A 102,067-nucleotide genomic window follows, 5' to 3' on the forward strand; every position below is an offset into this window, starting at 1 on the left:
AAAAACGGGGCAAAAAACAAACAATAGAATTGTTGACTTCTCAATTTGGAAAGGTGTAGCTTATTTAGCTAGTTCCATTTACACGAGGGCCGACTGTTGACCCTCTGGAATGTGTCATAGCACCTGAAAACTCCTGAACAGGTTCATGCAAAAAAAGCCACGCGTCAACAAACTGTGACGTCCAACCATCGGATTCAGTCTCTGTCATAACGTCCTTCTCCGGGGGGGAGAAAAAAATTAAATTATTTCTGTCAGAGAAAGTTATAAACACTTGGAAAAAGGCAACTTAGTCCAAGCAAGTACATTCCACATGACCTGAGTTATTGTTCGTGGGGAGCGTGGGGCAATACAACAAGGCAACGGAAGGGGGGGGGGGGGGGGGGGGGGTTGTTGTTGTGTTGTTGTTGTGTGCTTTGTAACTGGTTATTTGGTCTCTGAAAAACCAGCTGAAGTCGTGTTGAACCGAGGTTTTATAGTGATCAGACTAACGCGGATCAAAGTCCTGTGTCGGGTGGAGCCTGCACTCCATCGCCTGAGGGTCTCACACCGACACCGGGCTGCAAAGACTTTCTGTTTCTTTCTGACACCAGCTCCTAACAAGTGCAAACACTGTGGTTAAAGTGGGAGAGAGTGAACTGGGACTGCGAGACGTCCCGATATGTTAAATACTGTATATGAAACAAAAAAAACATCCCATCCTGTCAAAAAGCTTATATATGTGAACGTAAGCTCGCTGAACACTTAACAGCCAATAAGCTGATTAGATAACATGAGTAGACTGTGTTTGTGATATCCCATCGTTGTCTCTTGTCAAAGTTTTGGATTTTCTTTTATTTCAACTGCCAGTGCTATGTAACAATAATTTGAGCAGTCATCCCTATTTTTTTTTTTTTTGCAAAAGAAAGCAAAGCTATATTTGTTACGGGTGGTATCGGGGGGGGGTAAAGAGGAGAAGGCTAAGTTAGTGATGGATACGATGAGGCTGTGCCCAAGGTCAACACTCACTCTAACGTCTGAGAGACAACGACCGAGACAAGTTGACACCGAGCAGAGACGCTTGTGCAGCGGGATGTTGGGACCATTATCTGTGCGCTTGTGTCTTTTCTAGACCTTGGGCACTCCCTGCTGGCTAATGTTAGGATTAACGGAGTGCAAGGATTTTTTTTTGTATGTTTTCATCTTTTTCGTTTCATTTTTATTTTTTTGTTTAAACCAAACCACCCGACCAGTTGAAACGTTTTCTCTGTGGGTGGTTTGGTCACGAAACACCTGAGGACTAGCTGGTGAGCAGAACTTGTGCTGAGCCGTCTTTCCCCGCATCTGCGTCGGGGCTCGGGCCGTCTGTGCTGTTGTCTGTGCTGTTGCTGTCTGTGTTTACGCCTGTGCTTTTGTCGATGCTCCGGTCAGCGGAGGCCGGAAAGGTAGGTAGTGGTGCAGTGGGCAGAGTCGGGGTCACCAGCGGCCCGGCGTTCTCATTGCCATGGAGGCCGGCGTTGGCCGAGGAGCAGGACAAGGGAGAAACGGGGGAGAAGAGGGAGGAGCAGAGGAGTTTGACGGGGCAGAAGGCCGAGCCCCTGGGAATGAAGTTCACCTTGTTTTTGTCCGGGCATGAGAAGAGAGGGAAGCCTTTTGATTTGCCAGACCTGAAGACAACAGAGGTTCTGTTAATACGACTGTTTGGATTTAAGTCAAGTTGTTTATCCTACATAACCATTTTCCATGTTTCCTTTCATCTGCTACTCAGAGGTCGTGAAACACTACATAAACTCTCGTTTGTCTTTTAATGCTCAGAGCTCGAACGGTGGAAAACAGCACGATAAGGGTTAAAAAATGAGCGTGAAAACATGCACAGATCTCAAAAGGATTAAAAGAAGACTTACACAAACTCGTCGAACACTTTGACCTTCTCACAGCCCTCTGGAGGTTCACGTTTAAACATGTAGCTGTTGTTAGGTTTGGGAGAAGTGGCGAACTTGGGGAGAGGAGAACTGCAAACTCCGTCTGAAAAACACAGGAAAGAATAAGACATATTCACTTGGGTTGTTTTTTAGTTATGATTCGACAAAAAGTGCTAGAAACCCTTTTATTTAATGAAATAAGTCCAACTACAAACTGGTTAAATTCTGATTTAAATGAGTCTAGGTAAATGTAATGCCAGCTTTCGGTACATAACCAGTATCTTTCAGTTGGGACATAAAGTGTCAATACACTGGACTAGATTTTATTTGGCAAACTGTTGTTCACGCGTCTGTTATAATATCCGTTATATTTTTTAACATATAGGCAGAAAATGACCAAGCATATATTCTTAACAACAATAATATGAAGTCACAGGTCTTCATATATTATATCTTTATGCAGTTTTACTCCATAAGACCTGTAAATTCACTCCGATGTTAAAATCAGACGGAGTTCCCTTTTAATTCACTGAAGCTGCATCTGTCAAACAGCGACGGCGTACCTTTGTCGATCTCCTCTGCAGAACAGGGGCTTCCATCGGGGGAGTGGAGGTGCTCAGAGCTGCAGGGGCGGGGCGACGGGCTGGAGTCGCCGCTTGAAGGCGCCTGTGTGTCGGTGTCGCGTGTGTCCCCGCCGTTGCTGTAGCGGTGCGGAGGGAAAGGGGGCCGACGGCCATCCACTGCGTCCATGGCCTGTGAGGTCAGAGTGCGGAGGAGATGGTGTTGACATGCACGGATCAGAAAGGTGAAGCTGAGCGTTTCAAGAGACTCGTAAGTCAAAAGGTCACGTTCAATCCTCCAGCGTGTCCTTGAAAAACATGTGACCTGCTGCTCACCCACTGGACGACAGTCTGGGTTAAGAGCCTCAACTAACAAAAAAAATATATATTAATCCCAGAACGACTGGAAGTGAAAGGCCACTGGTGTGTTTGTTGTCTGTTTAAAGGGCAACTGGAGAAGCACACACACTGCACCAGATGGTGATACGTGACAGTAGATGATCAGTGGGATGTGCAGAGTGTTCTACGCTGGCATGGCTGATTCAAACGGGAGGGGGGGGGGGGGGGGGGGGGGGGGGGGCAGGCTCAGTGCACAGTAAATCTGGAGTTGTGTGATGTTTGTATGCGTGTTTAAACTCTGTGTGTGTGTGTGTGTCTTTCTAAGAGGGACGCTTTACCGACCTGCCAAGATTTACTGCTCCACTTGTCTCGTGGAGATTTAATTCAGTGCGAGTGGGAATGTACGTGTCCGGCTGACCGACTGTACAGTGTGTTGGGACTTTACAGGAGTGTTGCTTGCATGTACTAAATATTAAGTACAGTATAAAAAGCTGCAGTATAGGTATAAATCCTGCCTCCTCCATGTTAGCAGATGGGACATGGACCAAACTAAAAAGTCAGAACAGGCATCAAATACATTTTTCTCAAACATGGTTTCTGCCATTTTAGGTTGTTCTGGTGTTAATTTTTATGATAGGTTTGGTTTGAATTAGCTCCACTAACAAGGTTTTCATTTGCGTTTGTTTGTCTACTAGTAAGCAAGATTACACAAATTAGATTATGCTGGACGATTACCAGAAAAGGTTTGTGGAACACTGCATTATGGGTCAGGGAAGAACCTGTAACATGTTTGTGCAAATCCAGATCAGGGGGAAGATTCAGGATTCTCTTTGACACTCTTTCACATTGCTCAGAGAATCATTCACAGGTCAGGCTGGTTTGGGGGACTCGTATCTATGAGGGTTAGTAATGTGGGTCAGGTTCAGATAAACAATAACTACAACTTGGCTGCTTGTATTAACAGTGAGATAAGAAATGGACCTGACATTTAACACAACTTGGAACACAGAGACTTCACAAATCTATTTGTGTTAGGCGAGTGTGTTGTGTGTGTGTGTACATGTCCCTACCTGTATCCTCTGCTCCCAGTCGTCTCTGATAAATACATTTTCTAGCTCGTGGTTGATGCCCTCCACGCTGCTCGGGACTCGGCATATGAAGGATTTTGGCACCGGGATCGTCGACATGGCTGACGAAGGTCCCTTGTACTGGAAGGAGAGAGACAGACACATAGAAGTGAAACTAAGATACACTCTATTAAATATCACACACCACAACCCATTCAGATCAGTTGTGCAATCAAATACACAACAGAGCTTGTGTTTTGGAGCCCGACACCGAGATCTGCTCGCAGTCCTGAAATTGTGGCTGATCCAGTTTCATGATATTTAATGGGTGGAGATGTTCAGTGTAAATACATGTTACTGTAGTGGGATTAGATGTCACAGGGAACACAAACAAAGAGATGACTGTCATCCAGCACAGATGGGTCGAGGGTGTAGCATGTCGCCGTCCATGTTCATTTTCCCCCACAGTGGTGCATGTGTGCAGTTGCTTGGCATCTGTTAATGAATGAACTCCAAACAAGGAGAGGAGGACGGGACATGCCCAGACTTATTCCCCCCCTCTCCTCTCCTGACACCGCTGGTTAGAGCAGGGACTCATTAACTAGGACTTGTCAGTGCAACACACAACATCCAAAAACTCAGAGACCAAATATGACCAACAACCACACACACACACACACACACACACACACACACACACGACTATAAAATACACAAGAACACCAAGTCCTCAAACTGTGACCATGTGTTTTCACTAGGCTTCTTCTTACTTACTACTTTACCAGTGTTAATGTTTATGTCCCTTGTTAAGAGGCGGTTGATTATTTTACTGGAGATTCCTCCATAGACATGTATTTGTCTCAGTCTGTACGTATATGCATTTATGGAGTGTGTATATGTATGAATATCAAATATATATACTTTTTTTATAATATAAAAGAAAGTTATCACAATAATGAACTAAAGAAACAGGTTTACAAAGTGCATCACAGACATTAAAACAGAAAACATGCAGCGTAATTACAAATTCTAACAAATTGATGGAAGAGACGATAAAAAACAAATGTCTGGTTAAAACTAATATAATAATAAACTAAATAATATAAAGCATGAATCTTATGTACGTTTTATAATTATAAAATGATGATAAACTTTAGATTCATAACAATGAAGCTGAAAGCAATATAACAAATTAAACTCATGATCCATTCATCATTTTGAAACGGAGTGTTTATTAACCGGGTAATGTAGAAAGTGACCTTGCTTAACTCAGGTTTGCTGATATTCAGTTTTCTTATCTCTCACAGCTGGGAAATGGTTTGGTCTCCATCTGTCTAAGTTGTACGTGTTTCTTTGCCTGGCTGCTAATCTACGTTATCATGTAACTGCCGTCAGATCCAAATCATGAGTTCGTTGGTGTCTGCGGCTGAAGGGAGCACGCCAGGGATTTCATCTGGCAGAGCAGGAGTCACTCACCTGAGGTTGGCATGCCGTGTTGTGCAGCGAGCTCTGCTCCCTGTCTTTACTCTGCCGGCCGACCTGCTTGCTGCGCTGCAGCTGCAGTCGTAGTTTAGCAATCTGCTGGAGGAAGAGAGACATGACATGACTTCAGCTCATGGCTCACAATCGAGTCATGGGGGCAATTTTTCTGTCAACAGAGCAATTGTAAATGTTACCATCATTGAAATGCATGAAAACAGCAAACTTTAGGCAATATTTGCTTCCATGAAGGACATCTAATCTGCGGCATTCTTGAAAATGTTTTTAAAGTGAATAAAAACAGTGAAAAATGACCAATGCCTTTTAAGAGGCTAAACAGATGACTTCTTGTCTGACAGGCAACATGGTTGAAAATCCATTTCCTATAATAAATTAGTACAAGAAAAGCAGCAAATTCTCCCATTTGACAAAGTGAAAATACCAGAATATATTTTATTATTGATTTAACTTATGGGAAGATTGTGCTTTTTCCCCAATATATATTAATTAATTACTTCTCTTATTTGACTGACAACTAGAATTTGACACTATTTGGGCTTTTTCATTAAATGTGCACTACTGTGCGTCGGATTTCTCTGATGATGAAACAAGTTAGGTCAGTGGGTGTTTCTGCATGTGGCCCAGTATCAGCTTAAAAACAGGATACCCTTTGTGAGCCTAACAGACGCAGTTGTACTATGCAGACAAAGGTGTGGTCTTCAGTGCTGATCTTGTAATCCTGGCAACACAGTCAACAAAGAGACTTGCTCTTTTCATAGATGTCCTCCCACACACGGAAACACAGAGGTTACAGAGCCAGAATGCAGTTCACTACGTTCATCGAGTGACCGCAGCAGTTGATGATGACAAGTCCAGACAATCCCGATATAATCTCAAGAGGATGAGACAGAGGTTTTCCTGGCTGCGCTGTGCTGGTGACTGTGCAGCCAAGGTCCTGGGTCTGTTTTCAGAAAGTTGAAAACTAAATTCTTCGAGCGTGTCGGCTACATTTACACATAAATGTAAATTTTTTTTATAACTAGCGCTGCAACAATTAATCGGTTTAATTGATTATTAAAAACAGCTGTCAGCTAATTTAGTAATCGATTAGTCGGGTCTGTTATAAAGCACGGTACACACAACGTCTCCTGTGTCGCCGCCGCCTCCTCTGGATTATACGTTTGAAAAATGGTGGAGACAAACACCGCTAACGAGGCTGGAGCCATTCTTCTTCTTCTTCTTCTCTTGGTTTATGGGTGGATCGTAAACAACTTAAAGTTCATACTGCAGTGATGTTGTGCTGCTGTGTCGTGTGAAATCTGCTTTGTGCAGGTTTTCTTTGAAGCTTTAATGAAAACCTTCACACACTTTTAATAGCTGTTGCTTCCTCGCCACAACGAGGACACATGTTATGCACTTTTTGTGGTTGAAGTGGTCACTCCCTTTTTATCGTTTTTTGACCCGACTCATAATATATGTAGTGAAGTGACTGGAGTAATTTAATAAAAAGGTATTAAGTGTAATTGTTATTAATGATCGAGGGTAAAAGAAATAAATTGATTTGACTTAACGTTGTAAAGTTTTGTTGTTCTTGTGCCGTGTGTGTTAAATCTTGTCATAATTAGCTAATTCATTCTTGAGTTAAAAACAAAAACATGTATTTTGTGAAGTCACAGTGACCTTGACCACAAAACTCTGATGTAATCAAGATGTTCCTGAGATATTAAATGTGCCAGAATGGGACGGACAGATGGACAAACTCCACCCATGGTCTTTGCCAGCATAGTAAAAACCTGAACACTTCCATATGCCGTCTTAATCTAAACAGCCATGTGAATAACTCTGAACCCATACATGTCACTTCGTGTACGTTAAGTGCGTAATGAAGTCATTACAAAAATAATTTTATGATTCTCGACATGTTGGCTTTTTCGTGGTCACGAAAACCCAAGACATATGTGTCATTGATGTTGTGGAACTACTTCTACGTGTGAAGTAGAAAAATGTGTGAGTGGCTGTTGTGTTGCCGCAGCATCTCTGAGGCTCTTCTGGTAACATGAGTGAGTCAGTCCACTAAGGAGGGAACAATATGTTTCACCCTTTGAGAGGAGTTCCTGAACTGTCTCACAAAAAAACAACAGGCCATAATGAGATGCGAGAGTGCACTTGAGTGGAAAACAGAGGGGAGAAGGAAGTTAAAATTAGACCGTGGTCTGGAAAGCTGGAGCCCTAATAGCTCCGTGTGGTCAGCTGGTTGGCCACCAAGCCCAGCAGATAGACAGGAGTGGAAACCAACCTTAAGGAGCATGCTATTTACGCTGACCTCAGGCCCTGACAAATAAAACACATTTTGAGTAAATGCGATGAACCTCAAAAATGGCAATAACATGCTCTTTGATTTGGCCGTGTGAGTGTTTGGGGCTTGTAGACGGAGTGCTGACACCACTACACTGTGGTTATCCAACTGTCTGTGCCGTCTGTTGTCAGACGCAGCTGTGACTCGGGTGAGCAGAGGTTAACGGAGGTGAATGTACCTCTTTGAGGTGGTCCGCGCTGCCCCAGGAGGCCGACCGCTGGTGAGGACTTCCCTGCTCTGCTCCTTCATCGTTCCAGAGACCTGGAGTCTGAAAAACACAGACACATGACCACGTGTTACACAACTTCACATCATTTCCTTTCACACGCAAACACAGTAGCAAAAACACAAGTTTCCTTTGTCTGCGGATGCATATATGCGTAAAGAGATTACAGCAACTTTAAAACCTAAAAGTAATCAACCTGCAGGTTCTTAGATTTGTGTAAGTCGCAGGTTGGCTTATTGTTAGGTATCAAATAACTGAAAGGTAGTGTCACGTAGCACAACCCGAATCCAACAAGCATTTTGTTTATTGTGTCAGAGCCCGACGCACCGAGTTTGTGTTGCGCTGTCCCTCTTGTAAATGACTAGAGAGTTACACAAACAACTCACTTATATAAACAAACTTGATATAAATACACGTTCACCTATATTCAAACATCCACTGTGTGCAGGAGAGGGACTCGGATTAAATAAAGATCTTTACAACAAACTCCTGAAATGTCTTTGATTAAAAAAAAAGCTAAATAACTTCAGCAATCTCTCAGTGAAGTCACTCAAGATGTGGGCATCCAGTGAGCATCCAGAATGCTAAATGTTTGTATAAGCAGTTTGGGAGAGATGTGGGTGAGAGCGGTAAATGACTGCAATGTGTTCAAAAGTGAAGCTGAAAATCTGGAATCAATGAAGATGAGGAAAAACAGTCATGAGATACCGTCCCTGAGGAAAGAACCTCGTTCAAGAGGAACAACAGAAGAGTCACAGCGGGTCTGACTGTTTCCATTAGTGACCCAGGTTAAGATAAATACATCTGTGACGGGGCATAAAACTATTTTCGTCTTTAGGCTAAACTGTTTTCTACATTTTCAAAATCCACCATCGTTTAACAAGCCAGATATAGTCGGGAGAATATAATTTATACGTTTATCTGACATGGAGACATCATTGTGAGCAGGAGGTGACATTTACAAGGACGTTATTAGCAGCTGGTTTCAGTTTCACCTTCAGTAGTGCAAGTAAACAAATTAATGCGACTAATCAGCTTGTATATCCTGATGTGATTTGCAGAATATGTCCAGCACAATGTGAGTCTGCAGGGACATTTTGTGTTGTTGTAAAAACCAGCATGAAAACATCTAATATCCCAAACGTTTGAGCATAGAGGCCGTTCTGTCTAACTGAACATGTCTTTTAGACCTCTGCTGCATAAACAAGGAACTGGTTAAGTTATGTAAATATATGCAAAAGCAGAAAGACTGAGGATGTTTCATAGGGTTGTTAGAAACCCCCCCCCCCCCTGCTTATGCATATCAACAGGGCCTCTAGTCCCTCAAACAAATCCTCAAACATCTGACGTTTCTCTGGTAAGTACGAAACAGCCTAAATGTCAGTGTCTTAGCGCTGCCTCATGTCTGACCCCCGCACAAACAGAAAAACCTCTGTGACTCTACAGTTAGCGCACAAGCCCGGCCCTATGATTTGGAATATCACGCTGAATAATGAGGAACACCCGTGAAGCCGTTTGCGTTGGCTTGCTGGCGCTGGTCCCCCCCCCCCCCCCTAGAAAAGGACAGCGAGTTAAATGGCTGCCTGTGCTCTCATAAAGAGCCGCCTGTGCTTGGCCACGCTGGATGGCAGATGTGTTGCTAGCCTTTTAGCATTAACATTTTGTGCATGGCCTATGGAATGGCTTGCGCCGTTTGATGCTTCGGCCAAAGACCGAGTGACTGGAAGCTGCAGCCTGATCCGCTCGTACAGAATACAGACTGCGGACGACCTTTATGGAGCCGTGAACTTTGCTGTTGAGGAAAAAAACTAAGTTCTCACAGATGTTCTATGACGTCAAGGAGGCGAGCTACTCTCGCTACTTGCATCTCCATGTGAAACGCTTGGAATTTCCATTGAGCTGCGAAAAGAGCAAATTGGAAGGGGTAATTTTCTGGTGCTGTTATTGGACTTCCATTCAGTTTAATTATTTACCAAGCAGTGATATTTCCTTTCATTTCCAGGAAGCAACAGAGCTTCAGGATCTAGTTCCAATTTCCCATTACCGTACCAAAATTGGCTGTAATTCACCAGTTACGAGTGAAGGGAGCTACACTGCAAAGATTTTAAAACCTGCCTCTTCCACATTTTATTATAGGCAAATACGGTACGGATCATACATCAGAATTGAAATAAAATTTTGCCTTAACCATGTGAGCATCCTGCTAATGCATGCTAATTGGTCAGTTCATAATTTACATCTGAGTGCGACAGGACACTGTTTAAGTTGAATGACCATCTGAAGGAGGACCAATGGGATCACTGTGCATGTGTATAATGTAGCAGCTGCTAACTGGTCATGGAGGAATTTACTACATTACACGCTCACACAAAAAACAGGCCCCAGTGAAACCTAAATGGTTAATGCCTTTAAGAGTCTTGTGGTGCGGCAACATCACAAATATCTGCAGACAGATTTTTAACTATGATTGAAAAGGTGGGAATCTAATCTGACTTTATCGATTGTTTCTACATAGAAAATATATATATTAAAAAACATCTTCAGGCTCCAGCTCCACAGACATTCATTAATTCTGGACTACCCTGTGAGCTCCCCCTATACAAACCAGAAGTGAGTGGAAGTCGCAATGATTGAGCCTTTCTGACACTATCAAGAATAACAGTTAAAGCAAATACAGTATGTTGAAACTTGTGCTGATTTAGCTCAAGGCTAATGGCCAAGTTGTTTTCATTTTAGCCAACACTTGAACAAATGTGGCGTTGGGGTATTTATTTCCCAAACATTCAGTCTTTCAGATACAAAAGGGGACTTTCCACATCAGTTTGTTTTAAATCTCAAGAATTTCTTATCAACGGGCCACACCTATCCTGGTGGGGGTCACATTTTTCTTTACACGTCAGTTTGGAATGAAAGTGAAGATTTTCCCTCCGGTTATCCACAGTAGGACAAGACAGTTAAAGATACTGCAGGCTATATTGACTGTTCCCCCCCCAAAAACAAATCGTCTGTTAACATGAACACCCATCTTTATTTACCCCAGAGGCCCTTTTATCATGCTAGCTCTTGAACTTCCGGCCCAAGTTGTGTGGTTTTTGTAGACTTGTGCGCCAGGTGTTTTGTCTGATAATGCACTTCTGTACAGATAAAAAAAAAAAAGGGTTAGCCCTAACCCAATTTTACCATAGCCTGCAGCTTTCTTCACATTCTGATTCCCACCCAAAGGGGTTGCATTCCGGCAACATCCTCAAGAATCCAGCTCTGTTCCAAAGCAGGAAATAATGACTGAGCTTCAATTGAATTTCAGTGGAATTTGAGCTGGTTTGTTTAGATTGCACGAGGTGACGTGCGAGCGCAGTGTCTTTGCTATTATTTGGTGAGGCTTAAGATATGCGGACGTACATTTTGATTCGGTGACTTGAATTAGTTAATCTGTTATGTTGAGCATGTCTGAAACTCTCAAAGCCTTCCAGAGAAGTGGAGAGGTATCATTAAAAGATTAATTTTGTTGTTTGTCCAACGTGTTCATACAGATAAACCAATAATCTACAACATACACCCAAGTTTACAGTAGGATCATATGAGCCAAATCTAGGGGGAAGTGGTATTGGATCAACAGCGATAACATTCATAAAATACAGCACACAAGTGGGATTATTGTGTTACACTGCAAAAGTTTGTGGTCTGTCAATGGCACAGTTTCCTTATGCATTTGTGTGGCACATGTGTTTGGCAGCAGTGGTTCAGCAGCTGTCAGCAAAGCAAAGATTGTACCAGCACACTTTGTGAGCCAATAAGGAAACGGTTTGAGCAGATTCAGTGGCCTGAAAAACAGCAGGTCTGCTTTTCTATCATTTTATATTTACAGATACAAACTACTGATATGCTACTTCAGCTCAGGCAGCAGGACACACACACGCACGTCGGTGGTCAGCTGGCGGTCGGCCGGAGCCTTTGTGTTGCATTCAAGTGCAACTTTTAAACAGAAGACGCGAGGTGACGCACGCTGTTTGATCAGTCCGTCTTTGTCGGTGTAAGTTCTTTGAGGTTCGCTTGGTGTGTCAGGGCCCTAATTTTCATACAGACATTCTGTGTTCTGTAACCACGAGGCCAATGGCACACAGGACTATCCCGGAACAGTGATTAGCATATGTATGGGCCCTCTGCTCCTCGACTCCCACACAAAAGGCAGGCGGGCCATGCAGCCACAAGGGCCAGGTGGTAAGCAGTGGGATTTCTCCCTGCCTAAGCCATAGCCGGGGGGACAGGTGCAAACAACTTCACCTCCATGCAGGGCTACATTACAGCTCAAAGGAGAGGCTGTCTTGAACTTGTGCAATGCACAACAAAAGAACCCGAGGACCTTTTGTCTGCTGCTTTCTGCTGTTGTTGTCTTATAAAGAGAGCCGGGACCAGGCATAGCTTGTTAACAGGAAATCGGACAATCCTTGGGAGAGTTTGTGCATTTAATCGCCGAGGGATTGTCAAGTGTGTTCACTCTCCCACGTCACGCAACATGGAAAAATGTTTTCCCATCTAAAATCTCCCCAGACTCATAGCTGGATTTTGAATGTCCCCATATCACACAGGCAAATGTCAGATTTTGCCAAAGAAACAGAAGTTAAGTATGTAAGAAAACTGTGTATTTGTGCACCAACGTTTCTGTGCATTTTTCCAAGGAAGAGATAATTATCAAATTGATTTTCCATACTCGTCCAGTCTTTCCAGGGCTGAACAGGAACCCTGTAATTAGAGGTGTTTATTCAGCATACAGCCACTTCAAGAAACCCTGCTCTGCCCTCTCAGAACTTCCTCAGCCTACACACAAAGAAATGAAGCCCATGTAAATGAGGCTTGGCTGTCCTCATTCAGACACATGAAAGGCTTCTGTTAGCAGAGAGGGAGCAGCCCTCGTCACGATCATACATATTCAATATTCTTTCATAACACCCCCCCCCCCTCACATCCCCTCCTCCAAAAAACAGGAGGAAAAGCAAGCTCTCTGAGAAAAACAGCATTTAGCCATGGGTCACATGGGGAGATTTGTGGGTGACCATGAGTGGGGCTGCTCTCCAGGAATAGTGCGGTCTGGTCAGGGCCAATGTGAAAAGCATACATGGGCCTTATTAAGTGTAATAATGTTTTAAATTGTGGTGCTGTGAGGGTGTTTTAGACTGTTTACTCTAAAGTCTAACAGGCCTGTATTGGCAGCAGAGTCCACAGCCACCACATCACTATAACGAAATCTTTGGCCGGGGTTTGTAATCGTTTCCTTCGCAGGCACTATGACACAAACCAATAGTTATTTGGAAGTCCTAGCGGCCAGAGAGAGGTGGACTTGAATTTAGGGATTTACCAGACACAACTGACCTCAGGGCGGGTCAGATGACAGAGAAATATTTAACTTAACAAAACTTTAAACTAACCTCTACTGAATGTGGACCATAATGGGCAAATGACTCAACTTTTCCTAACTTTGTTTTACCCCTTGCAATGTGCTTTTCTGATTAATTACTAAAACGTGAAGATGATGTGACGATCAATCACTGCCACTGCCAACATCTAAAACATTTGATAAAAAAACATTTTCAGTATTTACATGTACCAGTTAACATGTCGCTGTAGTTTATATCATGATGTGAACCTGTAATTGTCTTGCAAAGAGGAAAGAACCATTTTGAGTGAGCTCATAAGTGAAATGGAGAAGCTACAAGACTGAAAATAAATAAGAGGGAGAGTAGAACTACAACTCCCAAGGTGTATTTCAGCAGGAAACATGCAGCAATCACTGTGACCAGGAAAAGCTAAAGTTTACAGTGTTAAAATGAAACAATCTTCGGCTTCAACAAATCTACTTTTAAATTCTGAGATAAATCAGCAACTTCCTTAAATTGCAAACCGACAACTGCCCTGATTTCTTCTCCATGGCAACAGTGGCTGAGACTCATGGGTATTGTAGTATTTAGACCCATCCACCATGGGTGTCATAACAAACCACAAGGATTGTCTAGGGGTGTGTAACTTTCCATATTCAGTGGCGTTGACACTTTAATAGGGTTAGGGGGTAAGAACACTTCTAGCACGTCACAGCTGATTATTAAAAACATGAGAGCACACCCCTTTCCAAGCGAATAGCCCAGACATGATTCTCTGAATGGTATGTACCTGTGTGGCTTTGTCTTTCATACAGGAAGCGTACGGTCCATGCGAGTCCCGAGGCCATTGGCCTGTGAGGTAAGGCCCTGTGATGGCATCCAGGGAAGATGTCCGCCGGATGGCACTGGAACTCCGAACCTGCACCTTGGACCTTTCTGCTGTGAATTGGAGAAGAAAATAAAGAAACAGGATGAGGCTTATACACAGACAGACACACACACGCGCGCGCGCGCACACACACACACACACACACACACGCACCAGTGCTTTGTGAGCAATAATCCCAGGCACCCTGAGGCATCTTCGATATTCTATGTGCCAACTTCCCTGGTTGTGTCAATAAGAACAAGTTCAACTTACAGTGCTAAAATGTCACAGTGTCATAAATCTCTCAGTGCAAATGTGTAGCCACGGACTGGGAGCCATATTCTGAGCAGCTAATCGACTCTTAATAATTAAAATGTTTTGGCAAAAACTTGTGTCAAACTGCCATTAACTGGGACTGAAAAGCAAGTGTGGACAGGTTTGTCGTGTCGAACACAATAAATATTGTAGCGTGATATTCACATATTGAAAGAATGAAAATATTTACTGGAGGTCCGAGGCAGAAAAACAAGTTAAGACAACATCTCCCAAAAACCAAACATAGAAATCAACACTTCCCCCTCACATCTGTAAACCACTGCAACAGGGTTTCATCACGACCCCCCCCCCCCCCCAACAAATCTCCCTCACAATGTTTTCTTGTTTCCAAAAAATAAGGACAGGATTTTTCCAATCTCACAAGTACGAGTGCAGAGCCGAGTGGGTCTGAGAGCCGAGGCCTGAAGCAAATGTAAATGGCTGAGCAGGAGTATCTGATGTTATGAGAGCAGGCTGTGGTGAGCCAGAGCAGTTAAGCACACACCACCCACATAAGAACTCATAAACAACCACACCACAATGCACATCAATACTGCCTGCATCCACTCAACATTCCTGCAGTGACACGCAGTAAGAGAGAGAGAGAGAGAGAGAGAAAAACAAAACACGCAAACACAAAAGACATTAGTATGAGATCAGTGTGAGGCTGCAGCGAGAAGTGGATTCAATTCATTAGGGTTCATTTGGTTGATTAACTCAAGTGGAAGAATTTCCTTTGGTCCGTTTCTGTCGGACCAGAGGAAATATCGTGATGATCAGGAAATTGACTCTGTTCCTCGTCCGAGTCGGCTGAAGCTGAGGCCCTTTCCAACATTACACACACACACACACACACACACACACACACACACACACACACACACACACACACACACACACACACACACACACACACACACACACACACACACACACACACACACACACACACACACACACACACACACACACACACACACACGAGGCACCCCTCTCCTAGCAAAACTACACAGCCATTTATTGTTGTTCTTTGTTCATAGAATACACAGGCCTACCCACCCAAAGGTATTGCCTAAGTAAGCTTACTGGGCTACAATAAAATTCCCTGAAGCATTGTAGACAATGGAAGCAGGCTAAATTTCCATCAATATTGATACAGGCCAAGCCAGTGCTCTCAGAACCCGGGATTGTGGATATTTTCCATCGTCTCCCCCCTCGACTTGTCCGACTAGAATAATCTCCCGATGAGAAAAAGAGTGTGAAAGAAGCCAAGACATCAAAGCAGTCCATCTGCTGATTTCAGGGGATAAGTAAGTGGTGTCTGTGATATTAAAGAAGTATTTCTCAGGGCTGAATTTAAATAGAAAACTGGCCATTTGACAAGCTGTGGGGGGAAGAAAAAAAAAAAGAGAAATCTCCACATTTCCAGGGATAAATGGGTGGTTTATTAACTGAAGGGGCAGAAGCAAAATGTGAAAGCAAACATGTGGTCCAAATCAGTAAACCATAGCAGAACGGTTTCCTTTAGGTTTTTCTCAAGGCTGCATGACACCGGTCGAGAGGAAAAAAAAAATCAAAATATTTAGCTTCATCTTGTGCTCAAGGAACAAAATCTCAGCACTTTCGGGATCCGAGAACTGCTCAGTTAGATGACAAGAACTTTAAGTTGATGCTTCAGTCCTAAATTAAATGGATAGGATATACTTAATACAGTTGCTCAGAGCCCCTAGCCGGTGGTTAATAAATAATTGAATTACAAACTATCAAGACTTATGTAAACTGGTTAATGTTGAACACAAGTTTATAAATATAAACAATAGCTCCAGTATCTGGTTTTACTGATACTACCTGTTGATTATCTATCATTCTGGTATTATGAATTTAAATTTGTGCTGAAATAAACGCATATCGGTCTGAAGGTAATCACTATTCATTCTAAATGAAAGCCCAACATTATCTGGTTGTGAAAATTATCATATAATTATAACTTTGATATATGTGGGTTTTAATAATGCTATTTTTTACCCAAGAAACAATCTAGACGTCAGTGTTTTGGAATCAAACATTGGTCATACACTCAGCCAGCCTGCAGTTCATAGTTCAGCCATATTATACATCAGTTATTTCAGGTATGTGTGTTAAATGTGAGCAGAATTGTCAAGTGGAGCCGTCTTTCATACAATATGCGAGATGGTATTTATCTTAAGCAGGGAGGTTTAAGGTTATGAGTTCCAGCATCTGTCCCTCAGCTGGTCAGGAAATGGCTTGTTACTATTAATATTAGCTCTCAACGAGTCCAGTGGGTACCTCCCACAGCACGCCAGCGTGGACTGGCTTGAAAATACCTAGATGAGAGAGGAAGGTATGCTAACTGTGCTAACAATGGCCCCTTTTGTCACTGAGCAATCTCCACCCCACATCACCCTTCACCTCCCAGACGCGGCACAGTGCTAAGCTGTGATAAAACTACAGGAGACACAGTACAGTTCCAGAGTCAAGTGATTTGGACAACACGTTCATTTTCAGATTTGGTCCTACTCTGCAGTTTGAATGGGTGACAATGAAGCAGTGCTGTTTCAGCACAGCTGGCACTTTGACACAGTGTGGGACTTTCATTGTTGGGACGCTATGGTAAGAGAATGATGTCATTATGGTGGATCCGAAAGGTCATAATGTGGAATAAAATGCTCTTTACTCTGTCGTCAGGCCAAGAAGTGAACACTGGTCCATTACCACATGCACATTGTCTGGCACTCACACTCACGGTACTTTAGGGCACTTTGGACTGGATTTCCCACCAAATGGCGAGCATTACGTCTGAGTGGGTTCAAAGTGCTACAGTGAACGAGAAATTACAAAGTGCAAAGCCCACTGCTTCAGTCTAGTCGAGGTTGGCTGCGGTGATGAAAGATGAACAAGGATAAATTATCCTCACACTAAGGCTACATCCATGCTGATACGTTTTTCTTTTTTGGAATGGTATTTTAAAACCAAAACAATCTCCGTCCACTTGAGCATGTAAGTTCCATATCAGTGAAAACCCTCAAGCACACATGGAAATGAATAACATGTGACATGCCAGTGTAAACCATAGAGTGTATATAAAGATGAACGATGCGTCTCCACTTCCTCCCACTATCGAGAAATGAAACTTAAACATCCCAGATGCGAACGCCACCATCTTTCACATTTGAAGGCAGAGTAAGAGAATTGCAATCAAATAACTAATAGAAACATGAACATCAGTTCGACTACCTAAAATGGACAGGCCCCATCTTTGAGATATTATATTTATCTACAGGTGTATTTTGATCTATTTAGTTGGGTCCATGTCCCATCCACTAACATGGAGGAAGCCAACCAGCCACTAGGTGGTGATTGAGATGCTTTGCCTTCACTTTTAAAAAGGGAGCCGTCATGTCGTCCATCTCAATATGCAGTCTATGGTGTAAACAGGAAGCAGGTTGTGGAATGGTAGTTGGTTGATTAGTCACAGAAAATACTATGAACAATGGTGGCATCTTCTATTGGATTAACGACGAGTTGGAACTGTTATTGAAACTGTTAAGAACCATTACCGACTCCAGAGTAGTATGGACGGCAGGCGTAAACATACCAGTAGCAATGGGTTCTAAACCAAAACGTAGTAATGTAAATGTAACAAACCACTTGTTGACACAGATAATTTGCATTTCTAACCAACCCCTCGATGGGAGTGACGTCATCCGAGGCCTCTCGTGTGTGTTTTGGACTGTGAGGTCACAGCCATGACGGACGGTCAAGTCTCCATCATCACCACTGACATGGGACACTGGCCTGGACGAGAGGTCTTCTCTTTCAGAGGACCGAGGTATGCGTGGCATGCCGCAGGGGTGGGAAATCAATACGGACCGCTAGCCAAACACTGGTGAAATTCATCATGCCTGGTAAGGCGGCCTACTCGGTTGTTGTAGAAAAGACTTTGTTTCCTGCCTTGCATGGTACACTGGTCAAGGTTGGAGGTCACCTCATTCAAAGAACTGAGGAATGTGAAGCACGGCACAAACATAAAAATTCCACACACACACACACACACACACACACAACTCCACGATATCCGACAGTCTGCACAGAGAAATGAGGGCTTTGGTACAAAGTCAGGGGGAGATGCTGTTCGACGAGGCCGATGGAGGAATGTGGTTGATGTCTAGCTTGTGGCAATTTGTGAGTTAATCCCGTTTAATACAGAACGTTATTGCAACTAATTACCAAATCGCAGAAACTCCCCGTGAGGTTTTACAGAACTAAAATGAGACGCTTTGTCTCCAGACGCCAGGAAATGCTTGTTGTCTTCACACACTTTGCACATCACACATGTGGTTGTGACTGTGTAGAGAACACAGGGTTTACAGATAGAAACTTAGTGTTCTTCGTCCTGGCCTACAGCTACTAGTCAGAAAAACTCAGCCATAGCGTGGACATACGAGAGGCCGTCACATAAATGAGATTCAGTGAAGGATCAGGACTAAGGGCCTGCCTGGACTCTCATGTCCTCCTCCTTCTGTTTGTCTCCAAATCTCTTCCAAGGGAGCAGCTGAGCCTGACGTGAAAACTCTGCAGAGCGACACGTCGAGAGTCAGCATATGGTCTGAATGTGTCAAGTACGAGCTGCATGTGTGGAAAGTGGAGTGAGACCATCGACAGCACCTGACCCTGCGCTCTGCTCCTGCTCTGCTCCTGCTCTGCTCCTGCTGGGACTGACGTGGCCCCTTTTACAACTGAAAGCACGTTTTTTCTGCCAATTATCTCCTCCCCTCTCTCCTCCTGTCAAAAGTCCATAGGAAGCAACAGAGCCACCAGTGCAACCAGTGCACTCCCTTCTCTCTACCAGTGTCTACGTGTGTAAATGGACGATAGGCTGAATAGTTAATGCTTCAAACCTACTGCAAATAAAAGGCCAAACCCTGGTTCCAGCCTCCCAGGCCACCACCTTGACTCTGATATATGACCTCTTTCTGCACCTTGGTAATAATCTAATGTAAATGGATAACTGCTGCTGGGGAACAGGGAACAATAGCACGTGGTGACACTGCATTTCGTGGCCTGCGACACAGCTGGGAGTGTGTTATTACCTCTGGAGACAGGAGAGTCAGGGGGACAGGAGGAGTCCCTGTTTTCCGGGGACAGTCTTGTCTTTGCGCTTCCTGGACTGAGTGTCGGGCTGGAGGGGGTGCTGGAGCCCCGGCTGGTCGTGGCCCCTCCGTGGAGGGTCTGCGCCCGCGTCGGGCTGCTCTGACCCGCACGCAGGAGCTGGTAGGGCACGGTGGCACGGAGGGGGTGCAGCCGGCAGCTGCTGCCGCCGCCGCCGCCTCCTCCTCCGCCCGGAGAGCCCGCATTGCTGCGCCTCACCCTCGCCTGCGGGAGCGAGTTGCTGGGGGCGGACATCCTCCGAAACTGGCTGTAATTCCCCGGAGCAGGAAGAGAGACGAGCTGCCGGAGTCACTGCTTCTCTGGAGGAGGAGGAGGAGGAGGAAGAGGAGGTGAGGAGGAGGAGGGTAAAATAAACATTAGCTTGTTAGCAGAAAAACAAAAAACGTTAGCTTCCTTTTTTCTTAACAAACTCTAACTCGTGCGGCGGCGGAGAACCAGGCTCCTCCGGGCGGCTGCTGCCCCGCACACTCACCGTTCAGACTCGGTCACGTCCCGCCGCGGGCTGCGAGCATCGCGGGGCAAAGTTTAAAAGTTACTTTTCGACACTTTTTTTCGCAACGTTTCACTTGGTGTTTTCCAGCGGCTGCTCCGTCTCCTCCATCACGTCCTCACTCTGAATGACAGTTGCTGCTGCCACACTACTGGTTGATGCCTGGGGGCGGGCCACGCTGCGCGCTGCTCCGCTCCTGATTGGACAGCGGCGTCGCACACCGGCGTCGCTGATTGGTGGGAGTGTGTGTACGGACTGTACGTTCAGCCAATTAGGTCGGCGGTGTGTCAACATTGGTAAAGTTTTAGAGGAAAAGTTTTTACTCACAAATTCAACTTGTAAACTGTTTGTTTCAAATATAAAGTAGTGAAAAATCAATATTACAGTTTAAAGACAGTAAAGAAATGATCTGATCTGAACACACGGTCCAGTTAAAGCTATTTTTTTACTTTTATTTAACTTTTTAACTTTTATTTATTTAAAAGGGACAGTGTACATGGATTAATATGAGTACAATGGTTCATATAAATGTACCAGAGTTAGTCTCTTGGACTAATCTTCATCTGCAGGTTGATGTTAAAAACAGAACAGACAAAGACAGAGAACAAACGTACACATATATTTATATATAAACTAAACATAGACGCTGAGGTAAAATCCACAACATACAACAGTTTGATATAAAAATTGGATGATTAAAAGGAGACATTTCTTTGGAGGTTTGTGTCACAGCAGCTACACTGGATCACTAACCAGCCTCAAGAGCCAACTTTTATTCCTTTATCATTCTAATCAACACGATCGATTGGTCGCACATCTGCCAGAAAACTCTGCCACTGATGTAAAGAATAAAATACAAGAGTTCGTCCATCGTCCCATCTTGTTGTTCAGCCTCTGCACACCTTCATCCCCCCCACACAGGCTCTGATTAGACCTCCTCTTAGGACTGTGTGGGTGTGAACAAATCTAAAATGTTAATGATTGATTGATGTTTTTTATGTGTTTTTATCCCCTTCTGGGGTCTTTTTCCTTTATTAATTTAGTCATTTATAGACTTAACACATACTTCACAGTAGCCCATTTCATTGCCAGCATTTCTCTGTTGTGTTTTGAGCTGATCAGTCATCGAGTCGGGACTTTGAGCTGCACTAATGAAAGGTGCTATACAGATAAATAATAATGAATAAGATTGACTGATTGACTGATGTTTTTTTACAGACAGCTTCACTCTCTTAATATTGCAGCACCTATTTGAGCAGGATGACTTCATATCATATTATTCATATTCGTAGTTTTCTTCATGACAATTGGGAAAGAAGAAGAAAGAAGAATCTGCAGAGGAAGATCATGTGATAGGACTGAGAGCTCCACATCTACAACTGGACTTCATAGTGAGATTGACATGCAAATTTGAGATTTGGTTCACATGCAGGTTTTTATTTGCCCATCTAGATCTGAAACCAAAGTGTTGCCGTTCTTGTCAGTGTCGTCCTCCAGCCTCTGTCGATGGTCTGTGATAATGTGGGAGTTCCCATGGGAGAGCAATGTGTGACTCAATGCGTTTATGAAAAGATCCGAGTACACACATGGTAGAGAAACCCAGCGCCATCTGTGTCTACGAAACATGATAATGTAAAAATAAACCATGCAAACGTATGGAAAACACCCCATTCAGCAGTGCTCCAATTAGTCAGTCGGAATTTATTTAAAAGGCAAACACAAGAAAACACTGAAAAGGATGAAATTCCAGCCACTCTGTTTTTCGGGACGCTACACGGCTCGCCAATTTGTCAGCTCCACTCCAAAATAGTTCACAAAAGGGCACGCAGGCCTATAAAACCTCCCACACCGGGAAGAGATCTTGGTGAAAGCAGCATACAGTAGCTCTTGTGCGCCCCCCCGTCCTGCGCCCTCCTCCCTACTCCATGACTAAGTGATTTAGCCAGCTCTGGTGCAGGCCGCCTCTCACTTACAATGCCTCCCTGGGTTAGTGACAGAGCGGGGAGGGTGGCGGAGAAAGAGAGAAAACCCATTTACAATGCGGCTTACACACGGCGGTCCCCCCACAGACGGCGCCCATCCTCGGATTGATGTGTGGTATGCATAGCTTTTGGGTGCAATTTGGGCACCAGAGAGATGGAGAAAGAAAGAGAGGGCAAGTCTGTGTATGTCACAGGGTGTAAGAGGCGGGCGGGGGGGCGGGGGGGCTCACGGGGCTCAGGCTGTCTGTTCTCTCGCCCTCTCTTTGAGTCAATAGTGTTCCGGCAGCTGAGGTTCTTTATGAGGGGGACAATCTGGAGGGTCTTGTCAGAGTGCCGAGCAGCTGCTGTTTTCTGGGGAGCTTCTTTCATGAGCCACAGGCCTGGAGTGGGCTGCTGAATACAGAAGCACCCTCCCGTCCCGTCCCCTCCTCCTCCTCCTCCCTCCTCCTCCCTCAGCGCCTCCTCCTCCTCCCTCACCCGCCACCCCGACCTTCTCCAATTCCGCATCCTCTCCCCCTCCCTTGGAAAAACCACCCCTCGCACTGGAAGCCCTCCCGCACAATGCCAGATGAACAGTGGCACAGAGGAACATGAAGAGAGCAAGAGAGTTTTGTTATTGTGCGCTGCCCGCCGCCTCGTCACCCGGGGTACCATCCCTCACCCTGAACAATGCTTTCATGAGGTATGTGAAGATCCTTTCATACGACAAACGCAGACGTTAAATAGCGCATTAAAACACAAGCAACAAAAATATAGCTCAAAACATATTGGCACCTGTGTTCACATCTTTACAACCTGATGCGTGAGTGGACTTTTCATAATATTTGTTTCCAATGGATCATAATAAAAATCAACAAGCCTGATTCAGGTTAAAGTGTATTTCTCCTGAGTGGGACTTTGATTAGCAAAGCAGTGAGTTTTCATTTGCTCCCTTTATGTGATTGTGTCAGTTAGTCAGATCAGTAACACACACTGCCTCCCTTCTTCACGCACAGGCCTATGTTACCACGTTACATTCACTAGACTATACGTAACAGGATTTAATTCTATTGCAGCAGCCGCGTTCGAAGAGGGAGGCCGCCGTCACCCTTTGTCCCTTGCCCAGTTGTCGGTGCGGCGGGTGCAGCAGTGAACCCGCGCTGGTCGGCCTTGGGCTGGTGTTTGGCTTCAGAGTCCGACAGGCTGCTCCTGTTTAGCTGCTGTCTGAAGGCACCAGGTTCCCCGTGGTGTCCAGCTGCATGCATTTACATGTACAGGCCGACACCGGGCACTCTGTGTGGTCCCTGTTGAAAGACACACGGAGGTGAGTTCAGAGAGAAGCCACGTGTAGACAACAAGCAACGTGGAAACTACAGATATCACAGGAGTTGGTACATTTTGACCCACAAGATTAGAGGAGGTCACCTTCTATTCACTGATAATTCTGCAAATATAAAAGAACTAATTTAGGAGCCTGTTTTTAAAAGGGGCTTTTGTCGGTTTGTAGGAATATGGGTCAAATGTCTGTATTTGTACTTAAGCTTGTACCCACAAAGTTCAACAAACCACAAAATAAAACTAAGGATAGAACTTCCACCTGACACTGCCTCTGTCTGCATTAGGTAAATACAGGGTTGACTAACTTTACTCTCACAGGTGATGCAACAATCGCCTCCAAGCAAACCAGTTTACACCAGAAAATCACACTTTTCCAGCATTACATCTACTTTAACGTTTAAAACACTAGGGACCTCTGATTTCAAAACAAACTCAAGAGATGGACCATGGGAGTTGTGTCTTCACCACCATTCCAGAGGAAAATCTACCAGACGTGACTCAAGCGCAAATCATGTTCTTGGATGAAGTGTTGTATTCACGTAACGCAGCTAACGCCAATGAGTCATGATCAGATATGAGTGACCAATACAAGCAGTGGAAGGGAAAACAGCCGACTGGGTGACTGTGTGCTTTTCATCCGTCATCATGTTGTTTGTCCCAGAAGATACAGCAGAGACGAGCAAAGGCTGGGTGAAGCAGATATGATGAAACCTAATGGCGAACTTGTATAAAATGGGGGATTTCTCTGGGTTTAGACATTGTTGGACTCGTTTTGGATGATGTAAGTACACAAGTCAACAAATATATAGAACATGGGTCTAGTTGTATTTAAACATTTCACTGAGGAGTTTTTAGGTATTATACATAAGAGCCGTAGATGTTTTACAGATCAACAGAATATCTTCACAATTATATCAGAGAGAAATGCTTGGGAACAGCATGTGTTCACTTTTGAGTTTATTAACAGATCTGTAATAAATACAGGAATAACTGTTGACGATCATTTTCAGAAATCCCTTAATATCTTTGATAAGAGTCAAATGTTAAAATTTTACTGATGGGGAGAATAAATTTATCTCATATGACATGAACAAATATACAAAATTCTACTTTTAGTTTCTACAGGCTTAATTTTAGGGGCAGGAGGGTTTTGGTTTCAGAATCAGACCACAGACCACAGCAGTGAACCACGTCCACATGTGTCTAAAAGTGATCCACACGTGTGAGAGTCGCACCTGAACCAGCTGAGCATGTGGCCCGCGTGGCCGCCGTGGCGACAGTTGTGACACCAGGTGAACCAGTTGTTGAACTGAGCCAGTTTGTTCTCCCTCGTCAAGTCCACCTTCTCGTCCGACTTCCCTGTTCCTGCCGAACAGAATAAATATGCATCCATGAGTCAATATTAACAATCAATAAAATCTGGCAGGTATCAGTGGGATCAGAGCGATGATTGGCTGCTGCACTGACACTCTCAGGTAAATGTTGATCAAAGTCCATATATCCTCCCCTGCATATGCGTAGTTAGGTATTATGGCCACTCAAGCTGCTCAAAGAGGATTCCTGTTGGTGGTAAAGTCAGCTGAGCATCTGTTGACACACGGGGCACTTTACCTGGGCAATTGGACACAGGTGTCCCCATGTTCATGAGGCAGAGGGCACAGCGCGGCAGCGGCTTCCTGCAGCCAGGGCAACTCGTCACCTTGGATTTGGTGGGCGAGCCGCTGACGCCGTATTGGCTGAAGCCGCGGCCCTGGTGAGGCATCGCCGAGCAGCTGTAGGAGATGGACTTCCCGCAGAAGTTGCAGCTCACAAACACCTGCCGTGCGAGAACAAACACAAAGGTCGGTTGATAAGAGCCGGCGGATATGAAGGTAGAACCAACAAGCACATGCTCGCCAGCTGTCAGGATTTCATTTTTTAGGGGAGAGAGAGATAAGTATTAGATAATACAGCAATAATCCCAGCGCGCTTAACGGTGGTTATTGGAATGTTAGGCAGTGCCAGGTTGTGTTTGCAGTGCCAGGGTTCTCATAATCACCCATTTGTAATATTCAGCTTTATAATAAAAGTATATTGAAGATAAGTATGTGTGTGTGAAGCAGTAAAGAAGAAAACTCAGTGCATGCTTTATGATAAGAATTAAAAGTCAGGGCTTATGGGTGCTGTGTGTTTGGCTGGTTGCTTGCTCTTCAGATTGGTCGATATAAACGTCGGCTACAATAAACAGCACAAATTCCCTCTACTTTGCTATAAGGGCAGTGATATCAGACCATAGACATCAGAGCCTGGAGATCTGACAACAAACAGGAATGGAAAAACTGTTTCATCAACTTAACTTATAATGGCTGAGTTTATCAAAGACAAGTATTTATGGCTGCAACTTGTTTTCATTAATAATTGTTTACTCCTGTTGTGAAATGGCGCAGATCTCCGCCAAGGCCCCACAGTCTCCTTATGTAAACACATTTAAACCAAATTGCGGTCATAGATGTAAGTCCTCGAAATGTACCCGATTTATTTTGCCATCAAGATCCATGAGTTATTCCCTGGGAAACCTTGGTTCATCAAAAACGTAATCTCTGAATTGTTTTATAACTACAGACATTAAAAAACCTTCCCCTGACATCCTGTACCTGGGCTAACGGTTTGGAGCTGGGGTCCAGTTTTCCTCTGTGGATGTCGAACTCCGCCCGTTTGTGCCAGAACCTCCAGGCATCCAGGAGGTTGCGGTAGTTTTCTATCCAGCATTGGACTCGAGGGTCCTTCAACACATCACCTGTGGAGCCCTGTTAGAGAGAGAGAGAGGTTTTCTTTATGCTCAGGACCATTCAATATTTGTATCTGTCAACGTATACTTACACAAAATCAATGTCTACAGCTGTAAGGAAGTAAAATTTGAAGTTTCAGGACCTTAATACCTGAATACCACTTGAAATTAAGACCAAACTTTCAACAGAGATAAACATCAAAAGTTAAAATATTCTTGTTCCACCCATTGTCCAACGTTTGCTTTATAGGAACTTAAAGCAAAGCACCAGCTTAAATATTCATAATTTTCAAGCCACTTATCCTTAAACTGGAACTTCCACATGTTCACAATCTAGCTAGCAGGATGTTTAGAAAACCAGAAACAGACCAATGATGCAGCACATACCAGAACTAATACTAATTTTTCATCAGTCTGGCAGAGCTTCGGTGGTGACGTGCCTAAAAAGCAACTTTTATTATTTTAATTGGTAAAACTGAGTTGAAGACATTTGAAGACATTGTTAAAGGATCTGTGGCCACCGTGAAAACAGTGAAGTGCAGCCTGCTTCCATAAAGTTCGTCCTTCCTGCACCCATCCCTCCGGTGGAATGTGTACATGTACGTGTATATGAATGTAAAGTATATGCTTTTGCTACATAGCAGGTGGCTGCCTTGTGTACAGCAGTACTACGTTCAGGAGCAGGTGAGAGAGGGACAGAAAAACAAAGCTTTTCAAAAGCGTGTTGAAAACTTACAGACCTGTTCCACGACTTTAAATTCTTTATTTCCTTAGAGAAACAAATGCATGAGAGCAAACTCCAGTGAGGTTTGCTTTGTATTGTGAAAGGAGATGGAAGGTATGGGCAGTTGTGACATTTGAGAAATGAAGACACACGTTTTAGTGTGAACACTGATTTCTCACAGAGAGTTTCGAGTAATTTCCTTTAAGTTACTCAATCAACCTTGTGTTTTGAGTCACTTCCTGCAGCTCAGTGAGGCTGTGGACTGTTGAATTGTAAGTTCTCACCCTGCACTGCTCTCATGGGGCAGCTTGTTTCTCGTATCGTCAGCAGAGTGGTGACGGGAATGGTTTTGAATATCTCAGGATAAAAAATATAACTAGAAAACAGACTTAGAACTGCGTCTGAGGTAAATTGTCCCATTGATTTGCTTTTGATAACTAATAATTGTACTCACATTAGCACAGGTTTAATTGATAGATTATCCCCACACAATAAGTCAAGGTTGTTTTTTCTCTTAGAATAAAAATACTCTTGTTGGTGACTTAAATATAAGTAATATCCATTTCCTTTTTGTGCTTATGAGTACTTGGGAAAAAGAAATAGTCTTTTGGTGTTTTGTACCTTCAACATGCAGAAGCTGGCGGTCTGGACATCTCCCGTGTGGTCCACGTAGCTCTCCATGAGATCCACGCCATCTTTACTCAGCCCCGTCAGCAGGATGCCCTCCAGGTTGCCCGCTTCCTTCATCTCATTGGTCAGTTTGTCGACGTATCGCGGCAGCTGCAACCACATTCCCCAGAGAGATTCAGTTCAAACACGTCAAGAGGTTTCCAAGAATATTCAGTTTCAGGAAATGGTGTGGACAGGGTGTGGCACACGTAGAATTTCAACATTACATTAACAGGACATAATCTGAAGTTAGAAGTTTGAATGAAGTTAGAAGTGGAGTTTGTCACCTGTGTGTCGCTGAGAAACATGCAGGCGAAGGCGACTCGGTCCCGAACAGCGACACTGCTCTCGTGCTGAAACAGAGAATTCATTTTTTCGTGTCATTTTTGGATAAAAGTTGAATCAAAAACGTTTAAATTTACAATGTGCTTATGATATTCAGTTCATAGAATGTGGAGCTCGTGATTTAAGGTTCCTCTGCTCTGACCCACTTCAACAGGAAACCAATCAGCTTGTTTACGGTCTATAAGCGCAAAGTGTTTCAATGTTCTCATTGTGGAGTCATCACTTTGGCCAGGGAAAGGTCTTAAGAGATAAATATCTGTGACAGCAGCTGGTGGCCAGAGTCTGATGCAACTCAGGGAGGAAGAAGCAGAAGCACACGCCGCTCCGCTCTGGGCAGCGGTTCATGTTCGGTGAAGTGTTTTATGACTCTCAGGGCTGATGGTGGAAAACGTAAAACACATCTTTTCCTGTGCACCAGAGGATTTGAGACGACTGGAGTCTCACCTGCCTGTTCAGCACTGTGTTGACAACATGTTGTATGAAGTGAAACAGCCACAGTTAAGTGAGAGAAGAGTTTCTTCCTATTCACTAACTGGCTTTTAAAAAGTCTGGTGACATTTAGAGTTGCAGTACCAGCACGCCATCGTAGGCTCCGGGCTCACTGGTGAGGAAGGCAAACATGACGCAGAGGTAGGGGTTCTTCAGCTGCAGCCTCAGAGAGCTGCACATCTCCCTCCACAGGGACGACTTCTCGTCGGTGTAGCCTGACAGAGCCATGGCCACCACGTTCAGGTTCAGGTCACCTGTGAAGAAGAAGAAGAAGAAGAAGAAGAAGAAGAAGAAGAAGAAGAAGACGGGTGTATTTAGTATCTGCAGGGACTTTAACGTACGGAGCAAGAGGGTGGAGCTTCTGAGACTATTGCTCACAGTGACCTAGTTTTGTTTCTACACTCAGTTTATTAGGAACACCCAGTTGAAACTAATGGAGTCCTGCAGATAACCATTCTACACAAAAAGTTGAGTTTAGCTGAACATCTTCTGGCTTAAGCTCAATTTTATTAGAGCCCTACGATTTATTGCTTGGCTGATAAAATCGTCCAATTTGAGCTTTTCACATTTTTTGCTGATATGAATTTGTCTATTTTACAGAATAAATAATGCAGAGAAGATGTGAACTTATGTTTAGAATTGACATAGAAATATTAAACATTTAGTTAATTCAAGCTCTTCATATTTGGTTGTATTTGTGTTTTCTTTTTATTTATAGATATATAATAAGGCCCATGGTTAAACTGTAAAATATCCAGCCTCAATTGCATTTCTTTGTCATAAAAGTATTGGTATCGGCATCCGCCCCCGAAAGTCCTTATCTGTCAGACTCTAGTTTCTATAACAGAAATACATGAGTGGTATTAAGCTTCTCATCTAATTCAAACAGACAGAGAACAGGTGAAACACCCACAGGACCTATAGAAGGAAATTGAACCTTAATCGCAAACTCCTCAGTTCATGAACTCAGAGCTGCTGTCTGAGACAGAAACTCCCCCCCCGCCCCACTGTAACTGCTGAGACAGTTTTGCTGACACACCTCATCTAATGAATCAGCCCATCACTCATGCTCAGGAAACCCTCATTAGAACACACAGCCGAAAAATGTTTGACCCACATTGGTGGAATTCTTCTGAGACGAGACGTGTGTAAACAGGAGGCTTCACTCGTCGCTCCGTTGACGCTCAGTGTGAAAAACAAGCTTCTCCTGCTGCTGCCGACACATTTTCTAAATTCCCCCAAATCATAATTTTGTTTGGTAATAAACTTGATTTTCGCCGACTTATCTTGTTACAGACAAAATCCCTCTACAAATGTTTTTATTCACGGCAACAAATGTTAAAATATTAGTAAGAAATCAAGGAATTAAAATCACTTTATGTTGCAGACGAACATATTTCTGAGCAGTTCACGACCTGAATGACCTAAAATCATGAGACTGGTTTTTCATACGTCTGCAGGAACCATGAATTGACACAAGCTATAAATATTTCTTATTTAATTTCCTCCTGAAGCAGCGTGACATTATGAACCACAACAACGTGGCGGCAGATCACTGTGAAGTGTGGAACAATGGGCGAGTCAGTCACAGAGAAAATAGACCATTTCAAAGTTTGTGATTATTTAATCGGTTGGAATCTTTTGTGCTTCATTTTCAAAGGAATTTGATTTAGGGAAATAAAGCAGAACATGTGAGACGAAGCTCATCACTAGTGCAAAGATTAGTTAATAAATCTGCTCAAGTTTTGATAATTTATGGTTTGAATCATTTTTCGTGTCGAAGTGAAAAACGTTTGCTGGTTTTATGTTGTCAAATATGATAATTTATTGGTTTTCTTGGACTTTTGTCATAGTAAATTGCATATTTTGAGGTTTATGACAGTTAGATTCATGCTATCCATGTTATAGTTCTTATGCTTTCTAATATTGTGATGTTTTCTTGACCTAGAAATGATGAATCTAGGAAAGGATCACTAGCCACAGTCCTAATTAGGTTATATAAATTTCAATATAAAACGGAAGCACTACAATAAACTCTGATGTTTTAAATCTGACTCCTCTTTCCTGTCAACACTTCAAACACACAGCTGCTTCCTGTCCTGTCGGCTCACTCACCCTTCTCAGCGGTGGCTCCCTTGTTGAGGATCTGGATCGCCCGCCGGATGTCCAGATTGAACAGAGCGACGGCCGCCGCCCGCTCCCACTCGCGCTCCTGCTCAAGCGAGCGCAGGAAGGTCTCCACGTCGATTTCGGGGCCGCGGCTGATCCACCCGCAGAGCCGCAGGGCGAGGCTGCGCTCCTCGCTGTGGTAGCGCGGCACGTCCGTCTGGCGGTCCGAGCCGCTCCAGCACTTGCGGCTCTCTGTTGTGCCTAGAAAGACACACAGCAGATTACATTTTGCCTTGTACATTAATGTAGGACACATCCAAGTTTTCAAATGTGTCACTTTCTTACCTGAGCTGCTCTTGACGATGTTCTTGATCCCAGAGTAAACAAGCGTCTGTTTGTTCCCCTGCAGCTTCAGCTCCATGTCCTCTGCACACTGCTTCATATGTGATTCTTACAAATTAAGGAATAATGATGACGGCGGATCAAGCAGCAGAGTTTTTACTGTTCAAACTGCATCAAAGGAGGAGAAATCTGTTTCCTGAGGGGAACTTTAACAAATCCAGACATTTGTTTTTTACATTTTAACATAAAAACAATAACTGGGGCTGTTTAAAGAAGAATTAAGTAGTTTCTTTCTAGAATAAATGAGGATTTATGACTAGAAAATATGGAAAATATATGAGCTTTTGTGGAAAACTAAATAATATAAGTTTTCACTGTATCTTTCTACAAATGCAACATCAGCAGAATAGTCCTAAAGCACATATGAGCATAGGGCTCACTAATGAAACCAAACCATCACAACTAGTGTCCGGTAACTAGTATAATATTAGTATCATTCATTGAGTTACTGCTTTACTTTGTCTTTTCCACCACTTCCTGGTCGTGAAGGATATAGAACAGGTCATACCACAAAGACTTGAGCTGGGGGTCGCTCCCTCCGGCCAGTTGGTGATTCCTCCACACCTGCACCGTGTCGTGGCCGTACCTGGACTGAGCCCTCTGCCTCATCTTGGTGGCGATGTCCCTCTCGATCACGCTCTCCACTCCGTCAACTCCATCCTCCACGCAGTCGTACAGGTGTCGGCCGCATGCCCACATGAGCGAGGTGGTGGAGCTCCACGCCAGCGAGATGCGTTCAAACACGGTGAAGTCGGTCATGACCCGGTTGGCTGCCGACACCACCACCATGCGGTTCTGGGAGGACGGGTGCCAGGCGAAGCTGCCGATCTGGCTTTCGCACGGCTGCACGCTGCGCTCGATGATGGTGGGCTCCGTCTCGTCCCCGATGGGAGTGGGGGTGTGCTGCATGTCGTAAAGACGGATGATGTTGCTGTCACGTGTGAGCGTGGCCAGGAGGCCGGTTCGCGTTGGACACCAGGCCACCTGAAAACGGTATAATCGAATTAATGACCAGCTTTCTGTCAACAAAATGTAATGTGCCAGTATTGTACATCTTCAGAATCTCACAAGAACATCACCATATCTGCTAAAAGAAACCTTACCTTAGTGAGGGGCTTCGGCTGCTCACTGAGCGTCAGCACGGGCTTCTCAAACTTCCTCAGATCCCAGATCGCCACCTGGCCCTCAAAGAAGGAAGCCACGCGATCATGGAAGTGAGGATCCACCGCCACCCCCTGGATGGCCTTGGTGTTGACAAACGTTTTCTGGCTCGTGTTCCTCAGGTCAAATATTGCGAGGTTTCGATGCATGCCGGCCAACAGCAGCTTTGGGTCCCGGAGCAGCCAGCAGAGGGAGAGACAAGCGTCGTTCTGGCCCAACTCGTAGAGCGGTTTGGTCACGACTGAGCTCGAGTCCAAGTCCACGGACGAGAGACGAATCTTCTCAGCTGTTACACTGGCCTCCGGGGAAAACTTACTGCTGATGTCCCATATGAGGACAGAGAAGTCCGCTCTGTGCTTGTCCAGACCAGCCGCCAGCAAGTTGCTGTCCACGGGGTTCCAGGCTAACGTGTTACACTGGCGGGCGTGCTTGGGAACAAACTCTTTCCCCACGAGCTCCTTACATGTGGAGTTGTGGCTCTGGCCCAAGCTGGTGAGCACCACTCTGCCGTTGGCCTGGCCGACAGCGAGTAAACACTCTGGCTCGTGTTTCGGGTACCAGGCCACGCATTTCATGTACGGGGTGTCAGAGTTAATGGCGAGTAAAGTAGCAGCAGTTTCCCCGGAAAGAGGGAGCGAGCCCGCCTTGGTCTCTGCGTTGCCCACAGGTCCAATGCGGTAGAGTCCCAGCTCGGAGTCACAGATGACATAGCGGTCGGGGTGGTGAGGAGACCACAGGATGTCGGGCTTTGAGCCACTCATGGTTTAAGAAGCAGCTAGAAGGATCTCAGAGGAATCGGCCTTCTGCAACCTGGGATTAGAGCAGATTGACACTTAAACACACTGATAAATACTACCAGATATATCTATATATAAACTACTGTTTGTGACAGGTTTTTCATCCATATAGACTATATCTAAGTGTATAAACGGTTCAAACAACTTCTGATTTTGATTTTTGGATCCTCTGTGAATTCGTGTGCTCCTCAGTTGTTGTTCCGATTCCGGTGTGTTCATGTGCTTTGACACTGAAAACAAAATGTGTTGTCTTCATGTTCTTAGAAAGTTTTAAAAACACCTTGACACATCTTTAATGATCAGGTGTGACATGCAGATTAACCTGTATTTGGTAAAAAGTGAGAGATGAACTTTTGCAAGTGACAAAAGTGGAACATTGGACGTTAGAAGCTGCTATTTTGACCTGATTGTAATTTATGTTATTTGAACCCTTTTAAAACATTTTAGAAAAATGTAAGTAATATACTCACTGTGTTTACTCAATGTATAAAGCTTAATATCGAATAATTAGTGATATTGTTTTATCGCCCAGCTGCGTTAGGGTTTCCTAGTTTCCTTTTACATTTTACACAACTTCTCCTCGATGTCAAAGTTTCCAAAAGTTTTAAAACACATTCACATTAAACAGATGATGATATTTGTCTGTTTGATCTACTTACTTGTCAGTTTTAGTTTAGATTTAAACCCTAACTTAAGGACGCAGGCTGTAGATTAGCTTCATGAATATAAAACATCTGTATTAACTCTATAAGAAGAACAGTGTTTACCTGTGTGGACACGACACAACCTCAGAAATGTTATAAACATGTTAAAGTGACGTTTTCGCAGAAGCTATTTAAACTGTTGACATTAATCTGGACGTTTCTACGTGAGAAAAGTTGATTAAGGATAAATAAACAATCGCGTGAGTCCGGAGACGAGTCGTTGTTTACACTAATCCACAAAGTCGAAGTGCAGGTGAAAGTTTGTTGACATGCTAGCTCGCCGAATGCTAATGCTAAGCGTTGCAGGGCGGCACAGAACGGGAGAGTTTAGCTAACTGCGGCTAAGCTAACAGCTGAGGGGGTGCACGGTTGTTCACAACGCGGAGACGGTTTGTTACTTACACACACACACACACACAGTTTGAGAGGGAGACGCGTTTCCACCGGATTCACACATGTCCGACAACTTGGAGCCAGGCTGCTGTTGTGTGTCACACCAAAACACGTCCGGGCGGTCACAGGAGTCCGCTGCGACAGAAGTTCCGGTGGCGCTTTGGAGGCAGTTCACCACCAGAGGGCGCCACTAACCACACAGGAAAATAACATGAGGAGCAGAGATTATATTATATTACATTACATTACATTACATTACATTACATTACATTACATTATTTTATATTACATTACATTATATTTTATTGTATTATATTAGTAAAACAGAATAGCACAAATAGAATATAATATACTGTATATGTAGGTATTTATTCTATATTGTATTTACTATATTAAGTGTTTATGTATTTTGCATTTTCATGTCTTTACACGGCACTTAAAACATGTTACATGTTCAAAACAGGATCAAAACATTTCAGGACTCAGGCAAATAAGAACAATAAAACGTTAAAACACAGAATTTGGACAATAACAGATGTGATAATAGATTAATATGAGGGTTTTTAAAAAGAACATGTTTTAGAAGACGTCACATCACATCTGTAAATCTGAGCTTCCATTCACTACTAACTCTACTGTTACTACAATTTGAAATAAGATCAGTGTGCGTGTGCAGTACGTGTGTGTGTGTGTGTGCAGTACGTGTGTGTGTGTGCAGTACGTGTGTGTGTGCGTGCAGTACGTGTGTGTGCAGTACGTGGGAATCCCACTACAGCTCATCTGGTTTTCACATTAGTGGGCGAGAGTGGAACATTAAAATATTCTCATTCAGGACTTTTTTATGCTCGGGATCCAAAACTGTTTCCATGAGCAGCAGAACAAAACACCATCAGGGAGGTGCAATGAAAACTGTGTTAACCCCTTACAACAGGTAATCTGCTCATGAGACTATGATGCTTCCTTTCATAGTCCTGCAGCTTTATGATTATGAGTTATTTTTTACATTTCAGCTCCTAACCGCTGTAATTTATTGACACCAGTCCAATAATCTCCCCTCGGGGTCTGTGCACTGTCTGTGAACAGGAGAGAGACAATAAAATCCTTTCGGCCATTCATCAAGCTGAGCTGGAGCAGCGCAGAAATGTTGGAGCGGCCCCAGAGCCTCCGGCTGCACACACACATCACATCAGCTCGTCTGAGGGTCCTCGCTTCATCTGAGTCCAGTGTGAAGGGGCCTGATTCTGGGTGAAATGTCTCCAGAAGAACCGCAGCTGAACGGACCACAGACACTGACTGCAGCTAAATGAGGTACCAGATTTAATTTTGCATTCTCTGCACAGTGTGTACTCTTCCTTTTATTCTTCTGTGGTGCTTGAAAAACATCTGGAATATGTGTACAACAGCTTAGACGAGTCGTTATGTCCATTAGAATGTTCTTTACATCCACAGATGTTTGTACATAAACTCAATTTCATCACATAACAGGCTATTTAAAGGTTTTTTTAAAACTTGCTTATTAGTATTTCCATGTGTTATTCTGGCTTTATTTTATTCTGTCAGCCTAATATTACAGTTTTTTTTATCAAGTCCATTATATCTTAGGACCATTACCACTATCTGAGTAAATGGAAGTGCAGTCATTATGAAAGAGCAGCCTGGGTGTGGTTAATAGGAAGTGTAACAGCTGCACATAGAGTAAAACAGTTAAATCTTATGATACCGACAGATTGTCAATATTTTTTGCCTCTGCTAGAACTGGACATGTTGCTGAGGGCAAACCTGAGGAGAGGAGCGGGGCTTTGCCTCCTGCTGCTGACGCTCGTACACGAGGCCACGAGCCAGAGACAAAAGTCAGGACGCAGGAGCAACTACAGGCTGCACAATGACGAGGGAGGACATGGTGATTCTCTATAAATGTGTTGGTGGGGGTGGGGGGGGGTTTCCTGTGGGTGTAACAGACTCTAGGTTGGAAGATCAGACGTTCACCAAACAACCAGAAGTTGTACAAGTGGAATGTTTCTTATACGTTCTGGATTCTTCTCAGAACTTTAGAAGGAGTCCGAACAGTTGTGAAGTAGCTTTGAACCTGACAGTGAAAAGCTCAGGTTCAGATCTGTAGTGTTCAGAGAGATGATGTTATGATGTTTAGATAGGTCACAGTCACATTATAGCTCTCTTATTTTCTGGAACAATGAAAGTTGTTATTTTGTGGACATCAGAGTGAAGAGAAGGAGTTAAATGAGGTCTTGTTGGCCAGGGCGACCCCCAGTGGTAATATCAAAATATGAAATTATGATTATTCACATTGTTCATTAGTCAAATGGACTTAATCAGTTAACGAACACGTATTAGTAAAAACTGTCCATCGCTCTGTGTAGAGTTCAAGGTAACAACAATACTAAAGTCAAATATATTCAATTTAAAGATTCATGGTGCTCAACTTTCTGTAAATCAGAAAATCAATTAATTGTTTGAATGCTGCAGCATGTTGCTAAAAAAAGCTTTAAAATATTGAATATCCACAGGAAATATTAGATGTATATCAAACCAACATGGTACCAGCACTGGTCTGTATGGAAAGACTGGTAGAAACTCAGTAGAAGACATAGGAGATAGCCTTTCTCCAGATACTTGTGTCTTTGTGGACATTACTGAGACTCTGAGAGTCTGACTGAAGCGTCCTCGTCCCTCAGGTCCCTGCTCCCTGGAGGTGGTCTTCATCGTGGACAGCTCTGAGAGTGCGAAGACCGTCCTGTTCCAGAGGCAGAAGAAGTTCGTCCTGAGCTTCAGCACGCAGCTCTCCACGCTGCAGGTGGCCGGCTGGAAGCTGCAGGTGCGGATGGCCGCGCTCCAGTACAGCAGCTCCGTGTCCGTCGAGCAGCGCTTCTCCGCCTGGAAAGACCTGGACTCGTTCCACGGTCAGGTCAGCGCCATGAGCTACATCGGCCACGGCACCTACACCACCTACGCCATCACCAACGCCTCGCAGCTGCTGGTGCAGGAGACGCCGGCGGACAGCGTGAGGGTCGCGGTGCTGATGACGGACGGGGTCGACCATCCCCGCAACCCTGACGTGATCGCAGCTGCGGCCGAGGCCAAAGGTCACGGCATCAGGTTCTTCGCCGTGGGCTTGTCGAACATCGCCCAGCAGAGTCCGAACAGCGCCAAGCTCCGGGCCATGGCCAGCGCCCCGGCCCAGCAGTTCGTCCAGAGCCTCCTGGACGCTCAGCTGGAGGAGACGCTGCTCAGGGAGATGGTGAGTGGAGGGACAGGGTGTGTTTGTCTATATTATTATTATTATTTCTTATTTATTTATGATCATCCTGCAATGGTTAAGAAAAAGATATAAATCCCTGTGTCCAACCTTTGTCTAAATCTGTGATAAACTTTGACGGTTTCTTTCTTGGCCGACGTCCCATCTTTCCTCCAAGTTTAATGGAAATCTTTTACAATATTTTTGCATAATCCTGCTGACAAACAAACCAACTAGAATTTCCCTCAGTAGAGCACATACCAGTGTGCAGGCCCCTTATGAAACCACATTTAACTTCACTAGATCCAGTTTTTATTTGGATTTGCACTAAATTACACACACTCATAAATATCAGTCCCTTTAATAAGCCTTTTTTCATCAAGACCCATTCATTATTTTGTGAGAAATAGATGAAATGTTGAAAAACACCTTATCTCACAATGTTAAAAGAAGAATAAAACAATCCGCCCCCAGATCTGGATCTGCACCACATTTTAATGAGTTCTTCCCAGACCCATAACACATCCTCACACCAAGTTTCATGGAAATCCATCTAGTAGTTTTGTCGTAGCCCTGCTGATTAATAGACAGACAAACGAACACATCCTTGGCGGAAGTTATCAAATCTAAAAAGTTAAAATATCTTGATAATTGCTTGTTACTCATTTTAAGCAGACGTTGACCACCACAGGCTGATGAAGCTTCAAAAAGGTTGATGATAGACCGTCGTCTAGAAACTGCATCATTGATTCTGAACCACGTGTCAAAGATGCTCAAGAGTCTGAAGCCTTGAATCATAACTATATTTCACAATCTGACAAATCCCTGACGACAGCAGCTGTTGTTTGCTTGGATTTTAAAACCATGTTCGCTTCTTCTCGGCCCCACGTGGTCGAGAAGCATCGATCATCAGTGACGTCAGCAGCATCTGCTTCAGGGTCTTTGCTCTCTGTCCTCACACTGGGTTCAATCCCCTGTCACAGAGTCATGTCTGCTTTCGGGGGGGGGCTTTTCGGGGGGGCTTTCCGGCCTCCTTTGCATTTTCCACAATCTCCGAAATGTCAAATGTCTGCAGAGGGTCAGTGCGACTGGAATTCCTTTCCAGAATCCTGCTTTCCAGACATGTGACGCTGCACACTCACTCTCACACTTGTAAAAGAAAGACTGGATGTGTCAAAAGACAACATCAACAACACAAAAAACTATATTTTAAAAACAGTACACATATTTTTCCTGTCTGTTAATGACTTTTATTGAATCTGTCATTAATCTGACAATGTGTGATTTTGTTTTCCCAGGCTGCAGTCGCATCAGAAGGAGTAAGTCCGTCTAATACATTTAACATTTACTTAAACTCTAATTAATGAGTGTGAATTGTTGTTGTGCTGACTTTGTGTTTCTCTGTGTCAGTGTCCACAAGCCCAGGTGTGTTTGTGTGAGAGAGGAGAGAGGGGCCCTCCTGGAAGTGCGGTGAGTTTTTAAGAAATCATTTCCCAGATCAGAAGACACTGATTCCATCTGGGCTGTTTTGTTTTTATTCATAACGAACATACACAGAACCATCTCGTCTTAAAGCTTCCAACCAAGACTTGACCTGAACTTGACTTTGTAATTCCAGGGTAGAAAAGGAGACCCCGGCCTCAGGGGTTCATCCGGCGTCCAAGGAGCGAGGGTGAGTCGACACGCAAACAAACACAAAGAGACAAAATGCTTTTGTGTTGGATTCTGTGTGCAGCTCTTTGTAAACTGGTGTCTCGTCATCAGGGGGAGTCCGGACTGAACGGTCGACCAGGAAGTGACGGCATAGAGGTGAAAGTCTTTTTCTTGTCTTTCGCACAGATACGAGGACGTAGCCTCACGTTACAGCAGATTGTTAAAAGTGTTTTCTCCTCCTCAGGGTCTCCCAGGGCACAAGGGCAATAAGGTGAGAACCGCCTCCAACGACACGTTTAAATAAAGTGATCAAAGCGTAGAAAATAACCGTCTGTGTCTAATATCCCGTCTTGTGTTACAGGGCGAGAGAGGAGACTGTGGCACTCCAGGGACAAAGGGTGACGCTGTATGATCGTTAGTAACTAAGATATGAATTAATAAATATCACAGACTTTTAACCTCATGATAAAATAAGCTTCATCTTGCAGGGACCCGAGGGACTTGCAGGCCCACGAGGCTCACATGGAGAACAGGTAGAGTGGCTGTGTGTCATTTTTCTATATTGAACAGAAACAATTAAGATTATTATCGTCTGTTATGATCATTTTATGGGCTAAATGCTAAATATACAGCATTGTGTTGATTAGTGGAGGCACATTTACGAAATCTGTATTTTTAATAATTTCAGAACTTCCTCTAAATATCTAGAGTCAGCGTTTGTTGGCTCCCGTGTAACTTAAACATTGGCCCAGGCAGAAATATCATAAATAACCATTGGCTGGATTGGCGTTAAAATTGTACACGTTCATGGTACCAGAGGATGAATCCTAACAACTTTGGTGACTTTTCATCTACCGTCACCTTAAGGTTCACATTTGTGATTTTGAGTGAAAGTAAAAGTTTTAAATTCCAGATATTTGAATTTTCAGTGACTTCCAGCCTTCATCCCTCACATACATGACCGTGCAGCTACTATGCGACACACGTCCACATCAGAGAGTCCGTTCAACGGGCCAATATGAAAAATGGAAGTGGAATTTGTCTCTTATTCAGCTGTGCACTAATGGAATGTGAATATTGGATTATGGGTAATCCTGATACTCATGTGGCTATTGGAAGCAGTGAATCCAGGCTTGCAGGATATTATTCTTTTGCAGGAACAGACTTTGTGTGGTGGGATTAGCGCAGCGACCTGGACCGCCCAACTCTTCCTCCTCTGTGTCACTGGCACAGTGTCAGTATAACCTCGTTGTTGTGTGAGCGCAGCCTGAGAATCAAAGAACATGAAAGACGTGAATGTTTGTGTTAATCCTGTTGTAGTTTTCACTCAGTTGTGGTGCGTTGGTTTGGACCAAAGTCGTACAACACATGGGGCTTCGTTTTTTTAATACCTGAAGATATTTATAATATATGTTGGTCCTAGATATCCAACAGATATAGAAATGTTATGGTTGTGTTTAAATTTGTTTTGCAGGGTTCGCTGGGACCAGCAGGAGACTCAGGTCCTGAGGGACCAGCGGGACCTAAAGTAAGTTTCTCCAAAAGCTCAACAAACATTTAAATAAGGGAGATTTTCAGGTCTGTTTTATATCAAATGCCTTAAATTGTAAGCCGCACAAAACCTCATCACACTGAGATAAAGTCAAGAAACATTTAATACGAGATCAGCGAGTTACTGCTGCAGTAACTGACTGAGTTTTTGCGATACTCACGGGTTCTCGCTAAAGTGTCTTAGCATGAAGACTGAAAGCAGGGGAAGGATTTCTTAAACGCACTAATTGATATGTTGTAGGCTACTTGATAAGCTAATGGTACAAATTCACAGGCAGGTCCTTTAACTGAGATTCATCAACCAACATCCACAGTTACAGAGATTCCAGAGGAAGAAGGATTATATATTATTTATTTAGGGTTTATTTAGTTTTTGTCAGAATGATGTTCTTCATTTGTCTTCATTCACATGCAGCTCTTCTCAAACCCGTTCCCACACAACATCTGTGAATTTAATCCAAACATAAAAATGACCTTTAAAATGTGCCCAAGGTCAATAAGATGCCGAAGTGTCTCCGTCTCCACAGAGCGGCTCTGCTGCTTCTTAACAAAGACGCCTTTATACAGAGGAAAGGAAATGTGATTTGTATCACTGTCAGGAAAAGTTCGCACATTAATCAAGTGCGAGTTTAAATTAGGAACAAAGCAACAATCTTTGTTTCTAAAAGGCTTAAAAGTTTGATTCAAGGCTAAACTGCCATTTAGAGAATGTTTTTCATCAGCCGTCACTAAAATACTCTTAAGGCTCAAAAATCATTTCATGAAGTTTGAGTTTTTCACATTTATTTTGTCTGCATTTTAAAAGTTTGGTTGGACTGAAGTTTATTTAATTACCAGTGGAGAAAATGTGGATGTTGCATGAAGAACATATGTGAATAGATGTCAACATATACTGGTGTTATGATGTGGATGGATGGGACTCGGGGGGGTGGCTGTAAATCTCTGTTTACTATAACACATGTAAAATAACTAATATTGCCCAAATATCCCAAAACAAATGTTTGGTCTTTTCTTTGGCAAACAAGCGGTTTGAACTCTAGGTGTAAACAGGATGTGAACCTAAAGTGTCCCATGTGGTGAATGGTGACTCTGGTCCAAATAACACAAAACTAACTTGGGGCCACCTCTGGTTGACATGTGGTATTGCTATGAATCACTTGTGGCCCAGATCTGGCAGGAGCGCGGCATGTGGGCCAAAATAATTTAGCTATGTTATGTCAACTAGTTTGCTGATGACTCTGCCCTTATCTCTCGTGAGGAAGAGATATGAATCAGACATATGATCTTATTTCCCTGTTTTATACTTGACAAGCAGAACCCAAACTTGTGTATTTGTCTCAGGGAGACAGAGGATTCGTGGGAGCTGCTGGGGCACCGGGGGAAAGAGGGATCGGATTCCCAGGAGCCAAGGTAACGCTTTTATTTTACTATTAGGATTATTATTTTTATTATTACTGCAAAAAAAAACCTATAGAGTCAAATAATCTTCCTCAGATCAAATAATTTTGTCATTGGATCATTTGAAGAGTTACAGATTTTTGTTTTTGACATTGGTGTAATTTCTCTTATAGCAAGATAATAAAAAATACGAAAAAGTGCTAGAGATAGAATAAATATAATCGATTATTACCAAATTACTGTCAGGTGTTTATGGTGGATAAATGATATGTGATGCTTACAGGGTGAAAAAGGAAACGATGGAAGACCAGGTCCTACAGGTCTTGTGGGGATCGGAGAACCAGGACTACCAGTGAGTGGGACTGGTCTTTTAAAGGCTGCATCAGGCCGTCAAACATGAGCGTGTTTGAAATAAAACCCAGTAAATGCAGATATAAAACATCTGTCTGTTTGTCCCAGGGTCCTCAAGGACCATCTGGAGCACTAGGAAACCCTGGACCACCTGGAGAGGGGTTCACAGGACCAAAGGTGAGTCGGGTCTCAAATAAACATGTAAGTGACACAGGATATGATGTAATATGATACGACACAACAACCTTTAACACCTGTATCCTAAATTTCATCTCTGAAATGTTCTCTGCCGGTGACAAACAGGACATTTGTACATTTTGATTTGTTTACTTCAGGTGCGAATCAGAGCTGAGTGATTCAAAGAAATTCCAACCAGATAATGTTTCCACTGATTGATGCAAAACGCTGTGTGAATACACAGAAATTCACATCACTGGTCTGAATGTGACTTTTGAAAAATGCTTGAAACTGAGATGTGTGTTCACTGTCTATGTTTTCAGGGGGATCGAGGATATCAGGGTCCCAGAGGCATCCGTGGGCTTCCTGGAGCTGGGGTCAAAGGTGACATGGTAAATATACTCATCCAGTATTGGTACACTTCATGATGAGCCAATCAGGTGGCAGCATTGTGACGCATACAATCCTGCAGATAAGATCCTGCAGGTCAGGAGCTTCAGTTAATCTTCAAATATCAAGATGAGAAAACAATATTGATTCTGAGAGGAAACAGAGGTTGGTCAATGTCCTATCCACCAACATGGAGGGGGCAGGGTTTATGACTTGTTCTGCAGCCCGCCACTAGGAGGCAGTAGAGATGATTTGGCTTCACCTTTGGGAGCCGTCATATGGTCCATCTTTATTTACAGTCGATGGTTTCATCCACATCTTCTGATGCTGCAACATTTTCTATATTTTTTAAATTTATCGTCCGGTTCATTTGTATTTTTTAAATACTTTTATGAAGCAAAGAAATCTGTTCTCAGGGCAGCCGCGGACCTCCTGGGATTTCGGGTCCACTCGGGGCTCCTGGTTCAGGACCTCAAGGAGATAAGGTAAAAACTGGATGAACACACTGACTGAACTGTTCTATCGGGTTAGAAAAGAAAACAAAATGATCCAACTTCACCTTCATCTTCCTTCTCTCAGGGGGATCAAGGCCCAGTTGGACCCTCAGGACTCAGAGGAGCTCCAGGTATTGGAATAACAGGACCTAAGGTAATGCACGAGGAGGGTGGTGTCTATTAACTGGTGATTTTATTGTCTGAGAGCAGATTCTGTGATTGACGTTCAGCTGATTCTCTGTCTGATTGCCTCCAAATTGCTCTGAATATTTTATCGCATAAATACGCGGGGGAAACTCGGCTGATCTGTCAATCAAACGCCGGCGAGTTTGAATCAGAGTCTCAGTCACAGAGAAAAAAGGAAGCAAGAGGAGATGAACGTGTCTGTGTGAACGTTGTCTTCAGGGGATTCAGGGAGTGACGGGTGAACCTGGTCTGCCGGGCGAGAGAGGAGTGGGACAACCAGGACCGAAGGTAAGAGACCAGAGCAGCACTGTTCACTGGAGGACGTCACTTTAAAGGAATAGTTTGGCATCATGGGAAATAAACAAAACACTCAAAGTCCCCAACGACCCTCAAAAAGTCTCAGTACGCATTTTTTTAAATGTAAAATTAAAGGTAATTCATTAGTTTTGTCTCTAAAATGTTTTGGAAATGATCGATAAGCAGACGTTTAGATGAAGCTCTCATCCAGACTAGAGACACAGATAAAGTATTAATCTCTAGAACAGTCCAGTGAGATCCTACAGTGACTTATTGAGTAGTTTCATTCAGAGATTTATTTCATTCTTCATCAGGGCGACCCGGGGGCTGAGGGGGTGGCAGGTATACCAGGTCAACCAGGAGAGGATGGAACCCTGGGAAAAAAGGTAACATCACCCGTTAAAACCAGTTTCTCTCTCTTAAATAATAAAATAAATGCATATATACATATTTCTTACCAGTCTGCTGCTCCACTGACTTATTTTCCAACGATGGCAGGGTGACCTCGGGCTACCGGGCCTCAGGGGACCTGACGGGGCTCCGGGTAAAGGGGCTCCTGGAGGCAAGGTGACAGATATTTTAAAATTTAAAGACAATTATTTTGAGTTTCCACATAATAATCATGTGAAAGTTGAACTCAAAGTTGTTGCTTCAGATGATGATCTGGAGGTTTTTGTTGTTTTGCAGGGAGACAGAGGGGACCGGGGGAGCAGAGGCCTGTCAGGTGCAGTCGGGCCCGTGGGGCCGATGGGGCCAAAGGTTTGCAGCCGTTCACACAGTGTTTAAGACGTGAAGTGAAGCTGCTGCATCTGTGGAAGTGAAGTGATGAGAAAATTAACAAATAATGTCGTCTCTGATCGAAGTGATGAACTGAAGGAGGAACAGGAACAAATTGAATGTTATAGGAATTTTCTTCCATTTTTCCAAAACTGCAAAGAAGATGGAGAGAATCTGATTTAAGCTGATGAAAAATATACAAGTGGATTAGCATCATTTATCAATTGATAATTTTTCTCCATTATTCAGCTGGTCAGTCGTCAACAAACTGTAAAAACTGCTCATCACATGAGAACTGAAGTTGAGGTCTTTTTATCCAAGTTCAGTCCCAAACTCAAAGATGATTATCACTATCTATCAAGTAAATGTTTTTTTATTGAGATTTCTTTGTGCATATGACAAATAAACTGACAGTTAATTACGTTCACATTTTCAAGGTCGTCATTTTAAACCTAATGTTATTTTTCTACCCACATCATTTACCTTGTGAATCATAACTCTGGTGATTTTTTATTGTTTTCCAGGGGGAACCAGGAATAATTGGGCGAGTGGGTTCGACTGGAGCTCCAGGGCGAGGGATACCTGGAGCCAAGGTGAGGGCAGCAGAAACAACACGACTTCAACTGACAAACAGCAACTAGGTTTGGTTAACTGATCTACTTTATTTGTTCTGTCAGGGAGAACCGGGTCCACAGGGTCCAGCCGGAGCTTTGGGAGGACCAGGGATCGGTTTAACTGGACCTAAGGTGAGTCTCCAGCCTCGTTCAGGTGTGAACAGGGCCCCAGATTCCCTGACGGTGAACAGTAAGTGTTGTGTTGTGGTCTGCAGGGCGACAGAGGAACACCAGGACCTGCTGGTTCCCCAGGACCAAAGAGTGAAGGCGTCCCTGGTCCTCCAGTGAGTATCAACCCACAGTACAGCCTCCTTCATCACTTTAAATCTCATCATCAGCACCATGACATTTTTTTAAACTGGGTCTCAGGGACTTCCGGGGTCTCCTGGGTTGATGGGAGAGGCCGGACCAGAGGGAGTTGGTTTACCAGGACCAAAGGTAAGAAAAACATAAATGAAATGTGTCATCTGTGTAATGATGAATATTGTTTATGTCTTACTTTGACTTCTCCAGTGATTTAAATTGCAGTAGTTTTTAGTTTTTTATTCATTTTCACCACATAGTGCTCCGATGCATCAACAGATCAGAGAGATGCTTTTTCCTGTGTATGTTTCTCCATGCGTCTCTTTTCTTCTAGGATAGAGAACGACTCAATTATTAGATGATCATGAAAAAGTATATTTTACAATATATATATAAATGGAGGTTTAGCTTGTTCTGTTTGTTTACATCCTCATTACCTCGATAAGTCTTGACGCAGGTATAAGTTCTACTGAGACATTCTAGTTGTGTCTTTTTCCGTCTGTCCGATGTGAAGTAATAATTTTTGAGATATGAACAAACATCTTTGAACATTATGTGCAGGGGGACAGAGGACTGCCGGGACCCTCTGGACCTGCAGGGCTTCCAGGAATCGGTCTGATTGGTCCTAAGGTAACGTGTCCTCGAAAAACAACGACATGCATTTAACACGGTAAAAAATCATACATGCAAAATCTGTGAAATCCACATGTGTTTCTTCAGAGTTTTTCTCTTTCCTGCAGGGTTCAGTCGGTCAAATGGGACAAACAGGTCCACAGGGGTTAACTGGAGAGGGCATTCAAGGACAAAAGGTACGGCTGTCACCTCTAAAAGACAGAAGAGATGAACTTTGACCTCTGTTAGTTTCATCTTGTTTTATAAGTTCTCTTTCACGTGGTCTCTGCTCGATGTTTCCAGGGGGAGCCTGGATTTCAGGGGGTCCCCGGCCCCAGAGGCCCTACTGGACTAGGTGTGCAGGGGAGCAAGGTAACACAAATATTAATAAGTGATAAATATTATTATTATTTTCAACTCGAACCAAAACTTAACTGGTTATTTGGAAAGTGATTTTAGCATTTAAAAAGTACAATTGTCAAACTTAAGGATGCAAAAATAAGACGAAATATAAAAGTTCTAATCACTGATGCTCAGGAGGTTTTCAGGTGGAGTTTTACAAGTATGTGTATCAACAGGGATTCAGATTGTGAGAACTTTTAAAATGTAGTTTGACATGATTTCTGTTCTCTCCCCTCCTCAGGGGGACCGAGGCCTCCGAGGTGAGAAGGGCAGAGGGGGGGACAGAGGAAAAGCCGGAGAACCAGGAACCATCGGATCTTTGGTACTGGATTTTGAGAAATTACTGTTTAATATATTGTAAATGGAATTTGAAACACCAGGTTGATACTGTATGAACAGGGCAGTCATCTCAGCCGGCGTCTGAGAAGAAACCACTTCTCTAACACACTCGTGTGATGAATTTCAATGTTAATATGTCATAAATCACTGGTTGTGTCACATCACAGGGCCGAGCGGGACAGAAGGGAGAAGCTGGACTTACAGTAAGTGTCAGGCATCGCTCAATAAGATGAGATAGTGTTGAAACAATCAGTGAATTCATTGACATAAAAACAGTTCTTAAATATTATAATTTACATATTTAGACTGTTTTATATTGAATTTGGACTCAGACTCAAAAACATATGAAGTTCTTACCTTAATCTCTGGGATTATGGATTTATTTATCAGTTTGGAGAATATTAATATACGTTGCAGCCTTAAAATAAAAATCAGTGATGAACCAGCTCTGAAAATATTACATTTGCCGTCTTTCACAGAGGGAAGAAGTCGTCAGAATAGTGAGATCCATCTGCAGTAAGTCATCCATCAGAAGAGGATCAATGCTGCTACTGAAGTTAAACATGTTCTCACATTTAAATCTTTAATTCTCAGTTTTAAAAAAGTGATAATGAACTGTGTCTGAATCTCAGGTTGTGGAGTGACCTGCCGTCAAACCCCCTTGGAGCTGGTCTTTGTGATTGACAGCTCAGAGAGCGTCGGCCCCGACAACTTCAACGTGATTAAAGACTTCGTGAACGCCCTGATCGACCGGGCCTCGGTCAGCCGAGACACCACGCGGGTCGGCGTGGTCCTCTACAGCCACATCAACATGGTGGTGGTCAGCCTGGAGCAGGTGGCCAGCCCCGACCAGGTCAAGTCCGCGGTGCGCTCAATGACCTACATGGGCGAGGGCACCTTCACCGGCAGCGCCATCCATCAGGCCAACCAGGTGTTCAGGGGGGCGCGGGCAGGCGTGAGGAAGGTGGCCATCGTCATCACAGACGGTCAGGCCGATAAGAGGGACTCGGTCCAGCTGGAGAGGGCCGTGGCAGAAGCTCGGGCGAGTAACATCGAGACGTTTGTGGTCGGGGTGGTGAACCAGAGCGACCCTCTCTACGAGGAGTTCAAGAAGGAGCTCAACCTCATGGCCTCCGACCCCGACAGCGACCACGTGTACCTGATCGAAGAATTCAAAACTCTGCCAGGTGACAACTCCACTCATTACAACTATTTAATCATATTTATATATTAAGGCCTTGAAATCTTATTTTCTAAATCAGCTTTTAAGTTTGAGGCTTACGACTCCGTCCCTCAGGCGACACACAACCACACAGCAACTATCATATCAGCTTCAACCACCACCCACATTCTTCTGTATATTTACCATCACGTTCTCCTGGTGCTTCAGCTCTTGAGAAGAAACTGCTGAGTCGTATCTGTGAAGACGGAGAGAGACATTTGTTCAGCTCCATCCCGAGCTCCGGAAATCCTCCGGGAGTCCCTGAGACGTCCGGTAACGTCCGGGAGCCCCCGTACAGGACGGACACGGACACGCCCACCTTCACAGGAGACTCCAGGAGGGTTCAGATGGTGGTGAGGAGAAAACCTTTAGAAAACTTGTTTTAAAACAACACTATGCAACTTTTTTGACCTTAAAGTAACATCATGTAACTTTTACTGAACAACAGCGCCCTCTACAGCCACATGCGGTGATGGTGGATAACACCCATGATCGCTGGTTTCTCTGTTTTCTTCATATTTTTGAAGTGTCCTGCTGAATATTGGAGATAAACTCTGGTTTTTAATAACTTCTGAGTCTTTTTAACTGATCCACAGTTCAGCTTCACTCTTCAACTGGAGCTGATTGTGACAGTTGAAGCTGTGACTCTCAGTCAGTTCTTCTCGCAGGAGATGGAACCCACTCACCGGAGTTACAGAGAACAGACGTTCAGGGAATGAAGGAGGAAACTTTCTCCATGTTCACACTCACTCAACCATCAGACTAGATTCAAAGCCTCTCTCCTCTGTTCCAGCCCGGCGCTCCAGGCTCTCCGCTCGACAGAGAAGCCGCCTCTCCGCAGAGACCCAAGCCGGACACCAGAGCCCCCACAGACACCCAGAGGTTTCCGTTCTTCGACTGGGAGCCTTTCAGACCAGTGACAGAGCTCCTCCCTCGGTTTGAGGGGAAGAAACCCTCAACCCACACGGAGACGAACGGAGCCGCCGGGCCAGCCGGTCCCACTGTGACGGCCCCGCCCGAGGAGAGGACGCCACTGCCGTCACCACAGCCTCCCCCGCTGGTGACCTCCGACACAGGCGTATCTGGTAAATACAGATAGAGGAGTTGAGATGTTTTGATTTCAACATTTTAAGTTGTCTGCACCAACATTTCTCATAAACATTTTGCGATGTTGAGACAAAGAGGTCAAAATTCTAATTCATTCATTGCTTGTGAACTCAAATAAATACAATAAAAAAGTAGTAAAATTGTTCTTACTGTCATTAACCATAACAAATATAATATTTGAATGTTATGTCAAAAAGAAAATTAAAATAAATCAGCCACTCACTCTTATTTCGAAGTTTGACACTACATTTCCTGTCATCTCCAGCGGAGCGGTGCATCCAGGTCCTGGACCCGGGCCCGTGTCGAGACTACGTGGTCAGGTGGTACTACGACGCCAACGGCAATTCCTGCGCCCAGTTCTGGTTCGGAGGTTGTCAGGGAAACAGCAACCAGTTTGAGAACGAGAGGAGCTGCAAAGAAACCTGCGTCAAGGTCTAACACGACGACGACACACGCTCACTAACGCTCAGACGAGACTCGAACCAAGTTCCCTGCAGCTTCACCGCCTCAGTATCTTTTATTGCAGCTACTTTGACAAAGATAGAGATCAAACAGTTTCAGTTTCTTTCCTCTAGTGTGTTGTAAAGATTTTTTTTGTGTATGTAAAACATCTGTAAAGTTAAAAAGGCCCAAGTCTTAAATGTTAAAGGGACAGAAAACACAGCTCGTCAGGAGTTCGGCTTTAAAGAGACAGGAGCTGAAACCAAGTGTTTGAGACAGAGGCTGAAAAGAGGAGCAGCAGCAATGATGAGTCTGAGGAAAGTGATGTTTTCTGAACGTTAGAGCATTTAAACATTTTCAAGTGATAACACTGATTAAGATCATGAACCTAAATATGAGTTGAATGTCTCCTTTAAACAAAATGTGCCAAAGATAAAGTTATAGGTGTTAAATTGTTTTTTTTCCCTGTTGTTCAGATGGATTTTTGTATTAATAGTGTGAACAAGTTAATGTGTTGACTAGTTGTGTAAAATAAAACAAAACTCTATAACCACTAACATTTCTATTTGGAAGAGTAACCATTTTGTATGATTCAATAATGTATTTTTTTTACTTAATGTCTTCAGTGTAATGTCATTAAAGGACAAATAAATAAAGCAAATAAAGGTTTTTTGTAGTTTTGTTTGCAGCAGTTTAAACTTCCTGATAATAAGGCCTGAAAGAGGGCGGAGCTCAGGCTGATGAGTCACAGAGAAACGCTTCCTTCACCTCAAAGTTTCAAGTTGGACGATGATTACGTGTGATTAGTGAGAAGAGGCTGCTCTCAGGACAAAGCCTCTTCAGCTCGGAGGGTCCGTTCAGCTGGGAGGCGTCTTCTCCTCGACCTCAGGGCCACGTCTTGAGGAAAAATGCAAATGGCCGCTGGTGCAGGGCGAGTGATACTTTGTTGTACAGACGTTACCTCCTGTTCACGTTCATGAAACAGGAGCAAGTGTAATGGAAACTCTCACTGCGGTAGGAAAATAGAAATTTAATCTTGGACATTCAGTATCACATTGGTTATGGCAGAACAACAAGTAAGAAGCGGGCGTCATTTGTAGAAGACGAGAAAAGACGACATGACGATGTATCCGGGTTTCTGAGCGGGATTAGGATCCTGTCCCTCGAACAGCCCGAAGTAGACGACTGTGTTGGATTCAGATCCGCTCAAGTCCAACTGGGAGAGGACAGAGACAGACACAGGATTAGTTATTAGTTATTAGTTATTAGTTAAACGATAGTTATTTAAAGCTGCGTAATAACATGCCCTGAAGTTGGGCTGCATGTGGGAAAGCAACTGTCCAACCTGGACAATCTCCTGCTGCTTCTTCATATGTGAAAGACAAACTCGTCTGGACTAAATTTTCTAGACATTTTGTCAGAGTTCATGTCTCAAAATGGCCATAAAGACACAAACACCCATTCACACTTCTAGTCTCCAGTCGACCTAAGCTGCATTTCTTTGGACTGTTGGAAATCCCCCCCCCCCAAGAAACGAGCTGCACATGTCTGTTGAGACCAGAAGAGAAACACGTCATGATTACATCAAGAGTCTCTCTGGTCAGAATAATGAAGTGCTCCTTAAATCTAATGATCTTCCTTCACTCTCACTTCAGTCTGACTTCCAACATCTGGAGAGTGGGACTAGTGCTGTGGTGACAGACCTGTTTGGTGATGTCCATCCTCCAGGGGCTGACCTGGAGTCCGTCACACCAGCCTCCTCGCCCGTACAGCCACGTCCCGTGTTCGTTCGGCACCGCCCCCTCTTTCACTCGCATGGCACAGCCCAGAGCTGAGCCTGGTGGTTCCACCGCAGGAATAACAAAAAGATGTCAAACAACGACAGTCGGTGCAGAGGAATGAACATTTAATCTGGGATTCAGTGTCCAGGACAAATGATAAAAGCTCAATTTGAACATTTAAGTTAATTATCAATCAAATATCTGCAGGATCCAGCTTCTCTAAGAGTTTGTAAACAGAAAATCTTTGGTTTTAGAGAATTGGCTGGAAAACACAGAATTTAAAGACATCAACTCAGGCTCTAAGAACTTGTGACAGAAACATTTCTTTACTTTCCAACTTCAAGAGACTAAAAGATGAATTTCAAAGTAAACGAGAGATTAATGACAGTTAGAGAAACTGATCACGTGATGAGATGGAAAAGCTCCAGAGCAGCAGCTGAGATCAGAACCTGTCACTCACCTGCAGAGTCAAATATGCGAGTGTTGTTGAACGCGGCGTTTATTAGGAAGTGGTGGGAGGTGACACAGAATTCCCCGCAGCCGTTCTCGTCGCTGCCGTGACCCGTGATGACGGCGAAGAGCTCCACCTGCGAACAGACAGACACACGGCTGCTGAGACGCTCCACAGAGGAGAGGGGGCGCTCATCAGTCACTGATGGAGCTGTTACCTTCATGGCTGAGGGGGGGACGGGGAATTTGATTGGCTGGAATTGCTTGTTGTAGTTTTTGTCAAAGGTCCCGCCGCCGTACAGTGACATCACTCTGAAGGGGCGGAGCTTCTCCGTGTGGTTACCTGCGTCACCAAAGAGACAAATATGATATTTGACAACCATTAGATAAACTAATTGATTGATTTCTCATGGGAATAATCAACCTTTTAATCAATAATGGAAATATTCATTAGTTAAAGCCCTACACGGAAATAATACAGTTTTACACAAACACAAATAATTATTTCTTACATTATTACTTTAATAGTCTAGTTTAAGTATCAAACTCATAAAAATTGCTTGTTTTTTTTATGTATTTGTTTCCGAGTGTCCTTGTTCCAGACGTGTTCCAGTAACTATTCACCGTCTGTTCCTTCCTGCAGAGAAATTCCTGCTCCCTGCTTTTAAAGAAAATCCCCCAGTGACAGTGAAATGGGCAGAACATGTTCTGAGGTGTCGTTATTTCAGTCGCACTTCTCCGTCCTCACAGAGGAAGAGTTCAGATCAGAGCAGGACGTTTCCTCTGAGTGGTGACAGAACCACCATCAGATCCACTTTCCAGTGTCCAGTGTGTTACAAGCAGTACTGAGATGCACAGTTTCAGCTTTGACGACTACGGACTTGAGATGCTTCCTCAGCGACTCATTATAAATGAACTAAACAACCTGTTCACCCACAAACATCGTGAATCGCTCTCGGGATTCGAACCTGTGTGATTGCTGACGCTGAATCTCAGGTTGAGGGAAACGATCCAAGGCATCGCCCACGGCACCGTCTTCATGGTGAAGGTGCATCTGTTGCTGTCCAGCAGTGGGATGAGGGGAGACACGTCTGTGAGCCAGCGACCGATTCCTCTGTCAAAACAACACAAACACACTCATATGCATCAGATTAAATATCAGGATCCAGTCATTTCTAATACTGGGTTGAATAAAGGCTGAGTGGAGTCAAACTGGACCCAACACAGACTTAAAACAGAATAGCTAAGTGTAACATCTACGTGGGCATCGAACCTGCGGAAGGCAGTGATCCATCGGCTCAGCTCCATGTTGCAGTACGGACCGAGGTGATCGCAGCAGACGAACAGCTGCACCGTGTGATCCCACTGAGCGCAGGACGAGTCCCTCCTGCCGGGACACGACAGAGACGCATCCAGCTCCAGTTTGTCGAAGTCCAACGAGCCTGCAGTGACACACAACGTTCAAAACCCCATATCACACACACACACACACACACACACACACACACACACACACACACACACACACACACACACACACACACACACACACACACACACACACACACACACACACACACACACACACACACACACACACACACACACACACACACACTCTGCTGCTGACATCACCTAACGGCAGCTCGACTGCAGCCACCGCTCCTTTGTCTCCCTGCATCTGGACTTTGTCGAAGACAGAAACGACCTTGGCCGGAGTTTGAAGTTTGTCCTGAAGATCTGAAGAGAAGTCAAACCTGTGGAGGCAACAAATACATTTCACACACATGCATGTAAACTTTTAAAAACAAAATTTGTATGATGGTTATGTGCATCACTCGGATTATTGTTACTATTTGTGTCAGTTTTTAATTGTAAAAACTGCTTAAAATAAATTTAAAGATTTGGAAACTAAACCTCTTTCAAGAAATGATATCTAACAAGTCTTTGTCTAGTTTCTAACTTTATGTTGATCTCTGTAAACACTTCCTAGTTTTCTATCTTGTGGGTCCTGGACTTTCCCCTCAGGAAACCACAGTTCCCAGAATATCATCACTTCCTCATTTGGTCTTTCACAACCCACCATGACCCAAATGATAAAAGCTACTATACTGCACAACAAAATATCTATTTTTAAAAATATATATATATATTTTCTGAATAAAGAAATAACATTTACTCATCTACAGTTAATTTCATTTAAATGTAAGTGAGACACCGATCAGCTCATGTTATTTTCCTCTTTGACGGATAAAATGAATTTAGATAAATCGATGTGTATCTTCGTGTTCTCACCACTGCGCCTGCCAGTTGATGAAGCTGAACGTGGGGTAAAGAAACCAGCCCATCTCAGCCAGCGCCCCCTGTTGGTCAATACCGATGAAGAAGTTAGGAGATGGAGTCGTCTGGAAGGACACACTGACCTTCTGTCCAAACCTACAAGACAAATTAAGTGTCCTTAATACCAAACAAACACGTTTTTTAACTTAACAAATACAATTGAGCTAATATCATTTAAAAAATAAACAGGCAAAGTGTCTCAAGAGACTTTAAATCCGTAGAGATGCTAGTTTTCACTCAGACTTGAGAGAATCGCCACTTTAACCTTTTAGAAAGGAACAGTTAATCTACGAAGAGGGACGTTAAGCATCAACATCTGGGGGGTTTAATCCCGACAGTGAGCCGCTCTTACCGGAGCGCCTGAGCCACCGACGGCTCCAGGTGCACCATGGCAGCTGGGATGTTCAGGGGCGAATAACATTCATCCTCAACACAGTTCATGTCCTGGATCGGGTTTCCAGGGAGGGCGTAGACCAGCACACCGGAGGCGTTGGATTTGGCCATGGACTGAACCTGGAAGGAGAAACAGCAACAAGAACTGATGGTGAAGAATTCATCAGCGGGGGGACATCATTTCATCATTTTAGTAATTTTTTAAGCAAATATGTCATATGTTTGTTGGTTTCAGCTTCTTAAATGTTAGGATTTGATCATAGTACACTTAATATTTCAACATTTTATTGACAAAACAATTGAATTAGAAAACAATAGATTAATCAATAATAAAAAATGATATAATAATATAGAGGGTTAGGTTGCTGGATATTATTTTGCTGAACCTTGTAAGTAAGCGTCTGAACAAGAAGCAGAAACCCGTCACAGACCTTAGTGTAGAAGGAGCAGCTGCCCTCGGACACCCAGGCCACAGCACCGGCCACAGACGAGGAGGGTTCACATCCGTTTCCTGCATCCTTCAGCAGATACGACCCCTGACCCCATCGGGCCGGGAGCCAGTCGTACCTGGCATCCAGTCGCTTGATGATTACTGGCATGTTCCACCCTGTGAGATCAAAGCACAAATATCTGCCCGACCGTCTTTGTCTCTGCCCAACAAGCGAGTCAGAGAACAGGAAGCTACAGACTTCTGCTCATTTCTGTCCACGTCGAGTCGGCGCTCTTACCCTCGGAGGTGAACACGGCCTGGGAGAGGCCACAGTTGTGTCCCATGCAGCCCCAGTAGTACAGCACCTTAGGGATCCAGTTTCCCAGAGCGAAGACCGGCACCGGAGAAAAGTGAAGTCTGGACAGGACCTCCTTGTGACTGCGGACACCAGCAGGAGATACAAGAGGAGAGGATCTGTTCATGTTTCATATCGACAATCACAAGAAGAGGCTGCACAGCAATGAGTTTAAAACCTTTTTGGTACTTTTTGTAATACAATATACTTTAGAATATTATCTTAAATACTTCCGCTGGTCAATAAAGCTGAAGGAATGAAATAACAGTGATACATTTATCGTGACAATAATCAATATCAACTGAAATTTAAATTATCTACATTTGTATCACGAGATCACCCAGTCCTATATAAAAAAACATACGCTCCTGTAACTATACACACATATACTGTATATACACATATAAATACATATATATATATATATATATATATATATATATATATATATATATACACATGTGTGTTTATGTGTGTGTAGTTTTTTAATATAGATTATATAAATGTATTATATATATATATATATATTTAGATATTGATCGTGATTTTGTACTTTTTCTAATGTTACATCTGATCATTTTGGAATCAGCTGTAACCTTATAGAGTGTTTTTACAGAGTAGAAACCGAATATACTTTATAATATTATCTTAAATACTTCATGTGGTCTATAGGGATGTACCCTAATAGAGTATTTTTACACTGTAGTATTGGAGTTTACTATATAATATAATCTTAAATACTCCATGAGGTCTACAGGGATGAGAAGCAGCAGCTTGTTTCTGCCCCAGCTCGGCTCTCCTCCCCCGGGTCACCTGTGGCCGGCGGCCCGCTGCAGCTGGTCCCTCATCCACAGAGCATCGGACACGGAGGACTCGTCCAGGGACAGGAACAGGACCTGGGCCCGGGCCGGCAGCTCCCTCACCAGGCTGAGCAGGGAGGACTCGGAGCTCCACAGACTCTCCAGGAACCCGGACTGGTTGGTGAAGGCGTGGATCACCAGGCTCCCCCGCACCGCTCCGGGCTGGTAGGAAAACTCTCCGGCCAGAGTCGGGACCCTGAACGCGGCGGCGAGGTCTCCCGGCTCGGGCCCGGCGGAGACCCGCGGACCGGAGGGTTTCCTGGACCCCAGCGACACCGTGTTGTCTCTGGGGTCCGGGAGCTGGTGCTCAGCCTCGGCCAGGCTCGTCCTCTGCCTCGGTGTCCCCGCATGAGCTCCGGTCACATGAGCTGTCACAACAAGGAGGAGGCTCAGCAGAGCGGAGCCTGAACGCACCGCGGACATGATCCTGTGCACAGCGCGGGGCCGTGAACTCACCACGACCACAAAACTCCCTGCATTTGTTTTAAAGCTTGATTCTTTTTACAATATCTTCATCTCAAATGTTTCAGCAGCTTTTTAAACAACTTCCTGAATCCTCCTCTTCCTCAGATGAGCCGGGGGCAGGACCTGCTGCTGAGTACGGCGGCTGCGGTGGGACAAACAGCTTCAAAATAAAAAACGCAAACTCTCCACTAAGCGGTTTAAAGCAAGAAAGGGATTTTTCGTCGGTTGCAGATTATGTTGTTAGCTGCAATTATATTAGTTATTAAGTTACTATAATACTATAATACTACTACTACTACTACCACTACTACTACTACAACTACTACTACTCATAATAATAATAATAATAGAAGTTGATTTATGAAGCACATTTGAAACAACCAGAGTTGACCCACTGCTGAACAATATAAAAAAAAAAGATTAGGAAAAGTACAAGAATTAAAATAAAATAAAATGAATTGCTACATGAAAACAACTCAAAGGATCAAGACAAGTGCATCAATAAAATAAAAATGAATAGCTGTATCAGTGCAACGTTTGAAGCTGGTGATTTGAAGCAGGAGCTTTACTTGTAATGAAGTATTTTTACTGAGGGACCTGGTTCTGGATACTTCCACCTCCACATCTGGATTCTATACAGATGTTTTAAGTTTATCCTCTTTAGGAAATTCTGTTCTATACTCGTCTAAAGGGCCAGAGCTTCAGTTTTGTTCTCAGGTTGACAAACAAAACGTCCCATTGTCCACACTGGTACTTCAGAAACTCCTTTATAATCTCCCGTGGTCCTAATGCATGGGACTTAAACTAATTATAACATACATGAAGTCCTGTGAGTCACTGGATAATCGCCCCAGACGAGCATCGATCCACATCATCCCCTCCAGCTGTGCGTAAAGGCGCAAAATGAGCGTTGAAGGGTCCTTGTGGCGCACTGAGGTACCGTCAGAGAAGACGCGCTCTTCTTCTTCTTCTTCTCTCTTTCTCGGTACTTAAGAACCGAGCAGAGACGTGGAAACTACCTGCACATGTATTTGATCTTACTCGGACTAAAGGGAACGAAAAGGCGTTGGATATTTCCATGCAGAGTCATTTTACGCACGGTTTGTGGTGATGGAGATACTGAAACTTGTTGTGATTGTTCTGCTGCTGCTCACAAATGTTTTCTGTCAAGATGTGGACAACTGGAGAGGAGCCAGAGAAGAGGTGAGACTCCCACGTCTGTACATTTATTAGAATTCACAACCGATTTCAGGATGTTTGGTAAAGACACAATAAACTATAACCATTGTCTTTTCTGTTCAAAGCCTCTTGGACAGATGATTTATTTTACTCCTTCACATGAATACAACAATATTCGTAATATTCAGTTTCTGTTTTTCATCCTTTGTCTCTTTGAAGAACAAATGGCCAAACTCTGAAGTCATTGAAGATGTGTTTGTGAGACTGATCAGAAAACCAGGACCACGTCAGTATCTGGGACACATGGGGAAGAAAGACTCTGGTAGGAATATTTAATTCCATATAAATAAATAAACTGTTCAGGTTAAACGAGACAGATCATTGATTTATTTCCTTCATCTAAAACAGGGAAAACACAGCCAGCACGTAAACGTAAGTAGTCAATTAATAAATCATTTTGCTTTATTTTAGATTTTTCTTTAGCAGTTTTGACAGAAGTTGCTTGTTTTTCATTCCTAGGACACAAATTTCAAACCTTCGTGGGTCTGATGGGGAAACGGAGCTTTGAGGATGAAGGTAATGATTTTATTCAACTGCCACAGAAAAACAAAACAAGTGTCATGTCAGTGGAAATCTGCCTGGTAACAGCTGACCTCACCCCTGCAGGCTTCATGGGAGCTGCACAGAGGAGCGAGGATTACTGAGGAGAAAACATCTGTGTCTCTACTTCGATTCATCTCAGATCAACAAGAAGAAGTTTGTGTTTTCAGTTTGTTGTTGTTTCATGAAAATGTCTCATTGAACAGTTTGACACTGGGGGACACCAGCGACATCTAGTGGCAGAATAATGTCAACACTGGAAGTTAAACAACAGTGATACTTTAATGGTGCATAATTATTATGATGTAAAAATCACTTTATAATAAAACCGTCTCACTCCTCGTTATCATCACAGGTTTATTAAGTGACTTTGTACAATACAAATGAAAAATAAAATTAAAAATACAGAGATGGAGTACATAGCCAAAGCAAATCGCGGTGTCGACTCTTCATTTCCCACTTTTCATTTTTCCGCAGAGTGACTGAAATATTGTTTTTTTCCTCTTTCCAACACGTCCAGGATGTTATTTGTAAAAGTGTGTATGAATTTGTGTGTTACTGTTTTCATCCAGAGCGGCGGACGCTGCTGTTAAAAGTCTCTGAGATTTTTGTTTTTTCTAAACATACAAAAGAAGTTATGACTTCAGCTGGCTCGGTGTATATATAAAAATAAACTAAAGTGAAGTATAACACTTATGACATTATAAATGGTGGTTCCAAGGCTAGTGGAGACAGCGAAACACAGGATAAAGAAAGCGTTACATGTCAAAAAAAAAAGAAGGAGAATAAGCTTTAGCCATTAAAAAAAAAAAAAATCTATAAAAAAAAAGGCCCAAGGTGCATTTTTTCCTCGTTTTTCTCAAATTCATGATTTTCAGTTGACACTATTTCATGATCTCACAGGAGAGACGGTTCACCAGGTACACTCAAAAAGAAAAAGAAGGATTAATTAATGCCTTGTCCTCTTGGTTTAATACACGGTCGACGATCAGGTTAATATTCACTGAATGTTACTGTCACTTTTTTCCTGTAAACAAATAGAATTCACCAGAACTTGATTGTACAACAGTCAGACGCAACTCGGGTCTCTTCTCCATCTTATCTCCATAAAACTACACGTCAGTCGTTTCAAAGCAACCTTGGGGGGTGGGGGGGTAAGAAGAGCAGCAGGTGGGGGGGGGACAGTATTCAGTTATAACAACAACAATAATAACATCAATAATAATAATAATAATAAAAATAATGTGGGTTTGGCCTTTCTAACGTGGGGTTATTTTAATTGGCTGTTAAGGTACACACATTCTTCAATGATGATGATGATGATGAGTCCCGAGGCAGCGAGGGGGGAGGGGCTTCTGTGATGGCGATTCTGACTGTACGTGTAGACCTGTCTCCACCGCCCACCCCCCCACATACCTACAAATACTCCCAGTGACCCCCTCTAGTGGGTGGGAGCAGGAGCACAGCTGTGCTGGCAGACAGAGCGGAAAGGAAGAGGATGAAGAGGAGGATGAGGAGGATGAGGAGGATGAGGGTAATGTCAGCACCACACACTGGTGTCCTGACCGGCAACGTTGGCAAACAAAAACAACTCGAGTTGGGGTGGTCCTGCCGACTTTAAAAGATCTTGCCTTTCTTTTTGTTCTTCTCCAGAGTCCTGAGAGAGAAGGAGATATAACCAGTAAGATGTTAATTAACATTTCAGCTCTGTTAGATCTATAAGTAACAAATAAATACATCACTTTATAGGTCATGTCTGTTATGGATGATAGATAAACACCCGCACAGTTCTGAATGATGCAGTTATATCCTGTATATATAAGTAAATATCATCTATAGCAGGGACTCCTTTGATTTTAGGTTGTGTATCGGGCCTGTTTTTTTTTTTTTTACCTGCCACTCTTACAGATTACATGTTGTTATATTCAAATCAAGAATCTTGAACACTAATGGCTTGATGCTCAGAACTGTTTTAGGCACTTTAGATTCTTATCCATCACATAATAACTTCAGGGAGGCATCTGATCAGCCCCAAATTCCTTCTGCGACAGGACAACAAGCCCGAACACAAGCTGGAGTCAAAAAGAACAAGGAGTCTAGCAACAGATGGTGTGAACCCTGCAGAGCCCTGATCTCAACGTGAATCTGGCATCACATGAGGAGACTGAAGACACAGAGACTAAATCCACAGAAGAACTGAGGCCAAGTACCTCGAAGGGAAACTATTATCTGAAGTTTGCATGAAGTTAATTTGTAAATAAGGATAATTCACTGCATTTCCTTTAACGAATCCTCACTTTAGTTTTGGTGCCTGGAGCTTTTGATCTACACAAACCCTACAAAGCCACAGTGTGTTTATTTGTGCATGAGACAGGAGTGCATGCAGACACCTGACCATGGAAAGTGTGACAGTGAGTTGTACCTGGAGGCCTCGAGTTTCTGCTGCTCCAGGCGCTGATGGGCCTCCCAGTTTGCTCTCTCCTCCTCGAACACACGTCTCTTCTCCTCCAGCTCTTTGTGCTGCGCCTCCAGGTTCCTCTTCATCTGTTCATGGCGTCTCTGAAGCTGCAGAGACACAGGCAGGTCGGGGGAATCAGTTAAAAAACAGAGTTCGCAGACTGCAAAACGTGAAGTACACAGCTTATACCCTCAAAATGTATCCTGCACACAGAGAAACAGACATGTTTAAGTCTGTATGTGCGTTGACATGCAAACAGCCCTTATCGGAGATCTGCTTTGAGGAGGAACTAACAAGCAGAACATCCTTTTACACAGATCAACAACTGTCACACAATCAACCACTGAAACACGCGAGCACATGACGGAGGAAGATGTTCAGATAGAGGAGTAACTTCACCTCTGCTTCAGAGTCTTTGAGCTTCTGCACTTTTTCTTTGACTTTCATCTCAAACACTTGCTCCATCTCCATCTCCATCTTCTTCATCTTAGAGACGTGCTCTCGCCTCTCCTCCTCCATCTGGGCCAGAGGACTCCTGCGCAGGAAAAGACGGGAGCACAAACACACGCTTATTGATTAACTGTGAAATATAAAAGCCTCGGTTGCATTTCTTTGTCCCGAGGGACAGATTCTTAGGATTCATTGCCGTATAATGTATTATAATAGCTTATACATTGACCAATACATAAGTATATGAAGTTTTTTTTCGACCCATTATTGGTTTCAGCCCCAAAATGATATTGGTCGGGCTCTAGTTGAATTTCACAGTAACTCCTCTTGAAGGCGTTTGCGTACTTTACAGAGTAAGAAGAAACCAGCAGGAGAAAAGCTGCTCTGGCTTCTAACAGTGGAACACAGCTGCCGGGCTCATACACCTGACAATGTGCCAACTGGATCCCAACTCGTTTGGACTGGTCGACTAAACTGCTACAACCTTTTCCTATGGAAGTAAATCAGTCTCAGTCTAAAGCCTTTGAATTAAATTTCTAAATCTGATGACTGATTTACTTCCATACTTTCCTCTCTACACAGCAGCCAAAAAGAAACAAGGAACTGCCTTTAAAATCTGTGCAGTAGCAGCATTTCTACAGCTTTGTTAAAAATATCTAACAGTGTTGAGACATATAACATTACCCCCCAAATCCCCAAAGGAAAACAAACTGTTGGAGCACAGGAGGGAAAAGAGAGGAGAAGGTTTTAGGATCCGACGAGGCTGTGAAAGGAGCAGGAAACCAAACCATATCTGGAAACCAGCGGAGGAACCAGAGGGCTAATGGAGGGGACCTGGGAACACTGGTTGGTTAGTTTGGGTGATGGGTTAAATGTTAGTGAAGCTCAACAGGACAGTTTGTTGCAGTGCGAGTGTCCAGAGACCCGTCATGAAACATGTGCAGAGGTTACCTGTGATCATTAAGAGCAGTGACAACACGAGCAATGTTTTAAAACTATCATTCATCCGATCGTGATCTGAAGCTGAACCTTTGTGTTATAATAAATCAATCCGAGAAAATACAAGTGTACAGTAAGAAATAAGGCTACAAACCTGTGACTAGCACCAGTGTGTAGCTAAGATAATGTGGATTCAGTAGTGAATCAACTGTTTATATGTCATCTTCAATATGTATTTGAACTACGACCAAATGAAAATTATAGATTTGGTGTGGAATACTGGGCCTTGGCGCAGGTACGGGCTCAACTTAGCTTTATTCTAGTTTCCTATAACTTCAGATCCTCTACATTTTGCAGTTATTCAACATCACCTCAGGCTGCAAATCATTTAAATGACTCAAGATGCACTGCAGCAGCAGCAGCAGCACAACCAGCATGCAAACTTTGTCTTAAACTGCAGGTTTTGTGTAATTACAACATTGTTGTCCTGCATGTCACAAACACAGGTAACCTCCCTAAACACCTCATGTCCAGGTCTCTGTTATTAGTCCAAACAGCAGCAGGTGGAGGCAGCAAGACGTACACCAGTGGAAAGAAATATTAAAGCATCCCCTTCATAACCGTCAAACTAGATTTATACGATTCATAGATGTGGCGATTCACAGTTTTTCCCCCCCCTCAATGTTCCTGGAAACATCTAGTGACAGAGGGAAGACGAGGAGGGAAGCTGCTGAACCAAGTTAACAGGGAAGAGAGAAAACACCCGAATGCAGTGAACGAGGGAGGAGAGAAGAAGAGGACGACAGAGAAATGAAGATCTTCAAGGGTCGGGCAAAAAAAGTGAAAAAATGACCACTTACATTCCGTCAACTGTGTCAACTCTAAAAAACAAAAACACATACAACCAAACACACGCACACACACACACACACACAAAAACACACACAGACACACACGGCATGCAATGATGAGGTCATGCACTAAAATAAAACTGCCGTCTATTAGTCGTGTGTCTGTGACTCAAACTGCTTTTTCACTGCAAGTGGAAAAAACTGAAAAAAACTGAAAGTGTGGAAAAATAACAATGTGGGCTTTGTGAGCCGGGTGTGAAATATATTAGCAGAGTTTTTTTTTATTGTTCAGCTGTGAGTTAGCATCAGCAGCGTGAGGCCTCGATTCAGCGGTGGCATGGTTTTAGGCAAAGTAGAGCAGTTAAGTGATGAGTGAACTAAAACCACAGCTAGTTTGTCAAACATCACAAACAAAGGACAAATGGTTGAAGAATGAAATGACGGCCATGTTGCTTTCACAATTATATTTACCTCAGTTTAACGGATGCAAAAACATGGTCAACTTCAAGCCCATAGAATTTACGACACCAAAGTTGCGTCATGAAATGGAACTACACAAGTTGTTTTAACACATTTTCTCAACAGATCCTGCAACATCTACATCTGAATTAAGTCTCCTACATAAGGACCCTGTTCTATTATATACAATAATGCAGGTCTGTCAATAACTTATTTACTTTTCAGTAATTCAGATGTGAGCGTCTCTTTCCTGCCTCGCTGTCTCTAATGTGTTCTGTGCAGGACTTACTTGGTGCACAGTTGTCCTTTAGCCCTGTTGTTGTCCACTCCGTTGTAGGTGACGGCCGCCAGCTTCCTGCTGCGGTAGTTTTCATAGTGGACGTTGTTCGTCACGTCCTTCAGGTCCTGCATGTGTGTTCTGGCAACGGCAGAGAAAGAATTCTAAATATTCAAAATCCTCTGTGAGAAACGTTTAAACTGAAAACTCGGCTTCGTTCGTCACCACCTGGTGGATGACAGTGTTAAGTGTGAATGATACTGGCTGCGTCTCTGTGTATCTTCCAGTACCTGATGAGCATATCCCTGAGGATGGTGAAGTCGCAGTGGTCACCGTTTTCAACTAGAGGGGGAAATAAAACAAGTTAGTCAATTATCAAGTTAAAAACAAGAAACCCTGTTTGTACCTCAGATACAAAGAACATTCAAAATCAAGTATTTTGAATGTGGTATTATTACACTAAGAAAACACTCATACCTTCTGCAACCCCCCAGGGGTACTGTCTCCCTCTGACCCTCTTGCTGTTCACCTCGATGATCGTGTTGCTTCCTACTACAGCCAGCGGCAACTTGTCCTAGAAGTAAAACAAGAAGTGTGTGAGTCTGGGTTTTTAAACATTTACATTTAGATAATTTGATGTGTGGATTTGGGAGGAGACAAACCTTGATCTTCTTCACCAGTCTGTTCTCCTCTTCGTCGTCTGTCTCGGGGAACTCGTAGATCTTAATTTTGTGCTCTTGGATTTCCCGCATGATCTAGTTCAGAAGAGAAGATGTGTGAGCTGACGCAACACAAGTGTGACTAAGCAAGAAATATCAAATTATCTGAAGTAAAATCTTTGCAAAAGCTTCTGTATGTAAAGTTTTTCAGTGTATGAACTTGTACGTGCCCAAAAAACTCAAAATGGCACAAATCTGTGGCCACATCTTGTCCATACTTTTAAAGATGCATGTTTGGGTTTGTCTCATCTTAACATTAACATTTAACCACATTAACTCAGAAGCAACAAACTTAATATCTAGTTAAAAGATGTTATTGTATGTTTGTATTCTTTTCAAACATCTTTTTCCACAATTTAAAGAATGTAGGTCATCAAGTTGCAGCCCACATCACAGAGGACTTTGCTTCAAGATGCACAGAACTGTCATCATACCCATGTAGAAAAGTTAAATCCTCTGTGGTGGTTCTTTTTTTCTGCAGCAATGTGCAGCTGTGGAAACCACTGACCTGCTTTTTGAACTGTTGGCATTCCTCTGGGGTGAGGGTGTCTGCTTTAGCGATCAGTGGGATCACATTGACTTTCTCATGCAACCGCTTCATGAACTCAATGTCCAGGGGCTTCAGTCTGCAGAGAGATATCAGTCACAGAGTTATTGTATATTACATTCTTGGTGTCGATATTGTAAATGTACAAGACACAGAAATAAAGGGGAAGTATTTTGAGCTTTTGGATTTAAATTGCATCACTGTTGCAGCTCTTGCTGGTTGAATTGTGCCTCAAAATCGAAGTCAACTGTGAACTAATAAACTACGTGTAAATTACTCGGAAACGAGGCCTGACCAGACACAAACTCACCAGAAGAATGTGCTGTGGACGTCGCCACAAAGAGGAACCACAACGTTAACCTCTGTGCGATTCATCAACCATCAGTCACAGCTGAACATGTCCCTGATCCATCTCTTTATCCGGAAATCATCAAACCAAACTGTCCCACACAAACATGGCAACATTTTCACACAGGAAACAGAAGATTGGGCCAAAATGAAAATAGATTTGAGACCATGAGGAATGTGAAATCTCACCACAGAAAAAACAGACACTAGAATTACTTCCCCCATCAACCAGTGCAGGTTCAGTTCCACCAGGTGTTCCCGACATATCGCTTTACAATAATATGAGGTCACCAAGAGCTTAACCTTTGACCCCTGAATTCCATTACAAGAAGGCGACAGGCGGACATGAGTACAGTCATTTGGACTTTGAAATCCACACATCACAATATGGAAAGTGATATTCAATTCAGAGAGATAAGGAAATCCTCGGAAATGTTAAGTTGGTGGGAGGCAATGTTTAACACTCCTGCTTGAAAAATGAATCAAAATGATAAAGCAATTGATTCATTTTAAATTGATATTACTTTAGTTCCTCTTTCTGTGACTGCCTCCTTTCTAGTTAAAGTGTAAAGAGGCAAATTGTTGGTTTTTCACACAAATTAAACAAACGTATCCTCATTGCTGAGCTAAACCACAGTTTGTGGGAGGCCACATTTTATGACCGAACAGGGACGAGCGTGGGCGATAGTTTTATTAGTCACGTCCTCAAACCATTTAAAAAAAAAAAAAACAGTCAAGAGTTAAATATTCAGAGTGTCTCTGAGCAGCGGAGGTCATTGTGCTGCAGTGTGAGAGCAGTCAGCTGGTGTTATGAGGGGATGCTCTGTGTCTTTGTGGGAACATACGCTGCACATCCTCAAGGCTGAAGCTCTGCTTGTGTGCGTACAGAGGACAAGCTTGTACATACACAATGTCTCACAGAAGACGGACAGACATAAGATGAAGAAAAAACAAGGCTTGAGCACAGAGGCTTCTTCATTTCAGGTCACGGTCAACAGTTTTAGGGGCATGTGAGCACATGCTGCATTTCTGCGTATACACAAATGGGGCAGCTCAACACGGCAGAGACATAAACAACATGTCCCAGCCCTACAGGGGCAAACAGCCGGGTTTTAGACCTTTTAAGGTCACGAGTTGTGACTCGGAGCAACTTCTCACATTAACACAATTTCACACACTGAATAAGGAGTTAAAGCTTCATTCATGGCAGGAAGTAACTGCTTCAAGCCTCATTTTTCTATTTCACTGCTCCCACTCTTTCTGCTCTTTGACTGAATTGTGTATCGCAATATCCGATGGCTTCTGAATAATAAACATCCACATTCAAATTCCACACAGTCATTTGGCAATCAGCACGATCTGTTAGGCATTTTAACAGTAACTTCGTCTGGATCGCCCCCCCCCCGACTTACAAGCCTCAATATTTAACTGTAACTTTGCAAGAGAAGCTCAGTCGCACATTATCATTTACAGCAACGGTCCGAGTCAGCAGTTGTAGGTGATGGAGTTAGATAACCCATGAACTCCTGCATACCAAGTTATCTGATACCAAGTTATATCATGGTATAACTTGAAGTAGGGACAGTAACAGTGCATATCATGGGATGGAAATTTACACAGTTTACTGCCTCCTACTGGTGTAGCTACATCATTGATCCCTGAGGGCTCCACTGGTCAGCATGGTGCAGTCAAAATCCACATCATATGGCAAATTGACACCTGTGTACGTTCTACACCAACTTCATGCCGTTGAGCACTGAGCTGTTCCAGAAGCAGCTGAGGTTTGAGCACCTCGCTGGAAAGTTTAAGGAAGGAAGCGTGTCATGTTTCGTGTGGACCCCAGGAGGAGTGGGGGAATGGGGATCCTAATAATATCAAATCAAAAAAAGGAAGGAAGTGCTTTAGTGACTAACCGTTCCTGTATTTTTCAGACAGCGCAGGGATCTGAACCAGCAAACTTAGCTTGAAGTCAGTCTCTGACCTCTGGGGCACTGCGGACCTCTTATTTCCCTTCTTGGTCACCCTACTATTTTTACTCATTTCCTCCCACTGTTCACCCTTTCCCTTCCAACCTTTTCCTTTCTTCAGTCCCATCTAGACATTCCTGCCATCCACCTCCTTTGCATTGATCAAGCCAGTGACATTTAAGAGTTTGATTAACACTAGAATTGTGCTTACATACAACATACGGTACCTTGGATTAAAACATCCACTAAAATGATTGTCTTGTGAAGTTGTCCAGACTCACCCGTGTCCCGAGGGGGCGATAAAATACAGGCAGCAGTGGATTCGGCTGTCAGGCATCTGTCTTCTATTCACCCGTGATTCTGAGTTCAGGTAGTCTTCGAACTTGCTGTCTATGTGATCAATGATTGGCTGCCAGCTACATAGTACAAATGACAGCTTCCAGTAAGAAACAAATCTCCACAAAGACCCAGAAGGACATTTTGGTGATTACAAATGAAGGAATATGATCCAGGCTGCAGGCTGGTGAGATTCTTACCAGTTGCTGTTGTCGACAGCATCTCCGAACCCTGGGGTGTCAACTATTGTGAGCAGCAGCTGGACGCCGCCTTCCTTTATTAAAACTTTGGACTGCTCCACCTGACACAGGATGAGGAAGAAGAGTACATTGTGTTTACGTCTGTCTTTGAGAGAAAACCATTTAATTAAAAACACAGTTATGAGAGGTGGGGTCGAAATCATTAGTGCTGTCAGCTGATGGTATCATATATTTCACATAGAAAACACTTGAAGCTAGCAGCATGTAGCAACACGCCGTCCCACACTGTGCCATTAGCGAACTATGCTGGGAAACCAGAAAAGCACACAAGCATCTGGAGATAGCAATACTGCTAGTCAGGAGCCAGACAGATAAAGTACAGCACCTTAGGCAGTCCAGATTCAGAACAACCCTGCCTACTCAAAAAGGAGGAAGATTAAAAACATTTGTGACAGGAGCCGACAGTAAGTCTGACGTATTTAAGCCATGGGGGTAAACTGAGGAGTCACTGCATTCATCATAACACATTATGCTTCTTAATGCTGCCGTAGCTGTTAAACAAGCCAAGAATGCAATGTCACTGCAGCCATCTTAGTCGACTCGAAGGTCGTTTAATCTACGTGGGAACAACATACTTAAGAAAACAAACAGATAATTACTTTGGTATGTACGTCACATGCATCACATGTACTATGACACAGTAGAATGTGTAATTGTTATTTCTGTGGCCACATTTTCAATATTTACATGTCAAAATTGGACCTCTGCCAACCCTCTCTAAGTGTGGCGTTTTTCATATCTGACATTTGGTCTACATACTTTCTGTATCTAAAAAAAGAACCTTGTGTATTTGTTTTTGCTCCGGCTCCATGCGAACAATGCAGGTGTGTTTGATTGTTTTTTAGCACTGCATGAATATCTCTGTTCAAAGACGTTTATTTGCCAAGACAGAATGTACCTGTACAGTCTTTTTAATTCGATGTGAGGGTCCAGGATACTCTGCTGAATACAGGTCTGTTAGGAACAGAGAGTTGATCAACGTGGATTTCCCAAGTCCCGATTCACCTGAAACAGAGGAGCACGAGACGACAAATCAGGAAAATAAAAGTATTGCATTACTAGAATAACACTGAAAATCTGAGGTATTTAACAAAAAACCCACCCTTTGCATTACAGCTATACATAAATCAAAGCAGACATTTTTAAGAGAATCAAAGGGCATGTGCAGAGCCGGGGATGAGACTGACATTTGACCAGGACATTAATCCATTTGGGTAACAGTTAAAAGGCTAAAGAAACAACGTGGACAATTGGCCTTTGTGTGCCCTGTTTCCAAAGTTCCCAAAGAAAAGGATCATTAGTGGAAATGACCACTGGCACTGCCTGCCATGGCTGATGGCTCCAAGTCAATATTTAACAAGCCAACATTTACACCCCGGCTACAGTCAAAGGGTAAAGTGTGGAGCTTGCACTGCAACAAATTTTAAACATGGCCTGTAACTATCTGTAATGGGCACACGGTAAAACAAGGTGAGGACAGGGCAGTGAAAAGAGCTGCTCTGCATTGTGTGCAGTAAACATGTTGTTGGGTGGCGTGTGCATCATGAGGCAAGGACAGACGTGCCCGTCACTGGTGGTATTACTAGTCCCGTCGCTTCACTTCCTCCATCTTTCATCCTCTTTTCCTCTTCTCACACCACACTGGTGACGCATTGCGTTGCACGGCAGGGGACATGTGGCCACACAGCTAATCAGAGCCAAGAAAAACTGAATATTGTGTGTGTGTGTGTGTGTGTGTGTGTGTCTGTGTGTGTGTGTGTCTATGCAGGAGGGTGACACCATAAAAACAAAGGCAACCATTTATCTACTAAAAAGCCCACAGGACGTCCTCTACTTTTCCTGCCGCTCGATGCTCTGCCATCTTTTATGTTTTCTGCAAGCAAACACTTTGAAGCATTCCCAGGCTGCAGAGAAGCACTTGGTCACCACCCAGCAGGTTTTATTAAGAACACTTCAGAGGACGCGAACAAGCAAGATCCAAGTTCTTTGTTAAGAGCCAGTTCAAATGAAAGTAAAAAAGAAATGTAGTTTTGTAAGCAAGAAAACTGGCTGGTGTGAAACGCAACTGGAGATGCGCCCAACAGGAAATGGTTTTGACCCACAAAACATTTCCCTCCAAACAGAGACCAATCAGCCGGGGAGGATCTTGGCCGCGTGTCAACCACCACATCCAAGCATTTTAAAAGAATGTCTGCATTCTTGATTCGCAGAGTGCTGCTCTGGATAAATCCAACCCAAATGTTTTTGTTCTGTGAGGCAATGTCGAGAACATAACGTCAGGATGAATTCAAATAAGAGCACTGGTGAACTCTGACTAAGCAATAAATACTATAAAGCTGGGGGCATGTTCCTTGTGTATGAATGTGGCTGCACACCGGCAACCTCTCTCCCTCTCTCACAACAAGAAACCGCAACGGACGACTTCAAAACGCCACAGCACCGCAATGAACACAATGAAGTGATTCAATTAAAACAAAAGGGCAACCAGAGGAGCGGAGCAGCGTGTGTTCTTACCCACGACCATCAGGGTGAACTCGAAGCCCCTCTTGACAGACTTCCTGTACACTTGGTTGGGGAGGCTCGCGAAGCCAACATATCCCTCCAGATTCTTCTGCTGCTGCAAGACAGTAGATAAATAAACATCCAAACCAATAAGAAATTCAACTGTGTGGCCAACTTTGGCTGCAAAACTCAAAAGAGAAGTCTTCCTTGCCATTTTCCCACACTATTCCCAAGGTTTCAATGACAAATTTAATGATCTATTCAAACTGGAGATGTCCCAATTATATTAAATAAATAAATGAATGCATCGTGACATATTTTCAGCTGTAATGAGGCATAACACAATTAGCATAATGGCGGACTTTGATTGGATTATGCAGCGCTGGACACTGAACAAAAGTGTAAACAAAACTGCAAAGTATACGAATGATTTAAATACTTACAGCTGCTTTCTGTAGATCTTTGCGATGCAGTTCCAAGGTGCAGGAAGAGCGCATGATCGATTCCAGGGTCACAAAGCCACAGGAGAGAGAGAGAGAGAGAGAGAGAGAGAGAGAGAGAGAGAGAGAGAGAGAGAGAGAGAAAAACAACAAAAGAAACAGAGAATCAATCTCAGGCCATCTGATAAACACACCTCTCCAGAATCAGCTTTCCAAGATGCAAAGGCCCCCCGAGGCGAAATGACCCAAGATCTTCTCTACTGTAACAAACACAGACTTTAAAGCAGCTCCTTTAAAGTCAGTGGCACCGTAAAGTAAGGCGCCCCCCCCCCCATCATTCACTGCTGCAGGGGAGGATTTCTGCCTCCTCGGCTGCAGCATCTCCTGCCAACCAACAGCAGCCCACATGTCTTCAGTGTGACACTGTGAGCTGCTTGGCCCACAGGATGAGGAAGAGTTCAACCCTCAGCTGCATCCCAGTGAATCAATATCTGTGAAACTGCAAAAATAAAGTGAACTAGAACACAACTATCAGACTCTTTCTGTTTTTTGGACAGCAGCTGTCAGTTTCCTTTCAGGCCGTGTCTGCTAACGGAAGTGGTGGAATTTGCAGGAATGGGCTGCAGATGTTTTATTTTAAATCCTCATCATGGCCTCATAGCTAATGAAATTTAAAAAGTCAAAACTCTTAGGAGGTTCTAGATCGAGTATAATCCAGATTAAATGGCAGCCTCGTCCTCCTTAGGTGGAACCGTGACAGCTTCCTGGTTCTGACCTACATGTTCCAATAATTGCAGTTTAATCAAATTATCGATCCCACACTGGGGCAGCTGTCTGACACACACACACACAGACACACACACACATGCGATGGAGTGCTCGTTGAAACAAAGACTTTAAAGAGGATTTCACATGGATCTAAAGACAGTGATCTGTATAACGTGGGACTGTGAGACGTGATCAGGAGACACACACATGAACAAAAAGCTCACATCTCATTCCTCTCCCCCTTTTAGATTCAAACAAGTTAGCATTGACGAGCGGGTTTCGAACCCAACGTACGACGCCCGGTTAGCTACACACATCGTGGAGTGTGTGGCTCTAACGCGGTGTTCACGCGGAGTTTGGTCACTTAACACACGTTAAAACACACAAAATAAGAATCGAACGAACGAGGCGAAGGCAGGAAATGACACCGCCGAAGCTAGCGGCTAGCCAGCTAGCTAGCAGGCGACGCATCGGGAGTGGAGGCGCACGACTGGGCGTTGGTTGCTCGGACAACTGCACAAGCTCCAGCCGCGGCGGAGCCACTTAGCGCGAACAAGGAGCTAATCTACCGTCGACACCGGCCACCGGGGCGCCGGTAAACCGAGCCCGGGGTCCGGGGAGTAAGTGTGTCGGGGTCTCACCCATGACGCTGAACGCTCCCTGCCGCCTCGAGTACCGATCACCCACAAGCCGACATTCCCCCCCCCCTCTCTTTCTCTCGCTCTCTCTCTCCTCCTCGTCGTCGTCGCTGATTCTGGGTTAAGCTTTACGCAGCGTGCGGAGCGCAACGTCCGCGGCGCACAACGAGGCTACGGCGGAAAACTGGCGTAGGAGGGTACGCGAATCGGCCGGCGGCAAATCTCGCGATGCCGCCTCGACTTCTTATCAGCGTTCCGGCGTCTTCTCGCGATAACCACACGTTTTTTATATTTTATATTCTATATATAAACATGAAACTTCACTGTAAAGAATATAAGAGCTTTTTATTAAAATATGTCGTAAGTTGTTTTGATGAATTTGTGGTTTTCACGTTGTGTTTGCGTGTGGCGGAATGAGAGCAGCGTCCGTTGTAGCCATGACAACCGGGACTCTTAACACCGCGCGCCCTCATTGGTTAATAATCCAGCAAAAGTCTTTCTGATTCGCTGACGTCGGTCCGTCAGCGAAACAAGGTTGTGTCGACCGTCTCATCGAATAAGGAGATTCAATGAAGGAATATTCGTGTTTCACGACTCAAAACAACCACCTGCTGCTGGTTTGTGATGCTGGAGGAAGGGTAGGAGGCGATATGTGTCTTTTTATGTGAGGAAATTCAGTTTAACTGCTTTTTAAACGGGTAAATAAGATGCATGGCTTCTTTATAAACGGTTAATAAATGTCTAAGGCAAGTTAACTGTCAAATGCATCAGATTACAAGTAATTGAATGCACTGTATAGTTTTGAAGTCACTTGACCCAGTGCTTTTTACCCCATTACATTTATCTGATTACTTATTTATTTATATATATATATATGATTATTTTTATTATACATTGAGACGTTATATTATACTTTATATACCCACATTGCTTAAGTATCTGCAACATTACATTGGCATTTACTGAATGTCAATCATTATTTACTGTATAATGCAAGAAACAACTTTTATACAACTTTTGAAACCACATCTAAATTCACAGGATCCAGAGTTTTATTCGGAGCTGCACCAAATTGCATAAATATCTGTCCCTTAAATATGGCAGATTTTTTTGTATCAAGATCCACTGATCATTAATGCGGAATACAGTGAACATTTTGAAAAATTCCCCATCTGACAATGTTATAGAAACAGAAAAATAATTCCTGGATCTGTCCTCTAATCTGGATCTGCAGCAATATTTCTTCTCGGACCCGAACTGCATCCACAAGGTTTGGTGGAAATGTGTTTGGTTGTTTTTGTGCAATCTTCCTCACAAACAAACAAACATACAAACAAGGGGGCAGGGGTGAAAACATAACCTCTTTGGTGGAGGTAACAAAGAAACAAACAATTAATAAATTAATCAAACAAAAGACAGAGCTTTAACCTCCTTGGTGGAGGCGATCATACACATCATTCTGCATAATTAATACTTTTGGTAATTATATATTTCTGCTGCCCAACTTGAACCACAGGTTTCTAATGGAAACAAAGGGGGATGCAGAAAATGTCCAACTCAGTTAAAAAAGTGAGACAAGGAGAAAAGTTGCCCCTGAAATCCACAGGAATCCACAGCAAGTAAGCTGCTTCATTTCCCCCTCAAAGCCAGTTACTAGTCTGTAACACAAGACAATTTAAAGTTAGTTTCCCTCCTATGACCAAAAGCAAATCACCTGATAAGCCTTGTTTCCAGGGAATCTCATGATGTCAGGAGGCTTCAGTTCCTGCTTGCCAAAACCGGCCCCAGACAAGAGGTGAACAACAACAAGTGACGCCATTCTGAGGCAGTGTGTGTCTAGACATTTTGATAACGACACAAACCGGCTCATATTTCTTCAGGTTTGTTTATATATCGTAGTATGAGACTCCCCATGTTGCAGGTGGCAGCGTTGAGTCACGGTAAAGCACGCGGCAGTGGAGCCGGCAGATCACAAGGCCTGCATCCTCAGAAAGACGCCACCAGACAACGGAGTGAGAGCGACATCAGCAGTGAAGCCTCTGAACTGGAGAAATTCAGGTTGATCATCACAAGTATATTTATAATCTTCAGATCTTAAGACCCACATGTATATCAGCTGAAAGTCAAAGCACACAAACACACAACCGCCACAGCAAATTAACCCTTTCCCAGAAAGTAATGTTAACCCTTCAATTTCATTTAATTTCTTTAGTTTTAAAGCCCCAAAAATCCCTGTTGGTTGGATTCTAGTGAAGAGTGTCACACTCACTGAAGCTGAATGTTTAGATTCAGGTTCAATCTGTTCTTCATTTGTACCTGATCATTGATATATTCACTTTCCAGTAAAACATACAGAGACCAGAGAAGCTTCAGTAGCCACCCGCTGCATAAACTCTTTTCCAACATCCTCGTGTCTTTGGTCGAGAACCGACTCTGCAGGTAAAATCTCCTCGTAAATAACAAGTCTGCCATTGAAACACACAGAGCTTACGTTACTAACAATAGCTTCTCATTCTGCAGTGAATGGATTGACCATGCAGCACCTGAATCAGTCCTCAGGGTCCTCATCTGCCTCAGATTATTAACCAGAGATCCTCACCACCAGGTTTAACCGCTGCTATTTTATATATTCATTATTATGTATTGTTGAAACACTTCCACATATTTTATACTAGTGCAACAAAAGAGTCAAAACAGTAACTGTCTCTTCTAAATGCTTCTCCCTTTAGAAAATCCTCCATCAGCTCCAGGGCATCAGTTTACTCGCCAGGGTAAAGTTTCTCCTGGGTTTTTTCCCCCGTGTCTTAACAGGGTGTATTTTGTGATTTATCCACATATACTGTGTCACATGTCATCCTCCGTATCCTCTTCTCTTTCAGTACATGGAGTCTGTCACTGCCATCTACATATCCTGTGGTGAACAGTCATTTTCCACACAGACACTGGTCACAATGACCTGTGAGTAATCTGAAGAATATCACACGACAACACAGATAAGTTGAGTCTTGTGCACATCCTTATCAACGCTCTGCTCCACAGACATTTTTAAGAAGCTGTCCGCCATTGAAAATCAAAGGGCCTGGGTCATCAAGAGCGGCGCTCACAAGGTAAATGACAAGTTGTGATGAGGTTTAATTGGTTGAATGTGCTGTTTGTTTTCAAAGCATTTTAATACGTGAGATAAACTACAGGACACATTGTATTTTACTGGCATCCTGTTCATCCACCGCATCTAGTTCATAGAATAAACTCGAGAAATTGTCAGTATTATTACTTCCATCTGATACATGATTTGTAGGCGATAGGGAACATTATTGCTTCCTGTGTGCAGATATTGGCAAAATTGAGTTGTTATATAATCTTGTGAGATGGATGACAATGTAAAAATCAATCTATTCCTGTAGTACGAAGGTCAGCGAAGGCTTCTGCACTTTGAGTTTGTATCATCACAGATTCTTCTACATTTTCTCTTTGTGTAACCGAGACTCTAATGACGTTAACTGTTTTCAGACCCTGGTGAAGCTCCTCTCCACAACAGACAGCAGCGTGCTGCTGGGAGCTCTGCTGGCTCTCACCGCTTTGGCCGAGAGGTAAACACACACATTTCATTTACTGCGTTAAATACACCTATGATTTAAACTATTGACAAACATTTTGTTTTCTGCAGCCCAGAATGCAAAGAGGAGGTTGGGGAGCCACCGATTGTGGAGAATCTACTTGTAATCCTGCAGGAATATGACCTGCTGTCAAAGAGGTTAGAAATCACTTATTTGTTGATAGTATTGTCTTAAAGATAAAATGTTGTGTGTAAGTTTTTATAGGGGAATTTAAGAAATAATACTGGGGTTTGGAGACAAGGTCAAAATTCAAACACCATTGTTCCTGAAAAATCACTTATGATGTTATTGCCATAAATGACCATTTATCATACAAAATACTTGGTTAATCCTGATATTTCCTCCAGGACAGGTGCCGAGCTGCTGAGGCTCCTGTCCCCTGTGCAGCAGGTGAGGGACCAGGTGAGGGAGCTGGAGGGGCTGCCTGTGCTGCTGAGCCTGCTGCACGGGCAGAACCTGAAGCTGCTGTGGAGCCTCGCCTGGGTCCTGGTCCAGCTCTGCGAGGACCAAACCACCCGAACGGAGATCCGGAGCTGGGGAGGGGTGCAGCAGCTGCTCTGGCTGCTGAACAGGTTGTTGAGACTCAGCTGAAGCAGTGTTTCTGAGTTTTATGTTACATCTTCCCTTCACAGTCCCCTCGAGGAAACCTTTCACTTTTAGGAATATTAACCATCCCGTCCATATTGAAGTGATATGTGATCTTTAAGGGTCGTGATGTGGTTCTATGGTTCCACAAAGTTGGGGACTCACAGGAAACCAGTTTAAAGATAATTATCATAATCAAACCAACACTTTTCTTCCGTAATATGGATCAATCATGAAAACAATGTGTCCTACATTTCCCACAATGCAGAGTCTTCATTGTGTAATCACAGCGACATCAGCCTGGGCCTGTGAAAAAATGTACGGCAGAAAACCTGGATTACAAACTGGGGCGTGGAATTTGATAAACATGGATGTTTATCAAACAGGGAGTGTCTAAGGCAAAAATGCAGTTGGTTGCATGAAGGGTAATGTAGTCATTTTAGAGCATGACCCATTTTACAGTCATATCTCAGGCACGACAACATTAATTCTCTATATTCTTCTTTTAAAGATCTGACTCTTTTTTCTCGACAAACTTTGATGGAGTAACTCTTTCTAAAAAGAGTGTTTTTTTTAAAGGGAAAAGGGTTTAAACTTTTACTGCCTTTGGAATAATACATCTTCCAGGTGTTGACCACAAGATTTCTGGCCTTTCAAAATAGTTTTATTTCTTATTTCTCAGTGTCAGAAACAAACGATTTCCACTCATCTGAAACAGTTTCAGTTCTAAGATACAGCTTAAGTGAGCTGTGTTTTAATTTACATTTTTTCATCACGGTGACCTGTAAAATAACTCACAGCGACAGGCAGTGCGTCTCCGATCGCTCCTCAACTGAGACGCTCTCCAGCCCCGTAGCAGCCGCCAGAGAGGAGCTCAGCCCACAGCAGGAAGTGGACAATACCGAGGCTCTGCAGTCAGGTCAGAGGATAAAGCTACAAATTGGCAGAGGAAATGTTGAATTATGTATAGGTTTCTTTAGAGTTATGATTCATCCAGTGAAAAAAGTGCTTTTAATGATATAAAATGGAGAAAAAGCACAGAGCCATTGCACAGTGAAGAAAACCACTTCCCCCAGAAGACTCTTATCAGCAGCAGACAACGTAAACATGCTTTTCCTGAAGGATCCAGACCAATGAAACATGACTTGTTTATGAATTTGGAGGAAGTGGTTGTAAATTCTCTGTTTCTGGATTTCAATAGATACTAAAATAAAACACTTGTGTATAAAACTACTATTACTTTGTCATGTTTAGTACAGCTCTTCCTACAGTAAACAGTTTGGGGAGAGTTGTTATTGTTGCCGCTGTGTCTGACTTGCACATATTAAATTCATAAATGAAGTCATATCCTGTCTAATCCAGCCTGCTGTACAGCTCTGACCGAGCTCAGTCTGGATGACACATCTGCTCACCACATTGTGCAGGTAAAGGAAAGTCCCTGATACGTGCACACTCCACCTTCATATCAAATTACCATATACAAAACATTGCATCATTCATTTTCTTTTCTCAGGAAAACGGCGTTTACATTATAGCAAAGTTGATATCAGCACAAACGTCTGGAGCAAAGATCACATCATTGCAGGTAAATGGCTTCACGCAGTTTATGTATTAAATTACATTATGATTCAAATCAAGTTATTTTATCATTTTAAATAACATATTTGCAAACCTGTTGGCTTGTTGGCAGTGCTATGCATTTCGGACCCTCCGATTTCTTTTCCGCGTGGAAAGAAACAGGCATCTGTTCAAGAGGTGATGAAGTTCATAAAAAATACTTATTTCAGATTAAAAAGAATATAATCTTTATATCATGTCATATGCAAGTACTTTAAAATTAGCTTCTGTTTGATATCTGCTCTGGAAAAGAAGCTCCATCAAATGTTCTCCTTCGGCTGTTACGTAATCTTTTCTTTTTCAGACTCTTTCCCACAGACCTCTTCGAGATGTTTATTGATGTTGGCCACTGTGTGCGGGACCTCGCTGCCTATGAAGGACTGCAAACCAAGGTTTCACTCTACACTGTAAGAAAACAGCTTTGGAATTCATTCATCTGTTTGTCCAGCTGCTTTTGGGCTGTAAAATAAAAAAAGAAATATTACTGCGTTTTTTTGGTATAAATAAAACTTTTCAAACCAACAGGGAGGATTGATTACTTCATGTTTTTCTACTTCAGGAAGAGGAATTGGACAATCTGAGAGAGAGCGTCGAGGCTGTGGACCAGAATCGACCCCCCCTCAGGGTCATCAACGGTTACTCTGTACTGGACCACCTGGGCACCGGGGCGTTCGGAAGCGTCTTCAAGGTACGATGAACGTCCTCTAACTGACAGAATCTGACTCAGCAGCTTTCTCGTGTTCAATATATATTGTTTATGGCCTCGAGCAGTCGTGCTTTAAGCGATCTCAGCCAATGTTCTCGCTGACAGGTTCGAAAGCAGAGTGGCCAGAACCTCCTGGCGCTGAAAGAGGTGAATCTGCACAACTCGGTGTTCGGCAAAGACAAGAAGTCCAGAGACAGTAACGTGGAGAAAATCATCTCTGAGCTAACGATCGTCAAAGAGCAGGCACACGTTTTCAACTTGAATCACTGACAGACAATTTAGCAACAAGCTATACGAACAAATAAGATCATATTTACTTACAGTCATGTGTATTGTTTTGTTCTTCTTTTTCCTAGATGACACACCCAAACATTGTTAAATATTACAAGACATTTCTGGAAGGTGAGGACAATTTTTACTTTTACTACATTGTGAGAAGGAACACACCAAAATAAAAGATTAAAAAATGATGGTGCCACGTTATTTCAGGTGACCGGTTGTACATTGTGATGGAGCTGATAGAGGGCGTGCCGCTGGCTGAACATTTGACCTCTCTGAAGGAGAAGCAGCAGCAGTTTACCGAAGACAGAATTTGGAATATATTCATTCAGGTAAGAGCTGCTGAGCTCGACCTTTCTAACAAAAGCCCAAAATATAAATGTAAATAATTGGCCTGAGTGGAGACTTCTCACCACAAACTCCTCTTCCTCACTTATTTATTACTAACTGGTACAACATCTGCATGCTCGGCCAGATGTGCCTGGCACTGAGGTACCTGCACAAGGAGAAGAGGATAGTCCACCGCGACCTCACGCCAAACAACATCATGCTGGGGGAGAAGGACAGAGTCACCATCAGTGAGTGTGTGATTACAGTGTAACACATCTGCATTCACGCCACTTCCTGTCTCGTCTCAATATGACACCCGTGTGGTTTTCCTGTGTCTGAAGCTGACTTCGGCCTCGCGAAACAGAAGCAGGACAACAGCAAGCTGACGTCAGTGGTCGGCACCATCCTCTACTCCTGGTGAGGAAACGGATTCTGAACATCCAGCTGCTTTCAAATTAAGACGATGGCAAAGCTGTTTATTGTTTTCAAAACCTATTAGCAACTTCAAGATGCTTTTTCAGTTCTTCTTTTGCTCTCGTGTGCTATAGAGGTTATTATTTATAAAAGTCTAGTCGGGCACGCCCCCTAAAAAAACCAAGCAAAGCAACATTCTCTAGACGCCCTGTAAGCATTTGACCAATCACATCAGAGTAGGCCAGCTAACCAATCAGAGCAGACTGGGCTTCGTTGGGTGGGGGGGCCTTAAAGAGACAGGCCCTAAGACCATGTGTTTCAGACAGAGGCTGAAGAGCAGACAGAAGTATTTTTATTCCACGTGTTTTTCTTTCTCGCCAAAAGCTTCAACTAAACCACCGGCGGTTCAGTCAGAAGAATTACAAACAGACTTAGCATCAGGTACGGTTTTGTGTAAATTCACAGATGTTTATGTTTTGTGTGTTAGTCCAGAGGTGGTGAAGAATGAGCCTTACGGAGAGAAAGCTGATATCTGGGCGTTGGGCTGTATCCTCTACCAGATGGCCACTTTACATCCTCCGTTCTACAGCAGTAACATGCTGTCGCTGGCCAACAAGGCAACGCACACACAGACACACAAACACTTGACAATATTTCTTTGTCTATCGTCAGTTATTGATCTTTTCCACTTATTCCCTCCTTGTAGATTGTGGAAGCCGACTACGAGCCGGTTGAAGAAGGCGCTTTTTCTGAGAGAGTGACAGACATGATCAGATGGTGGGACTTTTATTTTGAAATTAATCATACTGACTTGTGTCAGGAACCTGCCGAGGGTGTTTTACACAAGCCCGCAAGTTTTATAGAATCCATAAAATAAGGACTTCAGTCTAAGATATAAAAGATTTAATGACTAAATAAATTTAAATGTTATATTTCACTGACACTCATGTTGATCCGCTGGTGATTTACAAGCTTATTTCCTCTGCCAAGGAGGTAATGCTTTCCAACTTGAAGCAACTGTGCATGAATCCATAAAATGTCCCATATCCAGGATTTATTTTTAATCATTAAAAGATGGGGCATTTTTCAGCATTTGCATCAATTTCTCAGTAATGGATCCTGATGTAAAAGAACCAGACATTTTTATGCTGTTGAGATTGTACATTTTGGATAAGATCCAGATAGTAATCGTAGATCCGGGGAAAGAAAATGCTGAATCTGTGATTGTTTGGCTTTGGCGGAGGTACGCTCTATACTGAGTGCCATTTAAACTCAAAGAGTGATTCTACTTAACCTGATTAATTCATCCTAATAAATCATAGTTGTCATCAATTTGATCCCACTTATATTTTCATTGTTCTAAATTAAGAGCAATTTGATATCTGTTTCGTTACGGGGCGACCTATCAGGTGTCTGAGTCCAGATGCAGAGCAGCGGCCGGACGTTGTGGCCGTCAGCTCCAGGATCTGTGACCTCATCATGAAGCTGATGGACGGACTCTACACTTCCCAGAATGTTCTGGAGAGAAGAGCTGAGAGAGACAGGAAACGAGCACAGAAGTATTTTCTGGAGCGGCACACATGCAGGAGGAACTGCTGCCTCTCGAGTCTGTCGCAGGTAATGAATGGATATCGCTGAGGAAAACTTGGATGGTACCTGAACGTTTCATATCCTTTTCTGATATTATAAGATGTTTTTGGTGAAGGTGCATTAATGCTGTGCTGCACTGATTTCAGGAAACAGCCTTAATGCAAAGTGAATATCCGATTCCCCGCTCCTCTGCCACCTGCAGTTCAAACCACAGCGAGCAGATAATCTGTCCAGGTGAATCTGTTTCCTGTTTCATTCTGCTGATGTTTTAAAAAACCAACTGGGAGCATTTTAAATTCATCATCACACCAATGTTATTAATAATTATGTGTATGTGTGTTCAGAAGAGGCCTCAGATGATGATGCTGAACCGTCTGACACGAAGAACTCCACCACTTCCTCTGAGGGAAAACACTACGGTTAGTTCCCTGGAGTAATCAGAGAGTCATTTATTATTCAGCCAATGTTCACATAGAAAACATGGTATTATTTCCCCATTAAGACGTTTTGACCCTTCACTTATTTGATTGTTGGTTTTGTTTCTGAATGAAGGTCTGACAGTGGTATCCGGTATTATTTCGTGTTTCTGAACGATGTCCAAACAGATATAACTTCAACCCTTCGCTATCAATGATACTCAACTCTGTTCCCGCTGATTTGATCTTTTTTCTTTGGTTTTGACTGAAAGCAGTGACACCCAGTTCCTGTGCTACACCCGACCAAGTTCTACAGAGGTAAGTGAAAAAGCTCACATTATCTTATTCTGCACATGTGATCAATGAGGAGGAATTAAGCAGTAAATTATTTTACTTTAACCATGCATGTAAAAACGTGTCTTCTAAATAATGGCCAAGACACACACCAACATTTCTTTTCCAACACTGTTTATTGACGTCTCCTTGCTCACTGGCCTTTTCTCCTCAGTAAGGATTCGGCTGCAGCAAGAACGAGAGCAAGACCAGGTACCTTTTCAGCCTAATGCCAAAACCTAACCTTCTCTTCAATCTCTTGACTACATGAGGATATTTCACAAATAATACAACAGAAGTTAAGGCAAACGTTTTAAAAGTTTGAAAGTTATTAAATGTCTCTTATAAACAATTGTCTGTCCTGTGTTTGTTCTTGGATCCTAACACAGTGTCAGCAGGGATCTGCGTCTCCCAGAAGAAGCTTCGACAGATCGTCGATCCCAGCCAGAGGCTCCTCGTGCAGCTGCACAAAATTGTCTACATCTCTCAAGTACTGTAACGCACAGTTTTTGGTCTAGAGAAATCCTTGCGATTCAAATGATTATCTCACTCCTTGGTCCAGTAGAAATACTGAAAGTGATCTGCCTGCAAACGGGCTCTTGTGTTGGTATTAAACTGGGTTATCTCATCCCCAGCTTCCACCAGCTCCGCACCATAACATCAGACGTCGAGTCGTCGAAAGATTTAAAAAGTCTCTGTTCCACTATGGAAGCGATCCGTACAACCTAAAGGTGGAGCTGAGCAAGGTTTGTACTGTCGCCTTTCAATTCACTTGTTCATTGAGTGATGATGTGGAAATATCCAGGTGCACCTGCGTAAATTCAGTACCGTGGATCACTGAAGAGGTGAAAATAAGGAATTTCCTGTAATTATTTTCTCACTCGCAGCTTGGCACTGCTTGAATCCAGGCTTCACTGTCTATTCCGGGTCCATAATGAGGTTTTGGTTCATAGTGAAATGTCCCAAAAACGCTTCATTCAAACTTTGCACAGCGGCTTCTTCAGTTCAGTTTGCCATGATGATATCGGGTATTGGCAAATGCACAGGGGGACGGTAGGCCATGTGACTGAGTTGAAGAAGTGGTGTGGGGGTAGAGGGAGAAGGGTCGGAGGGGTCGGCAATGTAGGGGAGGGAGGGTTGATGGGTTCGAGTCGGGGTTGGGCTTAGGGCAAGGTTTAAGTTTAGCGCAGGGATCAGGTTTGGGGAGGGTTAAAAGGAGTGATGTCCTATCTGGGTTCAGCTGAGGTTGGTTGTTCTGGAGGTTGGTGGGAGGTATACGCAGCTCATGGAAATTAGAATTCATTTCTTTATGCTTCCTCCCAAGATCTGTGTGTTGCCTCTGCAGGTTATGTTGAGCATTTGTTGTCTCACCCAAAGCACGTTGCTGCTCATTCAGCCTGACCTCATCGGGCTGTCTGAGCTGAAACTTTGTCTGCTCTATTTTCTGCTTCGTCAAAGCTTCCTTGAGCTCAACATGGTACTTCTCGCATGTGGCCCTTTCTTTTTCAAGAGCAGAGGAAGTTGGATTGGCTCTCTCCCGTTGTCTTTCAAGAGCAGAGAACGTTTGATGGGCTCTCTCCCGTTCTCTTTCAAGAGCAGAGAACGTTTGATTGGCTCTCTCCCTTTCTCTTTCAAGAGCAGATGCAATCAGAATGGTTCTCTCCTCCAAGATTGACCTTTGTACTGTTTCCTTATGTAGGGCATCTTCAAGTTGGGCCAGTCTTGCTGTGCTCTCTGACCGATCCTTAGCCTCAAATTTAGCCATAACGTCCTCGTTCATCTTACTCTCTGTGGCTGCTGAGGCTTTCTTTAGGTTCTCGTTTTGTTTTATTTCTCTCAATAACCTGGTTTTGTACTTCCGGAGTTCCTCTTCAAGCCTGTTGCAAGTGTCTCCGTCTTTCTTGAGGTGGTTTAGAGAAATCTCTCTCTTGTGTTGGACATCTTCAAGTTCACCTTGTAGCCTCTTTTTATCCAAAGCCAGTTGGTGATTTTTACAAGTCAGATGGATCAGCTCTTCTTTGTCCCTCTGCGTTTGGGAGAGGGCAGCTTCCAAATCCTTCTGGAGTTCATCGTTTTTGGCTTGCTCCAGTTTGAATTTCAAGGTCCACTGGTTATCTTGAGCAAGCTGTCTCGTGTGGTCATCCTCAAGTTCACCTCGTAGCCTCTTTTGCTCCAAGGCCAGTTTCTGATTCTTACGAGTCAGACGGATCAGCTCTTCTTTGTCCCTCTGCGGTTGGGAGCGGGCAGCTTCCAAATCCTTCTGGAGTTTGTAGTTTTTTGCTCGCTCCTCTTTGAGGTCTGAGGCCCACTGGTCAACTTTCTCTTGCAGCATGGAAATAATATTGCTCTTGGCTTCAGAACTGTTTTGAAGAGTTTTAGTACTGATGTGACGGGATTGGATTTCATCGTCTTGTTCATGAAATTTCCGTTTCATCTTAAAAAGTTTCTCATATACCTGTTTGAGTTCCTTAATTGATTTCTGTCCTTGATAGATGACCTCACTATTCCCCTTCAGCTCAGCTTTGAATTTCTTGATCAGCCCATCTTTCTCTTTGAGATCAGCTGTCATTTTGCTCATTTGCTTTTGAAGCTTTGCATATCCATGCTGGTGGTCTTTCTCTGATCGCCTAAGATGAGCTATTTGATCTTTTTCAACTTGCTCCTTCTTCAAAGCTTTTGAAAGAGCGTGGTTCTCTTTTCGCTTTGTCCTCCGGGCTTCTTTCATTTCAGTTTTAACTCTTGTTATTCTCAACTCCTTTTCAAGAGCAGCTTTGGCCTCTTGGTCCTTTTGGAGGTCGCTGTGCAGACCATCACAAGAACTTGATTCTTCAAACTGTGAAATATAGAACAATTATTGGTTTGTTGTTCATTCATTTATTCGCCTATTGACATGTTGTTTTTTACTCATATGCTTATGTAGCCAAACAAAATTAATTATTCATTTATAATAATTAATTAATTATAAAAATGCAGTCAGCGTTACTGAAAGCGAGTCAATAATAGTTAAAATATTAGATGTTACACAAGATGTAATTATTATTACAATTATTTTGTGTATATGTGGTGTGTACCTATATACACACTTACCTCCTCATAATTGGGGGTGTAGCACTCCTCCTCAATCTCCTTCTCTATTACTTCCTGGATCTCCTCCTGGATCTCCTCCTCTATCTCCTCCTGCATCCCGTCCTTTTTCTCCTCCTCTATCTGCTGGGGGGTGGAGCACTCATTCTCCTCCTCAACCTCACACAGAAAGTCCAGGTCCTCCACGAAAAAAACGTTCCTCGTCTCCATCACTGTCAATTTCTTTAGCTTTTAAAAAAGAAAAACTTGACTTGCCAATGGTTGAATTCGCTTTGATAAAACTTTGTATCCACCAACCAAATGTATTGTGACCATTCTTCTTCTGTTCTTTGTTTGGTTTGGCCAAGAGTAGCAGAGTGCTATGATGTTCTACATTAAAAGAAGAAGATGAAAGGACTGTTCCATCAAAGCACACTGTGATGTCACCAATCCAAATTTTGAACTTCTTCTCTCGCAGTTCCCACATATTTCCCTGCACACACACAAAATTTGGCTCTTGAAGAAAGAAGAAGTCCAGTAGATGGCGGTAATACACCGTAGATTGGTTGCTAACCGCCTGTCAACCAAAGGGAATAAGAACAACAAATTTTGGCTCATTTGTCAGATACAGTTCTGCTCTTTTCCTTCTATAAAAAGCCTCAAAGACTGCGAGCAGGTCCAGCAACTGAAGCAGGATGTCAGCAGTGGCCTTAAGAACATCGACCAGTCCACGTCTCCTGGCAAGCTTAAGCTCTGGTGCTTACAGTTTGGCCTGTTACCCTGACTGACTCACAGGAGTTGACATTCCCATCGCAAGAGTTGAGAACATGAAGAGAATGATCAACTCCTATATGTATGGAAACGGCATCCTCAAGTCTTGTAGAGGAGTTTAAAGGCACCAAGACAAGACTGGAGACCCTCTCAGAGTCCTGAGACACATCTATACAGGCTGTTGGACCATCACTGGCAACAGGAAGGTAATGGACTCCAAAATAAACAACTCAACAGGTAAAAGCTGCACTTGTGGGCCACCTTCAACAGGGAGGACGCACAGTAGTTTGGGCCTAGGTCAGAGTCGACCCCTGTGGAGCAAGGCAACTCCTTCAGAGCGGCAAAGATTGGTAGTCCTGGAAATCCAGCATCAGGAAGAGGGAGTAAAATGTGCAAAGGTTGTCACTCAAGCAAAACAGGGTCAGTGGATGAAACGGGAGAGCATATAGAAAAAGGAGGATCAGCTGGAAGGACCTGTGGGGAATGGAAGCAAGCAGGATTAGTTTCCTGCTTAGAGCAACCTATGATGTCCTTCCCCCACCCAAAAACCTACAGCATGAAAGAAGAACCACCCTGCCCACTATGCTCACCTCCAGCTACCCTCAGGCACATCTTCACTGGTTGTAAAATAGGTCTCTCCCAAGGTAGGTATACATCAACTGGTGGTAGGCATTTCAATGAGGAAATCACCAATCCATGAATGATCAGATAAAATGTGACAGTGTTGGACTGGGTACCCAACTCCTCACCATTTTCATTTGTACCTCAACCTGTGTGAGCAAAATGAGAATCTCCCTGTTTGTTCCCTGCAGCTCCTGCAGGCCTCTACAGAGCTGATGGAATTAGGCTCAACCAGTTCAGACTGGTGGCCTCGGGTCCACCACTACACAGGAGCCCCCCTCACTGCTGACAGCGCAGGTAGAGCCCCAGTCAAGTTAGAACTGCAGAGGAGAGTGACCCCTGATCTCAAATATTGCAAATTCCTTTTACATGCCTACACTTTTAAATGCCTAGACATCTTATAGTGTTTGGTCTGTTGACAGGTGATGGGAGCCTCAAAGAGGGAGTTACCTATCAGCAGATGCAGGTCATTTTCATGTCGTTCACTCATCCATTTCTTTTTTTTGCCAATTTATTAAAGGAACAGTTCAAAAGTTTGGGACATGTGCTAATATGCTAAACTAGTACTTATATTTAAAATATTCCTGTCATGTAATCAAGAATGATTAAATATGTGATTCAGACAATATGCTGGTTGTTTCAGTTCTATGTGTATCATTCTGTGAACATCATTTAATTTCCACTTCATGGTCACGATTTCCTGTTCAACTGCTTCTTCACAGGGGATCATAGAGGAGCTGCTGGAGGAGAGCAGCTACTACCAAGCACCGAACAGTAGGTGAGGCACATGTGGGACTTTTACACTGAAGTGTACAAAACATGCGTGAACTCGAAATAATTCCTGTGTTTTGTGTCCATCGTAGGGTCGAAGAGAAAAGAAACGACCATCGTCCACATTCATCCTCATAACTGTTATTTCAGCAAGGCAACATTTGCTTCGGCCTGAGTTCACAGAAATACTAAATGTTCCACAGTAAAATAATCAAATGTATTTAAAATGTATATAAGTTAACATGTTAACCTATGAAATTCATAAGACGTGTACTCGTTTGTACTTGATAACTTTATGTTTCTGTCACCACTCTCCTCATTGACTCTCAGGCTTTGACTACTCGTACAACTGTGATGTGACTGTGCTGATATTCAAGGAGAATGTATGATATTATACTTGTACTGTACATTCATGTGGTTGTAAAGGTTGTTGTTTAGTGTTTTTCTATTTATGTGAACCGGCAGCTTCACTAGAAAAACCACTGACTTCACAGACTCCACCATCCAGAGCTTTTTATCCAGAGCTTCAGCTTGTGGGAAACTTTCAGGTTTTTCAGGTTTTTCTGAGTTTAGTGCTTTAAAGTCTCAGGAGCAAAACCTCCGGTGGTTTGACTGTTTTAACTCGTTTTTAGTTTCCTCTCTCACTTCACTTTCAAAGAGCTGATAAGACACCGAGCATCTGTTCAGTTCAACATCACTTTTCATAAATCAGACGTGAGAAACCAGCCCAAATGTTTTTCCACTTGACTTTCATTCACATGTGCTCCCGACATACTTATTTTCAAAATAAAGGTCATCTAAAATGTACGTTTCTGTTTTGTATATTTTCGTTGTCATTTTAAAGCTGAAAGAAGAGAAAAGATAAAGGACAGACACAAAAAGTTTGAAATTAAAGGTTGATGTGGAGCAGAGAGAGAGAGAGAGAGCGAGGTTGGGGACCGCTGATCTATATAACGTGGGACTGTGAGATGTGATCAGGAGACACACATGAACAAAAAGCTCACATCTCATTCCTCTCCCCCTTTTAGATTCAAACAAGTTAGCATTGACGAGCGGGTTTCGAACCCAACGTACGACGCCCGGTTAGCTACACGCATCGTGGAGTGTGTGGCCCTTACGTGGTGTTCACGCGGAGTTTGGTCACTTAACACACGTTAAAACACAAAAAAATAAGAATCGAACGAACGTGGTGAAGGCAGGAAATGACACCGCCGAAGCTAGCGGCTAGCCAGCTAGCTAGCAGGCGACGCATCGGGAGTGGAGGCGCACGACTGGGCGTTGGTTGCTCGGACAACTGCACAAGCTCCAGCCGCGGCGGAGCCACTTATCTGTATCTGTATTATCCGGTATTATTTCGTGTTTCTGAACGATGTCCAAACAGATATAACTTCAACCCTTCGCTATCAATGATACTCAACTCTGTTCCCGCTGATTTGATCTTTTTTCTTTGGTTTTGACTGAAAGCAGTGACGCCCAGTTCCTGTGCTACACCCGACCAAGTTCTACATAGGTAAGTGAAAAAGCTCACATTATCTTATTCTGCACATGTGATCAATGAGGAGGAATTAAGCAGTAAATTATTTTACTTTAACCATGCATGTAAAAACGTGTCTTCTAAATAATGGCCAAGACACACACCAACATTTCTTTTCCAACACTGTTTATTTACGTCTCCTTGCTCACTGGCCTTTTCTCCTCAGTAAGGATTCGGCTGCAGCAAGAACGAGAGCAAGACCAGGTACCTTTTCAGCCTAATGCCAAAACCTATCCCCCTCTTCAATCTCTTGACTATATGAGGATATTTCACAAATAAAACAACAGAAGTTAAGGCAAACGTTTTAAAAGTTTGAAAGTTATTAAATGTCTCTTATAAACAATTGTCTGTCCTGTGTTTGTTCTTGGATCCTAACACAGTGTCAGCAGGGATCTGCGTCTCCCAGAAGAAGCTTCGACAGATCGTCGATCCCAGCCAGAGGCTCCTCGTGCAGCTGCACAAAATTGTCTACATCTCTCAAGTACTGTAACGCACAGTTTTTGGTCTAGAGAAATCCTTGCGATTCAAATGATTATCTCACTCCTTGGTCCAGTAGAAATACTCATAGTGATCTGCCTGCAAACGGGCTCTTGTGTTGGTATTAAACTGGGTTATCTCATCCCCAGCTTCCACCAGCTCCGCACCATAACATCAGACGTCGAGTCGTCGAAAGATTTAAAAAGTCTCTGTTCCACTATGGAAGCGATCCGTACAACCTAAAGGTGGAGCTGAGCAAGGTTTGTACTGTCGCCTTTCAATTCACTTGTTCATTGAGTGATGATGTGGAAATATCCAGGTGCACCTGCGTAAATTCAGTACAGTGGATCACTGAAGAGGTGAAAATAAGGAATTTCCTGTAATTCTTTTCTCACTCGCAGCTTGGCACTGCTTGAATCCAGGCTTCACTGTCTATTCCGGGTCCATAATGAGGTTTTGGTTCATAGTGAAATGTCCCAAAAACGCTTCATTCAAACTTTGCACAGCGGCTTCTTCAGTTCAGTTTGCCATGATGATATCGGGTATTGGCAAATGCACAGGGAGACGGTAGGCCATATGACTGAGTTGAAGAAGTGGTGTGGGGGTAGAGAGAGAAGGGTCGGAGGGGTCGGCAATGTAGGGGAGGGAGGGTTGATGGGTTCGAGTCGGGGTTGGGCTTAGGGCAAGGTTTAAGTTTAGCGCAGGGATCAGGTTTGGGGAGGGTTAAAAGGAGTGATGTCCTATCTGGGTTCAGCTGAGGTTGGTTGCTCTGGAGGTTGGTGGGAGGTATACGCAGCTCATGGAAATTAGAATTCATTTCTTTATGCTTCCTCCCAAGATCTGTGTGTTGCCTCTGCAGGTTGTGTTGAGCATTTGTTGTCTCGCCCAAAGCACGTTGCTGCTCATTCAGCCTGACCTCATCGGGCTGTCTGAGCTGAAACTTTGTCTGCTCTTTTTTCTGCTTCGTCAAAGCTTCCTTGAGCTCAACATGGTACTTCTCGCATGTAGCCCTTTCTTTTTCAAGTGCAGAGGAAGTTGGATTGGCTCTCTCCCGTTGTCTTTCAAGAGCAGAGAACGTTTGATGGGCTCTCTCCCGTTCTCTTTCAAGAGCAGAGAACGTTTGATTGGCTCTCTCCCTTTCTCTTTCAAGAGCAGATGCAATCAGAATGGTTCTCTCCTCCAAGATTGACCTTTGTACTGTTTCCTTATGTAGGGCATCTTCAAGTTGGGCCAGTCTTGCTGTGCTCTCTGACCGATCCTTAGCCTCAAATTTAGCCATGAGGTCCTTGTTCATCTGACTCTCTGTGGCTGCTGAGGCTTTCTTTAGGTCCTCGTTTTGTTTTATTTCTCTCAACCTGGTTTTGTACATCCGGAGTTCCTCTTCAAGCCTGTTGCAAGTGTCTCCGTCTTTCTTGAGCTGGTTTAGAGAAATCTCTCTCTTGTGTTGGACATCTTCAAGTTCACCTTGTAGCCTCTTTTTATCCAAAGCCAGTTGGTGATTTTTACAAGTCTGAAGCATCAGCTCTTCTTTGTCCTTCTGCTGCTGGGAGAGGGCAGCTTCCAAATCCTTCTGGACTTTATCGTTTTTGCCTTGCTCCTGTTTGAGTTTCAAGGTCCACTGGTTATCTTGAGCAAGCTGTCTCCTGTGTTCATCCTCAAGTTCACCTCGTAGCCTCTTTTGCTCCAAGGCCAGTTTCTGATTCTTACGAGTCAGACGGATCAGCTCTTCTTTGTCCCTCTGCGGTTGGGAGCGGGCAGCTTCCAAATCCTTCTGGAGTTTGTAGTTTTTTGCTCGCTCCTCTTTGAGGCCTGAGGCCCACTGGTCAACTTTCTCTTGCAGCATGGAAATAATATTGCTCTTGGCTTCAGAACTGTTTTGAAGAGTTTCAGTACTGATGTGACGGGATTGGATTTCATCGTCTTGTTCATGAAATTTCCGTTTCATCTTAAAAAGTTTCTCATATACATGTTTGAGTTCCTTAATTGATTTCTGTCCTTGATAGATGACCTCACTATTCCCCTTCAGCTCAGCTTTGAATTTCTCGATCAGCCCATCTTTCTCTTTGAGATCAGCTGTCATTTTGCTCATTTGCTTTTGAAGCTTTGCATATCCATGCTGGTGGTCTTTCTCTGATCGCCTACGATGAGCTATTTGATCTTTTTCAACTTGCTCCTTCTTCAAAGCTTTTGAAAGAGCGTGGTTCTCTTTTCGCTTTGTCCTCCGGGCTTCTTTCATTTCAGTTTTAACTCTTGTAATTCTCATTTCCTTTTCAAGAGCAGCTTTGGCCTCTTGGTCCTTTTGGAGGTCGCTGTGCAGACCATCACAAGAACTTGATTCTTCAAACTGTGAAACATAGAACAATTATTGGTTTGTTGTTCATTCATTTATTCGCCTATTGACATGTTGTTTTTTACTCATATGCTTATGTAGCCAAACAAAATTAATTATTCATTTATAATAATTAATTAATTATAAAAATGCAGTCAGCGTTACTGAAAGCGAGTCAATAATAGTTAAAATATTAGATGTTACACAAGATGTAATTATTATTACAATTATTTTGTGTATATGTGGTGTGTACCTATATACACACTTACCTCCTCATAATTGGGGGTGTAGCACTCCTCAATTACTTCCTGGATCTTCTCCTCTATCCCCTCCTCTTTCTCCTTCTCTTTCTCCTTCTGTATCTCCCCCTCTGTCTCCTCCTCTGTCCCCTCCTGTATCTCCTCCTGCATCCAGTCCTTTATCTCCTCCTCTATCTGCTGGGGGGTGGAGCACTCATTCTCCTCCTCAACCTCACACAGAAAGTCCAGGTCCTCCACGAAAAAAACGTTCCTCGTCTCCATCACTGTCAATTTCTTTAGCTTTTAAAAAAGAAAAACTTGACTTGCCAATGGTTGAATTCGCTTTGATAAAAATTTGTATCCACCAAACAAATGTATTGTGACCATTCTTCTTCTGTTCTTTGTTTGGTTTGGCCAAGAGTAGCAGAGTGCTATGATGTCCTACATTCAAAGAAGAAGGTGAAAGGACTGTTCCATCAAAGGACACTGTGATGTCACCAATCCAAATTTTGAACTTCTTCTCATGTCGTTCACTCATCCATTTCTTTTTTTTGCCAATTTATTAAAGGAACAGTTCAAAAGTTTGGGACATGTGCTAATTTGCTAAACTAGTACTTATATTTAAAATATTCCTGTCATGTAATCAAGAATGATTAAATATGTGATTCAGACAATATGCTGGTTGTTTCAGTTCTATGTGTATCATTCTGTGAACATCATTTAATTTCCACTTCATGGTCACGATTTCCTGTTCAACTGTTTCTTCACAGGGGATCATAGAGGAGCTGCTGGAGGAGAGCAGCTCCTACCAAGCACCGAACAGCAGGTGAGGCACATGTGGGACTTTTACACTGAAGTGTACAAAACATGCGTGAACTCGAAATAATTCCTGTGTTTTGTGTCCATCGTAGGGTCGAAGAGAAAAGAAACGACCATTGTCCACATTCATCCTCATAACTGTTATTTCAGCAAGGCAACATTTGCTTCGGCCTGAGTTCACAGAAATACTAAATGTTCCACAGTAAAATAATCAAATGTATTTAAAATGTATATAAGTTAACATGTTAACCTATGAAATTCATAAGACGTGTACTCGTTTGTACTTGATAACTTTATGTTTCTGTCACCACTCTCCTCATTGACTCTCAGGCTTTGACTACTCGTACAACTGTGATGTGACTGTGCTGATATTCAAGGAGAATGTATGATATTATACTTGTACTGTACATTCATGTGGTTGTAAAGGTTGTTGTTTAGTGTTTTTCTATTTATGTGAACCGGCAGCTTCACTAGAAAAACCACTGACTTCACAGACTCCACCATCCAGAGCTTTTTATCCAGAGCTTCAGCTTGTGGGAAACTTTCAGGTTTTTCAGGTTTTTCTGAGTTTAGTGCTTTAAAGTCTCAGGAGCAAAACCTCCGGTGGTTTGACTGTTTTAACTCGTTTTTAGTTTCCTCTCTCACTTCACTTTCAAAGAGCTGATAAGACACCGAGCATCTGTTCAGTTCAACATCACTTTTCATAAATCAGACGTGAGAAACCAGCCCAAATGTTTTTCCACTTGACTTTCATTCACATGTGCTCCCGAAATACTTATTTTCAAAATAAAGGTCATCTAAAATGTACGTTTCTGTTTTGTATGTTTTCGTTGTCATTTTAAAGCTGAAAGAAGAGAAAAGATAAAGGACAGACACAAAAAGTTTGAAATTAAAGGTTGATGTGGAGCAGAGAGAGAGAGAGAGAGAGAGCGAGAGCGAGAGAGCGACGTTGGGGACCGCTGATCTATATAACGTGGGACTGTGAGATGTGATCAGGAGACACACATGAACAAAAAGCTCACATCTCATTCCTCTCCCCCTTTTAGATTCAAACAAGTTAGCATTGACGAGCGGGTTTCGAACCCAACGTACGACGCCCGGTTAGCTACACGCATCGTGGAGTGTGTGGCCCTTATGCGGTGTTCATGCGGAGTTTGGTCACTTAACACACGTTAGAACACAAAAAAATAAGAATCGAATGAGGCGAAGGCAGGAAATGACACCGCCGATGCTAGCGGCTAGCCAGCTAGCTAGCAGGCGACGCATCGGGAGTGGAGGCGCACGACTGGGCATTGGTTGCTCGGACAACTGCAATCAATCAATCAATCAATCAAATTTTATTTGTATAGCCCATATTCACAAATCACAATTTGTCTCATAGGGCTTTGACATGGTGTGACATCCTCTGCCCTTAACCCTCAACAAGAGTAAGGAAAAACTACTTAAAAACCCTTTTAACAGGGAAAAAAGAACGTAGAAACCTCAGAGAGAGCCACATGTGAGGGATCCCTCTCCCAGGACGGACAGAAGTGCAATGGATGTCAAGTGTAAAGGAGAACATCAAGATAAAGGTTTTAGCAGCATTGATAAGGGTAAACATTTTGAAGTATAACTGAAGGTCAGTGAATTGGTGGATTAATGTCATTAATGGTCAAGTGTCTGAGGAGAAATACTATGTATCGAGCAGTCCTGCTGCAATCATAGTCTATGGTCAGCAGCCAGCAAGATCATGATCCACCATTAAGATCGGATGCCACTATAGTCCACAGTCATTGTCCACTGCCGCCATTAGGATCCATCATCAGCTGCCACCTCGGTCGTGGTCCACCACCAGTATCTGATGCCAACACGATAAAGGATCTGCCTTTATTATCACGATCAGCCAGCACGATGCAGAATCCGCCATACTGGATCCACCATTACGACCTCTGATACGTGATCCACAGATCCTAATCCATGATGTGGCCACAGCCGCGGCCCTGGATCTGCGGACGATAAGGCAAAGGGACTCCGGGGAAGAAGTCAAGTCAGTAACATGTATTGATGGGATATGAATTACTTTGATGTGATAACGATTGAGAAGAGGAAGGAGAAGCTGGAAAGAGAAGCTCCGTGTGTCATGTGTCCCCCGACCTTCTAGACCTATAGCAGCCTAACTAAGAGCAGGTCTAGGACAAGCCTGGACCAGCTCTAACTATAAGCTTTATCAAAAAGGAAGGTTTTAAGCCTACTCTTAAACGTACAGATGGTGTCTGCCTCCCGAACTGAAAGTGGGAGATGATTCCACAGGAGAGGAGCTTGATAGTTGAAAGCTCTGGCTCCTACTCTACTTTTAGAGACTTTAGGGACGACAAGTAAGCCTGAATTCTGGGAGCGCAGTGCTCTAGTGGGTTGATAAGGTACTAACAGCTCTTTAAGATATAATGGTGCCATATTGTTAAGGGCCTTGAAGGTGAGGAGGAGAATTTTAAATTCTATTCTAGATTTAACCGGAAGCCAGTGTAGTGAAGCTAATACTGGAGAAATGTGCTCTCTTTTCTTGGTTCTTGTCAGGACACGTGCTGCGGCATTTTGGACAAGCTGCAGAGTCTTTAACGACTTACTGCTGGAGCCTGATAATAAGGAATTACAATAATCCAGTCTGGATGTAACAAAGGCGTGGATTAGTTTTTCTGCATCCTTTTGAGAAAGGCCATGTCTGATTTTGGAGATATTACGCAAGTGAAAAAAGGCGGTCCTAGAAATTTGTTTTAAGTGAGAATTAAAGGATAAATCAGGATCGAAGATCACTCCCAAATTCCTGACTGTTTCATTGGAAGCAAGGGCAATTTCGTCCGGCGCAGCTATATCGTTAGATAATGTATCTCTAAGGTGTTTAGGCCCAAGTATTAGAACCTCTGTTTTATCTGAGTTTAATAAGAGAAAATTGCGGGTCATCCAGGTTTTTATGTCCTTAAGACATGCTTGGAGTTTAGTTATTTGATTACTTTGTTCAGGTTTTATTGACAAGTATAACTGGGTGTCATCCGCATAGCAGTGGAAATTTACCGAGTGTGTCCTGATAATGTTTCCAAGTGGAAGCATATATAATGAGAATAAAATTGGGCCGAGCACAGAGCCTTGTGGAACACCATGGTTAACTTTGGTGCGCACAGATGACTCATCATTAATTTGCACGAATTGGGAGCGGTCTGAAAAATAGGATTTAAACCATTTTAGGGCGGTTCCTTTAATGCTAATTAACTGTTCTAGTCTCTGTAATAAAATATTATGGTCAATTGTGTCAAATGCTGCACTAAGATCTAACAGAACGAGGACAGACACAAACCCCTGATCTGAAGCTATTAGAAGATCATTAGTGACTTTTGCCAAGGCTGTCTCTGTGCTGTGATTGGCTCTAAACCCTGACTGAAAGTCTTCATATATATTATTTTCCTGGAGAAACTCACACAGCTGATTGGCTACAACTTTTTCTAGGATTTTAGACAGGAAGGGGAGATTAGATATCGGACGATAATTGGCTAAAACCTCTGGGTCTAAGGTGGGTTTTTTGAGGAGGGGTTTGATTACAGCTATTTTAAAAGACTGTGGTACATATCCTGATGATAATGACAGATGTATTGTGTTCAGTAATGAACTGTCAATTAGGGGCAGAATTTCTTTTAAGTAATTTTGTAGGAATGGGGTCTGAGATACAAGTTGTTGGTTTAGAAGATGAGATTATTTTGGTCAGCTGATCGAGGCTGATCAGAGAAAAGCTGTCTAAATAATTGGTAGGATTCTTGGCCGTTTCTGAGTTTTCTATTCTTGATGGGGTATTAGTGCCAATTGAGGGCAGGAGATGTTTGATTTGATTTCTAATAGTTAGAATTTTATCATTAAAGAAATTCATAAAGATATTGCTATTTAGGGATCGAGGAATACTGGGTTCGGTGGAGGTGTGACTCTCAGTCAGCCTGGCTACAGTGCTGAAGAGAAACCTGGGGTTGTTTTTATTCTCTTCTATTAGTTTTGAATAGTAGGCGGCTCTTGCTTTGTGGAGGGCCTTCTTATATGCTTTAACACTATTCTTCCAGTCTAGGAGATTTTCAACACGGTTGCTGGAGCGCCACTTCCTTTCTAGTTTTCTTGATACTTGTTTTAACTCATGTGTCTTGGAATTATACCACGGAGCTAATTTACTATGTTTTATATGTTTCTTTTTTAGAGGCGCTATTGAGTTTAATGTTAATCGTAATGAGTTTACAGAGCTATCGACGAGATGGTCAATCTCAGTGGAGCTAGGGTTTTTAATGAATTTGTTGTTTATATCGACGGATAGTACGGGTTTAAATGTAATCGGAATTATTTCCTTAAATTTAGCTACAGCACTATCAGGTAAACATCTTGAAAATGAGTTTATTATTAGTGGCATATATTCTGATAGTGAAAAATCGAAGGTTATTAAATTATGGTCTGATAGAATTGGATTGCGTGGAAGTACCGTTAGATGTTAGATGTAACTGCACAAGCTCCAGCCGCGGCAGAGCCACTTATCTGTATCTGTATTATCCGGTATTATTTCGTGTTTCTGAACGATGTCCAAACAGATATACATTCAACCCTTCGCTATCAATGATACTCAACTCTGTTCCCGCTGATTTGATCTTTTTTCTTTGGTTTTGACTGAAAGCAGTGACGCCCAGTTCCTGTGCTACACCCGACCAAGTTCTACATAGGTAAGTGAAAAAGCTCACATTATCTTATTCTGCACATGTGATCAATGAGGAGGAATTAAGCAGTAAATTATTTTACTTTAACCATGCATGTAAAAACGTGTCTTCTAAATAATGGCCACTTGTTGATGCACAATTATCAAGACACACACCAACATTTCTTTTCCAACACTGTTTATTGACGTCTCCTTGCTCACTGGCCTTTTCTCCTCAGTAAGGATTCGGCTGAAGCAAGAACGAGAGCAAGACCAGGTACCTTTTCAGCCTAATGCCAAAACCTAACCCCCTCTTCAATCTCTTGACTATATGAGGATATTTCACAAATAAAACAACAGAAGTTAAGGCAAACGTTTTAAAAGTTTGAAAGTTATTAAATGTCTCTTATAAACAATTGTCTGTCCTGTGTTTGTTCTTGGATCCTAACACAGTGTCAGCAGTGATCTGCGTCTCCCAGAAGAAGCTTCGACAGATTGTCGATCCCAGCCAGAGGCTCCTCGTGCAGCTGCACAAAATTGTCTTTGCACAGCGGCTTCTTCAGTTCAGTTTGCCATGATAATATTGGGTATTGGCAAATGCACAGGGGGACGGTAGGCCATGTGACTGAGTTGAAGAAGTGGTGTGGGGGTAGAGGGAGAAGGGTCGGAGGGGTCGGCAATGTAGGGGAGGGAGGGTTGTGGCCCTTTCTTTTTCAAGAGCAGAGAACGTTTGATGGGCTCTCTCCCTTTCTCTTTCAAGAGCAGAGAACGTTTGATTGGCTCTCTCCCTTTCTCTTTCAAGAGCAGATGCAATCAGAATGGTTCTCTCCTCCAAGATTGACCTTTGTACTGTTTCCTTATGTAGGGCATCTTCAAGTTGGGCCAGTCTTGCTGTGCTCTCTGACCGATCCTTAGCCTCAAATTTAGCCATGACGTCCTCGTTCATCTGACTCTCTGTGGCTGCTGAGGCTTTCTTTAGGTCCTCGTTTTGTTTTATTTCTCTCAATAACCTGGTTTTGTACATCCGGAGTTCCTCTTCAAGCCTGTTGCAAGTGTCTCTGTCTTTCTTGGGCTGGTTTAGAGAAATCTCTCTCTTGTGTTGGACATCTTCAATTTCACCTTGTAGCCTCTTTTTATCCAAAGCCAGTTGGTGATTTTTACAAGTCAGAAGCATCAGCTCTTCTTTGTCCTTCTGCTGCTGGGAGAGGGCAGCTTCCAAATCCTTCTGGAGGTTATCATTTTTGCCTTGCTCCTGTTTGAGTTTCAAGGTCCACTGGTTATCTTGAGCAAGCTGTCTTGTGTGGTCATCCTCAAGTTCACCTCGTAGCCTCTTTTGCTCCAAGGCCAGTTTCTGATTCCTACGAGTCAGATGGATCAGCTCTTCTTTGTCCCTCTGCGTTTGGGAGAGGGCAGCTTCCAAATCCTTCTGGAGTTTATCGTTTTTGGCTTGCTCCTGTTTGAGTTTCAAGGTCCACTGGTTATCTTGAGCAAGCTGTCTCGTGTGGTCATCCTCAAGTTCACCTCGTAGCCTCTTTCGCTCCAAGGCCAGTTTCTGATTCTTACGAGTCAGACGGATCAGCTCTTCTTTGTCCCTCTGCGGTTGGGAGAGGGCAGCTTCCAAATCCTTCTGGAGTTTGTCGTTTTTTGCTCGCTCCTCTTTGAGGTCTGAGGCCCACTGGTCAACTTTCTCTTGCAGCATGGAAATAATATTGCTCTTGGCTTCAGAACTGTTTTGAAGAGTTTTAGTACTGATGTGAAGGGATTGGATTTCATTGTCTTGTTCAAGAAATTTCCGTTTCATCTTAAAAAGTGTCTCATATACATGTTTGAGTTCCTTAATTGATTTCTGTCCTTGATAGATGACCTCACTATTCCCCTTCAGCTCAGCTTTGAATTTCTCGATCAGCCCATCTTTCTCTTTGAGATCAGCTGTCATTTTGCTCATTTGCTTTTGAAGCTTTGCATATCCATGCTGGTGGTCTTTCTCTGATCGCCTAAGATGAGCTATTCGATCTTTTTCAACTTGCTCCTTCTTCAAAGCTTTTGAAAGAGCGTGGTTCTCGTTTCGCTTTTTCCTCCGGGCTTCTTTCATTTCAGTTTTAACTCTTGTAATTCTCATTTCCTTTTCAAGAGCAGCTGTGGCCTCTTTGTCCTTTTGGAGGTCGCTGTGCAGACCATCACAAGAACTTGATTCTTCAAACTGTGAAACATAGAACAATTATTGGTTTGTTGTTCATTCATTTATTCGCCTATTGACATGTTGTTTTTTACTCATATGCTTATGTAGCCAAACAAAATAAATTATTAATTTATAATAATTAATTAATTATAAAAATGCAGTCAGCGTTACTGAATAATAATAGTTAAAATATTAGATGTTACACAAGATGTAATTATTGTTACAATTATTTTGTGTATATGTGGTGTGTACCTATATACACACTTACCTCCTCATAATTGGGGGTGTAGCACTCCTCCTCAATTACTTCCTGGATCTTCTCCTTTTTCTCCTCCTTTACCTCCTTGGGGTTGGAGCAATCAATCTCCTCCTCAACCTCTTCAGCAGAAATTGTTTCACGAGTTTTCATTGAGACAAGCTCAAAGTCCAGCAAAAATGTTTTCCTCATCTCCATCACCTCGTCGATCTCCTCCTCTGTCTCCTCCTCAATCTCCTCCTCTGTCTCCTCCTCTATCTCCTTCTCTTTCTCCTTCTGTATCTCCCCCTCTATCTCCTCTTGTATCTCCTCCTCTGTCTCCTCCTCTGTCCCCTCCTGTATCTCCTCCTGCATCCAGTCCTTTATCTCCTCCTCTATCTGCTGGGGGGTGGAGCACTCATTCTCCTCCTCAACCTCACACAGAAAGTCCAGGTCCTCCACGAAAAAAACGTTCCTCGTCTCCATCACTGTCAATTTCTTTAGCTTTTAAAAAAGAAAAACTTGACTTGCCAATGGTTGAATTCGCTTTGATACAACTTTGTATCCACCAACCAAATGTATTGTGACTATTCTTCTTCTGTTCTTTGTTTGGTTTGGCCAAGAGTAGCAGAGTGCTATGATGTCCTACATTCAAAGAAGAAGGTGAAAGGACTGTTCCATCAAAGGACACTGTGATGTCACCAATCCAAATTTTGAACTTCTTCTCATGTCGTTCACTCATCCATTTCTTTTTTTTGCCAATTTATTAAAGGAACAGTTCAAAAGTTTGGGACATGTGCTAATTTGCTAAACTAGTACTTATATTTAAAATATTCCTGTCATGTAATCAAGAATGATTAAATATGTGATTCAGACAATATGCTGGTTGTTTCAGTTCTATGTGTATCATTCTGTGAACATCATTTAATTTCCACTTCATGGTCACGATTTCCTGTTCAACTGTTTCTTCACAGGGGATCATAGAGGAGCTGCTGGAGGAGAGCAGCTCCTACCAAGCACCGAACAGCAGGTGAGGCACATGTGGGACTTTTACACTGAAGTGTACAAAACATGCGTGAACTCGAAATAATTCCTGTGTTTTGTGTCCATCGTAGGGTCGAAGAGAAAAGAAACGACCATTGTCCACATTCATCCTCATAACTGTTATTTCAGCAAGGCAACATTTGCTTCGGCCTGAGTTCACAGAAATACTAAATGTTCCACAGTAAAATAATCAAATGTATTTAAAATGTATATAAGTTAACATGTTAACCTATGAAATTCATAAGACGTGTACTCGTTTGTACTTGATAACTTTATGTTTCTGTCACCACTCTCCTCATTGACTCTCAGGCTTTGACTACTCGTACAACTGTGATGTGACTGTGCTGATATTCAAGGAGAATGTATGATATTATACTTGTACTGTACATTCATGTGGTTGTAAAGGTTGTTGTTTAGTGTTTTTCTATTTATGTGAACCGGCAGCTTCACTAGAAAAACCACTGACTTCACAGACTCCACCATCCAGAGCTTTTTATCCAGAGCTTCAGCTTGTGGGAAACTTTCAGGTTTTTCAGGTTTTTCTGAGTTTAGTGCTTTAAAGTCTCAGGAGCAAAACCTCCGGTGGTTTGACTGTTTAAACTCGTTTTTTGGTTTCCTCTCTCACTTCACTTTCAAAGAGCTGATAAGACACCGAGCATCTGTTCTGTTCAACATCACTTTTCATAAATCAGACGTGAAAAACCAGCCCAAATGTTTTTCCACTTGACTTTCATTCACATGTGCTCCCGAAATACTTATTTTCAAAATAAAGGTCATCTAAAATGTACGTTTCTGTTTTGTATGTTTTCGTTGTCATTTTAAAGCTGAAAGAAGAGAAAAGATAAGGACAGACACAAAAAGTTTGAAATTAAAGGTTGATGTGGAGCAGAGAGAGAGAGAGAGAGAGAGAGAGGGCGAGGTTGGGGACCGCTGATCTATATAACGTGGGACTGTGAGATGTGATCAGGAGACACACATGAACAAAAAGCTCACATCTCATTCCTCTCCCC

At 43.2% G+C, this 102,067-nt stretch overlaps 7 protein-coding genes and 2 long non-coding RNA genes across 16 annotated transcripts; 3 read left to right on the plus strand and 6 right to left on the minus strand.

Annotated features, from left to right (window-relative positions):
* Positions 1–878: 878 nt before the first annotated feature.
* On the minus strand, positions 879–20,301 carry LOC117776909 (glucocorticoid-induced transcript 1 protein). Of its 3 annotated transcripts, none has more exons than XM_034611311.1 (9): positions 20,143–20,301; positions 19,592–19,969; positions 14,088–14,236; positions 7,878–7,967; positions 5,341–5,442; positions 3,868–4,005; positions 2,462–2,651; positions 1,881–2,001; positions 879–1,643 (listed from the first exon to the last, which is right to left on the minus strand). In XM_034611311.1, the coding sequence occupies exons 2-9, from the start codon at positions 19,902–19,904 to the stop codon at positions 1,277–1,279; spliced, it is 1,470 nt and encodes a 489-aa protein (XP_034467202.1). In that variant the 5' UTR covers positions 19,905–19,969; positions 20,143–20,301; the 3' UTR covers positions 879–1,276. The 3 variants fall into 3 exon arrangements, with proteins under 3 accessions (XP_034467202.1, XP_034467200.1, XP_034467201.1); XM_034611309.1 differs by having other exon boundaries at positions 5,341–5,445; XM_034611310.1 differs by having other exon boundaries at positions 5,341–5,445; positions 19,592–19,964; positions 20,143–20,295.
* A 1,540-nt stretch (positions 20,302–21,841) lies between these two features.
* mios (missing oocyte, meiosis regulator, homolog (Drosophila)) lies at positions 21,842–34,136 on the minus strand. Of its 3 annotated transcripts, none has more exons than XM_034612299.1 (12): positions 34,031–34,136; positions 32,068–32,935; positions 31,459–31,948; positions 30,908–31,006; positions 30,569–30,823; positions 28,538–28,707; positions 27,907–27,972; positions 27,572–27,730; positions 26,093–26,245; positions 25,071–25,275; positions 24,695–24,824; positions 21,842–23,425 (listed from the first exon to the last, which is right to left on the minus strand). In XM_034612299.1, exons 2-12 carry the CDS (start codon positions 32,884–32,886, stop codon positions 23,335–23,337), a joined length of 2,637 nt encoding a protein of 878 aa, XP_034468190.1. In that variant the 5' UTR covers positions 32,887–32,935; positions 34,031–34,136; the 3' UTR covers positions 21,842–23,334. The 3 variants fall into 3 exon arrangements, with proteins under 3 accessions (XP_034468190.1, XP_034468192.1, XP_034468191.1); XM_034612301.1 differs by lacking the exon at positions 34,031–34,136 and adding an exon at positions 33,749–34,015 and having other exon boundaries at positions 32,068–32,937; XM_034612300.1 differs by lacking the exon at positions 34,031–34,136 and adding an exon at positions 33,393–33,410.
* Positions 34,137–34,707: 571 nt separating this feature from the next.
* col28a1b (collagen, type XXVIII, alpha 1b) lies at positions 34,708–49,817 on the plus strand. Its single transcript, XM_034612309.1, has 35 exons — positions 34,708–35,327; positions 35,773–35,919; positions 36,713–37,275; positions 38,571–38,591; positions 38,683–38,742; positions 38,891–38,944; positions 39,037–39,081; positions 39,170–39,196; positions 39,287–39,331; positions 39,414–39,458; positions 40,400–40,453; positions 41,818–41,886; positions 42,158–42,226; positions 42,334–42,402; positions 42,726–42,794; positions 43,209–43,277; positions 43,372–43,440; positions 43,692–43,760; positions 44,084–44,155; positions 44,268–44,336; positions 44,457–44,528; positions 45,071–45,139; positions 45,224–45,292; positions 45,376–45,444; positions 45,530–45,598; positions 46,025–46,093; positions 46,204–46,272; positions 46,379–46,447; positions 46,719–46,799; positions 46,984–47,019; positions 47,296–47,332; positions 47,449–48,003; positions 48,207–48,391; positions 48,832–49,123; positions 49,411–49,817. Exons 2-35 carry the CDS (start codon positions 35,781–35,783, stop codon positions 49,581–49,583), a joined length of 3,591 nt encoding a protein of 1,196 aa, XP_034468200.1. The 5' UTR covers positions 34,708–35,327; positions 35,773–35,780; the 3' UTR covers positions 49,584–49,817.
* On the minus strand, positions 39,814–48,273 carry LOC117777499. The gene is made up of 3 exons (XR_004616618.1): positions 48,165–48,273; positions 44,228–44,325; positions 39,814–40,192 (listed from the first exon to the last, which is right to left on the minus strand). It is a non-coding gene; the product is annotated as an uncharacterized LOC117777499 (long non-coding RNA).
* Positions 49,818–50,597: 780 nt separating the features above from the next.
* si:dkey-256h2.1 lies at positions 50,598–56,771 on the minus strand. Its single transcript, XM_034612302.1, has 12 exons — positions 56,149–56,771; positions 55,279–55,418; positions 54,982–55,157; positions 54,510–54,670; positions 54,113–54,253; positions 53,453–53,574; positions 53,091–53,259; positions 52,786–52,931; positions 52,036–52,160; positions 51,828–51,954; positions 51,290–51,423; positions 50,598–50,802 (listed from the first exon to the last, which is right to left on the minus strand). Exons 1-12 carry the CDS (start codon positions 56,616–56,618, stop codon positions 50,677–50,679), a joined length of 2,037 nt encoding a protein of 678 aa, XP_034468193.1. The 5' UTR covers positions 56,619–56,771; the 3' UTR covers positions 50,598–50,676.
* Positions 56,772–57,463: 692 nt separating this feature from the next.
* Positions 57,464–59,676, plus strand: LOC117777496 (protachykinin). Of its 2 annotated transcripts, XM_034612307.1 has the most exons (5): positions 57,468–57,863; positions 58,059–58,161; positions 58,248–58,271; positions 58,359–58,415; positions 58,506–59,676. In XM_034612307.1, the coding sequence occupies exons 1-5, from the start codon at positions 57,771–57,773 to the stop codon at positions 58,541–58,543; spliced, it is 315 nt and encodes a 104-aa protein (XP_034468198.1). In that variant the 5' UTR covers positions 57,468–57,770; the 3' UTR covers positions 58,544–59,676. The 2 variants fall into 2 exon arrangements, with proteins under 2 accessions (XP_034468199.1, XP_034468198.1); XM_034612308.1 differs by lacking the exon at positions 58,248–58,271 and having other exon boundaries at positions 57,464–57,863.
* Positions 58,777–72,548, minus strand: sept7b (septin 7b). 3 transcript variants are annotated; one of them, XM_034612303.1, is made up of 15 exons: positions 72,402–72,548; positions 70,996–71,012; positions 70,565–70,667; positions 68,949–69,055; positions 67,991–68,091; positions 67,736–67,870; positions 65,101–65,218; positions 64,536–64,628; positions 64,351–64,447; positions 64,164–64,215; positions 63,886–64,014; positions 63,147–63,167; positions 61,297–61,432; positions 60,862–61,004; positions 58,777–60,096 (listed from the first exon to the last, which is right to left on the minus strand). In XM_034612303.1, exons 1-15 carry the CDS (start codon positions 72,403–72,405, stop codon positions 60,057–60,059), a joined length of 1,296 nt encoding a protein of 431 aa, XP_034468194.1. In that variant the 5' UTR covers positions 72,406–72,548; the 3' UTR covers positions 58,777–60,056. The 3 variants fall into 3 exon arrangements, with proteins under 3 accessions (XP_034468194.1, XP_034468195.1, XP_034468196.1); XM_034612304.1 differs by having other exon boundaries at positions 70,565–70,664; positions 72,402–72,521; XM_034612305.1 differs by lacking the exon at positions 63,147–63,167 and having other exon boundaries at positions 58,780–60,096.
* Positions 61,709–63,140, minus strand: LOC117777498. The gene is made up of 2 exons (XR_004616617.1): positions 62,658–63,140; positions 61,709–62,571 (listed from the first exon to the last, which is right to left on the minus strand). It is a non-coding gene; the product is annotated as an uncharacterized LOC117777498 (long non-coding RNA).
* Positions 72,549–72,769: 221 nt separating the features above from the next.
* nek10 (NIMA-related kinase 10) lies at positions 72,770–89,802 on the plus strand. The gene is given in 32 exon segments (XM_034612298.1): positions 72,770–73,036; positions 73,915–74,017; positions 74,133–74,193; positions 74,320–74,456; positions 74,742–74,837; positions 74,919–75,003; positions 75,128–75,169; positions 75,278–75,356; positions 75,438–75,505; positions 75,909–75,988; positions 76,066–76,152; positions 76,363–76,587; positions 77,401–77,519; positions 77,963–78,106; positions 78,109–78,185; positions 78,291–78,355; positions 78,522–78,624; positions 78,777–78,905; positions 79,029–79,166; positions 79,280–79,325; positions 79,413–79,534; positions 79,678–79,780; positions 79,874–79,949; positions 80,434–80,563; positions 80,653–80,723; positions 81,356–81,563; positions 81,683–81,770; positions 81,881–81,955; positions 88,976–89,021; positions 89,212–89,249; positions 89,426–89,531; positions 89,672–89,802. Coding segments are annotated over 31 exon segments (3,018 nt in total). The 5' UTR covers positions 72,770–73,036; positions 73,915–73,937; the 3' UTR covers positions 89,766–89,802.
* Positions 89,803–102,067: the final 12,265 nt, after the last annotated feature.

Source organism: Hippoglossus hippoglossus, chromosome 16, assembly GCF_009819705.1.
Source record: "Hippoglossus hippoglossus isolate fHipHip1 chromosome 16, fHipHip1.pri, whole genome shotgun sequence".
Lineage (NCBI taxonomy): Eukaryota > Metazoa > Chordata > Actinopteri > Pleuronectiformes > Pleuronectidae > Hippoglossus > Hippoglossus hippoglossus.

Bases quoted from the DNA above. Each gene is read 5' to 3' on its own strand.
- mios (XM_034612299.1), bottom strand. From the start codon at position 32,886: ATGAGTGGCTCAAAGCCCGACATCCTGTGGTCTCCTCACCACCCCGAC. The intron at 25,276-26,092 runs GTACAGGATGTC...CTCGCACGGCAG, and splicing joins GCTCCAAACCGTTAGCCCAG to GTGTTTGTGAGCTGCAACTT. The intron at 23,426-24,694 runs GTGCGACTCTCA...GTCTTTCAACAG, and splicing joins CACATGCTCAGCTGGTTCAG to GGACCACACAGAGTGCCCGG.
- LOC117776909 (XM_034611309.1), bottom strand. From the start codon at position 19,904: ATGTCCGCCCCCAGCAACTCGCTCCCGCAGGCGAGGGTGAGGCGCAGC. The intron at 7,968-14,087 runs GTACATACCATT...TGTGTTTTTCAG, and splicing joins TGAAAGACAAAGCCACACAG to ACTCCAGGTCTCTGGAACGA. The intron at 1,644-1,880 runs GTAAGTCTTCTT...TGTTGTCTTCAG, and splicing joins AAAGTGTTCGACGAGTTTGT to GTCTGGCAAATCAAAAGGCT.
- sept7b (XM_034612303.1), bottom strand. The intron at 65,219-67,735 runs GTGAGTCTGGAC...ATCTCTCTGCAG, and splicing joins ATCGCCCCCTCGGGACACGG to ACTGAAGCCCCTGGACATTG. The intron at 61,005-61,296 runs GTGAAGTTACTC...GTGTCTCTGCAG, and splicing joins TCAAAGACTCTGAAGCAGAG to CTTCAGAGACGCCATGAACA.
- si:dkey-256h2.1 (XM_034612302.1), bottom strand. From the start codon at position 56,618: ATGTCCGCGGTGCGTTCAGGCTCCGCTCTGCTGAGCCTCCTCCTTGTT. The intron at 51,955-52,035 runs GTAACAGCTCCA...GTCTGTTCGCAG, and splicing joins TCCCCCCCTCAGCCATGAAG to GTGGAGCTCTTCGCCGTCAT. The intron at 50,803-51,289 runs GTCTGTCACCAC...GTCCTCTCCCAG, and splicing joins GGATGGACATCACCAAACAG to TTGGACTTGAGCGGATCTGA.
- col28a1b (XM_034612309.1), top strand. From the start codon at position 35,781: ATGTTGCTGAGGGCAAACCTGAGGAGAGGAGCGGGGCTTTGCCTCCTG. The intron at 39,082-39,169 runs GTGAAAGTCTTT...TCTCCTCCTCAG, and splicing joins CAGGAAGTGACGGCATAGAG to GGTCTCCCAGGGCACAAGGG. The intron at 42,403-42,725 runs GTGAGTCGGGTC...CTATGTTTTCAG, and splicing joins AGGGGTTCACAGGACCAAAG to GGGGATCGAGGATATCAGGG.
- LOC117777496 (XM_034612307.1), top strand. From the start codon at position 57,771: ATGGAGATACTGAAACTTGTTGTGATTGTTCTGCTGCTGCTCACAAAT. The intron at 57,864-58,058 runs GTGAGACTCCCA...GTCTCTTTGAAG, and splicing joins GGAGAGGAGCCAGAGAAGAG to AACAAATGGCCAAACTCTGA. The intron at 58,416-58,505 runs GTAATGATTTTA...TCACCCCTGCAG, and splicing joins ACGGAGCTTTGAGGATGAAG to GCTTCATGGGAGCTGCACAG.